The sequence below is a fragment of the Myotis myotis genome, unplaced genomic scaffold (genome assembly GCF_014108235.1).
Source record: "Myotis myotis isolate mMyoMyo1 unplaced genomic scaffold, mMyoMyo1.p scaffold_m19_p_11, whole genome shotgun sequence".
NCBI lineage: Eukaryota > Metazoa > Chordata > Mammalia > Chiroptera > Vespertilionidae > Myotis > Myotis myotis.
The window spans coordinates 31,431,784-31,558,681 of NW_023416315.1; the positions used below are offsets into that span (position 1 = coordinate 31,431,784).

The window sequence follows — 126,898 nt, forward strand, 5'->3', positions numbered from 1 at the left end:
TCTGAGCTTTGTGGCAGTTTGGGTGCTGGGATATGAAATAATTTGCTCCTATGTGTCGTCTATAAAATTTCTTGAGACATATACCATGCTTGGCAGTGACCTCCTCCCTTAAGGCATATCATCATGGAATCATAACAAAGGGGTTGTGTGAGTTCCACGGAGACAGTTAGGCAGTATAAAAACTCTCTGCTTTCAGGCTCTGATGACCTCTTGGGGCCAGAAACATTATAAAAAAGAATAAAATGCAGACTCAAATGAGCAGAAGATTCAAGGATTCCAAAAAAGACATTATCTCTGGTGCCTTCAATGGAAGTTCATGTCAAATAATACTTGATCTTATAAAAATATGACCTTTTTAGAAGCACTGTTATATTCAGAAGTCAAATAATGCTTCTTTTCATTCAAACCTGGGTTGAATATTATGCACCATTAGAGGCCTATTGCTTAACCTCACGGAGGACCCCGCTGAGAATATTACCATTCTAGCAATGTCCCTACTGGATCTTCAAATACATAACTTCACAGATATCCTGTGACTGAGAACAGAAAAATGCCACTCTCAAAAACCAAAGCTCCAAATTATCTTCTTAAATTAGAACTCTAGTTCAAAATATTTTGGTTTTGGTTAAACTCAAATGAGATAGCCTACCCACCTATACTTTTGTCTTCCAACTAGTGTTGTTATAATTGTGCAGATGGCAGCTGCCTTATGTGAGCTCAGACAGGGACGTTCTTTCTGCCTCTGTATATAAGTGTCAGGTTGGAACAAGACCAGAAACTTTGAAAGATTAGGAAAGAGATGAAATGCTGACTAGACTTTCCCCCAGCTACAATTATGTTTATTTTTTATTTTAGAAATGAGGGTGTAGGCCGAAGGTGGAATTAATGGAAGAGAGTGGGAATATCTACTTGTTTCTCAGGTTATCAGCTTTTACCCAATATGCCCACCCATTAGAACACTGGTTTTACTGCATACCTTTTCACACAGAGTGGTAGACAGGGTAATAGCCTCCTTGACCATATCCTGCCTGGACCCTGAGTGTATATTACCTTACAGGGCAACGGGACTTTGCAGATGTGATTAAATTAAGGATATTGAGAAGTGGAGATAATCCAGCTGGGCCCAATATAATAACAAGAGTCCTTATAAGGGAGGGAAGGAAGGAAGGAAGGAAGGAAGGAAGGAAGGAAGGAAGGAAGGAAGGAAGGAAGTCAGAGTCAGAGAAGGAGATATTACTGATGGTCACACAGCAGTTTAGATAGAAAAAGAGATCTCTGAAGCTGATACACTGCTAGCTTTGAAGATGGAAAAAGTGGCCACAAGCCAAGGAATGCTGGAGGCCACTAGAAACTGGAAAATGCAAGGCAAGGATTCTGCCCCTAGAGCCTCCTGAAGAAATTCAAGCAACCCTGTTGGCCCACTTTAGAATTCTGAGCTTCAGAACTAGAAGGCGATCGATCTATTTGTCTTGTTTTAAGCTACTAAATTTAGGATAATTTGTTATAGTAGCAATAGGAAATGAATACACTAAGATTCAACAACATCAATTTTAAATATAGAATATAAAAATTATAGTGTTTAAAATTTTCAAAAAGTTATTACCTTACACACATACCTGTGCCTATATATTTTAGTACTGTTAAATAATTAGGTCTTATAGAGTTCCTATTTCATGATGATAAAAATATGGCAAATTTAGTTTATTAATTCAGATATCTTATTTGGTTCTTTTTGTAAAACATTATATGAAAAATAAAGCAGCTGCCCTATCATGTGGTATTTTCTTATTTTTGTTTGTTTTTTAAAACAATTTCTCTGTAATAATACACTACTTTATTTCCATGTTGAAAGGTAGTTATTCTAGGTTAGTGATTCTCAGCCTTGGCCCTATTGACACTTTGGATGAGATAATCCCTTGCTGTGAAGGGCTCTCCTGTGCACTGTAGGATATTTAGCATCATTCCTGGGTTCTACCCAAGAGATCCTAGTAACACTAAGATGTCCCCAGTTCTGACAACCAAACATGTAACCAGACATTGCTGCCAAATGTCCCTTGGGGAGCAAAATCAGCCCCAGTTGAAAATCAGTACTTTAGGCAATGCACAATTTGGTGGTAAATATCCCATAAGCATCCATTAGAACATTTACAAGAATATTTAGTTATATTATTAGAAAATTATCAGAAAGGCATGGGTAGTTGCTTCCTTATAATTCACCTCAGCAAAGCATTCCCTCATGGGCCCCCTCCACTTTCTTCTTGCCTCACTGGGATCTTTTCCTCCTCATCTTCTCCAGCTCCTCCTCTCCTCTTGCACCACTAGGTGACAGAACATTCCAGGGGTCAGTTGTCCTCTCAGATGTCTTCTTTATCTATACTCACACTCTAGGCCACCACATCCACTCTGTCTTTAAATGTATCTATACACTGATTCACAGCAAACATATGTTCCTGGCCAGGAATTCTCTATTGAACTTGAACAGCCTACTCAATAACTTCAATTGACTGTCCAATAGGATAAACATGTCAAAAAATGGACATTATCAATTCCTTTTTCCCCAGTTACACCTTCTCCTCACACAATGTTTCCAAGATAAATAAATAGCAACTCCTGTGATACTCAATGTGTCTCATTTTCTCACATCCTGTATCAAATCCATCCTCCTCCCACTGGCTTCATATGCAGTCCCTCTTCACCACCATCACCACCAGCTCTGCCTGGATTATGATCACAGCCTCTTACTTGGCTTCTTCTTCCAGGCTGGCCTTACTTGGCCTCTCCTTCCAGGCTGGCCATCCTGCAGGCTCTCCTCCACTCTGTAGTGAGACAGAGCCTTTCAAAATGGGAGACAAATCATGTCACTCCATCTTATCTCACCCAGTGGGAAAATGGAAATCCCACTGATCTATGGACACCCACTACCTTTCTGACCTCATCTCTTACCCTTCTCCATCTCTCTCAATCTCTCTAGCTATACCCCTTCCTCACAATTCCTTGAACAAGTCAAGCAGCTTCTTAGCCCTCTGCATGAAAGGCTCTGCAGGTCCCCACCCAGAGATATGCCTAGAGCTCTGTATTAGTCATTAGTCATGGTTCTCCAGAGAAAGACACTAATAGGCTACGGTATATATAAAATGACATTTCTTACAAGAAGTTGGCTCACATGATTATGGAGAATAATGTTTAACCAGATATCTGGGCATCCTTTGGCCTAGTTAAGGTTATACACCAAGTTAACCATCACAGACTCCTTCCCTCATTTGTTTCAGGTCTCTGTCCAAATGTCACTGTGGAGGGGCCTTCTCTATCTAAAATATAATCCCTCACCTCACAATTCCTATCCCTCTCTGGCTTTATTTTTCTTCATATGGAAGAATTTGTATATAAATATTTGCTTGTTTTCTGTCTCCACCCACTGGACTACAGCTCCATGAGGGCAGGGTACCCTTAACTATCTGCTCTCTGCTGGTTCACCAGCACTAGGATATACACCAGGATATAAATATACAAACATATGTGTCAGGATACCAGGATGTCAGGATAGCCTGTCAGGTCACAAATACATTATAAAATGAAGATGATTGCATGCTATTGAACCTCAGAACTGGAAAACAGTGTAAAATACTCATAGAATGGAACACAGTATAAAATGCTTGTAGGCTAGCATCACAGCCACATTAACCTTCCTAGAAACACACACTTTCCCAATCTACTAGGAAAATAAAAGTGAAAATGGCCATTTCTCAGTGTTTTCAGGAACTAGCAAAGCCGCTCTTCATTAACATGGACACAGAGCGCCCTCTACTGTGCTGTTGGGGTGTGCACATCTCTGAAGGTATTTTTTCTCTCTCCCTTTTTAATGGCTAAATTATGGGTACATCTCCCCAAATCCAAAAGCATTTTGTGGTTTATTTGAACAGCATACAATAGCATAAATTACTTTTTTCCCTTTTTGTTGAATTTATTGGGGTGACACTGGTTAACAAAATTATACAGGTTTCAGGTGCACAATTCTGTACACTGTATTGTGTGTTCACACACACACACCCCAACTCAAGTGTCCATCCATCACCATTTATCCCCCCATACCCTCCTCCACCTCCCCCAGCCCCACAATCACCACACTGTTGTCCCTGTCCATGAGTTATTTCTTTTTTGCTCAATTCTTCCATCTCACACTCTTCCCCGCCACCCAACAGCTGTTAGCTCTGAGTCTGTCTCTATTTTGCTTGTTTCAACTTTTATTTTAATCAGGCAGAACACTGTTTTAAAGAATTTAAAGAGATATACAACAGAACTTCCATCCGTAATGCTTTAAATAAAAGTCTATTTCTAGAATAAACAGAAAGTAAATCTTATGCTGTTGACGAATAGATTTTAATTTTTTTAACAGAGTATTCACTGCCTCAAATGTTGAGACCAGGGTAAGACATATCAGGGCTTTTAAGTCAAAGGAATGTTTTTCCAGTTAACTACTGTGTCTGGGAGTTTTTGCTACTCTGTACATGAAAATACAGTTGACCCTTGAACAACACAGGCTCGAACAGCGTGGGTTTACTACGCATGATTTTCCCCCCGTAAATACATCCAAGCCTTAGTATCCATGGGTTTCGCATCTGCAGATTCAACCAACTGCAAACCGAAAACAGTATTTTCACATTCCCAACCTTGTATCAAAAATATTGGGGGGGGGGGGGAGTAAAGGATGTGCGTAGTGGTGGCTTCGGCACCCCTGATGCAGACATACCTCGGAGACGTTGCAGGTTGGGTTCCAGCGCAGCGCAGCGCAGCAAAGCGAGTAAGGCCAGCTGTAATCATTTTGCTGGTGAAGGGTCTTGCTTTTATTTGCAGAAAAGGAAACACCTGTGAAGTTCAATAAAGCGATGTGCACTAAACAAGGGCCCTCTGGATAAGGAAACCCCCACAACGCCCTCCCCCCCCCCCCCCCCATTGTCAGAGCGCCGAGTCCCAGCTGAGCCGGGGCGGCCGTCCAGTCCCCACCTGTGCGGAGCGTGTCGGGGGCAGAAGAATGGAAGCTCCAGGTGCCTCTCGAGGCCGCGGCCCGGCCAGCCCTCTGGCTGCCCTGCTCCTCCTCGCGCAGCCCCAGCTCCCAAACTCCTGCGCAGCGTCTCCTCTCCTCGGAGCGCCCGGCTGGGGCCAGGGCGCCATGGGCCAGGGGAGCACCCAGGACTTGGGCCTCCAGCATCTCTCCAGCGGCCTCTTCTTGCGGGAAGACATCAAAGCCAACACCGAAGCTGGTGATCCCGCCAAGCGGTACAGACCATGGCCGCGTGGTCCCAGGCCACGCCTGGTGCGGTGGGAGCTGGAGAACCGGCGTGATCGCCCCGGCGACTAGCGGTTTTCCAGGGACCACAGTTTAGACTGAAGCCCTGGACGGGATCTGTGCCCTGGCTTCGTGATCACTCTGAGCACCGCATCCCGCATCGGAAACACCCAGATGGTCCCAGCCGAGGTTGGACGCGCCCCCTAGCGGGAGGGTGTATAACCTGGACTTCAATCCACCTCTCCCACCTGGGTGATGACGTCACCGGCGGGCGGTGGGTCCAGCAGGAGGATGCTAGCGGAAGCAATGTCAGGCTAAGCCAGCACGAGGAGGTGGCCGACCCCGTCGTTAAACTATGCAAGACCCAAGGAGTGCGCCCCCAGTTTTCTGGAACGGAGACTGACCAAATCTGCCCCTGCGTTTACACGGTTTTCTCCAACAAGATCACACCTATTCATTCATGAGAAGCAAGGTGAGCGCGCCCAGTGGGAGAACCAAGACGATAGGGTCCCTCTTTGAGTTGTATGTGTAGTGTAGTCCCAATCGGAAACCTGCTGAGATAGCTCGGTCTTTTCTAGTTTAGAAGATGAACTGATATGAAAACTAATGAGCAAAAGGAGCTCCTGAAGAGGCTGTTCTCTGCCCTTCCAAAGAAGCGGCACCTGCCCCTGCTGCACAGGCCTCGAGCCCTTCACAGGAAAGCGGGGGCAGGCTGGATTTCAGGCGGTGCCTAGCCCAAGCGCTAGCTGATGTTTGACCGTCATGTTGTTGCCATAGTGGTAGCCTCTGTACCCATGAGTGGTGGTCACTGATTCTCCCCACCCCCTGAAGGCGGTTGAACCATAGCACCAGTAGGCCTGCCAACGCCCAGGGCGGTGGCCCGGGCTTTGTCCCACATTCTCTGGAATGTTCTCCCCTGGAGACAATGAGGTTGAAGCCAATTTCTCGCGGTGGTCACTTCTCTGACTCTGAGTGACTGTACCCACAATTTATTGTTTGTTAGAGAGACATCTCCTTTCCTGCATCCATGCTCCATAGAAGCTCTCCTCTTCAGACATCCTGCAATGAACGGACTTGGCTTCTGCTGTTTTTACTAGACGGTGTTTTTTACCACATCTGTTTCCTCCTCTCCCCTGCTCCCTACAGCCTTTCTCCCTCTGAACTTCCTTCCTAAGAGCTGAGAGTGAGGGGAGGATGTCAGATCACTTCATGCACCAGGAACTGAGCTACTTAAACTGCTGGTCTGATTCTCCTGGGTGGATACTGTTCCTTTTTTTGTGTGTGGAAAAATAAAAATCCTCATGGTCTTATGTAAATCCTCAAAATAAGAAATATTCACCTACATAAATGTTAAAAGAGCCTATCTTATGTATTAGATGCAATAAGACCATAGGGAGTTACTGGACTAAAAGAATTGTTTACTTTCTATTCAAGATTTTTAAAAAAATGTATTTTGAAAATGCTGCTAGATGTTGATGCTGACTGTTTTTCTCCTGGGAGTAAATAGTTGGTAAAGGGAATGGAGCCTATGGGGTTGCAGAAACATGTTGTACTAGCTGTGCCTAGACTAAGGGTGACAGCTTAATGATGATGAGAAAACAAAATCTTAATTTCTTTTCTAGTCCAAAGATTCTATAGGGTGGCCATAAAGTCTAAAAATACAGATAACACTATTTTGTCACTCACTGTAAGGCAATATCAATAAATCATTTGGTAAAAAACAACAACACAAAAAACATGGGAGTAGGGGAGCGGGAAGGATCTAATGGAGATCCTGTATTTGTTTTTCAACAGGCTGGATGGAGTAGGCCTCTCGCCTTGCTGCATATTACACTCACCCGGGAGCATTTAAAGACTATTAGTGACCAGATAAATCCCTTTCACCGAAAGTACTTATCTCTCCCTTTCCAACTTTCAGTTCTTTCTCTTACTTTACTGAAGTGGTTCTCCATAGATGGCGCTTTTGCTTCCCTCTGCCGCAGGGACATTTGGAAATGTCTAAATGTTTGTTACAACTAGATGTGGGGAGTAGGGAGAGAAGGATGCTACTGGTGGGGGTAGTGAGAGAAAGATGGTACTGGTATCTTGTGAGCAGAGGCCAGAAATGCTGCTAATCATCCTGTATTGCACAGGGCAAAGAGCTGTCCAAAGGCCACTGGTGTCAAGGCTGAGAAGCCCTGCCTCAATAGACTGGCTACGACCTCCAAGAGAATATGGAAGAGATGAGAACAAACATCTTGTGCCAGATTTTAGTGGGAAAAGTTTGTTCTTCCACTCTTAAATATGTCAGCTATACATTTTTTGTAGATACCCTTTTAAGATCAAGAAATTTCCATTCTATTCCCAGTTTTCTCTGTGTGTTTTTTTTTATGAATGTTACTGAATTTTATCAAACACTTTTCTGCATCTATACAGATGGTCACCTGGTTTTCTCTTTTAGGCTGTTAATATGGAGAATTCTTGATCAATTTTTAAATGTTAAAATGAATTCCTGGGATGAAACTCCTCTTTAAATTTTTTTTAATTTATTGATTTTAGGGGGGGGGGGGAAGAGAATGAGAGAGAGAGAGAGAAAGAGAGGGAGAAAGAGATTTGTTGTTCCACTTATTTATGCATTCATTGGTTGCTTCTTGTATGTGTCCTGACCTCAGATCAAATCTAAAACCTTGGCATATTGGGATGATACTCTAACCAACCGAGTTACCTGGCCAGGGCCTGGGATAGAACCCCTTTAATTTTTGTATTGTTGGATTCAATTTGATAAAATTTTAAGATTTTTACATCAGTGTTTTGAGGAGTACTGGTATGTAATTTTCTGTTCTTACAATCTTTTGGTTTCATTTTGGTCAGGGTAATACTAGCCTCACACGAGTCGGGAAATTTTCTCTTATCTTCTATCATTGTCTTGTATTATCAGGAAGAGTTTGTCTAGAATTAGTTTCATTGCTTAAATGTTTGCTAGAAGTCACCAGTAAAGCTCAATTAGGCCTAGACTTTTCTTTCAGAAGGTGTTTTACTGTGAATTCAATTTCTTTAATATGAGTGTACATTGCTATTGAGGTTTATCTGTTTCCTCCTGAATTATGTTTAGTTTATCTCCCAAGAAATTTGCCCATTTCATCAATGCCAAATTTATATGCATAAGATTATGTTTCATATTTTCTTTTTAGGGTCCATAGGTTCTGTGGTGATACCCTTATTTCTGATATTAGCAATTTATGTTTTTTTTCCCCTCTTTTGTGAATCAGTCATTCCCTTGTCTCTATTTTCTTTGTGTTTAATTTGCTCTTACAGTTTCTTAAGGTGGAAATTTAGATCACTGACTTGAGGTCTTTCTATTTATCTGTGTTAGGAATTAATGCTATAAATTTCCTGTTAAGCACTGTGTTTGCTGTTTCCCACATATTTTGGTGGGCTGCTTTTCATTTTCATTGAGATGAAAATATTTTTTAATTTCCCTTGTGATTTCTCTTTTCATCTAAATATTTGAGGATTAGCCAGATATCTCTGTTACTGATTTCTAGTTTAATACATTGTGGTTGGAAAACATAGTTTGTGTAACTTCAATACTTTAAATGTGCTGAAATTTGGTTTTTGGCCCAAATATTTTCTCTTAGTGCATATTTTAAGTGCCTTTAAAAAACAAATATAAATGTTTATTTTATCCTTCTGAATACCCTTTCCAATATATGCTATTTTGAAGTCAATTTCTTAATGGTCTCACAAAATTTCACTAAAAAATGAGTGAACTATATTATTTGAAGCAAGGCAAGGTCTATAAAGCACTCACACAATATATATGTTTCATTTTTTAACAATAATAATAAAATGGCTCAATTAAAAAAAACTAAACCTTTCATAATTATGTAACCATGGAAAGGCTGTCTAATTTTGACTACTACTGAATGAGGATGAATTAAGAAATGCTAAATTGCCCAGCTAGAGTGGCTCAGTGGTTGAGTGTCAACCTATGAACCAGAAGGTCATGGTTCAATTCCCAGTCAAGGCACATGCCCAGGTTGAGGGTTCGATCCCCACTACACTGAGGCATGCAGGAGGCAGCCAATCAATGATTCTCTCTCATCATTGATGTTTCTATCTCTCTCTCCCTGTCCTTTCCTCTCTGAAATCAATAAAAGTAAAAAAATAAATGCTAAATTCATATATGCATAAAAGGATTTAACATTAAAATTAATAATGTGATTAACTCACATATCATATTTGAATAAAATGTCACAACAAATATACTTTTTCAAAAAGATGTATTTTAATGATGGAAGACTGTATCAGTGAAGTGCTTTTGTACATATTTTTTGGGTATGATAAACATGTACTTTCAAATATATATATATGTATATATATGTATATATGGAACAGAATACAAATTGTTTTGTCATGAAAGAGCTGTGCTTTCCAAGGCTTTTAAAAAGGTAAAAGAGGTGAAGTTTCTCTTGGAAAATGACACTTAGGAGTTAATGGCATCAAAATCACATTGGCTAAAAAAGGAAAACAAACTTTTAAAGCCATAATAACATAAACTTTACTGCAAATATACTCCTTGTTTGAACACATAGAAAGGAGAAGAACCTAAGAAACATTATGGCTGTCTTCTCTGGCATGTTAAAGAACAAGTTTGGCTAATGGCTCCTGAATACTAAAATTTTCCGACAAACTCCCCTAGCTTGTGCCTAGCTTTTCACCTTTATACATCATATAAAAATACATAAATCAGTTTCAAGCAGAGCCAATAATGGTCCATAACAAAAGTTTAGTTTTGGTTATCTATTGACATCAGAAAATTCCAGTTTAAAAAGAATTTCAAACCAATCCTAGGCATTAAAAAATAGCCATATAGCTGAGGTTAATTTTCTAAAGTCAAATAAACAACCAGCCTCCCCCAACCCCAACAGCAATGGGACAGCCATAGTGTTTGTTTGCTTATTCCTCCAAAAGCCAGTTTACCACCTGCTGGAATCCCAGCCCAGAAACCAGCCTGTGAATGTGGGTGGCTCATAGCCCTGTTTTATTATGATAATTGGCGTCCTCCTGTCTCTTCCAGAAGGGTCTGTCTCAAGGTACATTTTGGCTAAAAAAGAAGGACAGACATATAAATTTAATTAGTCTTGATTAAAGTAGCTGTAGAATGAAAAGTTTTTCAATAAATATAACAAATTAAATCTTCCTTGCCCCCAAGTAGTCAAATATTGTTCCTTATGAACAATTACTTAAAGATTTCTCTCATCTACTATAGACTGTACCATGGGAGTTCCATTATTGCCTGAAAAAAATCCAAACTTTATGGAATTACACTTATGGCATAATCGTATATTTTTAATAACAAAAATTGTGCCAGAAAATAACCCAAGATCGTTCAAAAGGAATTTTTAGAAAAACCTAGGTTATACTAGGTTATAACAGTTACGTAGATTTTACTATTTCTATAATAAAAAAAATGTAAGTGAACTTAAAAATTTCAGGATAATTGATATCTAGCTTACCAGACTTCAGAGATTCTGTCTTCTCAACTTCATTGGCATCTTTGCCAATCCAAATAAAAATCTGAAGAATGAAACAATATATAGTGTTGGAGGAGTGTTGACTCAGTGCTGGACCCCATGCAAAGTCCTCCTCACACACTGCTCTTTACATCTTCACAGCCTCACCAGTGAGAAATGTGGACACAATTGCGCGGAAGTCCAACCACTTTCCCAGTGTCTACACTTATTAGGAGGCGCCTACAACTTCTATCCAGACAACTTTCAGTCCAGATTTCACATTCTGATATTTTGTGTTTAGATAGTGTTTTCCAGTTAATAAAATGAACACTCCCAAAAACAACTTACGGATTGTTTAATTTCCTTTTGCACTCTCTCCGGGGTGTATAAGACAATCATTATCCCCATGTTATCCTGGGGGGCCCACACTCAGCTTGTCTATGGGCACTCCAGACTCCCTTGAGGAACTTCTGACTGAAGCTTCGTGTTCTCTAAGCAGTGGTTGGCAAACTCATTAGTCAACAGAGCCAAATATCAACAGTACAACGACTGAAATTTCTTTTGAGAGCCACATTTTTTAAACTTAAACTATATAGGTAGGTACATTGTTATTAACTTAATTAGGGTACTCCTAAGGCTTAGGAAGAGCCACACTCAAGGGGCCAAAGAGCCGCATGTGGCTCGCGAGCTGCAGTTTGCCGACCATGGTCCTATAGTACTGTATTCTCTAACAATTTGGTAAAAGTGCTATACTCTTGAATAATTAAATACTGATGTTTCACCCTGACCAGTTTGGCTCAGTGGATAGAGCGTCAGCCTGCAGACTGAAGGGCCCCAGGTTCGATTCCAGTCAAACACATGTACCTTGGTTGCAGGCACATACCCAATAGGGAGTGTGCAGAAGGCAGCTGATCGATGTTTCTCTCTCATCGATGTTTCTAACTATCTCTCTCACTTTCTCTCTGTAAAAAATCAATAAAATATATTTTTTAAAAATACTGATGTTTTATTTAAACTGATATAATATATTCTGTATGTGTCCTTCTCCTTCTTAAATATGTAGGTTGCATACTTCAATGCTGAAAAATTCTCCTGAATTATCTTATATGTAAATCATTTTAAAGTCACTTGTTGGCAGGAAAATTTTGGTCAAATTAGTTTTGATTGTGTTCTAGTTCATACTGAAAGGGCTGGGATATTTGCTTTAAGGGTGGAGAACAAGCCACGACAGCCTGGTACTGTATATGAAGTATAATTGACATATAACATTATATTAGTTTCAGGTGTATAACAGAATGATTCGGTATTTGTATCTATTGTGAAATGATCACCACAACAGTAAGTCTAGTTAACAAGAATCTAAGGGGTAACATAACTGAATGACTTAGGAATTAAGAGCAGACCTATAATATTGTTTGGTTGACTATAAGAGTAGGCCAAATTCAGACAACTATTTCATAACTGTTCATATCATTTAGTTCCTAATATATTTATTTTATTATCATTGTTAACTTACAATAGTAAATGGAGGTTAAAAAATCAACTATCAGTGTGCCGTGTTAAATCACCATTAATTTTCTCCAAAATAAACATAACAGTGGCATTCTTTACTCTGTAAATTCAAAACTGTTCTGTGTCTGTTTCTTTCCCAGGATAAGAGTCTCCTGTGAGTTGTCAAATTTCAAGAGAAATTCTGAATATTTCAATCTCCCCCACGGCATTGTACTCCTGTTATACCCACTTATTATACAACTAATGCATTTATTAGTTGGCTAAATAAATATATGAACAAGTTAGGAGTGAGTGAATTTTAGAAATAAATGAAAAATAAAGTTTTTTGCCTAAAATTATACAGCCAAAGTTGCCAATCGTGGAATTATTTCCACATTAAGATATCAACTTGCCAAAATGTGTTGTCTCCTTTCAATACAACCTAAATCCATAGGCCGATGTATTATTAGACTTGCCATTTCTCAAAGCAGGTTTTGGCGGCTCCCAGCTACATGTACTCTCTCTTGTTGTGAACAAAATATAGTTTTACCTGTTCCCAAGCATCTAACAGCATGACATCATCTTCTGCTAAATCATCCTGGGTGAACTCTCCTGGGACCTCTTCAATCTGAAATGTATAAAAACACTTTATGACCAAACCATCAAGAAGTAATTTTTCTTATATAGACAAGTTGCTTCACAGATTTATGCTGCTTTCCTAAAGTCTCTAAAGACATTTTTGGCATTTGTGGACAAAAGAAAAAGGTTCTGTGGGTAGTGACCACACAGGGTGATCTGATCATAAATTTTTAACTGGGCAGATCATGGTAGACAGCTACACTCCAGACCTGTAACTTCTTTAGTGAAAAGTTTAAGCCAGCGCTGTCCATTATTCTTGTGCATCTGGGTTAACACAGCTTGGAAATACCAGAAGCAATACTCCTCAAAGGAGGTCTTGACTATAGGTAGCATAATCTTGTTACCTATCCTGCAATGTAGTCGCCACCTTGCTTTTTCTCACCTCCATGTAACCTTCCTTGCGTTCCCTCCTAAACTTCAAGTGCATAAAAGAAGCTGCACAACTGCTATTCTCGGGAGCATCTGAAATCTGCTTCTGGCACATGTTGTCAATTTCGGCTCAAAAAAACTCTTGTAAAAATTCTCTACAGGTTTGAACATTTCTTGTCGACACATTTGAGTTTATGGTCTGGGTATTAAACTGTCTTTCATTTTATAGGTCAAGGTTGTTATAATAAAATCAATAGGTTTGGTCATTTTTATAAATCAACAGTTCTCAATAAGATGAAATTATAACATATGGGTATTAAACTGTCTTTCATTTTGTAGGTCAAGGTTGTTTTATTTTTTTTATTTTTATTTTATTTTTTTTTTTTAATATATTTTATTGATTCTTTACAGAGAGGAAGGGAGAGAGATAGAGAGTTAGAAACATCGATGGGAGAGAAACATCGATCAGCTGCCTCCTGCACATCTCCCACTGGGGATGTGCCCACAACCCAGGTACATGCCCTTGACCGGAATCGAACCTGGGACCCCTCAGTCCGCAGGCCGACGCTCTATCCACTGAGCCAAACCGGTTTCGGCAGTCAAGGTTGTTTTAATAAAATCAATAGGTTTGGTCATTTTTATAAATCAACAATTCTCAATATGATGAAATTATAACATAATATTCCATATGCAAAGTTTCATTATTTTAAAGTGGGTTAAATTGTATGCTCTATAGTTAACATTAAAGGGTTTGAGAAGGTTAGTTTAACACATCCAGTACCAGCAAATGTGTTTTACTGATTTTAGAGAGAGGAGGAAGGGAGAAATAGAGAGAGAAAGAAAGATAGATATGAGAGAGAAACATTGATCAGTTGCCTCTGTATGCATGGGGACTGCACCCTGACTGGGCATGGAACCTGCAACTTGCAACTGGGAATCAAATCCATGACCTCTTGGTTTACAGGAAGATGCTCCAACAAACTGAGCCACACTTGTTAGTGAAAAGTTCAATACGTTTAAAGAGTTCTGGATAAAACCCGCCTGGTCCTTAGAAAAGTGTGGTAGATTGGATTATGGTTCCCAACTCTTCACTCCTTCCTTCTGCCATGTGACTTTGCAGTACAGTCGAGTAGGCAGAGTGGACTGTGGCCTTAGCTATGTCATATTAGCCAAGGTGACCAAGCAGGGGTCCTCTTGTGGCCCTGGGGTCTGTCATGGAAAACACTGGCATGACCTTAAACTGCAGCCAATGGAGAACCTCCCAGCTGTGCCCAGCCAACCTGGTCCTAGGTGATCTGTAGCCCTCTGAGCAAGATAATACATATACAGTATCCTGTATGAGATACTGACGTTGTTATACAGAAAAACAAATCAAAAAACAAATAAGCAAATGAAAAGCTAACCATTTACAAAGGGCAAGGAATTTGTTTACATTATCTTTTAACAGAATACTTGCTAATCTGATAAAGGTTGAAAAAAGCAAAAACCTTAAATATTACTTACTTTGTGCCCTGCACTGTTCTAATCCTTTATACACAACAACTAATTTAGTGCCACGCTGGTTCAGCCAAGGGTGAACCTGAGTGGGGGCGGCTGAAAGGCTTAGAAAAGACAGACAAGAGAATGAAAGCTGGGTCTCGGTGGGTGGGATGCTGCTTCTCTGAGAGACAGTGCCAGCGCCCACAAGCCATGTCTTTATTTTACAGCAGATGCCATGAGACAAAGTAAGGGTGTGACCAAGATGTTTACAACATTCTCATGGGTTTCAATCCTACTCAACTACATGCACCTGAACTCTATCACTCAGGCACGTGGGGCCACGTGTTCGGACCACAGGTTCAAGCTTACAACTACATATAGCTGTTGGCTATAATTGTGCTGGGAGGGCTCTGCCCTCCAAGCTGGGACTTGCACATGGCAGTGAGAGGACTGTGCCCTCTCATCAGTCCAAGGCTTGAACCTGTCCAAAACACTGTAGCTGCTCCCCACATAATTTAATATTCACAACAACCCTATGAAGAAGATACTAGGATTAGCCCCATTTAACAGATGAGAAAACTACAGCACAGAGAGGGTAAGTAACCAGCCTAAAGTCACACAGCCAGTAAATAATATCACCAAGTAAGTAATATCACACAGGCAGATTGGCTCTAAAAGCTGTGCTTTTAACCAGTGGGCTCTGCTGCCTTTAGACATGAATCTACATGTCCAAAGCCTGCTTTCTGATGGTGATAAGATGAAACACTTTTTAGTAACACTCCTTTTCTTTAAATTGTGAAGGAAGTAGGAGCTCCAAATAGCAAACAAGAAAATGAGTAGGTGTAGAGGAAAAGTGGTTTTTTTTTTTCTTTTAAATATGTGCATGATAGAAAAATAAAATAAACACAAAGACTAATAGATTTTTTACACCTAAGAACAAAGCCTAGATATTATTTTTGTAAATTATATCTTCATTTAAAACAAGCATGTTATTAACAATATTAGCAAATAATACTAATAAGAAATTATAGAAGCATGTTCTAAAAAGGTGTTTGAATGCAACTTTTTTAACTATAGAATTTCTATAGTTACACTGAGATAATGGGCTACCAGCCCAGGATATTCCAGAGCTCAGTACAATACCACTCTTCTATATATAGATGCTTTTACTTCCAAATTCCTGGAATTTAAAGCCTGTGAATGACTGAAGTAAAACATTCCTCCTGATTTCAGTTACTTTGCAAGTGGGTATATAGTGTTCTGTGATTTTACCCAATGATTGTATTTCCATAATATATATTATTTGGTCAACCTGGTGAAACTTTTTATTTCCCTAGGATATTAAAAGGTAACATTTATATCGTTGGATCAGAAACGACTCTTTTTGCCTACAAGAAGTGTCAAATTATTCAATTAGCAAATCCATCACATGCATGCTGACACCGGTGCATGGCAGCTGGTATTTTTCAGAGCAGCTTGATTTATAGAGTACATTACACTATTCCTGTGCTTTCACATCCATTACGTCATTGACTCTGAAAGCTACCTGTGTGGAGTGAAGAGTAGCACCTGTGGTTTGCAGGTAAGTGAAAACTGAGAGTCAGAGTGTCAGAGAGTGTCCGAGCCAACTCCGGAAAGTCTCTCCCAAAACACTTACAATGAACCTTCCGGTTTTGTTGGAGCAGGCGTACAGCCGAGGCGGGTGGTCTTCAGCCTGGCTCTCAAGCAGGGGAGAGGTCTGGTAGCGCTTTCTCCCTCCGAGGGAATTCCAGAACTCCTCTGTGGGAGACACACAGAGTTACCCGACCCACTTCTAGGAGCACCTGGCTGCTACTGCGTTACATCAACAAATACTATCTTACTTCGACTTTAATGTTAAGAAATTATTTAAATACAGCAGGTATCATCACCCACTTTGGAAACTAATGGATTCTTATGCCCCCTCCTCCACCGATAACCTTTACCAAGTAACTATTTATGGAAAAATAAATTACGTCATTAGCAATCCTCCCAGATGTAAGTTCTGGTTAGCCCCGGCCCCACAGCACACACCTGGCTCCGCTCCCTCCTGAATCCGTGTGGTTTTGCATCTGAGCACACTGGCCACGTGCTCCGCCCCCTTCTCCTCAGCCTGGCTGGCACCTTTTCCTACCCAGATGTAGCCATTATTGTGTCGCAGTTTCAGGACAAAAACATCGTTGGAATTCAACGAATTTGCATCCACATCTACCTACAGTGTGAAGAAAAACAATACAGTGGGTCAGACTCACTGCTGCCCCTCAATAAACATGTCAGAGAAGTTGTGACAGGGACAAACCATCCTAGCCTTCTGTCCTGACTCCCGAAAGCTTGTTCAGGGCAGCACTGTGGCTTAAACACATTAGAGCAGGAGCACTGTGGTCTGTGTCAGCTTAACTCAACTGCCCACAGACAGGGGCACAAAGCTCTAAGAACAACATTAGCCAAACTTCAGTAATAAATAACAAAGATAATATTCAAAGGGACCAAAAGAACAAGGATAGGCTCTAATGGGGAGGAGGACGGATAGGAGGGCATAAGCTTTACAAATGACATAGATAAGGCAAAGCTATTCAGTTTTCTCTCCCCTGCTAAACAGGAGGTTTATCAGATAACCAAAGGGACACCTTAAAATCACAAAACGGGGACTGGAGTCCAAATTAGGCAAAGAGATAATACTATAGATTCACTAAAAAGGGCTCCAGGCTCAGGTAAATTACTGCTCAAATTATAAAAGACTATTTATAGGGGATAGAAAACACAGCACTGACATGCCCCTTCCTTTCAACCAAGACGCAGTGGCCACTCTGTTGGATCGGCCTGGTGAACAGTCTGCTCCATGTGGCCACAGGGAGTGAGAGGGGCCCGGATGGGCCCAGACTCTGGCTGGAGACGGAGGCTACCGGGGAGCTCTGGGCGGAACAGGCATGTGCAGAGTCTCGGGCTTGGTAGTGAGCCTGAGCGTCTGTCTAGGTGGGCTTGTGTCTCTGGTCCAGGACCTTGTGATGTTGGGACTCCGTGTGAGTGCCCGTGAGGCCCTCTGGCTCTGTGACGGCGACAGTGTGTGTATCATTTCCTGCGTGATTGTGGGACTCCATGTGATGTGTGAAAACAGGGAGATGAAGAATGAGTGATCAAGACTGAGATGGAGTGATGAGGGAGGAAGAACATAGCAGTGTGTTGTTCTTGAGGCCGAGTGAAGGAAGCATTTCAAGAAGGAGCTGGTTATCAGCTGTGCCAAATGGTGCTGTTTGGCCAACCACATTGAGGTACCAGGCCAAGGCATGGACTATGTGTAGAGTAGTATTTCACCGGGTTTGTCAGGACCCTGTCCCCAGAGAGCAGTTGAGGAGGAAGGCATGGCTGTTGGAAATATTAAAGATGTGTCCCAGGGGTGGGGAACGTTTGGGGATGCAGTTACCATCATCTTTCAGTAGGAATGAGACCTCATAGACCAAGCTCAAAGGAATCTATCCGATATGATGACAGAATTATAGAAAACATGACTTCTGATTTCTCCTCCAAACGTCTCCTCATTGATACAGAAGGAAGAACTTGGCTGATGGAGAGACAGGGGAAAGAGATCCATGCCCAGATCGGTGAGGGGTCAGGGAAGCCATTCCAAAACAGAATGTTACAGTGCTAGTCTCCCAGGAGATGAAACGATGATTTTGATTAGTGCATTTCAGAGAGGCTAGGAATGTGGTGGCCAGTTTGGGAGGCCCAGGGAAAGAAAGAGCTGTATCCCAAGGAGTCCACCGTGTCTCAGAAAGAAGTGTCCACTGGGAAGAAACCAGGAAGGCAACAATTCTCGCCAACTCTTCCATCAGAAATTAACTGAGGGTGCCCATAGATGACAGCCTACCCATCTTTTAATTTGATAGATTTTTAAAAAAAATTAGTCATCATTGAATAGGAGAAGCCATGCACAGAATATTTTGGAAGAGATCAATACATATGATGGCCTTTAAACTGCATAACTGAATGAGACCACTCTGAAGAGAGCCAGAGCTGGGCCTCGGAGCCCGCGAGTGCTCATGGGACAAGCGGAAGAGGAGACTCCAGCAGGACTGCCCTGCCAAGAGTGGCCCTGAGGTTTGGAGGAAATCCTGGTGAGAGTGGTGTTTCAGAAACCTCGTGGGGGAGCCCAAACGAAACAGTGTTTCAGGAACACAGGAAAGCGTGACTGTGGAAACGCTCATGGGAGGTCAAGACAAGTGGGATCAGAGAGGGCAGAAGGCAGGTGGGACTGCGGGAATGGGTGTCTGAGGGGCGTGGCTGAGAGAGACTAATAGGCTTAAAAGAGTAGAGAAGGTGAATTAGTGAAGACGTCGGTTTTGAGAATTTGTGGTTTTAAGGAGGGCAGAGAAAGGGTGTCACTGAGATGGTCCCGGTGAAGAGATAGTCTTTAAAGGGAGGATGTGAGTCTCTCAGAGGCATGTTTGTATTCTGAAATAACTGATCCAGGACAGAAGAATAAATTGATAATACAGGAGATAGAGAAGTTTGTTGCCTGCAATAACGATGAACTAGAGGAGGGACAATAACATGGGACAGAGAAAAATCCAGCGAAGTCCTAGGTAGCCCAGATGTCACATTTTAATAGGAGTCATGTTTTATTTCTTTTAAAAAACATATTTTTATTGATTTCAAAGAGGAAGGGAGAGGGAAAGATAGAAACATCAATGATAAGAGAGAATCATTGATTTGCTGCCTCCTGCCCACCCCTACCGGGGATCTAGCCTGCAACAGAGGCATGTGCCCTTGACTGGAATCAAACCTGGGACACTTCAGTCCGCAGGCCAATGCTCTATCCACTGAGCCAAACCAGCTGGACATGTTTTATTTCTTTATGTAATAAATATACATTAAATTATTTGCCAATATCTTCTTTACACAAACATTACTATTTATTTTTAATTCATGGGTAAGAATAGATTGGTATTAATTTATAAAATTATTTTGTATTTATATGTAAATAACTATTATAAAATATGTATTATTAAATGTAAATAAATTAACTATTCAAATTTATTTCATAAAACAGCTGGGAAGAATATACAGATGCACCCTGACTGGTTTGGCTCAGTGGATAGAGCGTCGGCCTGCGGACTGAAGGGTCCAGGGTTTGATTCTGGTCAAGGGCATGTACCTTGGTTGCAGGCACATCCTCAATAGGAGGTGTGCAGGAGGCAGCTGATCGATGTTTCTCTCTCATCGATATTTCTAACTCTCTATCCCTCTCTCTTCCTCTCTGTAAAAAATCAATAAAATATGTTTTTAAAAAAAGAATATACAGATGCAGACAAGTTGGTGAAATTGGAGGGTGTAGAGGAGATTTTGGTGTGATCACATTTACATTCTCTGTGAACTCTGATTCTGTTATCTGTAGAGAGCAGGATGTTGGAGATTTGGAGAGAGAGAGGAGGGCCTGAAGGGTATGGTGGACAGAAAAGGTTTGAGGACAAGAGTGGATGAGAGAAGCCAGAGTGATGGGGACAGTGAGGCCAGGCTGAAGCCATCAAAGACTAAGAGAGGAAGGACTGGCTGCTTAGTCGATGGCAGCATAAGGGGCTGGGGGAGGGAGAGTCTGATAAAGAGAAGTCATAGGATAAGCAGGGAGCGTGCCTCATCCACACCGTCACTGCACCTGGCATGGGAGAAAAACACAATTTCTACTTGAGTGGGCTGCATGGGAATCTATATTCTCAGAGTACATCAGAGCATGAAGGGAGAGGGTGGCTTAGAGAAGAGGTTGCAGGTGGAGAGATGCTATGACCTACCTGGTTTTAAGGGCTCAGCTGAATGGCTTGTGCAGAGAGGAAGGATTGGCAGAGGGTCTATGTTTGAGGAGGAGGGTGTAAAGGGCAATTTAGGTTGATATGGGAGACTTGGATTTCTAGAGTGACTGAGAGCGGGAGATGAGTGATGGATCATCCTAGAAGTCAAAGCACTCAGCCATCTAAAAGCCTGCACTGCTGGCCCTGCCCATCTCCGGAGGCCTTCTTGTCTTATAACACTGTGATATCGGGTTTGATTTCTTTCTCAGCTGCTGTCAGATTGAGTAATGGTCTGGCCCAATATGGCAAAGCCTGTTTCCCACATTCGTTACAGGCATACGGACAAGGGGCTTCCCTCTCGAATTCCCTAGTGTGGTCATCTGATCACCACCCACCATCCATCTTCCCTCAGGCCTTCCAAGGTAGAGCGTAAGCTGCCTCATGCCTTTGACAGCTTGATTGGTTACGTTATTCTTAAAATCCATTTGCTTTGGTATAATGCAGTTGGCAAATGTGAGAAGCCTAGTGTCTGGAGTTAACAATTATTCAATTCTCCTGCCTTTATTATTTTTACTGTGAACACCAGCTTCGTTATAAATGTGAAGGGAGTGTACTTGCCAACTTTTAAAGGCTAATACTTGCTGGGGGCTCAGGTGGTTTTACTGAATGTGTGACATCACCTCCACGATCCTGGTGATGGATGCCAGGTTTCTCCGGACTTGAAAGAGACGCGTGGGGGCAGCAGGTGCCTGCCCTCCGTTCTTTGATGTTCCATCCTTGTAAATAATGAGCGGTTTGTCTTTGAACAAACTCAGCAGGTGAGCAGGTTCTTTGCCCTGGGAGACTCGAATCTGGGGAGGGAGATAAAAAAAAAATAAAGGGTGCCATGAAAGAAGGTTGTATTTCCAACTGTGCTCCCACTATTCTTTTTAAAAATAAAACAAATAAACAAACAAATGAAAATAAACCAGAAGTCAAGAGCAGGAGGAATAATGATTGACAGAAGATGTGGATTGATGATCATTAAGCCCAGTTTCCTCACTGACTTAAGAATCATTTATTACTCCAGACCCCACACTCCTGGCCAGCACTTCTCAGGGGAAACATTGCCATACGGCACCCACTTTCTGCTTCCAGAGAGCATAAAGATGTAAGATGTCCCTCTATACCTCCAGAAGAGAAAAAACAAGTGCTGACTCATTATGCCATCTTTCATAAAAACTACTCTTTTTTCAAGAGTACCAACACTTTGCAGATGTTTAGGAAAATACTTGTTTCTCACATGTTTTGGATCTTGTTCAGGTTAAGAGATGTGCATTCAAATGCCTCCACAAGTAAGACAACACAAAAACACACTAATAGTTTCCACATCCCTACAATGCAGATGAGAAAATAATTGTAAAGCCATCTGGGTATAGATAAATGATTTCTATCCAAACATCAAAAACAGATAAAAAGAAACAGAATTTGCTTTCTATTTTTAAACTTAACTTCAGAAATGGTAATAATTTGTTTAACATAAAATTTTAGAAATACATTATAAAGACTTTTCAGGATAAGAAAATTTAAGAAAATAAATGGAAAATTATTTAATTTCACCTATTTTTTTAAAAATATATTTTATTGATTTTTTACAGAGAGGAAGAGAGAGAGATAGAGAGTTAGAAACATCGATGAGAGAGAAACATAGATCAGCTGCCTCCTGCACATCTCCCACTGGGGAAGTGCCCACAACCCAGGTACATGCCCTTGACCGGAATCGAACCCGGGACCTTTCAGTCCACAGGCCGACGCTCTATCCACTGAGCCAAACCGGTTTCGGCTAATTTCACCTATTAACTGAATACTAGATACTGCATTAGAAATGTACTTTCTAGTTCTTGCATAAACTGTGGATGCATTTTTTATATAAACTGTTCAGATTTTGTGCCGGTCCCCTATTTTTGTCAATTATTCTGCCCTGTGCTAAGATTAAATGCTCTCTCACCTCTGTTGTATCCTTTTCTAGAAGCCAAGGTAGTAGGAATGCTGATGCATATACCTTTGTAGGGAGGCCTAGGGAGCATTGACAATAATTAAGTTCACAGATATCCTTCAGTGAGTAGGTATTCAAGTAAGTGAGTAGCAAATTATGAAAATGTCTGTTGAGTCACAACCCCAAAAGCTTGGGGTGAGCTTAGCTAGGAGTATCTAACACCGCTGCTGGCTTAGCACTTCCCACAACACGGAGAAAACCTTAATTGCCAACCTAAAAGAAGAAGACCACTGATTAAGACTCATTCTACCTGTGAAATGAGAGAGACAAAGTAAGTTGAAGAATTTTCAATACTGTTACTGTACTCTACAGAATGTTTCAAACAGCAATTAAGAACTTGAGCTTATGCATTTTTGTAAACTACTGCCATCTAGTGACTAAACTACACATTACCACTTTGTCAATTTAGGATTCAACTGGCTAACAAGGGAAATAAATGTATTGGGTATCTCAAATATTTTACCATGAAATGTAGAATTTATAATGCATAATAAATATCTTCAGAGTTTTTACATAATTTGGTAAGGAATGTGTTAAAGATAAATTAAATGGCATAGATGATGCCAGTTCTTAGAAATATTTAATTCAAGGAATGAATATAATACTTCACGGTGAAATACAGTCCAGTATATTTAAAAATTCAATCATCTTATTAATTTAATTAAAAATTACCAAATTTAATTGTTTAAAAAGTTAATATGCACCTTTACATATAGCTCTAAATTGCTTTATAGTATATCTATCAACAACTACCAAGGCAAAAAGGAAACTAGCTGGAAGATCAAATTGTGCCTCCACATCTTAGATTGTATGTACTGAAGTATCTGACTTACCTATTTAATTATTAATAAGCAGTTACACATAAAGTTTTTCAAACAAAATAAAAAATTTGTATACCATATAGAATCTTGCTCACTTGACATTAGGCATGAGGAAGTTAGTAAGGCACATTCCTGGGAAGGGAATGCCTAGTGCTACTGTATCAGAAATGTTACTATGCTGGCCAAACCAGTGCCTGCTCTCAGTCTAAACCCCAATCTGGGAGTTTCTTTTCCCCACTGATGGGAGCAAACTCCTTTCCCAAAGCCAGCCAGAAAAAATACCCAGGCAGTGTGAGCTACTCCAGCTAGAAAGGGAGGGAGGGAGGGGGGGTGGGGTGGGAAAGAGAGGAAAGGAGAGAGAAACACACACACTGAAGAGAGCTGGATAGGCAAGGAACAAGCCAGTGCCACTCCCGGGGTTAAGAAGAGTAGACAGACAGACTGGAGCTCACTGTAGAGTAACAAAGTCTGTATTTGAGGTCTGTATTTGAGTTACACATTGAGGAATTAAATAAGCAAAGACCAAGGATTTCCTGTGGTTGCTACTAAGGGTCCTGAAACAAGTAGCAAATATTCCATCATAAACATGAGAAGAGGAACTTGAGAGAAGAGGAAAGAAGGTCAAACCAGGATGGAAATGGTCCCTTGGACACAATGAGAACAGGTAGAACTAGACACCGATACCAGAGTCCCATTACATGACGTTCAAACTTTATAATTAGTCAGCACAATATTTCTCTCCCTCCCTCTTTCTCTATCTCAATCTACTTCTCTCTAGTTAAGTAGGTAGATAGATATATCTAAATATCTAGATATAGGTACATACATGCACTATATACAGATACATACGTAGATACATAGAAATACAGATATATCGGTGGAGTCATTCATAGAGACATCATTTAGAATCTGAGTTCAGTCATTTTTTTCTTTTTTTTAGTTGTATTGCTTAAAGTATTACAAAGGGTGGGTTCAGTCATTCTTAACAAATTATTTATTTTTAGAAATACCCAAATAAGGAATCCATCTCTCTTCCCACAGTATTCTCTCCTTTCTCCTTTTTCTTCTCTCCTCTCTTTCCTGCTCAGTGATTTCTTTCCTTTTCTCCCCTTCTTTCCCTTCTCTCCCTTCTCTCCTTCCTTTTCTTTTCCCATTCCTTCCTGTTCTCTCTCCCCTCTCCCCCTTTCTTTCCTTTTTCTCTTTCTCCCTCCACTCCCCCCCCCCAGACCCCCTAGTTTGCTAGACTTTGTGTCAGTCAAAATTCTGGAACCCAGAGGGAAAAGTAAGGGTCTATGCTCTCATCAGACATTCCTTACATACTTTTGTGATTTGGGAGTGTAAACACTGTTCTATTAATTAAAATCTTCGTCTGTGCTTGTTTTATAATGCTGTATTTAATTCATATTGCTTTCATAACCAATTATTATAATTTTAGTGACTTAAGTCAGCATAAATTTATCTTATATTTCTGGAGGTTGGAAGTCCTAAAAGAGTCTCACTGGCCTGACATCCAGGTGTCCCTGGGCTGCGTGCCTTTAGAGGCTCTAGGAGTGAATCCATATCTTTGTCTTTTTCAGCTTTTAGAGGCTGCCTGTATTCCTCGGGTTGGGGCCACTTGCATCTTTAAAGTTAGCAATTGCTGGCAGAGTCTCTCTCGTGTTGCCTCCTCCTAACTCCGCCTGCCTCCTTGTTTCACTTGTAAGGGTCCTGTGATTACACTGGATCTACCCCATCATCCTGGATAAGCTTCCTATTTTAAGAAATGTTACTTTGCAACCTTAATTCTATCTCTATTCTTAATTCCCCTTTGCCTTATAACATAGCATGTTCACAGGTCCAGGAGATTAAGATGTTGACATCTTTGCATGGATGAGGGTGGGGGAATAATCTACCTTATCATATCTGTTTAACAACAGCTGGGCATGGTAATTCAGCACAGTTTTAATGTCAAGTGACTGACATTGACATATGATGAGATTCTAAAGGAAAGATCCTTTCAGGCTCTTAAGTCTATTAATAGTATGTTTGGGTTTTTGTTGTTTTTAATTTTGTTTCCTTTCTCTCTTCCCGAGCCTGAGAGAATTACTATGGCACAAGAGTAGAGGTATTTGAATTCCAAAAAAAAAAAGGTAATATATAGAAAAGGTCAAGTTCCCATCCCAAGTGGGGTGGGGGGCTTAAACTAGACATTGGGGGCTAGTTTAAGTGGGGCTAGTGGAACTTGAACTTCGTAAAAATATTCCAACCTGCACAGCACGTCCTCCCAGGGATCTGTCCAACTGAACAGTCAGGAATGCAGATGTCGTCAGCTCATCTCTCGTGGCATTGGCTCCTTGCCTGGAGGGGACCCAAGCAAAATAAATTAGCTTGTATTTAAGTTTTAAAACCTTCTAACACAGGCATTTCGAGTAGAGACTTGAGTTATTATGGTTTCACATGATATGGCTGTAGAAGCCACCGTTTTTCTGCAAGTACTACCGTGGAGCCATGACTTGTCCTGTGTACTGTCTAGAACTGCATGTGGTAGGTATCCTTATCTCCATCGTGCAGGTAAAGAAACAGGAGCTTAGCTCCTTATTACTTAGGACAGTAATCGGGTCTGTCTGACTTTAAGTTGGAGCTGCCTATTTTGGGAAACCATATTCCATAATGAAAATTCTCCATCTGAGTAGGAGAATATGATCCAATCCTACGAGGCTGGATATCAGACGCACTTCATTGTTCCATGAATATTCTGTGAGCATAGCACCAAATGTCTGAGCCCAGGAGATGAGATATTCAGCTACATATCCACTAAGAGAACACTCCCCTTTGCATATCAAAACCTTTTTCCTAGATTAGAGAGAATGATTGTTATCTAATCCCCCCTGCTTGTGGGCAGAAGCTACAAAATATAGTCAAAATCAAACTGAAAGGACATACTACAAGCTATAGAAATATCACTAGGATAACTATAGGACAATTCTATTCTATATTGCATAGAATTTCATGACATTTAACTTGGGAGCAATATCTGGCCTCTATGAAACTTGAGGTTTTATAACAGAGGGAAAGTTACCATGTATAGATAATCTGTCCTCTGGGATACGTGTAGAGTATAATGTAGCAGTCACCACCGTAGAATTCACCGTATGAATTTTGGTTAATTTCGATCCTACCGCTGCTTTCCACACGCCAAATCTGAAAGGGATGGAATACGTGTACCCAAATTAGCATTTTCTTGATCTAATAATACTTCTCAGGAGTTGTTTTTTTTTTTTAAGTTGGTCTAGATCTATTCCTAAATAACTGTTAATAATAAAAGTTAGTATTTTTTATTTTAAAAGTTATTGTATTATAAAGGGGCAGGATAGGAATTTGGAGACGAGCGGGTGAAGAAATGTGCTTTCAAATAGAAGCCTTCCCACACCATCCGGTAAGCAGAGAAAGGCAGCAAGGCCTGGTTAACCCAAGGGCCTGGAGGGAGCTGGGTTTCAGGAGCCCTGGGTGGCACGGCAGGACATCTCAGAGATGCTATGTCCTGACATGGGGCAGTAGCCAGGACACATCTGCCACAGGGTTACATGGCTGTGCTCAGCTCCAGAAAAGAGCGTCTAAGCGGGAGACAGAGCCAGACCCAGAAGCTGTGAGCCCTCTGACAACAGTCATGAGGGGTACTGCTCCCTCTGTAGTTCCCACAACACTGTACGGCGGCATAGATTCCGATTTCACATCTTTGAAAGGAAGAAAAACAACTTCCTAAATCACTTTACTATCTACTTTGGTTCAAGCACTGTGTTAAGCCCTAAGGATATAGAGAGAAAATATTCAATTCATGCCCTCAAGGAGGTAAGACATCACCCAGTTGTCATGAAGTTAGATGACTCAATAGTGGACTGAGTGTGAAGAGATTTCAGTTAGGAAAATTAATAGGATTTTTTTTTTTAGCATTTTTGTAAAAGGAATCAAGGAATAATTAATGAACTGATTCAAATGCTCTAAAAATATCTGATTTTATCACATAACACATGTCCAATTTGTTTTTGTGAATGCCTCTAATGTGCGAGGGAAGGACAAACTGATAGTCGTTGGCACATTCGGGGCAACACCCCCTCTGCATACAACCCCAGTTCTGAGAGCTGGAGCAGTTCTGATTCAAGAAACAAGACAGGGTTCCATATCGGATCTAAGATGACATTTATGTGATCTTGCACAAATCACCTGACTTCTTGGAATCCCAACATCTGCTTTATAAAATGGAATTGAAGGTCAGATAACATCTCTTCTAGCTTCCAGTTCCCAGTTTAATTCCCAGTCTTGGACCATCTTTATTCATAAGTAAAATTCACATTTTACCAAGTGTTTATTCCCCTGAAGTTATATTTCCACGTATACTGGCATAAATGGGCTTGCTGATATAAACAAGCAAACCCACAAACAGAAGGTAAGTACCTGCACTTTGCCAGAGCCATCATCCACCATATTGTGCTGGGCTGCCATTTGCGGAGAACTGTGCAACTTTGAGGCATCAAATGGAATTTGTTTTACTTGGGCCACTTTCTCTGTGACGTACACTTTCCCGAAGCCGTCGCTCTGATCTTTATCTCTCCAGTCCTTAAAGAACTGTTTGAAGATTGGTGTTTCACCTCCTTCTGGAAGAACTTGAATCTGAAATTTAAAATAATAATAAAAAAATAAGAGACTGAAGGAAAACATTAATTTAGTAGTGAAGAAGGAAATAAGGAAATGAAAAGATTGTCCTGGTTTTGGTGATGACAGAAGCAAACGTAGGAGCTGGGATCCTTAAATGACTGCAAATGGGAGGTTATTCTATATAATAAAAGCCTAATATGCTAAGTGTCTGCCATTCATTCAACTGTTCAACCAGTCGCTATGACACGCACTGACCACCAGGGGACAGGCGCTCCAACTGGTAGGTTAGCTTGCTGCTGGGGTCCAGCTGATAGGGACTGCGAGAGATGGGCCAGACACACCCTGGAGCCCTCCTGTGGTCCCTCCCTGGCCCAAATAGTGCACCGGTGGGGTCCCTCGGCCTGGCCTGCACCCTCTCACAATCCAGGACCCCTCGGGGGATGTCTGCAGGCCAGGCTAAGGGACCCCACCAGTGCACAAATCCATGCACCAGGCCTCTAGTAAATATAAAACTAAAACAATCCAACCTTTTTTCCTCATAATTGAAGTTATTGCCACTGAGTCTGGATATCTACAGTAAGAATAAAGTTCTTCCCTATGTTATCATGGCAGTAAATGAGTTTTTTTTCTACATTAAGGTCACAGCAGTCTGTGACCCAGAAGAAATGATCTCATGAATATAGTAGTGCCAGGACTCAGTTAGTTGGAGCATTGTCCCGTACACCAAAAGGTTGTGGGTTTGATTCCTGGTCAGAAAAAAAACCCATGCCTAGGTTGTGGGTTCAATCAGGGTGTGCATCGGAGGCAACCAATCGATGTTTTTCTCTCACATAGAGGGTCCTTTCTCTCTCTCTAAAAAATCAATAAACTTGTCCTCAGGCGAGGATTTAAAAATAAAAGAAGAGAAAAGACGAGTCTGAGAGGTTCAGAAAGGAAGAATAAGTAGCCAGTGTCTAAGCTGATGTTGATGAAACCACCTATTAGTCCATGTCTGCACAGCTTGTGAATAACTGATAAGCTCTCTCAGTTAATTCAACTGTGGTTGACTGTTTTGACTTGAAGACTGTGGAGGAAATAGATGATCTATTATTTTCACTACACAGCTTCATGGGAGTGTTTTCTCCAGTTTCTGCAAAATTCCATCCTCCACACAGATAGAGTCTAGGGACATATGACACACCATTGCACACAAGGGAAGAATGACTTCACACCTATATATTACTGTAAATCAAATTCTTTCATGAGTTTTGTGGAGTTGTCATGAGCTCCCATGTTCAAATTTTTTTCTAGCCAGTTCATTTCTATACATACTTGGGTTTTGGTGGAATAGTTCATTTGATCTAGGAATAGTTCAGCTGTCTTCATTGCAGCCTTTCTTTCCCGGGGATTAGCATCTTTACCTAAATTACAAGATAAATTAAAGAAAGACAGAATTTTAGTAAGGGAAGATATTATATGGTCAAGTAATACTTGTGCACAAAAGTAAACATAATTAGTTAATTTAAATATGACACTGAGAAAATGGCAAGAATTTTAATACATTAAATATATTTAACAATGTAGTAATGAACACTACACATAAAAAAAGATTCTATTTATATTGTCCGAGTGTCTTTTTACCACCACCATCCCTGACAAGTGATGATAATAGAAGAAAATGTGGCTTTGATGTCTGACATTTATATGAGCTATTTATAGATCAGAAAGGTTTCTTTTTAAATCAGAAAAGATGCTTTCTTTACACTAATGAAGAAATATCTATAAATCTGAAGTACAGCAACACAGTCAGTGGCCTCTCTCACCTTTCCATACGAAAATCTTTTTTGCAGCGCCGTGGTCCAAAATAAAGCACTCCTCAGAAAGCAGCATGGCCATGGAGAAGGGGTTTTCCTCTGCCACCAGGGTCACCCTCATGGACCCACTGGCATCTGAAACCTAAGAGAAAAACTATGATCTCATTTGGGGATGACAAAAATGTTCTAACATTAGGTTATGGCAATAATTGCACGACTCTGCAAATGTAACAAAATCACCAAATGGTACACTTTAAATGGGTGAGCTTTACAGTATGTAAATTATACCTCAACCAAGCCAGTGGTTTTTCTTTGTTTTTTATCTAAAGAAAATCATTTTATTCACTATAGTATTAAAAACAATAAAATAGCTAGGAATAGATTTAACCAAGGAAATGAGAAAATTATGCAATGAAAACAACAATACTTTGATGAAAGAAATTGTTTTAAAGAAAACAAATAAGATCTGTAAGCCCAATTATACCCTCAAAGACTTTTTTAAAAGTTCTTTGGGATAAAAGAACTATTCATAAAAAGTTAAGTTTTGACACTGTATCTGAAACATCAAAAAATAATGGTGATAATAATAATGGCTATGGCTTGTTAATGTTTTCATATACTAGGCACCATGCTATGAATTTAACATGATTATTTCTGAATTTTTACAGCAATCTTTTCAGATAGATAATAATCTTACAGTCATTGTGCATACACAAAAAGCTGAAGCTTAAATATTTAATCAGCTAACATTTTCTGAGTGCCTACCAAATGCCAGGCATTGTTTTAAGGAAGGCATTGCTACATTACAGTTTATCTTTATAGATTTTTTTCCTCAATATTGGCACTGTGATTTAAGTATACTTTGTATAAGTTATCAAAGTAAATTTCCTGACACAAATTAATTATTAATCTAGATTCCCGAAGTTTGAAAATTGACTACACAACATTTTTTAAGTTGAAGGTGGACTTACAAAATTGAAAGTGATATTCATGCTCAGGTTAGAAGTCACTGGTTTTCAAAGGTCCGCTTGCAGGTTACAATCACCTGGATACTTGATAAAAATGCAGATTCCAGGGCCCTCCCTAGCTCAGTGGCAGAGTTTTGCAGCACCATGATGGGGCTTAAATTCTGCATGTTTAAAAACCACCCTTGGCTGACTCTACTGCCCCACTTTACTCAGCAATCCCAAATTAAAGTACTGCATTTTCAAGGGGACTTTATATTTTAGATGTATGCAATACGTGATAAATCCACTAGAGGGAGGCATGATGCAGGATTAACATGTTCACATTGTAAACTATTTCTTTAGTCCACAATGCTGTCCAAGAGGGAGAATCATTTTATCTGATGAAGCGACATAAAAGATATTTGTTCAGCTGTTGAATATAAGCAGGCACGAAGTCTTTAGATATTTCTGTATGACTTATATTAAAATTATCAGTGTACTTAGAAGAGGTAACCACATTTCCCTTTGCCATCAAGAGAGAAAGCAATCCACTTACCCTTTACAAAAAGGAAGTTGTGCCGCACAAGTTAGTAATTTGATCTTCACTTAAAAATCAGTGGTTCTGGGCTAGAAAGTCACTTAAAGAGCAACAAATGTAACTCCTTCCTCTAACAGATGAGAAAACTATTCAATTCTGTAAGGAGATGACAATCTGCTCCCAATCATGTGCTTAGGGAGTGATAAGGGGAGGGAACAGATGAGTGATCCAATTTAAACAGTCTCCTCAACTGGTATGTCATGTGGCTTTTGTTACCTTCATCAGCAATAAAATCATAAGATTATAGAGTTCGAAGGAACTGAGTAATCTTCTAACCTAATCTCTCTCTCTCCTTTTTCCCCAGAATGGTCATGTCTTGCCCAAGGTCACCCAGCCCATCATGCACCACAGACGTGACTTGGAACTGGGTCTGCTAATCCCCAGGACAGGTCTGTTTTTCACCCTGCTTCCTTCCAGCTGCTTGATTTGAGAGCTTTGCTCTCCTGTAACAAGGAAAGCCTTCACTATGGCTAAACAGGATATTTAAAATAAAGTGAAGATTTTATAGCTTATCCAGAGTTTATATGAAAAAGCTTACATAATATTTTTACTCCATGAAGGATACATTTTGTTAAATGTAATATATCAAAACACATTGCTGCAAACTAGGACAGTAACTGCAAATTTTTATTTTTAGAGCAATGAGTTCCCTTATTTGTTTTTAATAAAATAAGTAATAAAAAGAGAAATTTTAATGAATATACTAACTAGCAAAAACAATGGATTTTATCTACACATTTCTCTTTGAATATCAGTTTAGCAAAGTGTCCCATTCCCCGCCCCCCCCCCCCTTCCAGTCCAGTAAAAACAACAGAACTCGCCCTGGCCAGTGCTCAGTGGTTAGAGCATTGCCCTGAGAACTGAAGGATCTTGGGTTCAATTCCAGTCAAGGGCATGTCCCTTAGTTGTAGGTTCAATCCCCGCCCTTCTCATGTTGATGATTCTCTTTGTCTTTCCCTTCCCTTCCACTCTCTCTAGAAAATCAATATCCTTGGGTGAAGATTAACAAAAAACAAAAAACCCAGAACTCTAAAAGTGAACCCACCATATAGAGTTTAGCCATTTTCCTGTTAGTTATGTCTGCTATGGTGTCATCGTCATCATCTCCATGGCTAAGCGCTGGCTTTTTTCCTAAAACCTGGAAAAAAGTAAACAGATGAAAGATAAAGACCTCTCATTAAAGAATGCAGAATTTTTAAAAAAAGAAAAGAAAAACATGTAGCATTTCTAAAGACATAGATTATAAAATATGTGCAATTAAAATGGCTCAAACATTTCTCAGCAATCATACTACACTGGCCTTTTCCCATGGGTCAAATCAGTCAATTGCATTAAGTAAACAAACACTAAGTTTGCTAGTGATGGGAACTTCCAAGAAAATAAAATCCCAAATTTATAAGCTGAGGTGTCCATATTATTAAAAATTAGCAGAAATAGAAGCATGGAACAGACTGCTGAATCTCAGAGGGAAGGGAGAGGTGGTGGACAGGTGGGAAGAGATTAACCAAAGAACATGTATGCATATATGCATAACCCATGGACACAGACAATAGTATGGTGAAGGCCTGGGGTGGGAGGGGTCAATGGGAAAAAAACATCTGTAATACTTACAACAATAAGGATTTTTAAAAAATTAATTAAAATATGAGTTCTAAGTTCAGTTCTGCAACAGAATTACTTCTGTGACTTCTGCTTCTTGAAAAAGCAATCTATAGGTTTAATTAATTTACTATTACAAAAACTTGGTTCAAAATTACTATTTGAAGTAAGGTACTATTATCATTATTGACATATTATTAGCTACATAAAGTGCAAGTTCTTGATGACCATATCATGCTTCGTTTTCTAATCTATCCTTGGCACTTTCAAAAGTGCCTGGGCATAGTAGATGCTTAATAATTTAGTTGTCAAATTAATATATTTATTTATTGTTGCATATATGATTCAATCCAAAAGCTCAAGCAACCCATTTCATAAAAAGTATACTTGAATCTGCTTTGAATTTCTGTACACTCAAATCACACACAAAAAATAACTCTATAAGAAATCCTGATTAATTTATTTATACAAATATCATAGAATGTTAAGGACAAGAATAAAATGTAAATTTATTCTAAACAATGTGATTTTTATAACAATATTGATATAAATTTAAGTTTAGAATATGCACAAAAGGTACGAAATTCATTGTATTTTATATTCAATATTTCTTACAATATATTGTGTGAAATACAAATTGCTGAATGGCAAACGACAATAAAAATGTATACAAATCCTAATCCTTGCAGGAGTACAGGCACAGACTCAAGTTTAGAAATGCATTAAAAAACTTATTTACTCTGGGAACAAGCCCATATTTTTGCTTATACAATGACCAATAAAATACTTTAGCCTAACTGGTATGGCTCAGTGGTTGAGTATCAATCAACCCAGGAACCAGGAGGTCACAGTTAGATTCCTGGTCAAGGTTCATGCCTGAGTTGCAGGCTTGATCCCCAGTATGGGGTGTGCAGGAGACAGCCGATTGATGAGACTCTCTCTCTCCTCTCCCTTCCTCTCTAAAATCAATAAAAATATACATATTTAAAAATAAATAAAATACTTTAATTATTATACATACTAAATTATTATAATATAGTTTTTCTTTTTTGCTAAAAGTAAGATTAAGACAAAAATTAAAGCACTTGCAATTAAAAGTTTTACTTTGGTAGAAGTATGTATATCTTTGAAGAGCAGTGACAGGTCGCCTCATGTACCTTTTTGTAACTCTGCTCTAACCAAGACAGGAGAATTTGGAATCAATTGTCTGTGTTAAGGACATAGCTAATACCAGTAAGTCTCTCAGGGGGCTAAGTGACTCTGAGACTTGAGGCATTCTCTAGCTTTTCATTTTCAGGCAGCAATTCCCATATCAGCCAGGGATCTTAATTAGCCTCTCTCAAAGGACTCTGGCTTAGTTGGGAATTGAACCCAATGGATTTACCAGAAACAGGTTTACTAGTAACTCCATGGGTAGGGGGATATTGTTAGGTAACCCTAAGGAAGAGTCTGTTCAACCAAACACCTCAGTGGGGAACACAAATGAGTTTCCACCACATTGCCCAGCCCTTAAGGGTCCTGCCTAGAAAGAGGAAAATTAAATGTGCCCATTTCATCAACGACCCCATACACTGTGATCTTTGAAAAAAAGTTGCAAACACAGCTCTCCTTTTTTTCTCTGCAGATTGGGTAAAGCCGAAATTGAAAACACTCTTTTAAGGTTTCTCAAGTGACCAGTATTTGACTCATGCAATCCTTTGTGAGGGAAAGAACATATTTTGACAATTTGAAGAGGAAAGGAAACAGAGAAGCCTTATCTGAGGATGTTCCATAAAAATTTCACCTATTATTCTAGCCAAGACCTGTCACTCAAGTGTGGAGCCCTCCTTTCCGTTAATGATATTCTGTAAGTTTCCACTTAAAAGTATCACCACCTTCTAACGTGAACCGAACTGATCCTTCCACAAGACACCATTCTCAGCTCACCATTGGTGCCAGCGACTCTCCAGTCTCCCATCCACCCGAACTGAAAATCACGTGGTCAGTTATGACTACTTGCTGCCTCCACTTTGAATCTCCTACCCACTTGTCGTCAAATTCCGCTTTTTTATGATAATGTGTAGAGTCACTGATTCCTTAATTCCCACCCTAGTGAAGTCCCTCATCGCCCGTGTCATGGGTTATACCTACTGCTGTCAACTCCCTCCTGCCTTGGTCTCCCTTCATCTTTCCATCTACTCTGGACACTGGCCTTTTATTTCACTTTACTCCTATATTTCAAGACTAGGACTTCTAAATAAAGATTTATATCTGGAACAGTGGTCTTCAAGTTCAGTGTTCAAGCAACATCTGGATAACCTGATAAAATACAGATTCCCAACAGCCAGCAACTAAGTACCAGGCAGGGGTGAGGCCGAGGAATCTGTACTCTGGATCATTCTGAATCGAATGCTTCCTGACAGAGCATAACTCCTACGTCTGGCTTCCGAAGTCCGCCCAGAGCTGGGTGTTACCCACCCTGCACTGCTTCTCAGCGTCTCTACCAAACACCGTCTCCAACCAGGCTGATGTTCTCGGTGTTCCTTAAGGGAGCCTTGAACTTTCCCTCCCCAGGGCCTCACCTAACACCGCTGTAACTTCTGCCTGGGCTGACTGGGTGTGGCCGAAGCATGACTGAGCAATAAATTCTTTGGTTGGTTCAGCTAATTACTAGCCGCACAGTCATAGTTACCACTTACTGAATGTCTCCTGAGCCACACATGGTAGCAAGAGCTTCAGTCACATGTCATTTCATCCCTGTACGAGCCCCCAGCCTCCACTGCTCTCTATGGAAAATGAGACATCACCTTCTTCTTATCTTCATCGTTTTAGTGTGCCTTCTGCTTCTATTTTTCACTGAAAACAAAGCAAGTTCTCAGGTTCTGCGAGCTAACGTTTTAATTACTCAGTAATTCTTATGTTTTATTTCCTTTCCCTAAATGAAAAAAAAAATCAGTAGTTTACAAGCATATGGTAAATAGAAATAAATTGTAAACAGGGAGAATAGTCTTGTTGTTAAGGTGTTTTTACTTGTGTTAGGACAAGTAAATATTTGCTAGTAGGGAAGATTAAATATTTGTTAAACTAACAGGGAAATAAAAGCACAGGTGATTCTCAGGGAGCTGCGACCTCACTTAGCCAGCTCAGTGTTAGAGTAACATCAACATATTTGAGATTGGATTTAGAGGGTACAACTCACACTAAAGTTAACTCATAAATTATTATTATATGGGAAACTAATTCACAAGTTACTCTCATATGGAAAGATAACTTACAAGTTATTATGACATCAATACCTAGATCACAAGTTATTAAAATACATCAGCCAGAATGCCAACGAATTTAGCCAGAACAGTTGTTCTCACTGGCTGCCCATTGGAGCCATTTGGGGAGTAAAGACTACAAAAGTCTGGACCTGAGTCCAAGACTAGGATAGAAACTCAGCATTGTGTTTTTTATTTTTTATTTTTATTTTTTAAAATATATTTTTATTGATTTCAGAGAGGAAGGAAGAGGGAGAGAGACAGAAACATAAATGATGAGAGAGAATCACTGACAGGCTGCCTCCTGCACGCCCCTGCTGGGAATCAAGCCCACAACCCTAGCATGTGCCCTTGACCAGAATCAAACCCTGGACCCTTCAGTCCACAGGCCAATGATCTATTCACTGAGCCAGACCAGCCAGGGCAGCACTGTGTTTTTTAAAAGCCCTCTGGCCCTGGTTCAGTGATAAATTCAAGTGTTCGGTGGTATCAGCTTTGTTTTAACCTGGTTCATCTTAACCAACAGGACAGGTCTGCCAAGCATTTCTGATGTCCACGTAGCTTCTCAGGGACCTTCTTGCCTGGACAATTTCCATGGTCTTTGGTGGTCTGGGAGCTGCCCCGCAGCAAACCTCAGGTAAAGATTTTAGGCCATTTGCCTTTTCTGGGGCGCATCAGACCTTTTTCTGTAAGACCTCATGCCCATTTGAACATTTCTACCTGGTCAGTGTTGGAATGGACACTTCTGCCCTTTGCCTTTGGGATTCCTGATTTCTATGCTTTACAATGAGCATCTCCCCTCCTCTTTCTGACAATCCCTTCAGTTGGTAGGCTCAGGCGATCTGCACTGGGTGGACCCACCACTAAGAGACTCTCTGACCTTGTTCCCACATTTAAAATGGTATAACAATAAATTTCACTCACAATTATCTGTATCTATATATCTATATCTATATATCTATATATCTATATCTATATCTATATCTATATCTATATCTATATCTATCTCCAAAACAATGTAACTGAAAATTGTGATGCACCGGATACCCTTACGAACATAATACCACTTTTTCATTTGCCCAAGCACTATCAATGTAACCCAGTTCCACAACAGTGTGATTCTTTGCTCTGAAAAAAACAAAACAGGACTTAGAAGCACCATCCAGATGGCCTTGATTTAGAGAGTTCTTTCCAACATGTGAACACATTTCCTCCTGATAGTAAACAAATATTAATTACAAAACCGATACTAAGGAATTGTGAGTTGTTGACTCTTGAAGAGTCAACTTTTAATATCAGGGCTGGGCTCCTCCTTAGCACAAGATATACATGTAAAGTGATATAAAGTTAATATTACTGTTAACTATTATTACATGTTGTAAAAACTAACCTACATAGTGAATGTCAAAGAACTGTGAATCGCTGAATTGTAGAGATCTGGCCCTTTGATATCTGAGTTTTGGCTAATTCTTAGCACAAGGGATAAGAAGAAAGTGATCTCAATTGCGGAAAGAAAATATAGTCTTAATATTAGATTTTTTAAATTATATATTATCGCTAATACTATAACAAGCATGAGGGGCAATATAAATGGAAAGATTAGAAACCTGCATTCTGGTTTGATATTTATGTTAGTTTATCAAGTCAGATATAGACTGTGTGGGGGCAAAGATCCACCCTTTCATACAGTCCATCTGTCTTATTCATGGATTATTCTATTTATAGGTCCTATCACTATTACCTCACTCCATCTGCAAACCAAAAGAAAATGTACCTCATTCAGAAATGATTGCCAAGTGGTGTTAACTTGGACTGATCATATAAAAGTGACATCTTATCAGTAAGGTCACAGTCTTCATGTTGAACTTTGGTGTGACAAAGTGAAAGACTATTTGAATTATTACTTTATTACAGCATATGGTTAACTACACAGTTAGTATACTTTGTAGGGTTCTTCATAACATTACAACTTCCCCCACTGGATGAATTGATGAGGAACAGAATGGGTATCTGAATTAAATACTAGAAATCCAAACAAAAGATTCATTAAAATAAACAGCAAATGAATTCTGCCTTGAACCGTGCCTGGCACATAGTAAGCTATCAATAAATGGTAGACAGAAACAGCTAGAGCGGCTATATAGTGCTCGTGAAAGGATATAACCTTGCAGCATGCGCTGCTTGTCACTATGATTCTTTGGGTTGGGATGCATGCTAAGTATAATTGCCTTAAAGTAAAATGAAGAAACTAATTTAAATATGATACAACAGAGAGAAGGAAAGGAAAATTTTTGGAGCTCTTTAACTTATTAAAAATATTTGACTGGTAAACTTATAAAGGGACCTTTTTTTGTATGGCTCTCATAATGTTATTTCAATTAGATAACAACTACTGATGAAAATCTCCAATGTGCCCAGTATCATGCTACATGAATAGGAAATTTCAAAATATTTAACACATTGTTAAATTCCCCCAGAATTTACAAAAAGACACTGGAAAATAAAGGAGAGGTAAATAAGAAAGCTAAACCACTTGGACAGCACACAGAAAGCAGCGTGCTTTTCTGACAAAATGGTTTCTGTTGTCTCTGAGTATTAAGCTGAAAGGGACCATAGAAGCCACTATGTCTAATCCCTCATTTTACAAAAGAGGAACCAAAGCCAATGAGAGGTTGAGGGACTTGCTTGGTACTTAAGATGACCATGGAAAAGCTTAGTCTAAGAGTTAATGCAACACTGCTTCCACCACCCACTCTGTAAGGACAAATCCTGTTCCTGGGTCCATTTCTATCAAAGTATAGCTTTGAAACTACTGAAACAAGAGGTTATAATCAATTTAAAATACATTTTATATATAGATTTTTGCTTCCAAATATGAGAATTAGAAGACTTAAGTGGTCATTAGATGTCTAGAACAAAGGCTTAAAAGAATATTAAAGATCAATTTGTTTTGAATAGCTCTCAAGGTCTAATTTATTAGCAATGTCATTCTGACTATTGGAAATCCAAGTAATCCTTTCCAAATTTTATTTTTTTAGATGGCCTTTTTTTCTGATCATAAACAGAATATGCAATTATTATAAAAAGGAATATACAATTATTATAATAAGTTTGAAAATACAAGGGCAAATGAAGAAAATATCAAGCAGCCATATCCAAAAAATGTCAAAGATAATATTGGTATTATTAGTAATATTTCAGCAGATTTCTTTTAAATATATGTATACTAGAGGCCCAATGCACAAAAATTTGTGCACTGGGGGGGGGGGGGTCCCTCAGGTCCCTCAGCCCGGCCTGTGCCCTCTCGCAGTCTGGGACCCCTCGGGAGATAACGACCTGCTGGCTTAGGCCTGCTCCCGGGTGGCAGAGGGCAAGCCCAATCCCTAGGTGCAGCCCCTGGTCGGGCTCAGAGCAGGGCCGATTGGGGAGTTGGGGCGCCGCCCCCTGTCATGCACAGAGCAGGGCAGATTGAGGCTTCCTTTGATAGTCATATTAACAGTGAGAGAAATGTCTTGATGTTCTGCTTTCCCAGTGCCATAACTTGGATAACTGTATCTCCTCTTACCGAATCTGACCTTAAGTAGTAGAGAATTTGTTAAAACTAATACACATACGCACACACCTTGTCCCACATGCTTGCCTTAAAAGTAGTAACCTTGCAAACACAACCTAAGTCACAATACCTTTATAAGCTCTGATGGCTCATTTCCTTCTTCCACCACAATTAGTTGAGATCTTCCGTTTCTTTCATTGTCCCGAATGCCAATGGCCACCTGGCTGGCCTTCAGGCGCTCATATTTGTTGCATGAGGAACCACACCACTGGTAAATTTCCTAAAAGAAAGAGACAGATCTTTTCACCTCAGTGATATGTGGAGAACATTCAGACCTATTGTAATACACATTGTGATTAACTACAAAGAAGTATCCTATATAATAAAAGGCTAATATGCAAATAGACCAAACAGCAGAACAACCGGAACCCTAACCATAACCCTGATCGCTTGGCACTGTCAGCGGGTGCAAGGGGCAGTTGCCGGCCCCGATTACCTTTGAGGGCTTCTACACCTCCCCATGCTCCTAAGAGGCAATCAGGGCAGCAGCCGCCACTTGCACCCACTGACGGTGCCCGCCCGCTTGCACCCGCTGCTGGCACCAGCCCTAATCGCTCCGCGCCATCAGCCAATGTGAGCAGGGCCAGAGCCATCAGCATGTGGGAGCAGTGGTGGCAGGGCGGGACTGCAGGTAGACAGGGGACCAGGGGCCGTGGTGGGAGGGGCTGGGCGGGGGTGCGCAGGAAGGGCCAAGACCCGCCTCTGTGCCCACAGCAGCCTCGTAGCCCACAGTTCCTTTCAAGGTGCACAAATTCATGCACTGGGCCCCTAGTAAAAAATAAAATTAAAAAATATAAGGTCACAGGTGTTTTATTATAAAGTTGTACACCTGAAATTTATATAATGTTATTAACCAATGTTATTCCAGTAATTTAATAATAAAATTTTTTAAATGATCTGTTGTTGAGGCATACATGATTTCATATATTTAATTTATATCTTATTCTGTATTCTGTTGCTCTCAGAATTATAAATTAAGCATTTTTTATTTTATTTTTAAAAATATGTTTTTTTATTGATTTCAGAGAAGAAGGGAAAGGGAGAGAGAGATAGAAACATCAATGATGAGAGGGAATCATTTATTGGCTGCCTCTTGCATGCCCCCTACTGGGGATTGAGCCCACAACCCAGGCATGTGCCCTTGACCAGAACTGAACCTGGGACCCTTCAGTCTGCAGGCTGACACTCTATCCACTGAGCCAAATCGGCCAGGGCAAATTAAGCATTTTTTTAAACATGGAAAATATAAACATATATCTCACCATTCTTTGCATAAGTACAATTTATGAAAGTAAACATATAGATTTCATAAATTTAAAATAATAAATGTACTATATTTCAGAATGATTGTCAAGAATCTGTTATAGTTATATGCTCTTGATGGTTATAAGAACTGAAATAACACTTATGTAAAGCAATTGAACAATTCTTATCAAGAGCCATGAAAGTGTTAAAACTTTTGGCCCAGTAATATCATTATCTAAAATTTATGTTAATAAATTATTCAAAAGAGAAAAAAAACCCACATATACAAAGGTTTTCATTGCTATGTGATTGTATTAGTGAAGCATTAGAAAGACATTGCATGTTCAATAATAGGATAAAACTTATATAAATTATGACACAGAAAAAATACTTGATATCTATTTAGAAACAGCTTGATATACTATAAATTAAGTATATTATATTAGCTGACATTTATATTAAAATATATATTTTAGTCTTGGATACAGTGTTCAAAAGCTATACAGACACAAGTGTGAAATAAAAATAAAGTATCATTTTCTCCATTGAATGCGGTTTAACTAAAATATGAAAGAGAAGTTTAATAGTACCTCTCAGCCTGGTGGGGTGTGGGAATGGGCATTATCGCATACTATGTGGGTGATAAGTACACAGGCTTTTTTTGAGAGCAGTTTGGCATCATCAAAAAATATGTGCTTTTGGATCAGAAAATTTCACTCCTAAGAATCTATTCTATAGCAGTCAAAAATGGGATACAAAAACAAAGAAACACACAAAACAAAACTCCCCATCCATGGAAAGATGGCTATATAAATGTATTACATGGATACTGGAGACTAGACTTCAGTGGTTAAACATTGAGGAAAAAGTTTCAATACTGACGTAAAAAATTATCCAAGGTATATCATCAAGGATAAAATAAAGCCCTAGAATAATATAGTTCCAATCAAGTAGAAACAGAAACATAATCTCTGTTCCTGTGTTTGCAGAAAAAGATTTTTAAATAAAAGACACAGTTTTAATACAAAGGGAGAATCATATAAATGCAGAAAGAAAGCCTTCAATTTTTATAGTAGCTAAGTCAGTGTATTTTTCCTTTTTAAAAAAATGTCACATTTATTAGATGCCTAATATGAGCTAGATGTTGGGGATAGAGAGATGAATGTGGGAAAATGAGGAAAAACTGACATGCAGACAATTAGTGCTAATAATATATATGCACTACATTTGGTTTTCAAAAGTTTCCACACATATTTCATCTAGTCAGTCTTGGAGAGGGGGTTAGCATAGTGATAAGTGTGAAGGAGACAGACATTGGTGGCCACTTATTAGCTATGTGACTTTATGTTTGCAATTTTTAATAAATTAATAACAGCAAAACAACATAGTGCCCAAGATTCAAAGGCATTGGCTCTTTTCTCTGGCTATAAGATATTTCTAGTCCAGAGTCATTTCTTTATTCAAAAATAGTTTACTGCTTACCTGAAATGAGTGAGAGAGAGAGAGAGAGAGAGAGAGAGAGAGAGAAACTATGCGTTCCCAACAAGGATTGTACCCTCAACCCACGTATGTGCCCTGACTAGGAACTGAACCCGCAACCTTTTGGTGTATAGGATGATGCTCCAACCAAGCCACGCGGCTGTGACAGCCTCTGTTAGTTTTTTATTAGTGTATAAAAGTGGGTCCAATTTCTGAATATTTATTTTGTATCTGCTACTTTACTCAATTTATCAGTTCTAATGTTTTTTTTTGATGGAATCTTTGGAATTCTCTCTAAATAGTATCATTTCATTTGCAAATAATGCCAGTTTTACTTCTTCCTTTTCTATTTGTGCCATTTATTTATTTATTTATTTATTTATTTAGTTGTCTGATTGCTGTGGGTAGGAAGGAAGATGATTTTTGAAAATACAGATACCTGAGCCCTACCCTTAGGTAATCCCAGGTGTGTTTCTTGAACCCTCCCCAAGTGATTTTAGCATTCACCCAGGGCTGAGAACTCCTGCTGGTACCCTGAGCACCTTGCACGGAGCACAAATTACAGGGAGCCTGTACCATCTAATTATCTAATGCAGCCATGCCAGCTACTCTCCTGAGTACGTACAGGCTCTTAGCTCTGATCTCTTTGCTACCTCATTCCATGTGATTTTGCAAATGATTCTCTTCTCAGCAGGTCTGAGAAAGCAAATTTCTAATATTTACACTACAGTGAAATTCAGCAGGTAGATCCGAAGTTAGCTTTCTAAATTTCTCAGGCTTACTAGCAACTTTCATTACTGAGTTGCTTTGCGTTTATACAACCATCTAACACAGGATTGTTCTCCCTACCTTAGTGGTATAATGACCTCTCCCCTACTTCAAAGAGATTATATAAAATCATACAAAATTTTATTAGCAACTGCAAAGCATTATGGAAGCTTGGGAAATGTGTTTAAAAGTGAATTGTAGATAATGATAATTTTACAAACATAATTATCATTTAATGTTGAATTTTACAATATCCTATGGATCCCAAAATATTTTGTATTTATTACTTTTGGTTGGGAGTTTTTATGTGCAGTATTGATTCACAGAGAAATTTAGTTGTACTAAATATTCCTCATCATTTCTTAGAGACTACAATTTTGACCTTTAAACTAGCAAAAACAGGCCTATGAAATACCCATCAAAATAATAAAACTTTAAGAGAGAAGTTTTCTCTTTAACTCAAAGATGACTGAATCACTAAAAAAAGTGTTATAGAACATTTCCTATTGAGCACAAAAATGAATGTTCTCTGTTATGCTTACACCTTACTCTGTGCTCCTATTTTTATAAATGTGACATCTTATTTACTAGACTTAATTTTCAGTGGTTAATTCTGACAAGAAATGCAAAAAAATATGGATTCTAATTATATACTGCTAAAAGCCGGAACTGGTTAAATAGTCATATTAATTAAAACACCCTTTTCATATAATGCTAATTAATTTTTATGCAAATACAGTTCATTCGATTATGGCAGCAGCACCTATAAATGTCCTTTAAAATCTAAAACAATTTTAGCAACTCAGTAATTTATATTCCACTATGTGTGGATAATGTGTTTAGTACATTTCATTTTAACAGAGCTCTACTGTGCTGAAATACATGTGTAGTACTATTAATAAACCATACCGCTCAACGCTACTCTATTTAGAAGTCATTGGTTACGACTACTTCACCACTGTGCACAAGGAAGCTTTGTACTCAACTGGCACCATACTTGAAGAATTTTCTTTTTATAATTCCAGGAGTGGGCTGCAAAAAATAAATTCTGCATAGAGCTAAGAACTATCTAAACTGATGAGATAGGTGGATCTGTATTATTACAAAAATGTTTTCATTATAACTTAAATTGTTTTATTTATAATACTTGGCTGGGATTTAGCAGAAATGCCTTTTTCATAAAACTGATTTAAGCATGCTAGACCTAAAAAACTGTAATGCAAACATGGTTTCAGAGGCAACTATTTACCTTCTAAGATCCTAAAGACTTTAACAACTCAACATTAAATGTTATATTTCTTTGGATAAGTGACATATAAACTTCCTGTAAACATGAAATATCCACTCAATTCAGAATGAAGTTCACTTAAATTCTGGCCAAAATGTGTTGATGTACATCTAGCCCATGAACACTATCTAGTAGAAGTTTATTGAACTATGTAGTTAACTCTTAATATACAAACTCTTAACGGAAACAAAATTTCTCTGGGTTATTAGAAAAGGAAGAAATAGAGAGTAAAGACAATATCTGTTACTGGCAATTAATTTGGCCCACTAGTAACAAGAAAAAAAAAAGCAAGTGAGTGATATTTATAGAAACAACCATATTGGGGGTAAATTAGAAGTTTCTAAAATTTCCTGTAAACTCTGTAGTCAGGGTTAACCAGTAAAACACCAAAGTGCAGCCAAACCTCATTTGGGGGACAGGAAATAAGAGCAGAAATAAAACAATGCTCAGCGATGCCCTTGAAGGGAAGCAGATTTCAGAAGCTAACTTTAAAGAACACCCCAGACAGCCAATGTGATGGTGACTCATAACATGTGCAAAGAATTCAGCACAGACTAGCTACCCGTTCATCCTTTCTAAATTACTTAATCTAAATCCATCTAAAATTTTATAAAAGGGGGCCATTCCTTGTCCTCTTCCTTGTTTCTATTGGCTTTACTTTTTTACTGTGTTTAGTTTTCCCTTACACCTAGTTAAACAAATATAGAAATTCATTTGCTATCCTGCTAGGCTGGAAGCTCTCTAAACATAGCTTAAAATATAATGATGGTTTATACTATGTCTTCAATCTACCTTCTTTTTAATTTAAAAACTTTAAAACATGGTTTTTGTTTTTGGATAAGCAATATATATCCTATTCTATTGTTCAAAGCCAAGCCAACTCAATCCCCATCAATGGCATATATGTGTGTTTTTTAAATGCCTCTAACTGAAGGACAGAAGATGAATGGAGTGAGTATGCAGGGCCACAGATGGCTTGATGACCAGAAGGGAATCAACTGTATGTGAACTAGGGCAGAGCCATGGTGACAGAGAGAAGAATACCGGGGTATTTAGTAGGCTAAACCTTGCAGAACTGGTCAACCATGCCCTTTGGACATGTACTGAAGGACAGGAAAAGGGGGAAATGATTTAGACAATTCTAGTTTAGTTGCTGGTAGTGATGGCACCTACTGGGACCGGGGACAACGTTGGAGGGTTCTTTTCATAGTGACAGTGAGAGTAGATGAAATCTTGTTCTCTCTACAAGTCAAAGTATTTGGCACACCAAAGAAATTTTATCATCAGCTTATCAAAAACCAATTCTGCCAGCCACATAAGTTGACATAACTATGTTTAAATGACTCATTGGTTCGTCAAACATATAATCCCTTAATGTTCCAGCAACTTCAGACATTTCCCATATTGAAGTGGGGCTTAATAAGTACTTACACCAAAGTCCCACCCCAAAACTTTAAAATCAGAATTCTAAAGATCAAATCACAGGTATAGATTTTTTTAAAACCTCTTCCAAATGATTCTAATGTGAAATACTCTGACTTGTGTATGTGTTTGTGGCCTCTCACCATTTGACAACACGTAAAGCTGTCAACTTTATACTCATACCCAGCATATACTAAGCACACAATAAATGCCATTGGTCCCTACTCTCATTGACCATACATTTTACAGATTTGATATTAGGTTTATCTTTCCCATTATCTTTTCTTGTTGCCTCAAGGTTCTCCCCTCACAAATCTAGTGGAATGCATTACTTTGAGGTAAGGATGAATTTATCCAGAACAAAGAAGATTTTGCTCAGTTTTTTAGTTTTAAAATTAGCATTTTTAAGTCATCGCAGAGATGAAAGCCTGAAAGTCAACATTGTTTTAATTGAAAAGAACCTTTCTTTTGTTAAAGATTTTTGGGGAAGAGTGAGTTTTCAGTCTAGAAAGCTAGTTTTGCATATCAAGAACTAATCTTAGCCTTAGGGCCTAGAGTGTATTGTAGAAACCATGGAGTAGGTGACTGTGAAATGGTGTAAGACTAGTTTGTCAGGCCCAAGAATAGAACAATAGATTACAAGATAACTAGAGAATTTGATCAGGTGCAGTGAATCTTTGAAAAGAGCTTGGTACACTTTCCCTTCAGCATATTTGTCATATATTCATCCATGATCCTGAGCATAAGAACAGAAATGACTGTGGGCAGTGTCTAGACAGTTGGAGCAATATGGCTACAGTGTCCCCACAATTCCCGTGTGGCATGGGAGAAGCAATGTGCCTACAGTGTCCCCACAATTCCCGTGTGCCATGGGAGAAGCAATGTGCCTACAGTGCCCCCACAATTCCCGTGTGCCATGGGAGAAGCAATGTGCCTACAGTGCCCCCCAATTCCCGTGTGCCATGGGAGAAGCAATGTGCCTACAGTGTCCCCACAAGCCCGGTGTGTGCCATGGGAGAAGCAATGTGGAGCTTCTAAGCTGGGAGTGGGAGGCAGGTTGCTGACAGAATTAGAAGGGGTCTTGTGGTGGATATGGGGGCAGATCAGAAGACCAAAGTGAGGCCATGGATATTTTCCAGCAAATGTCTTGGGACAGAGGCCAAAACCCAAATCTCGGGAATGAATGAAAGGGCCAGGGCATAATGAAAGTTAGAGAGAAGTGAAGCCTGAAGACTGCAAACCAGACTCACACTTCCATTCTCAACCCAACCCCCAGGCCCAAATCATAATATTGCACATGCATTCCACCCTTTGGGATAGAAAGGAGATGGCTGGGATAAGTTTGCATTGCTTTAATAGTAAACAAACTTCACCTTAATAAGGCAAGATTGTTTTATTGAAATCCTTAGAATTTGAAGCTTGGCAATATAGTTAGGTTGAGTTATAGATGAAAAAAATTACACCCTTGTACACAGAACTACATGAGACTGTATGCTTTGTGTTGGTCAGCTATCCATCTGTTGAAACACTTGTTGAGTGGTTTTAAGTTCTGGGCCATATACTAGAAACAAAGTGAGTAAGTGAGGTTAATAAGTGAATGGGTAGGCAATGTGGAAAATACTACAAGCAAGTCCCCAAGTGATAGGAAAGTTAAGATAAGGTGTGCCCAGCTCTACATGGGTGTGGCATGGGACAGTGGAAGGAGAAGAGGTAGAGGTTAGGGAACACATTATAAAGAAGGCAATATCTGAATTGAAAAGTTAAGGATGAGATGACATTTGACGCTTGCTGGAGAAAGGTGATGCTGACAGGAGAGTATTCTAGGCAAAGGAACAATGTGCACAAAAGCAGAAGCATGACAATGTGAGGGAAAGTGCCATGCACAGGGTATCATGGCGAGGAAGTGGGCAGGAAGGACAGAGGAAACGGTTAGGAGGTGGCACAGTAGGCATAGTGATTGCACACGCAGCATTTGGGAGAAGTTGCCAAGATAACTCCTGGATTTGGGGGTTGAGGGTGTGAATGAGTGGGGGCAAGGACAATAAGGAGAAGTGGTTTTGGAATGAGAGAGTGAAGTTGATGAGTTCCACGTTTAGATGAGTCATGTTTGAGGTTGTCATGAGGCACACAAGCTAACACATCTGGGAGGCAGTTAGAAATACTGACAGAGGGCTCAGGCCAGAGGTCTTCACAGACTATACATTTGAGATTTACCTGTGGGTGAGTAGCTGAAGCTTTGGGTGAAGATAAGTTTGCTCAGGAAGCATGTATAAACAGGCAATGACTTAAAGTGGAGGCCTTAAAAAACAAACGTAAACAAGCAAAACAACTTGAGGGGGTAGGCAGACAACGTTCAGAAGAATGAGAAAGGGTGGCTTGCAAGGGAGGGGAAGGTGGGAAGAGTGAGGCTGATGCAGAAGGGAGTCATCAAGTGTGTTAGCTGCTGCAAGTAGATAATGATCTAAATGTCCACGGGATTTATCAGAAGGCATCATCTCTGCAGGAAGAACATTTCAAAGAAAGAGTGGGAGGGGAAGTCAGGAGTGTGGGTGGAAGACCGGCTGGTGAATGAGGAAGTGTAGGCTGCTTTTCCAAAGCAGCATGACTGACAATGCGGGGGGTGATAGATTACAAATAGCATGGGGAGTAGGGCAAAGCTGCACACCTGACCAAACAAGTTAACAAGGAAACAGAACTCACCACCCTGTGAAATCTAACTCTCCATTAATGGCTAGGGGTTAACTCCAGATGCCAAACTTTGAGAATATGGGCTTTTTTGTTACTATTCATTCATTTTCTATAGTTATGGATGTTGTGTTGCAATATACTTACATATGATTTTATTATTTAACTAGAGACCCGGTACACGAAATTTGTGCCCAGGGGGTTGGGGGTGGGACGGAGAGGGTATGTCCCCCAGCCCAGCCTGCACCCTCTCCAATCTGGGATGATCCCACACTGGGATCGGGCCTAAATGGGCAGTCGGACATGCCTCTCACAATCCAGGAATGCTGGCTCCCAAATGCTCGCCTGCCTGCCTGCCTAATTGCCCCTTACTGCTTCTGCCTGCCAGCCTGATCACCTCCTAACCATTCCCCTGCCAGCTGGATTGCCCCCAACTGCCCTCCCCTACTGGCCTGGTCCCCCCCAACTGCCCTCCCCCTGTTGGCCTAGTCCCCTCCCAACTTCCTTCCCCTGCTGGCATGGTCGCCCCCAACTGCCCTCCCCCTGCTGGCCTGGTCCCCCCCAACTGCCCTCCCCCTGCTGACCTGGTCCCCCCCAACTGCTTCCACTTGCTGGCCTGGTCCCCCCCCCAAACTGCCCTCCCCCTACAGGCCTGATCTTCCCCAACTACCCTCCCCTGCCGGCCATCTTGTGTCCACATGGGGGCGGCCATCTTGTGTGTTGGAGTGGCGGTCAATTTGCATATCACTTTTTTTATTAGATAGGATGTCTACAAATACCCCATATCTTTAAAAATAGTGGGAAAATAATATATACATTCACCAACATAAAAATATAGGGTTCAAAAGCATTTTCCAAAGATTCAGTAAATTCCAAATTTCTGAGATCAAACCACATCCCATATTATTTTCTGAAAACACACTAAATATAAGACAACGTATCAAAATCATCCTCTAAAATGTTGACAATTTCCTTTTTTAAAAAAATAATGCGTTTTATTTTATTTTAATATATTTTTATTGATTTCAGAGAGGAAGGGAGAGGGAGAAATAGAAATATCAATGATGAAGAGAATTAATTGGCTGCCTCCTGCATGCCCCCTACTGGGGATCAAGCCCACAACCTGGATATGTGCCCTTGACTAGAATCTAACCCGGCACTCTTCAGTCTGCAGGCGGACACTCTATCCACTAAATCAAACCAGCCATGGCATTAATTTTCAAAGTGATTAAATGGATAATTTTAAAATCTCATGCTTTAGGTTGAGGAGGTTATATTGTCCTGTCTAGAGGGTATTTACTATAGTCTAAAATCCTAACATAGTAAATGTCTTTAAGGTATATGGCATATCATATTAATAATAATGATTATTGATTGAAAAAATGAAGTCCCTCAAATTCAGTCAAGATACAGGATTTAGGTTATATCATAACTTTAGTGTTGGCCAGCTGGCTTTCATTGGGAGACAGTTTTAGATGTCTAGCCTACCTTTTCACACCTGGGTAATCGAACAAATGTGAAGAAACTACACTGGCTTCCTTCTGTGTTGTCAATGCAGAAAGTGGTCACAAAATAGTTAACTCAAATTATAATGTTATGGTAGAGAAAAATGTGACTCCATACCTTCTTTGTTTACTGTAACACACCCAAAAATAAAGTCATGAAGGCAACTCCAAGATCTTATTACCATTTAGTAATTTTTGGCGACATACCAACTGATTAAAGGTTAGTTAACATAAACAAGGATCATGTGGGTGTTTGTTCCAATGTACTTAGGGACCCAGGGCTTGATTCCTACTGGGGTATCCCTTTAGGGTGTAGGAAACTTCCACACAGAAGGGATAATCAAACTCAGGTATCTCTGCAACAAATTAATTCCAAATGCCTCTAAGCAGGAATGAGGGTAGGTGACAACTTGAAAGTTATTAAGGATAATTAACAATCTATAATAATAAAAGTGTAATATGCTAATTAGACCAGATGTCCTTCCAGACAACCTTCCAGACGAAGCCGGGGCTGCAAAGGAAGCCCAGGTCCCCGGTGCCTGCCAGCAACCAAAGGGAAGCTTGGGTCCCGGGTGCCAGAGGGAAGCCGGTGCTGGCAACCGGGGGAAGGAAGGCTTACTCTTACATGAATTTCGTGCATCAGGACTCTATTATAAAATAAAGATGGTTTATTATTAAACAGATGAAGTGCCTTGAACTTTATACTAGAGACTTTGTCACTTTTTTATGAGCCTGGATTTGTGGGTCAGACTCCCACAGGCAGGCCTGACCTATGGGAAGAGAGCATATGTTACTAGAATGCCAATCTACCACCGCACCCAACTATTAGCCCATTGTGGAAACTCAATTCATTCTTGTTCAACAAAATAAATGATTTCACCAATAGTACTACTTTCAGTGAATTCTAAGCCAGATTAGACATATTCAATTCTGAATTCAGCAGATTCTGAAACTGTTACAAGATATTATTTTTCTTTTCTTTCTTTTTTTTTTTTTGAGAGAGAGAGTAGAAGGAAGGGGGAAACTGAGGGAGAGAGAAACATTGATGTGGGAGAGACACATCAATTGGTTGCCTCCCACATGTACCCTGGGGATTAAGCCTGCAACTGAGGTATATGCCCTTGTCCAGAATCAAACTTGGGACCCTTCGGTCTACGGACCAATACTCTGTCCACTGATTCAAACCGGCCAAGGCACAAGATACTACTTTATAGAGCCATACCATTTTATATACCACCAAGTTCACTAAGGGTAGTGGAAAGGATGTGCACTAGGAGTAAAAAAAAACCCAGATACTATTCCAGGTCACCACTCAATCCTGTATCAATCCAAGCGACTTTCTCACACCCTCCAAGGCTGATTTTCTCCTTGTGAAACTGAGATAGTAACTGCCATTTCCAGATGTGACTGTGTGTCAGATGAGACTGAATCATAGCCAACTAAGGTTAAAAATGATATTGGAAACCAGAGTCAAGATGAAAATATAAATAAGGAAGTCAAGGCTCAGAGAGGTTAATGACTTGCTCAAGATCAAAGAGTAAATAAGATGACACTTGGTAGTTGTACTTGTGTCTGTTCTTCTAATAATCCTAAGATAATTACAAAGTGTGAAGTAGCCCAGACAGTGTGGTTCAGTAGTTGAGGGTCCACCTATGAACCAGGACGTCACGGTTGGATTCCCAGTCAGAGCACAAGCCCGGGTTGTGGGCTAAATTCCCCAGAGTGGAGCATGCAGGAGGCAACCAATCAATGATTCTCTCTCATCCCTCTCCCTTCCTCTCTGAAATCAATAAAAAAAAATATTTTTTTAAGTGTGAAGTAGTATGGTGCATGTGTGTGTGTTTAAGGGACATTGCCCGAAACTCTCAGGCACAGTGCTTAGATCAGTGGTTCTCAACCTTCCTAATGCTGTGATCCTTTAATACAGTTCCTCATGTGGTGACCCCCAACCATAAAATTATTTTTGTTGCTACTTCATAACTGTAATTTTGCTACTGTTATGAATCATAATGTAAATAGATGATATGCAGGATGTATTTTCATTGTTCACGACCCACAGGTTGAGAACCGCTGGCTTAGACTCATACTGTGTCTATTTAAAACTCTAGAACCTTTGCTCTCTGGGGGAATCACTTTTCCCCTTCAGCAATGTTTTCCTATAAACAATTAAGGACAAAAATAATCAGAGGAAGTTCTGTCCAGAGAGAAGGGAAAATGTATTAAAAAAATCACTCAATTTCTGTTCTATGGTAGGAAGAACTAAATCACTATGCCATTCTAAACCTATCAACGAAAATAAAAACTTTGAAGTCCCACTTTGTCATTTAAATACTAGCCAGTTACTCACAGGATACTACTGCATCTCACATAAACATGACCACTTTTCAGGGTGTAGAAAAAGTGATTATGTTTCGTGACACATACATCGGCTTTGATCTGAAGGCAACTTACTTTACTTTTGATGTCAACAGGTGCATATGAAACTTACAGTGCCAAGGTCAATGATGAAGCAGTCGCCCTGGTTGAAACTGTGCCAGCTCAGGGGAACTTCCGTGGCCCTGACCACTCTCCGACCCTTCACGTGCAGGAGCCTCTGAGCGGTCAAGTCGTTGGTGAGAACGTGATTTAGTCCAGATGCCACACCTCCGGCCTGATCAGTGGGAGGGGGCAGAAAACAAAACACAAGAGATGAGGCTTCGAACTAGACACAGTCACGTATGGAACCACAGGTGCTTATGCCAAAACAGCCTACCAAGCCAAGAGAAAACAGCCACCTCGGAGCATGTGAAAATTAAATAGGAAGAAGAGAATTCCTTAGCAAATCAACGTTTTTTTTAAGTTAGGCTATATCAACATTCAATTTAACTTCGCAAATATTTTCTGAGAAACTTCAGAGTATAAAACCTGCTACGGAAAAAAAAAAAAAGCTGTAGTTCTTGTCCTTTGGAAACTAATTATTCCCAAGTCATGGAGTGAGAAGGTAGACAAGGATTTCAAGGAAAAAAGCAACAGAAGGTTGGAGGAGAGTCAGAGGTCACAAGTACAGATGAGGAGCATCAAGAGAATGTGGCCCCCCCAAAGTGCTTACTGTCACAGCGTGAGGAGAGAGAAGGGGAGTTAAGTGCTGGCCAGCTATGGGCTGCTCCTATTTTTTTCAATAAGTACATTATAATCCAATAAAAAATAGCATAAAAACACAGTGATCTGAAAAAAGTTATAAAATGGAAAACAGTGTGGCGTTTTCTCAAAAAATCAAAAATGAAACTGCCATTTGACCCAACAATCCCATTTCTAGGAATGTATCCTAAGAATCCAGAAACACCAATCAGAAAGGATATATGCACCCTGATGTTCATAGCACCACTATTTACAATAGCTAAGATCTGGAAACAGTCCAAGTGTCCTTTAGTAGATGAGTGGATAAAAAAGCTGTGGTACATTTACACAATGGAATACCATGCAGCTATAAAGAAGAATCTCTTGCCCTTTGAGATAGCATGGAGGGACCTGGAGAGTATTATGCTAAGCAAAATAAGCTAGTCGGCGAAAGACAAGTATCACATGATCTCACTTATATGTGGAACCTAACAAACAAAATAAACTAATGAACAAAATAGATCCAGAGACATAGAAGCATGAAACAGACTGATGGATCTCAGAGGGACATGGGGGCGGGGGAAAGATTAACCAAAGAATTTATATGCATAACCCATGGACACAGACAATAGCATGATGGAGGCCTGGGGGAGGGGGGGAGGGATCCACTGGGGGAGGGGGGAAGGAGACATCTATAATACTTTCAAAATAAAGATAAACTTAAAAAATATATAGACTAGACTGAGGATACATATACAATATTTAGGCTACTTTCATATGATGAATCATCAGAATGATATATAGTCCATGAACATTTAACAGTATTTTAAAACTAATTTTGTCTCTACCATTTAATCTCAAAAATGCACAAATGAAAAACTAAGTTTTACATATGTCTGTATCAGACAGCAAGTAGTTCTGTGAATATTGTTTGAATTAACCTTACAAACTCCCTGCCTCTTTCTACCTATTCCACAGAAGGAAAACAAAGTGGATGTTTTCATTCAACAAAGTCCTCTAAATCTGTGGTGCCATAAATACACTTTTTCTGGCTGACAGATGTCAGATGGTTGCTAATCACAATTATGGCTAAGGGCTGGGTCTTCTTGGGAAAGGTGTGATTAACAGAAGATTTAACATGAGGGAGTGGTGGTAATTGTCTTCTATAACCCCATAAAATGCCTCACAGAGGAAAAACCTCAAGTCAATGAAATGACATGAGGAGATGGTCTTCATATTTTCTAGCTGAATGTTGAGAGTATCCCAGTATGAGTACCAGCTTGGGCACTGGAGTCAAATGGTCACCCACTCACATACTAGCTATTAGGCCTTAGCAAGTTACACAGTCTCTCTAAACTTCCATTTACTTATTGTAACAGTGTGATAATGATAGAACTGCACCACAGGGCTGTTATTTAAATTAAATGAGATAATATTCATGAAAATTAAGTATAGCATAATAATCTTTGCTATTCTGGGTAGTAAATTATCTCCGCTTCTACATTTCCTATCAAGTATTGTTGCAACAGCAACACATCATCTGCTCAATGTCACTACTGATAAGACAGTGAACTAATTTTTTTTCTTTTTGCTGATAAATTTGACCTCCATTTGCAAATACCCTCTTTCTAATAAAATGCTGATTCGTAGTGGTTTTAATGCTGACAATTAGAATATAATTATCCAATAACTGTAAAGTTACTTCTATCGTGTCCACTTTTAAATATATGTATCCAGAAGGTTGATTTCAGAAGTCCTGCAAATAGCCAGAAAAAATTACTAATAAGGTAAGTTCCTACTGATTGTGTATGTATTATAGGTATTGTATTATGAATTAAGTCCTTAATCCTCACAACACTTATAGTGAAAGCTGTTGTTATACCCATTGCACATTTGAGAAAACTGAGCCCAGAAAAGTTACATACTTGCCCTGAGGCAAACCAGTACTATGTGGCAGAAATGTGTTCATGACCAGTTTAATGGCACAGCATGCTTTTAGTAACTATAAGAAACAGGCTTTTCAAAATGTTGGGTTCACTCACATAAGGAAAGGTTTTCGGGATCATTTGACATAAGCTAGGAATTCATGTGAATTAAATAAAATGAGAGGTAATAAGTTCTATATTTAGAGTGGCTGACATCCTAGAGTGGAAAAATGATTTCAAGAGAGATATAGGAACTTGTGTTTTGTCCTGATCTAAATGACATCACAAAATATTCAACTAAGTCTCTGATCAGGTAAGAGCAAAAAGAAACCCTGGCATCATAGTAGGGATTCTAGTTTATCTCTGAGGTCTGAGGTCTTCACGAGGCTAATATGCTTGAGAGGAGTTGAGGGGTCTGCCGAACACCTATTGGAGCGTGTTTGATTTTGAAAAGGACTGTTTCTAAAATGTTTGTCTAGGGAGGGTATACCTCACACTTTGTCTAAACACTCCTAGGGCTGGGGGGATGGTGAAGGATGGCCAGTCTGCAAAGAAAGGTCACTGGGAGATTTCCCCCAAAAGCTATCTTTTACTGCAAATGGCCTTATAGAGACAGACATACTTAACAGGTTTTATTTTTTGTTTGTTTTAAAAAATAAAGCCATTTGATGATTTTCAGACCAACACACATAAACTGTGTGTACATGTGTGTATGTGTCAGTGTGTGCATTTGAATTTGTGGACTGGAACCACACATGTTCAACTCAATGATTTCATTTATTTCATTTCCAAGGTCACCACACTATGTAGGAAATGTGTGTATACTTTTTTGTATTAAGTAAAGTTACAATTGTTATACGATATTAAGATATTCTAGAACTGAAATTCCCAGATAATGGGTTATTTGCAGCAAATTCAGAGATTTTTCAGAATATCAAAAACAAACTGTTAGTACTCAATTTACCAATATTTATTTATTGAAGTAATGTTCATTTCAATAATTCCTTGTGACAACATAACTGAAAGCTCTTAACTTTTTGAAAAATCAACCTATTGAATAAAATCAAATCAGAGTAGTTAACATACTGCCCTATACATTCCACAAACATTTATTGGGCACTTACTATGTGTCCAGGAGGTCCTGGTGATCTATCAGTGAACAAAACAGATTAAAACAAAAACAAAACATAAAAATGTCTGCCCTCAGTGTACTTTCATTCTATGAAGACAAGAGGTGTGCATGAATAGGAAGAGAAAGGAGGTCATTACAGAAACTGATTGAGAGAGCAGCTTACCTTATATTTCAGACCTCCTTTGAAATAGCCAACAAAATCAGTAGATTCATAGCCTTGAAGTTCTCTATTCTGCACTGGTTTGCCACCCAAATAGTCATCCATCTGCACAGTAAAGATGGCAGCTGCTGTGCTTTCATCCTGAGAACACTCCCTTCCTGAAATGGCAAATGATAGCGCCTCACTTATCAAGCAAGGGAAGAATTATGGCAGAGATTCTGAGATATATATATATATATATATATATATATATATATGCACATATACATATATATCTCAGAAATTGTCTTTGAATTATATATCAATACAACAAATCATCTTCAACAGAACAATCTTCTAAAAATATTATGTTGTTAATAGCTAAAATAATACAGATCCCATCCAGGCAACTTCACTGAGGTAGAAACACCAATTCTTAAGAACCAGCGTCTTTATGTACATGAAAATCAGAGCCAGGAACTCAAGTTTTCTAAAAGACTTACTACATCTGAGCTGTGTGAATGTCATAAATGATTGTAGAAATAGTAATAACTTTTATACATTTATAATACCTTGGCTATGGGCCAGACACCATGTGAGTGTTTTACATGGATGATCTCATTTAATCTCTAAGCAACCCCACGCAGCAGAAACTATGTCCTACCAAGTTATAACAGTGGAATAGGAGGCCTGGAAATGCCAAGCACCTTCCCTGAGGTCATAAAGTTGACCTTTGGTAGAACAGCACCCAGAGCCCATTTTCTGTGATTCTGAAGTACAGGCTCTTAGAAACTACACTACAAAATTTTTTTAATACTTAGACTCTCATTAGCAGTATAATTTTATGGTAATAGGGACATGTCATTTTCCTTCATGAATAATTGATACATAAAAGTTTAGAAGCTGTAACAATAGTTCACCTGAAACCCCAGTTGAGAATATTCACCAAAGTTGAAGAAAGAAAATCAATCATCTATATTGAAGAAAAAACTGGATTGGATTTCTTTACAATTCCTCTTACTCTCAAAGGGGACCTGTGTAGTACGGATCTTCTCAGTAAAAAATCAGTAGCTAGAAGTGTATGTGATATTTGACATTATATAAATTTTGTGAATGTGTTGTGGTCAAAGGAAATTAGGTAACACATGAAAAAACATCCCTGCAATTTTGCAGTTCAAAAGGACTGCAGTATCATTCTTAAGCCGACTTTCCCATCCATAAATGAGAATACTAATAGAGGCATAGATATAGATTTGTACAGTGATGCTTTAAAAGGAAAACTTAAGATTAATACCAAGCCATTAAAGATGATGTGTTTGACTTAAACATCCTTACTTGTACAAGTTGAAACCCAAGTCTCTTTAGGTAGATGTAAATGGACAGGCATGTAATTAATTAAATAGACTAGAAGTAAGTTAACTAAATTATACTACCACTTGTTGATGTTATGTATTGTGAAAGGCCAGGGAAAAGCAATATAAATGAGCCAGAGTCCTTGCTCTAAAGAGGTTGGAAGATCTTTAGTAAAGCCAATAGCAGTCTTTGAATGTGAAAACCAAAATCAAATTCAGTCGTATCATGATGAAATCCTAGCAGTTATTCAGAAACTTATGAACTTCACTTCATTTATTTTCCCTTTGCTAATTTTACTGATTTATGTTGTTTTGTGTTGTTATTTTATATCATGTTACATTATTGTATATGTGCTGTAAGCTTCTTTAAATTGTTTGGGGGATGTGACTTTATATGTAAAACATAGATTTAAAAAGAAGGCTTAATAAGTAGGTTAATCAAAAAACCATTCATGAGTAACAAAAAAACTCTTGCCAAGTTAGGAATACTGGGGAATATCCTCAATTTGATAAATAGCATCAATTAAAAGTGTATAGCTAACATAATTCTTAGTGGTGAAAAACTGAATATTTTCCCATGAGATTGGGAGCAAGGCAAGGTTGTCTACTTTCATTACTCTTACTCAACATTATATAAGAAGTTCTAACCACTGCAATAAGGTAGAAAGAGAAAAGCAAAGACTGAAGAAAGAAGAAATAAATGTTTCTATTTATAAATAAAAGGATTATCCACACAGAAAATTTTAAGATATCTACAAAATAATTTAGAAAACCTCCCAGAATAAGTGCATTCAGCAAGATAAAAATTAATTGATAACAAAAGGCAGTCTCATTTTTATATAGAAACTACAAACATGAAAAATTGAAATTAAAAGCACCATGCCATTTACGATCAATCCAAAGAAACTAAGGTGTATATTAAATAGGTACATAATCTATATGCTAAAATTACAAAGTGATAATGAAAAGAATGAAAGACCTTAATAAACATAAAGACATAGTGTCATGCATTGTAAGAATCAATCTAATAAAGATGTCAGTTTTCTCCAAATTGATCTGTAGGCTTAATGCTATTCCTAGCAAAATCCCAGCAAGGTTTATGATAGATTATACGAGTTGATTATAAAATTTATATGAAAAGGCATAGGCCCTAGAATAGCTAAAAGTATCTTAACAAAGAAAACTAAGCTAGGAAAAATAACTCTATCTGATAATAGTGTCCACTATGCAGCTACAGTAATTAAGACAGTGTGATATTGGTGGGAAAACAGACATACAGATCAGCAGGCCACATTTCCCCCAATGCTAACATTTTGTAAAACTGTAGTATAGCCTTAACTGGTTTGGCTCAGTGGATGGAGCGTCTTCCTGTGGACTGAAGGGTCCCAGGTTCAATTCCGGTCAAGGGCATGTACCTTGGTTGCAGGCACATCCCCATTAGGGGTTGTGCAGGAGGCAGCTGATCGATGTTTCTCTCTCATCGATGTTTCTAACTCTCTATCCCTCTCCCTTCCTCTCTGTAAAAAATTAATAAAATATATTTTTTTAAAAAGCTAACCTTTCAAAACAAAACAAAAAAACCCCTATAGTTTAGTATATACTAAAGTATCTTATCTAATAATAGACAAACATGGTAATTAACCATACCTCCAACACGCTTCCCATTGGCTAATCAGGGTGATATGCAAATTAACGGCCAACGAAGATGGCAGCCAGGCAGCTGAAGCGAACAGGAGGCTTGCTTGCTCCAGTGATGGAGGAAGCCAAGGTTCCCCGCCTGCTGCTGCCTGCCTCTGAGCTGCACTCTAAGAGACAATGTTGCAATTATAGAAGTTAAACAAAACCCAGAAACCTGCTTTCAGCCAGCCAGGCCTCAGAGCTGGAGCTGCAACAGTGTTTCAATTATAGAAGCCAAACAAACCCAGATCCCTGCTTTCAGCAGCCGAGGTTTCAGAGCTGGAGCCGAGCCTCAGAGCTAAAGCCGGCTCTCAGTTCCAGTGACAGCCATAGAAGGTAAATAAATCCCAGAATAAAAAAAGAAAAAAGAAAAAAAGGAGAAGTTGGGAGCTTCAGTCACCCGCCAGCCTGAAAACAGCCCTCAGCCCCTCACCCAGACTGGCCAAACACCCCAGTGGGGACCCCCACCCTGAAGGGGGTGCAACCAGCTGCAAACAGCCATCAGCCCCTCACCCAGGCTGGCCAGGCACCCAAGCGGGACCCCCACCCTGATCCGGGACACCCTTCAGGGCAAACCAGCCAGCCCCCACCCGTGCACCAGGCCTCTATCCTATATAGTAAAAGGGTAATATGCAAACTGACCCTAACAGCAGAAAGACTGGGAATGACTGGTCACTATGACACACACTGACCATCAGGGGGCAGACTCTCAATGCAGGAGCTGCCCTCTGATGGTCAGGGCGCTCTCACATGGGAGGAGCTCTGCTCAGCTACAAGCCAGGCTGATGGCTGCCAGTACAGCGGTGGTGGTGCGAGCCTCTCCTGCCTCCTCAGCAGCACTAAGGATGTCCGACTGCAGTTTAAGCCTGCTCCCCGCTGGCCAGTGGACATCCCCCGAAGGCTGCCGGGCTGCCAGAGGGATGTCTGATTGCCATCTTAGGCCCAATACCCCGGGGAGCAGGCCTAAGCCAGCAGGTGGTCATCCCCTGAGGGGTCCCAGACTTCGAGAGGGCACAGGCCAGGCTGAGGGACCCCTCCCCCCCGAGTGCACAAATTTTTGTGCACCGGGCCTCTAGTAAGTATATACGTATAGTACAGCACAGAATACCACAACCAGGATTTGACAGTGATACAAGGCATTTACCTTTTTTCATATCTTCCCAATTTTACTTGTACTCTTGTGTTTGTACCTTTAATTCTATATAACTTTATCAGATATATATATCCACCATCATAGTCAAAGTATCGAATAATTACTTCATCAAAAAATCTCTTATGTTGTCCTTTTATAACTATACCCACCTCCCTCCTGCATCACCCTGACCTCACCCCAACCCTAACCTCTTGTAACAACAAAATCAAAATTTTTTCATATCAAAAATGGTATATAAATAAAATTATACAGCATGTAACATTTTGGCTTTTTTTCTCTTACTCAGCATAATTGCCTGAGCTTTATCAGAGTTGCTGTGTGTATCAAAAGTTTGTTCCTTTTTATTGCTGAGGAGTGTTTCTTATTATTGATGTGCCACAATTTTTTTTTTAACCAGGCACCTGCTGAAGTATATTGGAGCTGATTCAAGTTTTTTGTCTATTTAAATGAAGCTGTTATGGACATTCATGTATAGGTTTCTACATGAATATAAATTTAATTTCTCTGGAATAAATGTCCATGAATGCAATTGCTGGGTCATATGGTAGTTGCATGTTTAGTTTTGTAAGAAACTGCAAAACTACTTTCCATAATCATATTCCTCATTTAACACCTCCCCCAAGCAATAGAGAAAAACCCAGCTTCTCACATCCTTGCTGGCTCTTGTATAAGTAAGTTACTTGTATTGTAGTTGTATATTGTAATCCACTTCTTTAGATCCCCAGTGTTTTGCATAGAGCATAGCACAGACTAAGTATACCATAAATGTTTATTGCGTGCAACTATATTTATGTAAAGTTTAAAACTGGTAAGGAGAAATGGTGAGAGTGAGTGTTAGTAGCATAGATCTGGATGTGACAGACAGTAGCTTTATCATGTAGCCCTGTTCATGGACATGCTGCTGTAAGTAATCAGAAGCAGAAGGTGGGTGCATTTAAACCACTAGGTACAAAGCTGAAATGCGTAGGAAGGACCAATGCAACACTTTCAGTCATTCACAACAGATTCTTACACTTTTTAAACAAACATAATAAAATGATATAATCTGAGACATGCAAGGGTGTTATAGAAAGACACTGAGGGAGAGACCAGACAAGATGACTCCATTCTCCTATTTGATGTCCCACTTCTCCCTTTCTTCCTTTTTTCCCTCTTATTTGACCTGTTTCTTCATTTCTACCCTGTGCACCTTTTTCCACCCCAGTGTGATTTTAACCTCACTCTCTTTCACCTTCCTTCCAACTGATTTCCTTTAGTCAAACTTTCGTTTTCCTTGAACTTTCAGCTCTTCCTTTCAGAACTTACTCTCAATCTGTTTTATTAATCCGCATGAATTCATCCGAATTTAGGTCTTAGAGGGAAATATTACCAGATGAAATCTAGCTTGCTTTAGAGAACAGAAGTAGGAAGAGCTGAGGAACAATTCCATTTAAAGGCCTGTCGGCCCTTTTACTCTAAACTTTTCCATATTCCCCATGATCTTCTCTGGATACAAGATCCCTCCCAGATACCCTCATTTTCCTTTTTTCTGCAAAGGCTTTTCTGCTTCCCCCTCACCACAGGCAGCGTCCTCTCACAGTGCTTATCACACGTCACTGTCTTATATCATGTTTTGTCTTATTGCACCTCTGAGAGTATAAATTTTCAGGGAAGTTTCAAAAATAATTAATATGCAAAAATGTATTATGTAATGCTGGGCACAATAAATAATTATTGAGGAAATTAACTTATTAATTAACACACTATTAACTTCAGTTTCAGCAGATCTTTAAGATCATAAAATGTTTCTGCCCAAAGCATTTTCTATTAAATTTTTTAAACTTGGTGAGCAGTAAGTGAATAATTAAGAGTTAATAATTAATAGTGATTCTGTGTAAACCTTAAAAGATATAGTACTTGAAGACCTTATATGAGTAAGAAGGAACCTATAGAATTTTTAAAAAACTGTATTCAAAGAACTCTTGAAACCCTCTAACAAAGTTAACTGTTATTTATAGCAAGAAATGAAGTTCTTTCACATTTCAATTCACCAATGTGGCAAATGTAGCATTTCAGACACTTTTATTCATTACAAATACAAGTTCTGGATAGAAAGACCAAGGTGAGGACATTATTAATTCTATCGGCATTATTCACTCATGAACATGGTTATATGTTAGGGTTTCAGTGCTGTTTTTTTGTTTTTGTTTTTGTACAAAACATAAAATAGACCACTGTCTATGAGGAATAGTAACATTACAATGGGACATCAAAATGCATTTGGGACCCAGCTTCAGCATCCTCAAGCCAGCAACACATTTTAATATCCAATGCTATAATGAAAACAGTCCTTTCTCCCATAGACATTTGTGCATCCGCTCCATGTGTTGACTAACATTGAGAACATCACTTCTCAATGTTTTCTACCATTTTCTTTCTTAAAATTTTCAAATGTTAGAAGTAAAAATAATGGCTGTCAGAGTTTCAGAACGTGTATGTGTGTGTGGGGTTTTCCCATAAGCTCAGGAATAAAACTAAAAACAAGAAACACAAGTCCCCGGGAGGCAAGCTAGTTTTAAAAGGAGTCAGTGAGGCTCAGATAATCGGCACGTTGTTACTAGTAGATGGGGTGTGCCCACTGGCGCAGGAGCTCACGGGGAGAGGCAGGACATTCAGGATGTTTACGAGTAAAAGTAGAAGGTGGAGAAAGTAGAACACACAAGGCCCAGTGTCCTGAGAGTCTGGCGTGAGTGCAGCCCAAAATAATTACCGCTGAAGGAGCTGATTTGTTCCAAAGTGTCCTTGTTCAAGTAGACAAATAATAAATTTTAAAATAATTATAATAAAGAAGCTCCTGTAAATACATAAATAGGCCATATGAAGCTATTTATTTATAGGATAATATCTGCATTACTTATTTCATTATTTATTTCCTTCTTCTATCCAACTTGGCCAGCATCATAAACAGGAATGTTAGCCACACTTGCCAGCCGCGTGGTGGAGGTGAGGATCCTGACTTAAAGCAGCCAAACAGGAATCACCGCAATTAGTAGAGAAATACGCGGGGGGGGGGGGGGGGGGGGGGGGGGGAAGAGATAATTAATTAACAAACAAAATAAAACCTCTCGCCAGCTGCGGGGGATGCCACAGAGTTGTTTGACTTCATCTCTTCCCCGAGAGGGAAACCAGGACTGAACTTGTCCGCAGGTGAGCGCGACTTGGCTAGCGCCCAGGTGGGTGTGCCCAGCAGCGGCTCTGCCAGGCAGTGGGGTTTGGAGCTGGAAGGTGAAAGAGGGCGGAACCAGCCTCAAACCCGGGAGATGGACCCGGCAAAGGTCAAAGTCAGTGGGATAAGAGTGTTCCCGACTTCGCTGAGCCCAGGGTTTGCAGCTGGGAGAAGGTGGCCAGCCCCAAAGGCGAGGCCCCGCGGGGGCGCAACTGAAGCCAGGTCCCCAGGTCGTGCCCGTTTGCACCCTCCTTCCTCGCAGCAGGGGAGTCTCTGCTCGCCGCGGCCTCGCCCCTCCCGAACCTGGGGCGTCCAGGTCGGGCGCCCGCGACCCTTACCCAGCCAGAAGTGCAGGCGGTAGGTGAAGCCGCGGCACGCCTTGCTCGTGTGCAGCACCAGGTACGCATCCCCGACGTAGAAGTCGCCGTAAGCGCTCCGGGGCACCGGCACCAGCTCCAGCTTCTCGATCCTCCAGACCTGCAGCCCCGCCTTCTTGCCCGCCCGGGAGAACTCCGGGTGGTACAGCTCCTGGGCCATGGCTGGCGAGCTACTCTCCGGAGAGGCCCCCTGGCGCAGGACCTGTTGACCTTGAAGTTGGACTGAACCGAGAGCGGCTGGAGGGACCCAGTTCCCCAGGATTTTATAGGGTTCGCCCTGCGGGAGGCGGGGCCCCAAACGGGAGGGGCTAAGTGTCCTGGAGGCAGTTACACCAAAGGAGAGGATCTCTTCCCAGAAGGAGCGCAGTGCCTTCTCCACAATTCCAAAGCCTTTCCCGGGGGAGGAGGGAAATGGGAGTCTCAGAAACGTTGAAATCCAGAGGCAGGTTATAGAAATGCCTCCTCCGAGTCAGGCAACAGATGCAGGAGATTAACTAGATGGCGCATCGTCTTGAAAAAATTGGCTGCCCAGGTAACAATCATCTTAATAACCGACGCCCTCATTTCCTTGGTCACTCGCTCCATATTTGATGGCTGAAGTTGCTCTCTGTCTTGACCTGTCCAGTTCGAATATGCCTTGAAAACCAGCACGCCAGGTGTGAGAAGGATGAAAACCTGGAAGCCTGGGGGTCTTACCCCAGGGACAGAGCTCTGTAATCCCCGGGGGTTCAAGAGCTGCGGTTAAGCTCTTGGCCTCCTTTGGTCAAGACAGTTGCTGAAAATAAGAGGCATCGTGCTCGTGGGGTGCTTTCAGGCGAGCTGTGTGTGGCTGTGACATTGTGCTTGGCCTGCCTTGCCAGTTACCTGTTACCTGGCTTCAAAAATGTTCTCATTTTTCCCCTACAGTTTTTGTGTCTCCAGCACAGGCGAAGCACTGTAAAATATAGATGGAAGTTTACTATGTATTTTGCAATCATTTAATTGAAGCTGAAATGGCAAAGGAGTTCACTGTTATTTCAAAAGCAAATCGCTCACCATGTAAAGAGTAAGAAAGATGATTTTTATGCATGTACATTTCCTGTTATTATTTCCCAAATTGCAGGTCTCTGAAAGTCACTAACAATGTATGATTCACTTATTTCCTTAGTAGTTTAATAGATATTATGTGACCACAGTAAAAAAAAAAAAATCAAAAGTACAAGATGTACAATAATGTTTATCTCTATTTCACCTGCCACTTTAAAAAAATCTGGAATTTTCCTGTTTTGTGTGTGTTATCTGTTATAGGTTGCGATCCTGGTTGATAAATATCACTAGCTACATTCTCCTTTTCCCTCCTCATCCAGACAATGAAGGGCAGGTGTGTCCGGCTCCTATTACAGATGAGGAAACTGAGGCTTTGGAACTTGTCAGAGGTCATTCGGCTGGTGAGTGGCCAAAGAGGAATTGAAGCTCTCTGTGTCTAATGCAAAAGCGCATGCTGTTTGCAAAAACTTACTCTTTCAGTCCACATTATTTGGACAAGGTGTGTTCACATAAGTACACGTGATAATTTTATTTTCTTCCAGCTTGTTCCTAGAGAGGCTTCTGATCTAGTGTGTCTAATGCAACACCAAGAAGTTTAAACTTTGTTCTGAGTCATTCATTGTATGACTTGATTTCCTTATCTGTAAAGTGGAAATCATTTTGTTGTTGTTGTTGTTTTCTCTAGGGGAAAAAATTATGAGAACTGGAGCTCTGGATTTAAGATAGAGTTATTAACTTAGTTCAATTTCAGTTTTAGTGATCATTCCGTTCCTTTTAGTGAAGAAATAAAAAGAAAACTTTGGTATAGGTAAGTGAAATTCCCTCTCACTTAGACAAGGTCTGAGGCAAGTGCCTAGAATGCACCAAAAAAGTTCAGTAATCAAGATCAATACTATTTTGAGATAGTATTTTAAAAATTTTAACTTAATGTGAAAAATCATGATAAAAATACCAAATTTTCAAATAAAGGCAGTATTCTTAATAGTGCTTCACGGGACCATGTTCAAAGTTGAGGCCTTAAAGGAAATACTGATCTCCCTTTGCTTAAACTTTTGATATTTGGTTTATCATTTTGGCATTAATTTTGATATTTTAAAACATATTGCATTAAAATATTATTGATCTTAATTACTGATTTTTTAATTTTATTTTTTTGCCATCTCCCTTAAATATGTGCCTGAACCAAGTGCTCACTCCCATCATGCTAGCTCTTACCTGGCTAGGGAATCTCTGGATTCAAACTTGCAACAGCTACCTAATTGGTCCTGTGAAGGTCAAGTTCAGCATGCTCAGTCTCATCATTCCATCCAAACATGCTTCTCCTATTCTTCCTAATTTCATTAACAACATGATTTCATTTTGACTCAGCAGTCTCATTTTATCTCCATGTTCATTCAACTAGGGCAGTGGTCGGCAAACTGCAGCCCCTCGAGTGTGGCTCTTCCACAAAATACCACGTGCGGGCGCGCACGTACAGTGCGATTGAAACTTCGTGGCCACACTCAAGGGGCCAAAGAGCCGCATGTGGCTCCCAAGCCGCAGTTTGCTGACCACTGAACTAGGGTGTCCAGAATTTTTCCCAGCTGCCCACTCTCTTGTTATTTCTCTGATTTCCATCTTCTGATTCCCATCTTCACTGCCAGTGTGCCCACCTCCCTCTTCTTTCAATCCCTTCCCCCCAGTGATCTGCAGAGGATGGACCAGTGTGGTCTCCTGGGGACTGTGAAGTTGTAGCCTCCAGGTGACGCTACCTAGGTGACTATGCTTATAATGTCTAGCCTCCCCTTGGCTCTCTTCCTACTACTAATATTAATAACCTAGCTAGTTATGACAATAACAGTAATACCTGCTGAAAAGATGTCATTGAACAGTTGATTTTGGATTAAATTACTTTAAAAAATCAAGTTATCAATCTTCTCTCAGTCTAGTTAGAAACAGCCAAGATGGGTAAGTCTTTTATTAAAAATAAATAATAAGAGTCAGGAGGTTTGAGGTGTCAGCTTGTGGTTGAATTCATGGTAGGTGATCTTCTAAAATGATAATGACTAAGGAGAAATGTTGCATAGTTTAATCCTGGAAATAAATAACTAAGTTAAACAGTATAATTGATTCATTGTGCATGCAATTCATTGGGATGAGCTGTTAAACACGCACACACACACACACACACACACACACACACACAACTAGTTGGCTTCAAATAATCTTCATTCCCCAAGTCGTAGACTCTTAGAGTTGAAAAACTCTTATTTTATTTCCATCACTGCATTGTGACCACAGAGTTGTTGAAATTAAATATATGCCAAAGACAGGAAGTGGACTTTCGTCCAAGGAGAAAAAAATGCTTCCAGAGTGCTATTTCTTTGCTTTCCTTTGATTACAAATAACAAAATAATACAATTGATAATAGATTTCTTTTACTGGTAGTCCTTAAAGGGAACCAAAGTTTTGCCACTCCCAAATCTGTGCCTTTTGGGATATTGATTTTAAGCTGGTTATTAAGAAACTTAAGTCTCAGAAAGAATGTTTGACCCTCCCCCCTTTTCTGCCCAAGAGACTTGTTAGAAAAACCATGAAAGAAATCTTAGCATATTCACCTTCGTCTAATTTGAATTGAGTATGGTGGGTGGGAGGACATCTAGCAGGGGCATGTTTACTAAGTTACCCACCCCCTCATTCACCCCCACACACATCTCATTGTTTTGGGGTTTCCTAGCAAAAATTTACTTGCAGGCTCTCCCTCAATTACCTGCAAATTGCGCATTTTCACTTCTAAAATCTAAAACTACATCCCTCCCTTCTCTCCTTTGTCCAAAATGTCATGTATAACCAATTTTGCCTCACTGTCTTTGGAATTTTCATGCTTATATGAATATTCTGTGCATACACATTACAAATTTGATTTTCTCCTGTTAATCTGTCTCTATTAGTTTGATTATTAGCCCAGCTAAAGAACTTAGAAAGTAGAAAGAAAAGTATTATTATTTTTTTAGCGCCCACATTCTGCTGTTAGTAACTTATGTTTGATTTACCAAATTATTTGAAGGTATAAGCATAGAAACTGGAGTTAGAAAACTTGAGTGCTTTGAGGATTAAAAGAGGTCATGTATGGCAAAGCCCTGAGAACACAGTCAATACACATAGGTTAATTAATAATCAGCAGGGATCTTAGCTCCAGTACTTATCAAAGATATTTTATGATTCAAGTGAAAATATACTCTAAGGAAGGGTATTTCATCCCTCCTCTCCATACTAGACAAACTAAAACTTATTTTTAATTCACCTTTTTTCTAAAAAAAAAAAGTATCAATCAGGATCTAGGACTTTCCCTTTCACTAGTGAGTTACTTAAAAATTACACATGCTATAACTATACAGGCACAGTCATGCCTCAGTAAGTACTAAGGTGAAAGTTTTATTAGCATTCAATGTCTGTCGTTTTGATTAATCTGTATTTTGTAAGCCTGTGTACTATAGTGGTTAATTCAGCACTTTCTTCTTATATTTTTATTATATATAAAACAGTTATTATTATTGTTATTATTATTATATAGGAAATAGCTAACCCCTATAAGATTATTGAGAGAGGACATCATTATCAATTTGGGAGATTACATATTAGAGAATGCTTATGACTAAAAGAAAGATTGAGAATCCAAGGTCTCATGAAGATTTATGATTTTAAAATGATAATTTTTGCTTTAAGCTTATATTTATGTGAATAGAGATCTGAAGATAATTGTGGTTTTAAAATATAAAATTGAGCTAAAGTTGCTTGAGATTATAACAGCTTTTGTTGCTCTGACTTTTATAAATGTGTCTATCTACACTAATAAAAGAGAAAAATGGTAATTGGCATACGGCGATACCGTTTTCATTGGCTAATCAGGGCTATATGCAAATGAACTGCCAACTAAGATTGGCAGTTAACTGCCAACAAGATGGCGGCTAATTTGCATATGTAGGCACAATGCAGGGAGGCGAAAGGGAAAGCAGGAAGAAGCCCCCTGCCACTGACTGATCGGAAACCCAGGGGGGAGCTAAGAGCTGGGGGGCAGGGCAAAGGCGGCCCTGGGGCCGCCTTTGCCCTGTCCCCCAGCCATGATCGGAGAATCAGGTACCTTTTCCGCCCTGGCCAGTGATAGCAGGAAGTAGGGGTGGAGCCAGCGATGGGAGCTGGGCACGGTTGAAGTTGGCAGTCCCAGGAGCTAGGGGTCCCTTGCCTGGGCCTAAAGCGAAGCCCACGATCGCGGCGCCCCCCACTGCCACTGCAGGTCCCCGCTGCCTGGGCTGGACGCCTAGGCCAGAGGCGTTAGGCCTGGGCAGGGGCGGAGCCTGCAACCGCGGGGAGCTGGGGGTCCCCTGCCCAGGCCTGACACCTCTGCCAGAGGCCTCAGGCCTGGTCAAGGGGCCGATCTGGTGATTGGTGATCAGAGGGTGATGAGGGTCAACTCCTCTGACAGAGGCGTCAGGCCTGGGCAAGGGGCTGATCAGGCGATCGGAGGGTGATGGGGGTCAACACCTGAGGGCTCCCAGTATGTGAGAGGGGGCAGGCTGGGCTGAGGGACACTCTCCCCCACCCCCCGCACACCCAGTGCACGAATTTCGTGCACCGGGCCCCTAGTTTATTAATAATTACAATTAACATGTGTTTCAGTTTTGTTTGTAGCCCTGAGTTTACCAGCTTGTGAGAAATAACTTCATATTTTCAAGGAATATTTCAACAATTACTTAGCATAGACATGATCAGATCATCATTTTGTTGTGCAGGTACTTACAAAAATAAAGGTCATTAGTTCACCTAAACCAAAAATAGCAGATTGTTTAGAAAAGTCAAGATTTCCTTCCCACTGACCAGAAATCACTTCCTTCAGCTAATTCTCTTCTTGATTCAACATCTCTTAATATGAGTTTAAATTAGGCAACTTGACTGTTATTCCTTTCACTCTTAGCTTCCCCTAATCTTGATATTTTGAGACTTCCCTGAAATAATAGGTTTCTATGGACTGTTCAAATTTATCGGAAGGATTGCTGAAAATATTTTATTTTATATATTTCAGAGAACTCTATATTCTGCATCTGACAAAACTAGGAAAAAATTTTGTCTTTATCTAATGGCACAATACTAAGTTTTAGCAATAACATATCAAATGGAAAACATTTAGAACAAGCATGTCAAACTTTTGGCCCACGAGCCATATGCCTTGTTTATTTGGCCCGTGTTAGCCTTTGAGTTTGAAATGTTTGATTTAGAAGGATTTTATCTGATTGGAAAAATATAGGAAAAAACAATAGGAATCCCAATATCTCATTACTGTTCAACAAGGTACAGAAAGTCTTAGACAATACAATAAGATCAGAAAAATAATAAAAGATATTAACAATTACTAGGAAAAAATAAAAACTCATTAATTACAGGTAATAATATGAAAATAAAAAGGCTAAGAAATCTCCTAACAAACTAATAGAACTAATAAGAAAGTCAAACAAGATTATTAAATGATTAGAATGTGTTATAAAATGAGATGCAAATTCAAAAAAATTTAAATACTAAAATTTGTATGTGTATTTGATTTCTGAGTAAAAAAATGATTTCTTAAACAACACCCAAAATATCATGAAATATAAATACAAAGGAAAAAAATGTATCACTTTGACTACATTCAATTAAAGATGTGGCCTCAAAACAGGACAACAAAGATAAAATTAAATGATGGGTGTTAGACTGTGAAAATCTTTTCACTTTCTGTAAATGACTAAGGCTATCAGAGATATATAGAAACAAAAAGGATGCAGCCAAAATAAAGTCAAGGAACTTTATGGAAAAGTAATGTGAACATATGGAGTAGTCTGGCCACTAAATATATGAAGAGTACTCATTGATTTAGGCCTCACTATTAATTGGAGGAATAACATAAACAGTATTTGAATGCTTCCTATGGTTCAGCACTATAGCACTTTCTTTAAAAAATATTTTTATTTTTTTCAGAAAGAAGGGAGAGGGAGAGAGGGATAAGAGAAAATCATTGATTGGCTGCCTCCTGCACACCCCCTACTGAGGATCAAGCCAACAACTGGGGCATGTGCCCTGACCGGGAATCAAACTGCAACCTCTTGGTTTATAGGTCGATGCTCAACCACTGACCCACACCAGCTGGGCAGCAAGTACTTTTAAAATATAATTGTTCTGATCCTCTTAGCAAGTCTATAAACTATATATTATTATTGTCTCATTTTACAACTTAGTCAGCAAAAAGTTATACAAGTATTAAGTGATAGAGCTGGAATCTGAATCCAGGTGGAATGGCTTTGAGGCCATGTACCTAACCACTATCCACTAGGACTCCATTGGTTTTGTTACACTATTCTAACATCAAAGGCTGGTGAGGAGGTGAGGAAATGAGAAATCTCATGGAATAATGCAAGAGGGGCGGCTCTAACATGATGTGGCCACTTGGAGAGCAATCTGGCAACATTATGCGAAAGCTGCAGCCATATACTTTGTGCCCTAAAGTTCCACTCTTGGGTGTCTACTCCAGAAATGCTCTTCACAGATGCACAAGGAGAAAGGCACCCTAGGAGTTGAAAAATAGGTAAATGTATGAGTAAAATGTGGTATATGGACCAGCATGACAGGTATACTGTGCGGTATCAGAGCCAATGAGCAGCATGGAAAGGATAGCAGTGTGGGCATATCAAAACTATAAAGTTGAATAAAATAGTAAGAAACAGGACATGATGCCATTCAAACCATACATATATTAATAAAAATAAATTACATGAATGCACATGAAAAGACCATGAACCATGTAGAATGTGAATTAGAAGAACGTACATTAACTGCATGTGAGTAGTTGCCAAGTAGGGGTGGGAAGGGAATTGATGATGGAGGAAAGAATGGGAAAAATAATGAAATAAAACAAAAGGGGGAAGGTGCACTGGTGGACAATAAACATTTGCCATGAACCAAGGAGAACGATCAATTAAATTCTTTACTATGAACCAAGGAATACAATCAATTCTGAGATCCAAAACCCCAAAGCAAAACAAAGTAAAAATAGCAATAAAATTTAAATTCTATCATCTATCTACCTATCTACCTATCATCTACCTATATTTGAAATTTTTTTTTATGTTGGCATATAAATACATAAAATTTAGACCTATTCTAATAAACATTGTATAGGCATTTAAATAAACTGGGGGGTGGGGTGAGTTTAGAGAATAGCACAAAGAGAATTATTGGAGCATAACAGTGGTTCTAATTCCATTTTTTTTTCAGTAGTATACTCTCTTAGCTAAAGAAAAACCTTTAATTCAGGAAGTGTTTCACATGAATTGTAAAACCTGGGTTACTGATTGACTATCTTATTAGCATCTGGTTTAAGAATGTGTGCAAAAATACTTGTTTCTATGACCTGAAATCTTGCAGCCTTGCAAACAAACTATTATTATAAAAACATTCAAATAATTATTGAGGATCATATGGGTTATACTGCATCTATGTTGTCCTTTTTTGGGGGGGTGGGGGAGGAGGGAGTCTAGTTTTAATGCTTAGAATGACCCATTTAATATATTTACTTATTGATGAAAGAAATAGCAAGGAGGAAACAGCTTGGCCTGTACTTAATGTAAGAGAAGGCAGAAAAATATTTATTCCCTTTAAACTATATTCTTCCCAATGGTCATAATTACGAACTATCCTCATGCATTTATGATCTTTATTATGTGATTGCAATATTTAATTAAATAATGACAAAAATGCAATGTTTCTTTAAAATGTAGAGGTAAAAAATATAAAAGCATCTTGTTCAAATTTAGATATATAGTTAAATATTTAAGAATAAATTGGCACAATGTCTGTGATTTACCTTGAAACACTTCAGGAAAAAAGTTGGGGAGGAAAGAATGAAATGAAATTGGTAAGTGATAATAATAGTTGATACTAAGTGATGGGCATATAGGGGTTCACTATTTTCTTAGGCCAACTTTTGTATAAGATTAAAATTCTCCATTATCAAACGTTTTTTCTTAAAGAAATTATAAATGGGGGTTTGGTGTGATTTTAATAATTATTTTACTATAATTGCTTTCCGAAATATTCATGAATGAATAAAGCTTTCAGAGCTGTATGGCTGAATATATTTAGAAGAGTTTATGATACCAGTCCAAAAGGACAACCCCATTCAGGATGTACCCCATTTCCAAAACAACTGGCAGATGGGGTTGCTTTTCTGCATGTGTGGCAATCATCGGAGAGTACTCTTCCTCTCCAAGTTCATGTGGGGCAGCTCTTGTCTACAAACATTGCTTTTTCTCTTGAGCAAAATCAAACCATCGGTTATTGAATATTTATGATAATCAAGTAACTTTGTGGAAGAAAAGATTGTGGTTTTTGCAATTTCCAAAAGACAATTTAAAGAATAATCGCCCAAATGAACATTAGTGAGTGAAATTGGTTAATGTTATTGACACAGTTTAAACTAGTGGCTAATTTGTTTCAGGGAGAATTTTCTATAAAATAGTTGAAAATCAGTACATTTATTTTGAAAGTTCATGATCATTTTAACATTTTAAATTGTGAGTACTTAAGTCTAAAGGAGAACATTCAGAGGCAGATGAGAATAACTCTAGAGGACTTTGCCAAGCAGGCTTTCCATTTAACAATGTAACAACCTGGCTTCTTTCTCTTCTCATATCAAGTAAATTAAGCTCATTTTTTCTAGAAAAGGGTGAATTCATTCAAAAGGTCATCAGGAGCTTAACTTTCTTTTGTCATCTGGATGTCTGAGGAGATTTTAAATTTACATAATCTTCGATTTTTCTTTTAGGATTATGAGATTTAAATTGCTCTGCCCATCTGCTAACAGAAGTTTAAAAGTAAATAAAAGAGCCCTACCTGTTTTGGCTTAGTGGATAGAGTGTTGGCCTGTGGACTGAAAGGTCCCGGGTTCATTCTGAATCAAGGGCACATGCCTGGATTTTAGGCTCGATCCCCAGCAGGGGATGTTCAGGAGTCAGCCAATCAATGATTCTCTCTCATCATTGATGTATCCCTCTCTTTCCCTCTCCCTTCCTCTCTGAAATCAATAAAAAATATTTTAAAGTAAATAAATAAAAGTTTATAAAAGGAAGATAGTTTGAAATTTAACTATTTCAACTAGTGAAAAAAAATGGAATGTTTCTCCACAGTCATTAAAAAAATATAGCAGTTATCTTTGCTTTTAAGTTTTTTCTATTATCCTAGAAAATATGGAGAAGGCATTCTTCAAGTTCAAGAGAATAGCAACCCTTATTTTGCACATCAAATTCTGTAGACAAATAAAAATGTCTTAATACTTCGTAGTTTAGGAGATATAGTTGAGCAAAGTTGGTTTCCCAGTGATAAAATTCAAGATGAAAAGACACTTGAAAACTGTTTCCTATGTTTTCTTGTGTAGTTAGGGATCTGGGCTTTCCATTTATGAAAACCAAAATTAGAGAAACCAAGATGGCGGCATAGGTAAACACCGGAGATTGCTGCCTCGCACAACCACTTCAAAAATACAACTATAAGATGGAACGGACATCACCCAGAACCACAGGAAGGCTGGTTGAGGGGAAATTCTACAACTAGAAGGAAAGAGAAAAGCATACCGAGACTCAGAGGAGGCGCAGTGCGGAAAATACAAAGGTGCGGAGGTGCGTGCAGAGCGGGCTGGCAGCTGAGGGCGTGGTTGTCTGTTTCAATCCGGAGAGAGTCTCAGGCTCTGAGCTCCAGTTCCGGGTGAGTCTCTGGGGACCCAGACTCAAACAGGAGAAGCGGGACTGTCTGGCATCGGTCGGAACTCGAGGGCAGCTTTCTCTCCGAGGTTTGCAGCCGTTGCTGGGATTCTGAGAGGCAGAGCCTCTGGGGACGGGACTGAGAGTAGCCATAACTTCTCGCTCCGCCCGAGGTTTGCAGCCGTTGCTGGGATTCTGAGAGGCAGAGCCTCTGGGGACGGGACTGAGAGTAGCCATAACTTCTCGCTCCGCCCGCCCTGTTGATGCCCTGGGACCCCCCCTGCCCAAGCCTTGCACAGAGGCATTTGCAGGATAGCCTTAGGCAAAGGCTAGATTAACACCTCCCTAGAGGACAGAAGTTCTCCCACTGCAGACACAGCTGATTCTCACAGCCAGTTGGCCTGGAGGTCAAATCCCCCCCAGTATCACCTACAACAATCAAGGCTTAACTACAACAAGACTGTGAACAAAGACCACAAGGAGGTGCACCAAGAAAGCATAAAAAAATGCGGAGACAAAGAAACAGGACAAAAATGACAGAAATGGAGGATATAGAGTTCAAAACCACACTTTTAAGGTCTCTCAAGAACTGTCTAGAAGCCGCCGATAAACTTAGTAAGGCCTTTGAAAAGACTGGTGAGACCGTCGATAAATATAGTGAGATCCTCAAGAAATCTAATGAGACCCTCGATGTTGTGATAAAGAACCAACTAGAAATTAAGCATACACTGACTGAAATAAAGAATATTATACAGACTCCCAATAGCAGACCAGAGGAGTGCAAGAATCAAGTCAAAGATTTGAAATGCGAAGAAGCAAAAAACACCCAACCGGAAAAGCAAAATGAAAAAAGAACCCGAAAATACGAAGATAGTGTAAGGAGCCTCTGGGACAGCTTCAAGCGTACCAACATCCGAATTATAGGGGTGCCAGAAGATGAGAGAGAGCAAGATATTGAAAACCTATTTGAAGAAATAATGACAGAAAACTTCCCCTACCTGGTCAAAGAAATAGACGTACAAGTCCAGTAAGTGCAGAGTACCCCAAACAAAAGGAATCCAAAGAGGACCACACCAAGACACATCATAATTAAAATGCCAAGAGCAAAAGACAAAGAGAGAATCTTAAAAGCAGCAAGAGAAAGAAAGTCAGTTACCTACAAGGGAGTACCCATACGACTGTCAGCTGATTTCTCAACAGAAACTTTGCAAGCCAGAAGGGAGTGGCAAGAAATATTCAAAGTGATGAATACCAAGAACCTACAACCAAGATTACTTTATCCAGCAAAGCTATCATTCAGAATTGAAGGTCAGATAAAGAGCTTCACAGATAAGGAAAAGCTAAAGGAGTTCATCACCACCAAACCAGTATTATATGAAATGTTTTAAGAAGAGGAAGAAGAAAAAGGTAAAGATACAAATTATGAACAACAAATATGCATCTATCAACAAGTGAATCTAAGAATCAAGTGAATAAATAATCTGATGAACAGAATGAACTGGTGATTATAATAGAATCAGGGACATAGAAAGGGAATGGACTGACTATTCTTGGGGAGGGAAAGGGGTGTGGGAGATGCGGGAAGAGACTGGACAAAAATCGTGCACCTATGGATGAGGACATTGGGTGGGGAGTGAGGGAGGAGGGTGGGGTGGGAACTTGGAGGAGGGGAGTTATGGGGGAAAAAGAGGAACAAATGTAATAATCTGAACAATAAAGATTTAATTAAAAAAAAAAAGAAAACCAAAATTATCTGGGTTTGATTTCCAGATTCTCCATTCATAAGCAGTGTGGCCTTTGACAAACTAGTAACCTGCTCAGCCTCCCCATCTATAAAATGGTGGTGACGAGTATATACTGAACACATATATATGAAAACTTATGTACATTGTTATAAAGGTTAAATTAGATAGTGTATACACGGCACATAATTTAAGCAACTAGAACATTTATAGTTATGTAAATTAAATTTAAAAGAAGAAAAACTCCAAACTCTTATTGTGAGGCCACATTTTATTTCCCTTGGCTATATTTCCTCAATGAGACTTCTGACTTTCAAAATCACAAAGCAATGAGTTTTGCCTAGGTCCACTTCTATTTCAATCGACAATTTCCATTTCAAAAACCTTTAAAATTGTATTTTGGGATAGTGAGAATCAGAATTAATCTCTTCTGCTTTCTACCTATCAAATAAGAGCAGTTTATAAACCAAACCTATATAGTAAGACTGAGATAGAACAAAAGTGTTGAATTTTATTCCACTACAAAAAAAAAATTACTATGAGAAACTTCTCTCCCTTCCATAATTTTTGATGTAATGAAAAAAATTGTATGTTCCTACAGTTACTCATAAAAAATATTTTGAGGGGTACGTTTCTTCCTGCCTTTTGTGGAAAGCAAACAAATTATTCTTCCAGTGAAAAGAATGATAAATCCTTAATTTTAATTTGTATAGATTTGTATAGCAAATGTTTAGCTATTTCATTGATAAGGGTTAGAAAAGTTAATTTTGAAGTTATCCCTACATGTAACATAATGGTTAATGGGCCAAGTTTTGCAGTTAAGAAGCCTGGATATTAGTTCCAGGCCCTCTTTACAAGCTGTAACTCTTATAAAGAGGACTATGTAAGCTATTGAAAGAATTTTGACTGAAGATGTAAAGACATTGGAGGGTTTTGAGCAGAGGAATGGCATGATGGGAAGTGCCTTTTATTTTAATTTTAATTTTTGTGTATATGTGTGTGTGCGTGTGTGTGTGTGTGTGTGTGTGCGTGTGTGTGTATACAAAAAAAATATAATGCACATATATTATTTCAGAGAGGAAGGGAGAGGAAGAAAGAGATAGAAACATCAATGATAAGAATCATTGACTGGCTGTCTCTTGTGTGTCCCACATTGGGGATCAAGCCTGCAACCCAGGCATGTGTCCTGACTAGGAATCTCCTAGTTCAGAGGTCGAGTCTCAACTACTGAACCAGGACTGCTGGGCAGGAACTGCATTTTACAAAAGCCAAAACACTCTGCTGTTTGTTGAGCATAGACTGAAGTGGGGGACCTCCAGAGGAGGCTATTGCAATAATTCAGGAAAGAGAGGAAGGGGATTCACATCTGTGTATTTACCAGAAGTGATTAAAAGTAGTTGGGTTATAATGTGAAGTAAAAGGACAAGAGTAAACTCACCTGTATAATGTATTTAATCCAGTATTTGCTACATTTATTTTTCTAAAGAATACATTTCCTGTTCATGGCTCAACTGTTAAAATTCCAAGGAATTTTTATTAGGTAGAACATTCTTTGGGAAATGATATCACTCATTGCCTCATCTTTCCACTTAATGTTGCTTTTGCAAACAGAGCCATTAAATCCTTATTTGACTTTATTCCATTTAGTTTTCATTGTTAAATTGGAAAAAAGATAGGATAATTCATATGATAAAAATGTCAGTGGTATGAGTACCCCTTTTTTATTTTTTAATTAAAATGATAATTAGCAAATATTTATCAAAACAAAGAAATCTGAAGTCATTTGTTTATTTTCCCACAAGATTTTAAAACAAAATTTTAGAAAATGATTTGCCGGGAACCAATTCCAGCATGCCATAATTTCAAGAGTTTTCATCAAAAGGTTGATGAGACTTGGGGACTCAACAGGGTTGAGTCACACATGTAGTCACCTGTTGGGAATGGCTAAAGGCATTTCCCCAAACCTGAATAGGAAACTGTGGCTGCCAGACAGTTAAAGGGCATCTTAATCTACATGTTATTGCCTCCTACTGGCCAAACACCTGAACAGCCATAGGCTATTCCCCAAACTGACAATGCTTCTGTACCCTTTGAAACCTTACCGTTTGAAGTGTATTATCTCCACCTTGTCTTAGGACAGATTGTGTTAATAAAAGCAAGGATCCTAGACAAGGAGGTAGTCTTCAGTTCCTTTAGCTCAGCAGTTCTCAACCTGTGAGTCACGACCCCTTTGGGGGTCAAACAACCCTTTCACAGGGGTCGCCTAAGACCATTGGAAAACACATATAATTACATATTGTTTTTGTGATTAATCACTATGCTTTAATTATATTCAATTTGTAACAATGAAAATACATCCTGCATATCAGATATTTACATTACGATTCATAACAGTAGCAAAATTACAGTTATGATGTAGCAATGAAAATAATTTTATGGTTGGGGGTCACCACAACATGAGGAACTGTATTAAAGGGTCACGGCATTAGGAAGGTTGAGAACCACTGCTTTAGCTGAAGGTCCTCTGACCCCCAATGCCTTTCAAAATTATATCTCTTCTCCGGACTCTTTATTAGTCTCTGGATTCCTATGTCATCTACGCACAGCCTTCTTCAGATTCCTGAACCCTTCTTGATGCTGGGATAAGAACCCTGGCAATGATTTTAATTAATATGTTAAAGGAAAGACTTTCCCCCCCTCTGATATTATAAATTCTCCAAGCCTAATCTTCAAGGACATTTTGTTGTTGTTGTTAATTCTCTGCAAAGACATTTTCCCACTGATTTTTAGAAAGAGTGGAAGGAAGGGGAAGGGAAAGAGAGAGAGAGAAACATCCATGTGAGAGAGACATATGGATTGGTTGCCTCCTGCATGGGGCCCTTCGGGGCACCGTGGATCAGCCTGCAACTGAGATAGAAGGTACGTGCCCTTGACCAGAATCAAACCCCGGGACCCATACAGTCCTCAGGCCAACACTCTATCCACTGAGCCAAACTGGCTAGGACCAAGAACATTTTTTGTCTCAGAGATCTTCTCTCTTTTAATACATTTGAGTGTCTGAAATAAACTTCAAAACTTATATGGGGGGGGGGGGGGAAATAAAGATTCAGGCTGTGATTCAATGTGCCATAAACCTACAAAATAAATGTTGATTGTCTTAGTCCATGTCACCATATAAATGTGGACATAAAGTTCATATGTATAACTTGAATTTTTTTGAGAAACAGATACTACCCTAAGATTTCTGAAAAGAAGTCTACTTCTGAGAACAATTTAAACCTTAAGAAATGGTGCTGTACCACAAAGTAAACTTTTCTCTTTTTTGTCTTTGGAAAATCCCCCAAGAAAAGTGCCCTATTTGTATACTTCAACTCTGGTTGCTACATTGTTCTCTATATTTTTACCTTTTACCAGTTATATCCCCCTAATAGTATGATATTCATTCTGAGCGAATATGTGACTATATATAAGGAATTCTTCTTGTTATGGTGAAGGATGCGAACAAATAGAATTTGCAATGCCTGCCTTCGGGAAGCTTGGTAATGAGTAAGCATTATTCTTGCTTATCTGCTTCTTAGCTTAACCTGAGGCTAGAACATCACTTGGACTCTGGGCGTTAACAGAAAGGACAAGTTGTTGTCAGCATTTCCAGGTATGGCTGAGAGATCTAACAAACTAAATCAAAACCATGATGACAGTATTCTTATCACTGTTACAACAAGGGAATTTCAATGTAGGCAACTTTAGTTTGAAAAGTTATTTGTTGTTTAGAACTTTTGTGTGCTTCTGGAAGAGTGCATATTTCCCTAGAATCCAGGACAATGCCCAAGTCCATCTATGTTTTTATAAGGAAATGCACAGAAGATAAACATTCAAGAGAGATTTCAGGAAGCCCTCTGTTGTTCTGGTCCCTCAGCTTTCTAAAAGAACAAAAAAAAAAGTGTGAGATCAGAATTTCCTGAATCAACTTCTATAAAAGGTGAGGCTTACCTGACATGTCACTCCTGGAACCAGGAATTTGACTGCAAATTAGAGATGTCATCTGTTCAGTGCTCTTATCTCTTTATAGTGATAACTGCATGAAAACAGAAAGGACTAGTGGAGCAGGACTACAACTGATATGAAATGAGAACTATATCACCTTAGCCAAGCACGTTTTTTTTTTTTTTCTGTTATTTATCAGAAACTATGCGTGTGCCTGCCATGGTGATAGATGTGTATTGTGTTTTGGGCCATCATCTTGAATAAGTGCTCTGAACAGTAAATTCCTAATGAGAACTTTAGTTTCCTAGTTTATAAAATTGTAATAATCATCATCATGATGGTAATAATAATAATAATGCCTAACTAAACATCATGTGCTCAGGACAGAATGGAGTGAAGTTATGCCTTTGAAAGTGATTGCATATTGCTGAGTTTGATTGGTAAGAGACAACTGAAAGGTGCAAAAATCAAGAACTCCTGCCCTATCCTGTTTGGCTTAGTGGACAGAGCTTCAGCCTGCAGATTGAAGGGTCCCAGGTTCGATTCCAGTCAAGGGCACATGTCTGGGTTTGGAGCTCTATCTCCAGTGTGGGGCGTACAGGAGGCAGCCAATCAATGATTCTCCTTCTCTCATCAATGATGTTTCTATCTCTCTCCCTCTCCCTTTCTCTCTGAAATCAATAAAAACACAATGGGCTGTTTTCTGTCCAGTTGCGCAGAAAGAGAAAAAAGAAAGATGATATTCCCTTTCCCATTGTAAGTCCCTGAGCTTCAGGGCAGACCTTTGTTGAGGAGAGCAAAGAAGTTGTAAGATTCAAGTTTTAATTTAGAATAAGTGAGACTTCCTTTCTTTTCTTTTCTTTCTTTCTCTCTCTCTCTCTCTCTCTCTCTCTCTCTCTCATCCATGTTGTTGTATATAGTAAACTTTTTGTGCTGTAGTTAGCAATAGTCTACGATTTTCTGAAACTGCCTTTAAGTCACTTGGTAATGGACAGCCATGTCATTTCCTGTGTGGTTGGACCTTGTATTAGGCTACAAGATAGTAGTAAGCTTAAGCACAATATTGCCTATAGAGGAGAAGCCCCTGCTGGTACTGTAGTAATCAAGATGTTCTCATATGCACATTGGGATCTTTGCAATTTGAAATAAACTTTGAAAGGCTAAGTCTGCACCCTAAGTCATTGGTGGGTTGACTTCATACCTACACTTATAAATATGAAAAGAATTTCTGCCCCTTTGAAGACAGTTTTCTGGCCATCCATCTCCTCTTTATGTATTTATCTGTACTCTGGTCCTCTTTGAGAGCTGTCTGCTGAAAATTCATCCTCTAGATTCCCCTCATTTACACAAATCCATAGATTAATCTTTTTTTTTAATTTTTTTTTAATTGCTTAAAGTATTACAAAGGGTATTACATATGTGTCTTTTTTTTTTCCCGCCCTTGACTATCCCCTGGCCTCCCCCACCCCCCAGCGTCCCATGTCCATTGGTTATGCATATATGCATGCATACAAGTCCTTCGGTTGATCTCTTATACCCCTCCCTCTTGCCCCCCAACTTTCCCCGGCCTTCCCACTGTAGTTTGACAATCTGTTTGAGGCAGCTCTGCCTCTGTATCTATTACTGTTCAAAAGTTTATAATGGTCTCTATTATCCATGAATGAGTGAGATCATGTGGTATTTTTCCTTCATTGACTGGCTTATTTCACTTAGCATAATGCTCTCCAGTTCCATCCATGCCGTTGCAAATGGTAGGAGTTCCTTCTTTTTTTTCTCTTTTTTTTTTATAGCAGCATAGTATTCCATCGTGTAGATGTACCACAGTTTTCTAATCCATTCATCTACTGATGGGCACTTAGGCTGTTTCCAGATCTTAGCTATGGTGAATGACACAAATCCATAGATTAATCTTACTGAACTAATCTCTCTCTCTCTCTCTCTCTCTCTCTCTCTCTCTCTCTCTCTCTCTCTCTCTCACACACACACACACACACACACACACACACACCTTTCAGTCAACTCATAACTTGGAAATTTTATATATTTTATTTTGTACAAGAAAATGCATAGCTTTTGAAATTTTATTCATAAAATATAGCAATTGCTAAGTGTCATGTGCTATGTTCCAAGTGTTTTACAAATATAAACTTCTGACTTTTCATAACAACTCTGTGAAGTTGGTACTATAATTATTGTCATTTTACAGGTGAGAAAACTGAGCCACAGAAAATTAAGCAACTTTTCCATGGTCATGCAAAGCCATATTGTTATCATTAATAACAATAATAAGTGAATCAAGATGATAGGCTGTGCCTAGGATAGTACCCATTATTCCTATCTTACAGGCGAAGAACTGAGGGAGAGTGGGCAAGTAATCTGCCCAAGTTCACGTGGCAGGGCTGGGAGGCAAAGCCAGACTTTCTGCCTTCTAAGATCACTATACTGACTCCTGTTGTCTGGACTTAGGTTTCTCCAGAAGCAGACACAAGGATTCCAGGGAAACCAGAGGTGATCCCCAAAACGGAGGTAAGAATGGGAGAAAGTAAGACACCAAAGGAAAGAAGCCAAGGAAGTGGGTCGACTGGAGCTTAACCCTCTTGGGGAGCCTGGAGGAACACTGTAGAACAGTCATCAGGACTGTTGCTGGGTGATATTAAACATCGGTGCTTCTGACCTGGGGCACTCCAGCAGCCAGAGGGCCTTCGGCAAGGAGAGGAAGTTAGGCAGAAATGCTCTGGCAGGATAGACAGAGAGGATATAGGCGGCACCAACAGTGTCTGCCAAACCTGGAGTTTTGACATGTCACTGGTAATTTTCCAGCATTCCACGGAAACCCAGGAAAAAATAATAATCACTTGTCAAGGGACTGGATTCTTTCTGGCTCCACTAAAAATGGTTTAAGCACCATGAAAATACTTTATTTATAGTTTCTATGATTGTAGAGCTTCTATAGGTTACCACCTTATTAAAGGTGATAAGTAAAAATCCACCTTTTTAGTATTATGCTGTTATAAGTATTACTATTAAAATATATTGCCATAAGTTTATTTTCTACCTTATTAATAACTTGATGATAATGACTTATCTGTACTTAGTGTAATGCTTAAATTTTAATCCAAAATGTCTCTTTCATAATTTGTCACAAAGTTTGGTAAATTACATTGGTACTGCATATATAAGGAAAAGATTATACTATTACTAATAAATCCTGTCTTATTGTATTTGGAATTTGATTTTTCCAAATAACAAATATTTCATTGGCAAAATGCAACTTTGAGAATTTTATTATAGTATTTAAAACTTGTATATAAAAATGTGAAAGGAAGTAATCTAAGATTCAAGATACTTTACAAACTATTCATTTCATGATGAAGACCAGTACTTCATTTATTCTTGTGAAAGTAAATCAGAAATGGTATTTTAAACTGGATAAAAATAAGGGAATCTATTAAAAATTTGGCAACTTAATCTTAAATGCACATAGAGTTGCATATTCTATTTCTGGAGCTGAACTTATTTCAGGAACATAAAAAAAATTAAAAAAAACTAAAATATTTGCTGAGCCTGGAATAGCATGAACTGTGATTGCTTTTTTTTTTTTTTTTTTTTTTTTTTTATTTTTTTTTTTTTTATTGCTTAAAGTATTACAAAGGGTATTACATATGTGTCCATTTTATCCCCCCGCCCTAGACAGTCCCCTAGCCTCCCCTATCCCCCAATGTCTTATGTCCACTGGTTATGCTTCTATGCATGCATACAAGTCCTTTAGTTGATCTCTTACCCCCCTACCTCCTGCCCCGCAACCCTCCCCGGCCTTCCTGCTGCAGTTTGACAATCTGTTTGAGGCAGCTCTGCCTCTGTATCTATTATTGTTCAAAAGTTTATAATGGTCTCTATTATCCATGAATGAGTGAGATCATGTGGTATTTTTCCTTCATTGACTGGCTTATTTCACTTAGCATAATGCTCTCCAGTTCCATCCATGACGTTGCAAATGGTAAGAGTTCCTTCCTTTTTACAGCAGCATAGTATTCCATCGTGTAGATGTACCACAGTTTTCTAATCCATTCATCTACTGATGGGCACTTAGGCTGTTTCCAGATCTTAGCTATGGTGAATTGTGCTGCTATGAACATAGGGGTGCATATATCCTTTCTGATTGGTGTTTCTGGTTTCTTGGGATATATTCCTAGAAGTGGGATCACAGGGTCAAATGGGAGTTCCATTTTCAGTTTTTTAAGGAAACTCCATACTGTCTTCCATAGTGGCTGCACCAGTCTGCATTCCCACCAGCAGTGCACAAGTGTTCCTTTTTCTCCACATCCTCTCCAGCACTTGTCGTTTGTTGATTTGTTGATGATAGCCAGTCCGACAGGTGTGAGATGGTACCTCATTGTTGTTTTGATTTGCATCTCTCGGATGATTAGTGACTTTGAGCATGTTTTCATATGTCTCTTGGCTTTCTGAATGTCCTCTTTTGAAAGGTGTCTATTTAGGTCCTTTGCCCATTTTTTGATTGGATTGTTTATCTTCCTTTTGTTAAGTTGTATGAGTTCCCTATAAATTTTGGAGATTAGGCCCTTATCGGATATGACATTGGCAAATATGTTTTCCCACACAGTGGGTTTTCTCGTTGTTTTGTTGATGGTTTCTTTTGCTGTGCAGAAGCTTTTTATTTTGATGTAGTCCCATTTGTTCATTTTCTCTTTAGTTTCAAGTGCCCTAGGAGCTGTATCAGTGAAGAAATTGCTTCGGCATATGTCTGAGATTTTGTTGCCTTTGGATTCTTCTAGAATTTTTATAGTTTCCTGTCGTACATTTAAGTCCTTTATCCATTTTGAGTTTATTTTTGTGTATGGTGTAAGTTGGTGGTCTAGTTTCATTTTCTTGCATATATCTGTCCAATTTTCCCAGCACCATTTATTGAAGAGACTATCTTGGCTCCATTGTATGTTCTTGCCTCCTTTGTCAAATATTAATTGAGCATATTGGTTCGGGCCGATTTCTGGACTCTCTATTCTATTCCATTGATCTATATGCCTATTCTTGTGCCAGTACCAGGCAGTTTTGAGAACAGTGGCTCTGTAATACATCTTGATATCTGGTATTGAGATCCCACCTACTTTGGTCTTTTTCAGGATTGCTGCAGCTATTCGAGGTCTTTTTTTATTCCAGATGAATTTTTGGAGAGTTCGTTCTAGATCTCTGAAGTATGCCGTTGGTATTTTAATGGGAAGTGCGTTGAATTTATAGATTGCTTTGGGTAGTATGGACATTTTAATGATGTTGATTCTACCAAGCCATGAACACGGTATGTTCTTCCATCTGTTTACGTCTTCCTCTATATCTTTTTTCAACGTCCTGTAGTTTTCTGAGTAGAGGTCTTTTACCTCTTTAGTTAAGTTTATTCCTAGGTAGCTTAATTTTTTTGGTGCGATGGTAAACGGGATTGTTTTTATAATCTCTCTTTCTGAAAGATCATTATTGGTGTATAGAAATGCCTCGGATTTCTTGGGGTTAATTTTGTATCCTGCTACATTGCCAAATTCATGTATTAAGTCCAGTAGCTTTTTGATGGAGTCTCTAGGGTTTTGTATGTATAATATCATGTCGTCTGCAAATAAGGACAGTTTTACTTCCTCTTTTCCAATTTGGATGCCTTTTATTTCTTCTTCTTGCCGAATTGCAATGGCTAACACTTCCAGTACTATGTTGAACAGGAGTGGTGAGAGGGGGCATCCCTGTCTTGTTCCTATTCTTAGGGGAAATGGTGTTAGTTTTTGTCCATTGAGTATGATGCTGGCTGTGGGCCTGTCATATATGGCTTTTATTATGTTGAGGTATGATCCTTCTACTCCCACCTTGCTGAGAGTTTTTATCAAAAATGGGTGTTGAATTTTGTCAAATGCTTTTTCTGCATCAATTGATATGACCATGTGGTTTTTTTCTTTCAATTTGTTTATGTGATGTATCACGTTTATTGATTTGCGGATATTGTACCATCCTTGCATCCCTGGGATAAATCCTACTTGGTCATGGTGTATGATCTTTCTGATGTACTGCTGGATCCGATTTGCTAAGATTTTGTTGAGGATTTTGGCATCTATGTTCATGAGGGATATTGGCCTGTAATTCTCTTTCATTGTGTTGTCTTTACCTGGTTTTGGTATTAGGGTGATGCTGGCTTCATAGAATGAGCTTGGAAGTGTTCCTTCCTCTTGAATTTTTTGTAGTAGTCTGAGGAGGATAGGTTTTAGTTCTTCCTTGAATGTTTGGTAAAACTCCCCTGTGAAGCCGTCTGGTCCTGGGCTTTTGTTTGCTGGAAGCTTTTTGATGACTGCTTCAATTTCTTCCATAGTTATTGGCCTGTTGAGATTTTTAGATTCTTCCTGATTGAGTTTTGGAATGTTGTATTTTTCTAGGAATTTGTCCATTTCCTCCAGGTTGTCTAGTTTGTTGGAGTAGAGCTGTCCATAGTATTTTTTAACAATCATTTGTATTTCTGTGGGGTCTGTTGTTATTTCGCCTCTATCGTTTCTGATTTTGTTGATTTGGGTCCTCTCTCTTTGCTTCTTGGTGAGTCTGGCTAGAGGTTTGTCAATCTTGTTTATCCTTTCAAAGAACCAGCTCTTGGTTTCATTGATTTTCTGTATTGTTTTTTTGGTCTCTATGTCATTTATTTCTGCTCTAATCTTTATTATCTCCTTCCTTCTGCTCACTCTGGGGTTTTCTTGTTGCTCTCTTTCTAATTCTTTGAGTTGTAGAGTTAGATGATTTACTACCATTTTTTCTTGTTTGTTGAGATAGGCCTGTAGAGCTATAAACTTCCCTCTCAGGATTGCTTTCATTGTGTCCCATAGGTTTTGGATTGTTGTGTTTTCATTGTCATTAGTTTCCAGGATGTTTCGAATTTCTTCTTTGATTTCATTGGTAACCCAATCAATATTTAATAGCATGCTATTCAGCTTCCAGGTGTTTGAGTATTTTGGGTTGTTTTTATTGTAGTTTATTTCTAATATTATGCCATCGTGGTCTGCGAAGACGCTTTTTATGATTTCAATTTTCTTGAATTTGGGGATACTTTGCTTGTGACCCAATATGTGGTCTATTTTTGAATATGTCCTATGAGCATTTGAGTAGAATGTATATTCCCTGGCTTTCGGGTGAAGTGTTCTGAAGATGTCTATTAAGTCCATCTGATCTAGTGAGTCATTTAGGATTGCTGTATCTTTGCTGATTATTTGTCTAGAGGACTTATCCAGTGCTGTCAGTGGTGTATTAAAGTCCCCTACTATGATTGTATTGTTGTCGATGTCTCCTTTGATATCTTCCAGGAGTTTTTTTATGAATTTGGGTGCTCCTGCATTGGGTGCATATATGTTTACCAGGATTATATCTTCTTGTTGTATTGATCCCTTTAGTATTATGAAGTGGCCTTCCTTATCTCTTGTTATGGCCTTCACTTTGAGGTCTATTTTGTCCGATATAAGTATTGCTACCCCAGCTTTCTTTTCCTTTCCATTTGCCTGAAAGATATTTTTCCATCCTTTCACTTTCAGTCTGTGTGAGTCCCTTCTAATGAGGTGGGTTTCTTGTAGACAGCAGATGTATGGGTCATGTTTTTTTATCCATTCAGCCACTCGATGTCTTTTGTTTGGAGCATTTAGTCCGTTTACGTTTAAAGTTATTATTGAAAGGTACTTGTTTGTAGGCATTTCTGTTTTTGTGTGGCTGTTTTCTTTCTGAGCTTTTTATTTCTTATTTTTATACCAGTCCCTTTAGCATTCCTTGCATTGCTGGCTTGGTGGTGATAAACTCCCTTAGCCTTTTTTTGTCTGTGAAGCTTCTTATTTCCCCTTCAAGTTTGAATGATAGCCTTGCTGGATAGAGTATTCTTGGATTCAGTCCTTTGCTTTGCATCACTTTGTAAATTTCCGTCCATTCTTTTCTGGCCTGATGTGTTTCTGTTGAGAAATCATTTGACAATCTAATGGGAGATCCCTTGTATGTAACTTTCCGTCTCTCTCTTGCAGCCTGTAAGATTCTCTCTTTGTCCTGAACATTTGCCATGGTAATTATGATGTGTCTTGGTGTGGGTCTTTTTGGGTTCACCTTGTTTGGGACTCTCTGGGCTTGTGTGACTTTTTTCTTCCCCACCTCAGGGAAGTTTTCTGATATTATTTCTTCTAATAGGTTTTCTAATCCTTGTTCATCCTTCTGTTGTTCTGGTACCCCTATTATTCGTATGTTGTTTCGTTTCATGTTGTCCCAAAGCTCCCTTAGGCTCTCCTCCTGTCTTTTCATTTTTTTCTCCAATTGCAGTACATTTTGGGTGTGTTTTGCTTCCTTGTCTTCTAAATCACTAATTCGGTCCTCCGCTTCTCCTAGTCTACTGTTGATACTTTCAATGGAGTTTTTCATTGCAGCTATATCACTCTTCATATCTTCTTGGGTCTTACTTAAGTTGTTGATTTTTTCATCTGTTTCTTCTAGCTTCTTCCATATGTTATCAATTTTTTCATCTGTTTCTTCTAGCTTCTTCCATATGTTATCGATTTTTTCATCTGTTTCTTCTTGCTTCTTGCTGAGGTTGTCGATTTTTTCCTCCATCCGGTTTATGCACTCTAGGACCCTTATTCTGAATTCTTTTTCTGTCATGTTGCATGCCTCTGTATTACTTAGCTGCTTTTCTGGAGAGTCCTCCTTCTCTTTCCTTTGGGGGTTTCTTTGTCTACCCATGTTTGATCTCACTGACATATCTAGACGTTGAGTCGTTCAGTGGCTGCTCCCTTGGTGGCAGTGACTCCTTGGTCTGCGGTTCCTCTTCGGGCGGTTGCGGTAGCAGCTGCTCTTCAGTTGGCAGCAACTCCTCTGGTGGGTGCTGTTCACAGCTGTGGTGGCTCTTCTGGCTGGTGGGGCGAGGTTTCACGTACAGCTGCTGTTCCTCAGCAGAGGGTGTGGTGCTCAGGAGGTTGCTGTTGCTTGGATCTGCTGTGTTGATTTAAAGGCACAAAATACAACACAACAAGGCACCACGTACCAGGCACTATACACAAATATATTCACGATATTAATAACCCCAAATAAAGGTGACCACCTGAATTAAGAGAATTAGGGGATAAGGAAGAAGGAAGAGAAAAAGAGAAAAGAGAAAAAAGAAAAGAAAATTAGGGACCAAAAAAAGGAGTGCAAAAATGAAAGTGGGAAAAAGGAGGGGGGAAAGTAAAAGCGAGAAAAGAAAGGAAAAGAAAAAAAAAGAGCGAAAAGAGAGAATGAAGTGGAAGAGGGGAAGAGACTTTTTATATGAGGAGAATGCTCCTATAGAACAGCCATTAATCCCAACAAATTCCAGCAACAGCTCCCTGGAGATAAATGCAAACTAGAAAAAACCAATAATATAACGATGAAAATAGAATGGAGAACACTAATCCCAAAATAAAATAAAGAGAAAATAAAATGGCACTTTAAAAAAAATGGTAAAATGGTAGCAGTAATAATACTGGTTAAAAATAAGAAGGTAGTAATTAAAAGGGTAAAATCAGGTGATGGAAAAAAGAAGAAAAAAAAAAAAAAGAAAAAGAGAAAAAAAAAAAAAAAAAAAAAAAAAAGAAAAAAAATTGGTTTCTTAGTTAAAAGGTGAAAAAAGAAAGAAAAAAAAATATTGCAGTAGTGAAGGTCCTTCGGTTCTTCTATTCTTCAGTGTGGCTCGCCTTAGACCTGCCAGGTATTCAGGAGAGTGTTGAGTTTCCCTGCGATACACTGTTCCTCTGTGTTGTAAACCACAGTCCTTATTTTAAAGCAAGCCGCATTTGTTTCCCAGACTGCCTTATTTTGTATTTAGCAAAGAGTCAGTTTGTGGGTCAGCCTCTGGGTGGCAGTGTTCTGGGGTTGGCCTCTGAGGCTACAGGGCCTCTCTGTCTGCTGGAAGTTCACTGCCCAGAGCTGGCTGCGTAAGAGTTACCAGTGCTGTGTTGTTGCTGGGATTGAAAATCCCTCTATAGGCCAGACCCTGTTAACTCCCAGGGACTGATCAGGTTATTTTAATCCTTGATCTCCTACAGGGTGGAATCTGGGTGTGGCTGTGCTCCTTGCCTGGGGGCTCGGGGGAGGAGTCTCACTCTCCGGAGAGAATGGCTGCCTCAGACGTGGGCTCAGGGGTGTCTCAGCACTCAATTCGCTGCCACCTCTCCAGGCCCCCCTTCTCTCCTCAGTCTCTCCCCAGATTCCACTCCTCCGCACACTCTCCCTCTCTTCAGCACAGGTGAGTGTCTGTATCCGAAATGTCCCATGAACAGGGTTCAGTGAAAACAAACAAACAAACGCCGGCCGCGGAAACGGGGAAGGCTTGGTTTCTGTAAGCTTCTTCTCTTACCGGGACTGCATGGTCTGATCAGCTCTTCAGGCTGCCCCCTTTAGGCTCAGTCCTCTGTGATCACAGACCGAGCTCTCAATTCCCCCGGCAGCGCCAGGAATCCCGCGGTTCTCCTTTCCCCTGTCAGGGGCTGTGCCTGTCCCAAGGGACGCGGCTGTCTGCCACGCGGTCTCCCTCCGACTCTCTGGGCTCAGAGGTCTGGCAAACTTTCCTGCCCAAATCCCTGGTTTTTTTACCTTTCCAGGGGAGTTCTGCTCTTCCCGGCTGTAAACTGTCTCGCCAGCTGAGGAATTTCGCCAATTCGGGGTGGATGTTACTAGTTTCAGCTGCTCACTCCATTTGCTCAGGGACACGACCTGGGACGCGTCTGCCTATACCGCCGCCATCTTCCTGAATCTGTGATTGCTTTTAATAAGTTATAAAAGAAAGTAGTTTTTCTTAGATGGTTTAAATGCACTAGCTTAAACTGAAAGAGGATTTGTACTTTCAGAAGCTAATTGAAGAAAACATCACAAATGTCTTGGCTTGCAAGAATTCCTTGGCCTTTTCAAGCAGCAGTGAGTGACTCAAAATTCTGCCACACGCCAATGGCAAATATTAAGTCACAAAGAAGGAAACTCTCTACATAAGGGTTTCCACTTTGTAATTAAATAAAATGTGAGGTCAAGTAAGTTTCAAAAAATTCTTCAGCCCTAGCTGGTTTTTCCCAGTGGGTAGAGCCTCGGCCTGAGGACAGAAGGGTCCCGGGTTCAATTCCAGTCAAGGGCACATGCCCAGGTTGTGGGCTCAACCCCCAGTGGGGGGGGGGGGTGGGGGGTGGAGGGGGAGTGCGCTGCAGGAGGCAGCTGATCAATGATTCTCATCATTGATGTTTCTATCTCTCAGTCTCCCTTCCTCTCTGAAATCAATAAAAATATATTTTAAAAAAATTCTTCAGTTGAAGTTCCATTTGTAACAACACTGACCCCTGGTGGTTGTATAATTTATATTATTTGCCTCCAAGAAAATTAATTCAACTCAAATCTGTAATTCTAACTGTAATGAGTGAAATATTTAACTAAACCGACGACATTTGGTGACACCTTCAAAAGGTAACACTTTCTTTTATTATGAATAAAAGTGATTAAATTCCCTGAATAAGAGGGTTATGGACTGAGGCTTTTTGGATTTTGCAATTTTTATCCTAATAGCTCATAAGGGTTAACATTCATTAAACACCTTGATATTCCAGACCCTGTTCTAAGCACTTAGTATATAATTGTCTCTTTCGATACTTAAAATAACCATATAACATATGTAGTATTTCTATCCCATGTTGTAAATAAGGAAAGAGGCTTAATAACTTGTCTAAAATTATTAGAGAGTAAGAGAACAGAGGTAATCTGATTCCAGAGGCCACACTCTTAACTGCTTTCCTACATTTTCCCACTGGAATAAATTTATTCTTTTTTTCTAGGTGTTTGTGTATCAATACTATTGCTTTTCTATTTTCTTACTGAGTTATATTTATGTGTTGAATTGCAAATCTAAGTATAGGATATTTTCATTCAGAATCATGTAATGAATCCCCATGTAACCATCATCTAGCATAAAAGTGATCAATTTCTAGCCCAAATTCTTCAAATGCACCTCCAACATATCTCCCTCCATTCCTCATATTTTGATATAGCACATAATTTTATTAGTAATTATTTTAGGTTTCCCCTAAAAGATAAAAATGCTTTTATTTTTCAAGCATAAGCACAGCTCCACTATGACATATATATAAAAAAAAAAGACCATTAATTCATTGATATTGAGTATCTAAGCAAAATTCAAGTTTTCCAGTTATCTCCTAAAGTCATAAATAATTTTGGTTTTGCTTTTTTTTTTTTTTTTTTACAGTTTGTTTGTTTGTTTGATTTGGGCTACTTGTTCTCATTTGGTCCAAACTTTCCTATGACCTGAGTATTAACTTCTTTTTTTCCCCCTCATGGGATATAACAGTTCCTGAAGCAAGATCCCTAATGGCTATAGTTGTTTTTTGGTTTTTTTAAAATATATTTTTATTGATTTCAGAGAGGAAGGGAGAGGGAGAGATAGAAACATGAATGATGAGAAAGAATCATTAATCAGCTGCCTCCTGCACACCCCCTACTGGGGATTGAGCCCACAACCTGAGCATGTGCCCTTGAACAGAATTGAACCCAGGACCTTTCAGTCCTCAGGCCGAGGCTCTATCCACTGAGCCAAACCAGCTAGGGCTGGCTGTCGTCTTTTGACTTTATTATTTCATTTAAAGTGAAGGTTTGTCTGACCTTCTATTCTGAATGATAGCTTTGCTGGATAAAGTAATCTTGGTTGTAGGTTCTTGGCATTCATCACTTTGAATATTTCTTGCCACTCTCTTCTGGCTTGCATGGTTTCTGTTGAGAAATCAGCTGACAGTCGTATGGGTACTCCCTTGTAGGTAACTGACTGTCTTTCTCTTGTTGCTTTTAGGATTCTCTCTTTGTCTTTTGCTCTTGGCATTTTAATTATGATGTGTCTTGGTGTGGTCCTCTTTGGGTTCCTTTTGTTTGGGGTTCTCTGCACTTCCTGGACTTGTGAGTCTATTTCTTTGACCAGGTAGGGGAAGTTTTCTGTCATTATTTCTTCAAATAGGTTTTCAATATCTTGCCCTCTCTCTTTTTCTGGTACCCCTATAATTCTGATGTTGGTACGCCTGAAGTTGTCCCAGAGGCTCCTTACACTATCCTCATATTTTTGGAATCTTTTTTCTTTTTCAGTTGGGTATTTTTTGTTTCTTCGTATTTCAAATCTTTGACTTGATTCTTGGGATCCTCTTGTCTGCTGTTGGATCTCTCTGTATATTATTCTTTATTTCAGTCAGTGTATGCTTAATTTCTAGTTGGTCTTTTTTCATATCCTAGAGCTTCACAGATAAGAAAAAGCTAAAGGAGTTCATCACCACCAAACCAGCATTATATGAAATGCTGAAAGGTATTCTTTAAGAAGAGGAAGAAGAAAAAGGAACTCTTACCATTAGCCACAGCATGGATGGAACTGGAGAGCGGATAAATACCACATGATCTCACTCATTTGTGGAATATAATGAACAACATAAACTGATGAACAAGGACTGATCCAGAGACGGAGAGGCACTGATTGGACTGTCGGGCCTTGGAGGGAAGGTAGGGAGGGTGGGGGTAAGGGGGAAAGATCAACCAAAGGACTTATATGCAAGCATATAGGCCTAACCAATGGACACGGACAAGGGGGGGGGGGCTGAGGGGGGGGGCGGGGGGGGTAGAGGGTAACGTGGGGATAAGGACACATATGTAATATCTTAATCAATAAAAAATATATTTAAAAAAAAAGAAATGTGAAAGAGCTGAAACCGGTTTGGCTCAGTGGATAGAGCGTCGGCCTGCGGGCTGAAGGGTCCCAGGTTCGATTCCGGTCAAGGGCATGTACCTGGGTTGCGGGCTCATCCCCAGTGGGAGATGTTCAGGAGGCGGCTGATCGATGTTTCTCTCCCATTGATGTTTCTAACTCTCTATCTCTCTCTCTTCCTCTCTGTAAAAAAAATCAGTAAAATATATTTAAAAATAAATAAATAAATAAATAAATAAATAAAATAAAGTGAAGGTTTGCCACTGGGTGGCAGTGCAGTACTTGGGATTTTATCCCAGTTTATAAACTGAGACACAAAGAAATTTGTCAGTACTGGTTTCCCTAGTGTTCAATTTTATCGTGTTTTTTCCTCATGGAAATGACAGTAGAGTTTAGCTTACTCAATTTCTTACAACTTTGGTAATAAAATTAACCTATCTTTATGCTGATACTTCTCTCTCTCTCTTCCTCTCTCTTCTCTCCAAAGAGATGTACATGATTCTTTATAAAAAAGCTCATGTTCAAGTGTCTATTTTTGTTCACTAATATTAGTTGTTTTGGATGCCAAAATACATATAACATAGCCCTGGATTTTCAGAAAATAATAAATAATTGGCTAGAAAATATATCAACCTATAACAATGTGGTACTAAATGCCAAGATCAGTCCTAACAGTTACTTCCATGGGACATTAAAGATCCCTGAAGTTTGAGAACTTCGCTGCAGATTTCTCAGGGCAATTAAGCTCAATTCTGATCCTTGAGGATAGTGTTCTTAATAAAAAGGAGAGGGAGGTGGTGGTTTGAATGGGTGAACAGCATAAAAACGACTGAAATTCTCTTTAATGCTCTCATGAATGTCTTTCCAGAATTTTCTAATAGAAAAATATTATTTCATGGTTAAGTGATTCAAGTCACATATAGAACCATCCAACAATGTACTCTCTGGTAGATAATTTTGAGTGCATAATAAAATTTTATTGCACATGGATATCTAGGGATGTGCAGAGATGTGCCACTCAGTACCCACAAATTTGGGAAAATGACATACTGTGGGATATAAAAACCTCAACACTCTGACTTTTATGTTTCCAGAATATTCATACTTTTGAAAAGCTACTTGAATAACATATTTTTATACAAACAAGTTAACTCAAAATTCATTGTAGTAATAATTTCATCATATAACCAGTAACTGCAGTTTGAAATACTCTATAAATTAATCATGAAGTAAAATTGGTTTGAAGTTATGCCAGAATAAGAATAAGGATGTTTCTTTACTTACTAGGCAGAAGGAATAATATTAGCAGATGCCATAATGTAGCTAAGCAGTTCAACTTCTATTTTATCTCTTTTATGAAAGGGAACAATTGCCAAAGTGAAAATAACAAACATGAATAGGAATGATTTGAAGCTTGAGATAAATGAAAAGAAACAACATAGTTATTTACATGAATCCAAGCCCATAAAACCACATGAATTACATTTCAATGAGAGAAGAGGCAGTAGGAAATGAGGTGGTACCTTTTGAAAACTTGTTGAGAGGACAAGGTTGTTTTACCTGGTAACAAGTTATTGTTTTTTTCTTTATGTAATTTTATGACTATAATCATTACAGAAGCTTTCACACATACTGCATAAGTTATGTACTCAGGAGCTACAGAAATTTCTTAGAAAACTTGATGTATATATTTGAAAAGCAAAAACAAAATCCATTAATGATTTTAAGATAATTTTTAAATGGACATTTTATTATACATTTGTGAAACTAGATATAGAAAAACCTGTAATAGACTTGATGGAGAAGCATACTGCTTTGAAAGGGACATAACCATAGACTTAGCAATTTTTAAATTAATTAGTATAACATATCCCAACTTATGGTCTCCAAAAATGCAAACCTAAATTTAAAAGTTAAAAATCATAACATAGAAAAATGAATTTATAAAACCTTATTCTAATTCTCATAATTTTTCATAAAGTGCCAGTCTTTATCAACTCTGTGCTATTTCCTGAATTATGACATTTAAATATTTTCTTTGATTTGTCATTTATATATAACATGGGATTATAGTACGGCATCATAAGAAATCCATTAATGACTCATTCCCCTCAACTCTAAGCATAGAATCTGGGTAGCATTTTTCATGTGTCAGGGAGCCTCTGCACTGAGGAATCCGTGACACAGAGCAGAGCCACAGACAAAGATTGCAAACCTGATATGTTATTCCTTTTGTTTCCCACTGTCCGTTTCTTACCCCACCCCTACTGGCTTTCACCCCCTCTAAGTCTAACACACAGAGAGCTAGTTTTCCACCATACACACCCTTATTAAAAATGACCTTTTCTCTTTACTCCGTGGAGTGACCTTAGGCAAATCTGACTTTTCCGAGTATAAAACTGAGACAATTCCACTACCTACTTTACAGAGTATTCTGAGAATAAACTAAACAATTATGTGTGAAAATATTTGGTAAAGTTTTAAAAAATCACATATACATGTGCACACACACATCTTATTTCATTTTTTTTTTTCATTCTGGCAACTTCTAGTCCATTTAATTACAATTTTTTTATAGTTAAAATAACTACACATCTTTTGGGTGTGTTTTTTTAAAGAGCTAATGAGAAGTTCACATATGCAAACAGATAGATATCCTGATACGTAAGATACTATAAAAAATTTTTCTTCCTTAAAGCAAGACGCTTCAAGATCCTTAAAAATTAGCAGACTCCATTCAAATTTAGTAACAGATTTCAAAATCTTCCCCTGGATTTTTAAGTCATTTGCTGTTGCCATACTCCAGATGACACCCTCAGTTGGAAGGAATTAAGACACCAAAGGATTAAGACACCAATTGAATGTTTTCCTACTTGGAATTCATTGTCAGCAACCTCCCTCAATTATCTTTGGGCATGAGTTTAACAATGCAGGGGGTTGAAAAATATTTCTTCATCTTGTAAAAAATGGAGACCCTGGATTATGTGTGTATATATGCATATACACAGCTCTTAGCATTTACCAACCTAAACTAAGTAGCAAATCAAAAGCAAAATAAGACAGTAGTAACCTGTGTATCTGGGTTCATTGCCTTATGCCCTTTCAACACATAATTTGAATTTTAACAATATTTATATTCATGACTGTCTTTGAAAAATAGTTATGTCTAACCAAATAGCCAATTTATTATATTGTTCCAAGTCAGACTAAATCTATGTGATTTTCCTCATCTAAATCAGAAGATTCTCAATGACCTGGGAAGACGTAACAGAACTACATTGGTCAGCCAAAAGAAGTCTTAGTATTTTATTCTGATTTCTACCACTCCAATGCAAGTCCTAGTTATTTAAATGTGCTACTATCATAATATTTTTAAGTACATGAGCCCTAGAAAAAGAGATATCCTACCCATCCAACATCAAAATTAGTGCTTCACATGTCTTGGGGTAGGAGATGGACAGGAAATTGCCAGATAGAGAACACATACAATTCATATAAAGTAAACAAAACAAAACACAAGTCCATTGAGTCCATGTTAAGAAAATAACGAAATGTTTTACATTAGTCCTTCTTTTCATTGACTCTTTTTGAGGCAGAAAATTCTCCTGAGTAGTTGTTGGAATTTAGAATTACTCCAGATTATTATAACTGAGTGGCCAGAGGGATATGCTGCCATTATGTCCTTCAGCACAAAGTAGCGTTGAGTTCCGTGAGGAATAGTGAATGTCATGTTTGTTATGAAGGCGGCAAAATAAGAAATAAAGAAAAGAATGAACGTTAGCACTGTTCTTAAGGCGTTTATATGGACTTCTGTGCTGACACTTCGAAAACCACGAGATCCGTTTTGCATCCGATGAGTGTGCTTGTAGAGAGACATGAGTAACATAAAAGTGCACATCAGGAATATGGCTAGAGGAAATAGGAGTGAAAAATTGACAAGAAGCACTTCATTAACACTCCTTATCTTGAATTTAGACGTCGTGCGTGTGGCATTTCTGAGGACATCCTCCACCACGTTCTTAGGGTAATCTACCTCGATACACAGAGTTGCAGTGCTCACCGAGGCCAGCAAGCTTCCCAGAAGCAGCCCAGGCATTAACTTTGAGATCCTGAATTTCAGCCAAAGAAAACAGGGATGAGTGAAGCCTATTAACTTGAGGCAGTAAAATACAGAAAGGCAGGTGGCAAACCAGAGACTGACAGAGCTAAAAAACATCCAAAGGAACACCATCGCTGCACCATAAATTTTTGTCTGATAAAAGAGTGGAAAGAACATAGAGAAAAAACTTTGTACCATTAACATCAGCAGCAGACCGACTCTAGACATCCCTATACATATTAAAATGAGCTGCATTGGTGTTAGCTTTCTGCTTTTGATCAATTCGTTACAGCTGATGATTATCAGAAATCCATTGCCGGTAATCCCTGTAATAAATTCTGCTGACATGATGATAGCATGAGGAATAGCTGACAAAGAGGAGGTCATGTCTCCTACCACAAATCTTAGCTTTTCCTTGTGGATGGTGTTAAATACCTCCTCTAGATGATCTTGCAGATAGGAACATATACTGAGAAATCTGATCTTCTGCCAACTCCTGGAGTAGAGTCTTACACTAGACTTTTCCCCTAAGGTAGAAAATCAGAGGGAGACTTTTTGAATCTGATGCCCTTCAAATGAAACTGTGGAAATGCAAATTCAAAGATTTGAATGATGGTTACATCTTCCAATTACCATATCGACATTATTTAATTCTCACTCATACTCAGTTTTGCCAAAAAATGTAATTATAAATGTTTTACATAGGTTACTATTATTTCTTTTTTGCCTTTTGTTGTGGTTTTTTTTTTCCTAATGACAATTACCACATCCTTGGGGCAGACAATTATTTCCTATTATTGCCACAAGTATCCAAAAGCAGTGCACTTTTTTTCCTGATAATTCCAGGATACTTTAATAGAATTTCCCCTTCCTCCCCTCCAAGCCCCACCAAAGACAATTTCTTCTCCACACTTGAAAATCACTTTCTGGGAACTAACTTTGTATAAGAATCCTTCATTTCCCTAAGCAAACTTTTATATTTTTAAAGCCTTCCTGGTAGAATTCTGATCTGAAGATCAGCAAACCAGTGATGAAAGTAGTCTATAGTTAATCCACATGCTGATGACATCTAATGCTCATCTGAAGAGCATCATGTCAAAAAGTAGATGGTACAGAAACTTCTAACCACCAGCAGAAGGCATAATTACCTATGCGAAAAAAATGAGCTTACTCTATTTCACATAACCTTGCTGAACTTTAGTCACATCACAGGTAAAATGTAAATAAATCATCACTACTTCATAAATGAGATACGGTGCTCAAAGTGCTTAGCTCAGTAGCTAGGTCATGCTAAGCACTCAACAAATGTTAACTATTAATAGTATTAAATGTTTGTTTTCATACCATGTTTACCCCAGCAAGAAAATAATGACTCTATTTAGAAGTATTTTCAACAGCTTAAATATTTTCAATAAGAAATGAGATTTTAAGAGCATTGAAAATAGAAAAAAGCAAAGAACTAGACTTGCCACCCACTGTCTACACCAGTTATAGTTTTTAAAGCCTCCCAGAGCCATCCATAGAATGTATATTCACCCGCCCATGAAAGGCAATGTCAGTGGTACCTATGTGATATTCCTCTGCCAGCTTTATCATCCTCCCACTCATCTTCTACACAGCACAGCTACCAACATGTAGCAAGAATTGTACCTTGGCATACTGGAATAATAGTCTAACCCTGTGGTTGGCAAACTGCGGCTCGCGAGCCACATGCGGTTCTTTGGCCCCTTGAGTGTGGCTCTTCCACAAAATACCACGTGCAGGCACACGTACAGTGCGATTGAAACTTCATGGCCCATGCGCAGAAGTCAGTTTTCAGCTTGCTTGGGCGAGTCTATTTTGAAGAAGTACTGTTGATATTTGGCTCTGTTGACTAACGAGTTTGCCGACCACTGCTCTAACCAATGAGGGCCTCCAATCAGTTTATATTTATATTTATACTAGAGGCCCAGTGCACAAAATTCATGCATGGGGCGGGGGTGGGGAGGTCCCTCAGCCCAACCTGCACCCTCTCACAATCCGGGACCACAAGCTCCTAACTGCTTGCCTGCCTTCCTGATTGCCCCTAACCACTCTGCCTGCCTGCCTCATCACCCCTAACCCCTCTGCCTGCCTGCCTGATCACCCCTAACTACTCACCTGCCTGCCTTCCTGATTGCCCCTAACCACTTGCCTGCCTGCCTGCCTGCCTGCCTGACTACCCCTTACCACTTGCCTGCCTGCCTGATTGCCCTAACCACTTGCCTACCTGCCTGACAGCCCCTAACTGCTCATCTGCCTGTCTGATTGCCCCAACCACTCACCTGCCTGCCTGATTGCCCCTAACTGCTCACCTGCTTACCTGATCGCCCCTATCCACCTCTGCCTCAGCCCCCACCAACGCAGCTTCATCTGGAAGGACGTCCGGAATGATGTCCAGAAGGTCATTTGACTGTCTGGTCTAATTAGCATATTATGCTTTTATTATTATAGATGACACATTAATAGTGTAATGTTAGACTAAAAATCTTGGAATGTATGCTGACCATTAGGGCAATTTATTTACTATGATAGATGTTCACTGCTTTTGCCTATATACTGTTGTAGAGGATACATGAATATGTCCAAAATATGTATATCCTATACCAGTATAACAATATGGATTTTTAAATATTTCAAATATTAAATATTTAAAAATATTGCCATGATAACCAGTTTTTGGGGAGACAATAATTATATTAAATTATTTATTCCCCAGTATTCCTTTCCTAAGGTCCTTTCTCTCAATTTTCCATAGTAAGCTAGGGCAATAAAAGATGGATCAATATATGAAAACTCTTGATAGCCAAAAAGTTAACAAATTAATTGTAATCAAGAATAACTTCCCTGACAATTATATTTTATAAAAAGCAATTATTTTTTAAAATTGAATATTTATAACAGCTCCCTCAGGATGCACATATTTTATGATACCTAAATTCTTTAAAAATATAAAATCACACATACATTTTGTAAAGTTATTTTAATCTCATTTCTCAGATTAAAAATTAAGATTTAAGATGGATCTATCTCATTGAGTGTTCAAGTGCTTTAAAATTTTTTGCTGAGTTTCAAACAACCGTGTGTTTGTTACATTCATACAGCTGCAGCTGGCAGCAAGGTCTGTGGGTTATGTAATTCTGCCGTGAGATTAGCAGTTATCCAGAACTGATTTCATTCTGAAATCCTGCATTACAGCTCTCATTTGCCTCCTAACACATCAGTTAATTGAAGAGAAAGCTTGAATTTTCCAAGAACTCTTGTAAAGATATAATGGACATTCAGCTACAATTTAGCTGGTTTGTATTTGCATTTGTGATTTTCCTGTCATATGTGGACTGTTTTGCATTTGCCCTTATTGAATCTCACTTTGGAAAGAGAATTTTAGTGAATAACTTTCTCTTAGATCTGGAAAAGGCACTGACCAAATAGAGAGGTGATTTTCAAATTAAATAATCTCTGAAAGCTTTACTTTAAAAATTCTTCAAAAAACAAACAAAAACAATATCTACCAAGAGACACTGGATATTTATAACCTATTAAGCAAATTTCAGTCTAGACATCTTTCAGTTAGTATATATTCTTCTACATGCTCACATGAACCTTGAAAATAGGCATTCCTCCAGTGGAGTTTTTTGTTTGTTTGTTTTGCCTTTGCTTTGAGTCACCTCATTCTAAGATGATGTTCATAAATTGCTCCAAAAATTAGGATGAACTTTAAATCTTGATATTATGACCACGTGTTGCCCACACACAGAGAACAGCTTATTTAGTTCTCATTGGTTATAACTGTACAAATGTCTGAATTTTTAAAACAAGCATATTTAATTGCTACTACTTTCCATTGCTTTAGTGCTTTATGAACCACTAAGATGACTGAAGCTTGTTTTCAATTTTTTAGTTGAATACTAAAAACTGGCTCTCCAACATCCCCCAAGGGGTCCTGGATTGTGAGAGGGTGCAGGCCAGGCCGAGGGACCCCCACCGGTGCACAGATCTGGGCCTCTAGTATGCATATAAGATCTTTGGTTAATCTCTTCCTGCCCTGCCCCTCCCCACTTCCCTCTGAGATTCATCAGTCTGTTCCATGTTTCCATGCCTGTACATTGAGCGTCTGCTCCCTGGTGGACAGTGTGCATCATAGCTACCAGTCAAGTGATCAGTCGCTTAGGCTTTTATATAGAGAGATATTTTTGTTCGCAATTTTCCCACTACCCTTGCTTCAGTATTGACATTTTTACAGAGAGAATTGGCCCTAAAGACTTGGTCCAATAATTTGGACCATTATTGGACCAAATTAATTCATTGGATTGGCTTATTTCCGTGAAAAACACAAAATGATTTTTGGTCGTCTGTAAAGGACTCAAAATTTCACTTACAATCTGTCTTGTTGTCATTAAATGGTCATTGGAGATGTAAGACGTCTATGTAGCTTTAAAAGATCCCTTTTCACACATTGGCAGCATTTAGGCCACTCCCTCCTTGCTGAGACCAGACTCCCATTACTGGAGAAATAATGTTTAAAGTTCATGCAATATGTCTTCATGTCTTTTATGTTCAATGTAGTTCTTTTATGTTGGGTTGATTTTAGTATTTGAATAGGTTATTTGTGTGAATTTTGAGCTTGAAGACAATTTTTTAATTTAGTCTCTGAGTTTCCTCCCCAAGTGTCTAGAATATTAAGTAAGAGGTGGGTGGCGGAAAATCCAAATAGAGTAAGCATCAGGCTCATAATCCTAGAGGTCAAAACTATTCCCACATGTGTTATATTGCATTCATCGGTTATTTTCTTAGGAAAAAAAGTAGAAGACATCAAATTCAAATAGTAGACATTAAGGAAATTTGCTAATCATATTCATATTTGACAATAACATTTCAGTTAATTTGACATGTATTGATTATATTTTATTTATCTGTAATACTTATTTTTACTTTAAAATATATTTTAAGCATTGTTCTGCATACTTATTATCATTTAATACTTAATGAGAACTATCAAATTATCTCATTTGATGAACATAATGAAATTCAAAAACTAAAGCTTCAGAATAGTGTAAATAGCCCTAGCCAGTTTGGCTCAGTGGATAGAGCCTCAGCCTGGGGACTGAAGGGTGCAAGGTTCAATTCTAGGCTCACTCACCGGCCCTGGTCAGGGTGCATGCGGGAGGCAACCAATTGATGTGTCTCTCTCACATAGATGTTTCTCCCCCCTTCTTCCACTCTCTCTCTCTAAAAAAAAAAAAAAAAAAGAATAGCGTAAATAAGGATTTGAATACAGTCTGACCCTGCCCAGAGCCCACATTTTTGTCCAAAACACTACAGTATATCCAGATTGTAATACTTTGCTTCACCAAAATTGTTAGAGAGCACATGTAAAATGAACTAGAGAATCACATTTTAATAATTCCTTCCTTCTCTATGACATTAATTAAAATATTAAAAATAATTCATTTGTTTAGTGAAGTGATGAAGCCATGGAGACTCTGTATTATCAGCATATCTGTCTGCATTGGGTGCCATGGAACCAAGGCAGCAAATGGAACTTATTAAGTGTTCAATAACTATTGTTATTGCCCTTTCTGTGGAAAATGAGACACAATTCAGTTCCATGGAAAGTTATAGAGCTCTTAGGATTCGTAAAAAAACTTATTGGCAGAAGCAAGGAATCAGATTCCACTTCAATCATCCCAATTTTAGAGAGAAATATATTTTCGAATCTTACTAGTAAAGGTTAAATGACTTAGTCAAGGTTTAAATGAGTAACAACCTGTTACTTTTCTGGGCTTACATTTCTTCCAAGGCAAAACAAGAATCTAGAGGAAAATATGAATATTTATAATTTTGATTTTTGTCAACATTTTCACACTCATATTCTGCTAAAACCTTGAAGCAGTTAAGCTGCTTTTGTATGAGTTATGTACCACCATTTCATGACCCATTAATATAATAGGTTAATGCACGGTCTATGAGCCAACTCTTCTCCGCTCCCCCTACTCCAGCTGATATCATAATGTTTATTATAATTCTACTTTAAAGGCCTTTCTAAGTGCAAATTTTAATTTGTATCTCAACCAGTGAATGAGGGAGCAGAGAAGAGCTCAGTTTCTCAAAGAGACTTTAATTAAGGACTTCATCATCTCCTTTACCACATCACTAAATATCAACTTTCATTATTCCATGGGACAGTTTAAACAAACAGGAAATGAAAGATGCAATACTTCTGAAAGTTGCATAAAAATGCAAAATGTAAATTAGTTGCTATGAACTGCCTAGATATGACAAATATGTATCTAAGATAATAGAAGGGAGACAAATTTGGGGGGAGAATGTTTTAATTCTTTCATTGCAATTGAGAAACTATTAAACAACATAATAGAAGCAGACAAAAGAAAGGCTTAGTCCAAGAGTCAGAGAGAAGTATTTAGAAAGGTGTAGCAACAAGCGAAAAACATACATTCTATTGGCAGTGCTCCCAGTGGTCCCGGATCTATCTCTTGCTTCAAGTGTTTGGAAGGAACAGACCCAGGAATACCCCTTCTTTCAGCCTCCAGCCACTCTCCTGTGTCTTATCCAGTCACCACCTCCAGAACTACCTCCGAGACCCGCCAACACAACGGGTTGTTATTTTTTCCTACCTTAACTCATTGCCGAACAACCATGAGCTCCCAAATTCGTCAGATCTATTCCACCGAGGTGGAGGCTGCAGTCAACCGCCTGGCCAACCTGCATCTGTGGGCCTCCCACACCTACCTCTCTCTGGGCTCCTATTTTCACTGTGATGATGTGGCTCTCCAGGGTGTGGGCCATTTCTTCCGCCTTCTCGCCTTTTTGAGGGCGCTGAGCATCTCTTAAAGTTGCAAAACAAGCGCAGTGACTGCATTCTCTTCCAAGACGTGCTGAAGCCTTCCCAAAGTGAGTGGGCAAAACTCAGGAGGCCAGGCAAGGCGCCATGGCCTTGGAAAGGAACATGAACCAGACCCTTGTGGAGCTGCCGGCACTGGGTTCTCCCCGCAGACCCTCAGCTCTGTGACTTCTGGGAGAACCACTTCCTGCGTCAGGAGGTGAAACTCATCAAGAAGATGGGCGACACCTGACTGACCCCCAGGGTGCGCTGGGCAAGTATCACTTTGAAAGGCTCACCCTCAAGCACAACTAGGAGCCTTTGGAGCCCAGAGGCCTTTGAGAGGCTCCTCTGCATCCCCTGGTGTCTGGCTTTTATCTGAGCCTCTTCCCGAAATTACTAGCCATTCTTTAACCACCCTGAAGGCCTCTCCCATGCATTGGACCAATTGAAACAATAAAGCTTTTTTTTTGCAGCAAAATAAACCTCACAAACACACATACACACAAAAACATACATTCTATTATCCCTCCATACTGAAATGGACTGTAGCCACCTTCAGATGTCTAGCATTCCTTAGTAACATGCATATAATCAGAAAAAGTAGCTGACAGCAGAAAATATGGTAATAGCATAGATGTGCTCCTCCAATTGAGACTTTATAAAATATTTATAAGATAATAAGTAAATGGGGTATAATGAAACGATACATTCTTTACTAAAATAGTGAGTGCAGAAAGCTCATTTAACTTTTTAAAATTTTCTAGTATTTGTAGTAGGGTCATCTCTATTGTCAAGATAGAAAACTGTAGCTTTGAAATGTTAGATAATTTACCTAAATTTAACCAGACAATCTATAAGAAACGTAGAAATAAGTTTTGAAATCCATATATACAAATTGGTACTTTTTATGTACACTAAGCCAGTCTCTCCATAGTTGATCTATTGAATGTGCTGAAATATAAAACAAAAGGAACTCCAAATCATGGTTTAGAGCACACATAAAAACAGAAGAAAAAAACAAGAAAAGGCTGCTATAATTTAGCCCAAGACCAAATTGTTTTAATAAATTTGAATAAACATACAATGTTTGCATATTTTGACAGTGATCTGTCCCTTCTTCAGTGTGCTTTTTACATCCATTTTTTTCAATATTCACTCCATATATAAGGTGACTGAATTCCAATGTAAGACCCTTTATATTTCTAGTAGTGCTCTGGTGGACTCAAAATGATTAGCGCAATTTGATGGAGAAGGATATATTCATACTATTTTCCTGATCTGTTCAAAGATAAAGTCTTAAAAGAAAAAATCTGTAACAGCTAGAGACCAATCAGCAAGCATTAAAACTCCAACACCATCATTTATCTTCTTTAGCTTTAGGATCATACTAGTAGTTTAGGCTGTTCATAATTCAAGATCAATTTCTGTCCTTTGGTTTTTTTTCCCATGTCCTTTGTTTTTGAGAGATTTCAAAAGCTTAATTAAATGATATTTTTCCTTGTCTGAGATCTAGCTAATGTTACCTTGAGACAATATTTATAGAAAAGAAAAACCTTTGTGCCCAATTTCAGTGATACTGACATTTCAAAAGAAATCCTGATGAATCAAAGTGGCAGTATATGAACCTTTCAGAAAGTCAGATGAAGCAATTCATCTACAAGTGGAGAAAAAATAGTACAACCCTTCCTTGATTTACATACGGATGTAGTCAGGTAGGCCTGCTGCACTAACTCAGAAAAAAAGATTATGTTCACAGCAATGTGTAAATTGAGCCTTTTCTCAAAAGGTACCCACATATAAGGCCCTGACTGGTTTGGCTCAGTGGATAGAGCGTAGGCCTACGGACTGAAGGGTCCCAGGTTTGATTCCAGTCAAGGGCATGTACCTTAGTTGCGGGCACATCCCCAGTAGGGGGTGTGCAGGAGGCAGCTGATTGATGTTTCTCTCTCATCGATGTTTCTAACTCTCTATCCCTCTCCCTTCCTCTCTGTAAAAAATCAATTAAATATATTTTTTAAAAATTAAAAAAAGGTACCCACATATAAGAATGCCAACACTTCTAGGAGACATATTTCTTCTGAACCTGAAATATTAAGCTAGTATATTTAAGACTGTGACATCTAAAAACTAGTGAATAAAGTAAAAAATTTTCCTCTTCCAAGATTACATTTTTGTGTGTGTGCAGCAATATGTATACTTAGTACCATTCTGTTGATTCTGCCCTTGGATATATTATATGGATTCTGGGAACTAAGTAAACTCTGGTTGATTTTTTAAAAATATATTTTTTATTGATTTCAGAGAGGAAGGGAGAGGGAGAGCGAGATAGAAACATCAATGTTGAGAGAGAATCATTGATTGGCTACCTCCTGCATGCCCTACACTGGAGATCGAGCCTGCAACCTGGGCATGTGCTCTGACCGGGAATTGAACCGTGACCTCCTAGTTCAGTGATGGTGAAACTTTTGAGCTCGGCATGTCAGCATTTTGAAAAACCCTAACTTAACTCTGGTGCCATGTCACATATAGAAATTTTTTGATATTTGCAACCATAGTAAAACAAAGACTTATATTTTTGATATTTATTTTATATATTTAAATGCCATTTAACAAAGAAAAATCAACCAAAAAAATGAGTTCGTGTGTCAGAGGTTTGCCATCACTGTCCTAGTTCATAAGTCGATGCTCAGCTGCTGAGCCATACCAGCCGGGCAACTCTGGTTTGTTTTAAATTTTGAAGACTGGATTTTTGGAATTGAATTTTAAATTTGGGTTAGATGTGGGCTGCTTATGTGAAATGGATACATTCTGATTCTCTGACATTTCGGGATCACTGGTGATACGTAAGTAGAGGAAAATGGGGACAATTCTTGAAAGACTTTCCTTTATATATTTATGCTAGAGCAGTTCTGTCTCCAAGTGAAGAGTATCTGTTCATCTGCTGTAAACCTTGAAAATTAACATACTTATAACTGGTGTATCAAATCACTCAATAGTTACCAGTGATCAGTCAAATAAATATGACTAAAATTTCAAAGTGACCCTATATCTTCTAGGAATTTTAAGAACATATATTAAAAGGTAACTCAGTATAACCATGGATTCTATTACACAGAAGTGAAAGCAAAGTTTATGGCTAGTGTCTCTTTATCTCTATCATTTCTATTAATAATACGGTTATTGGTATTTTAAATTTCATCCCTGTGGTCACATCATAGCTTTGCAAAGGTCTGAATCCAATCATCACTTTTTTTTTTCCATCACATTTTGAATTAAGTTTAGCACCACATTAGCTTGGGAAATAAACACCTAAACCTGGTTATCGCCTTTATGCAGGTCAGCAGGTATCAGCATGTGAACTGGTATCAGCATGTTCTACTGCTTTCTGAGTCCAAATTAGATTTCCTTCTGCTCTGCTCTGTCTCCTCAATGATCATTGGCATTGACAAGTTACTTATGAATAGATCTTCATATTTTCGTTAAGAGAATATTACCCACTTTTCTAGCTGACAGTATCCCAAATGAAAACTAATTTTTTTAGCCAAGATTAGTCATAGTGCTAAGATTAGAAGCTGTAAATTTATTAAATATTTTGTCATTATAGATTAGGGAATAATCTAAGTTCAGAAACACCACTACATAAACTTTCAATAATTTTGCATTTTCTTTTGAAAAGAATGAAGCTGTTATAATCATTCCATATACATCCTATCTAATAAAAGAGTAATATGCAAATTGACCATCACTCCAACACACAAGATGGCCACCCCCATGTGATCAAAGATGGCAGCCACAAGCTGGCCAGCAGGGGAGGGCAATTGGGGGCAATTAGGCCTGAAACAGAGGACAGTTGGGGGCAATCAGGCCTGCAGGGGAGGGCAGTTGGGGGAGACCATCCCTGCAGGGGAGGGCAGTTGGGGGTGACCAGGCCAGCAGGGGAGGAAAGTTAGGGGCAACAAGGCTGGCAAGGGAGGAAAGTTAGGGATGACTGGGCCAGCAGGGGAGGGAAGTTGGGGGCAACCAGCCAGCAGGGGAGCAGTTAGGCATCGATCAGGCTGGCAGGGGAGTGGTTACAGGGTGATCAGGTTGGCAAGCAGAAGCGGTTAGGGGCAATCAGGCAGGCAGGCAGGCGAGCGGTTGGGAGCCAGCAGTCCTGGATTATGAGAGGGGTCCCAGATTGAAGAGTGCAGGCTGGGCTGAGGGACACACACGCACTCCCCATGCACAAATTTTGTGCACTGGGCCTCTAGTTTACTATAGATTCCATGTTTTTACATAGCACATTAGCAATTGACAACTTAACTCTCTTCCCACTATATTGTGAGCACTTTCTCCCAGAACATCTCTAATAGGCAAATAAAATTTCATAATACAGTTATGCAATAATTAACTTTTCTTAATTTGTTAGATGTTTAAGTTTTTCCCAATTTTTAACAATATAAGCAATGTTAAATAGAACAGCCCAGCCAGTTCCTTTCATCTTTCTACTTTAAACAGTTTCTTTATCAGAAAGATAAACTTAATTTTATATTTTTAACTAAAAGTTATTATGTATTTATTTGGAATAATATGAACTTATTGTATCATTTGTAAAAGCAGGTCTAATGGGAACTCTTTAATTTAGCTATTATACTTCGATTTAAAAAATCTGTTTTAATAGCTTTAATGCACTGTCTATAGATGAAGCTCAGAGTAGACAGGAAATCTGATAAATATGAGAGAGGCACAAAGTTGGTAACACATTCTGCCAAAAGTTTAATCTCCTCTTGCTTCTTTGGGTCATATTTATATAGAATATTATAGACTGATGATGTGAGCAGTGCTTTATCCAGTTCCCTCAAGCTCATATCACTGTCAATATTCATATCTCTACTAGAGAATAGGGAATAAAAAATGGTGGATTATCCAACAGTTCTTTTTCTGCCCCTGTAATGTTGGTTCCTTAGGTAAGTAAAAAGTAGTATCTAAAATTAAGTTTCTTGAATTATCTACATATTTCATTAAATTTCTCTGTAATTTAACATTGCTCAGTGAAAAGCATGCACCTAATCAAACTACATTTAAAAAATAAATTATCAGTTTCTCTACTTCTCTTGAATTAAAACAAAAGATACAACTTTGTTCAAGGTGCCTGCTGGTGCTTAGTGTGTGTTCACAGTGGGTAAGAGCACAAGGTGCCTGGTTAGTGTGTTTACGGTGGGTGAGAGATTGGACTACTCCTGTTGAACTGCAGAGCTGAGACCCTGGATCCCAAGGGAAGAGGCTCTTCTGATGTGGGTAGTGGAATGGATTTCCTTCCAAGGACTAATTTGCTTTTCAGAAAAGCTTGCTGAAGGTCAGTCAGATTGAATATCAAATTAAAATATTGAGAGGAGCAGTGAAGCCATCGACATATATATGACTAAAAACTGAGTGGACACAATAAAACTCATGTCAAAATGGAAGGAGGCTTTACTTGGGGTGACGAATACACAATACAATATACAGGTGATGTATTATAGAATTGAAACCTATATAATTTTATTAACCAATGTCACCCCAATACATTTAATAGAATTTTTTAAATAACGTTTTTAAAAATTGCAAATATGCCTTTGTTTTTCTGTGGACGTTATTAATAAGAAGGTGCAGGAACTCCTTTCAGGCTGGTCCTTTGAAACATCTCACAGTAGGAACATATTGAATTAAGCCATCTCAATATCCTCTGCCTGTTCCAAACTGTGGATGTATGAATATGTTACAAAAAAAGTTATAAAATGCTCTTAGCGCCCAGCCAGCATGGCTAAGTGGTTGAGCGTCAATCTATGAACCAGGAGGTCACGGTTGGATTATTAAACACAGCTTTATGGTGACATATTACATAGGTTCAGAGTATTCATCATGTTCAACAAGTACTATGACACATTTAAAGTTAAAGTGGTATGCTGATTGTTGTTGTTGTGGGGATTTTTGGTGGTTGTTAACTAATACATTATTGATCTGTTTCAATGAATTGAACATAAACAAAAGCCAGAATGCTTATTGTGTGTCTTAGTTTATACAGGTTCTCATTTTCATTTTGCTTCTATATTTTATTTGAAAGAGAACTCTCTAATTATAATAATTTTTAGAACATAGATAGAAAAGCAAAATATATATTTTCTTACCACTTAACACACTTTTTGCTCATATCCATCATAAAAATACTGATATTTTTGTAATTAATTATTGTGTTTTTCTTCTTCCATAACTAATATAAGAATATTATTTTAATTTTTATTATTAGCAACTGGTTAATAAAATAACTAACTCTGTGATATAATAAAAGAGATTAGTAAATTTATCATTGAAAAATAATTGTAATTGCTGAAGTGGCATATTTAATCCTGTTTATCTAATCTTCATTTTGTTTAGAGGTACTTTGTATATACAGGATGACACATATTTACATGAGGAAGATTGTAGTTCCTGTTGTGTCTGCTTATACATCAGATCATGATACTGTAGGTAAATGCAGGTTTTCTTCTATGTAAATAAGTGAGATTAGGGGTCTTTTTACTAATCCATATTTACATGCACTATCTGGATTTTTATTGGTGGACAGGGAATCTACAGTTAATAGCTGTAGTACTTTATGGAAATGTGCATTGAAAAGTTAAAAATTGCATATAAACAGAGGGAAATATTATTATAGGTGAGTTAACTCTTTATTATCATTAGGTTGCCCTCATATTAGAAACATATGATCATAATTTAAATGCATTATTAAGCTTATTAGTCCAATACACCAAAATACTGAAATAATCTTTGGTATTGAAAGAGAGCTACTTAGCTGAGCAAATATTCATGAAGCTGCGTGGATGCCTTGTGCCACACAGCTCTGTCTATGTCTATGAAGAGTCATCAACTTTGAGTGAGGGAGAAATTCCAGAAAACTAGCTTATGGTAAAACAAAATATAACTCTCCAGGCTGAGTTGAATTTACCAGGAAGCTAATCGAGCACAAGCTTCAGAGCCTCTTACTACCCATGGCCATTTACTTCCAAGTAAATGGCCTCGTAAGTGGCCCTAGCAATGCTTGTGAGTGTATACTTTTGTGACATTTGTAAAAGGAAAATATCTGAAAGCAGCTAAGACTGTTCTCTCTTCACTTTGCCTTCTTTATACTTTCCTTGTGGCAAGTGAGGTTGAAGTTATTGCAGAAATTTTTTTAAATAATATATATTTTTAATATATTTTTATTGATTTCAGAGAGGAAGGGAGAGGGAGATGGAAACATCAATGATAAGAGACAATCATTGATTGACTGCCTCCTGCATGCCCCACACTGGGGATGGAGCCCGCAACCTGGGCATATACCGATTGGGAATTGGACCATGACCTCCTGGTTCATAAGTTGATGCTCAACCACTGAGCCAGGCATAACTGCAGGAATTTTTGAGATCCGTCTAAAGGAAATTGAGTTGGGATACAATGAGATTGAATTTAATATGATGCAGTTATATGGTTCACAGTTTCTTGCATGGATAGTTACATCATTGCTAGCTTTCTCTCTGCAGGAATGGCTTTCTATCATCCATCATGCCAAGTCAATGATGTCATGTCACAAAGGTGTTAATTTAAGCACTTGAATAAATGGCATATTACTCTACAAAAATGTCCAACAACAATCTGACACTAGTAGTGTAGAAATGGAGAAAAAAAAAATGGTCTTGAAATCTATATGTTCAAAACTAAAACTTGACAAAATAGCCCTATTGGTGAGTAGTCTCTGCATGTGGGCTCCTCCTTCAGAGAACTTCTTAAAGCGCAGAGTAACCTTTCCCAGCCCCACAAGCAGGATCTAGCATTCCTTCCTGCAGGTTCCCACAGTATGTGTTACTGTACTCTGGTTTGAAAATCTTACATGTCTTCCTGATTAGACTCCTGACTTCATTTTATGCTTCCTATTCTGTTTTCCTCTGTCCCAATTCTTTCCCTTAAAAATATTATGACATTGTTTTATTACTACCCAAACAATATATGTGTGCTCTACTAGTTTGAGGTCTATAAAAAATTAAAATGACCTTCCCTACTCCAATCCCAACACTTTAAGATATCAATTATAACAATTTGATTAGGTATCCCAACATATTTTTTAAGCTAATACAGACACAAACATTTTCATTTACAACAATTAAGATATATCCATATCTATATATACAGATTACTGTGAAGGTCATCTCTAATATCAACATAGTAGATCCAATTCATTCCACTGAAGAATATTTCATAGCATGGCTTTCCCATAATACTTTCAAATATTCTATGAAAGTTACATGAGATAAGAGATATAGGTATACTTGCAATTACATGGAGCAAAGCAAGTTCTCAGTAATTTTAGCATAAGGAACAACATTTCAGAATTTTACCTCTAAAGTGTCTCTAAATCTGTTTCCTTTTGGGCATTCCTACTATGATACTCAATTTAACTGGGGAAGTAGGCAGTCTTCATATATGGTGGCTGGTTAGTATTCCAAGAGAACTACATAAAAGCCCCCACGGCCTTTTCTGACCTAGTTTGGAAGTCACATAGAGATCATAAAGATTACCCGGACAGCATGACTCAGTAGTTAAGCATCAACCTTATGAACCAGGAGGTCATGGTTCAATTCCCGGTCAGGACACATGTCCGGGTTGCAGGCTCCATCCCCAGTGTGGGGCATGCAGGAGGCAGCTGATCAATAATTCTCTCTCATCACTGACGTTTCTATCTCTCTCTCCCTCTCCCTTCCTCTCTAAAATCAATAAAAAATATTTTTTAAAAAGATCATAAAGATTTAAATTCTCATGTATTAAACATAAAGGTGTCATATGAGCTCTTTTAGTGGAATCAGGTCCTTTTATTAAAGTAATGCCAGCTATGATTTTGAATTTTACTCATGCCTTACTCTATAGTAGTGGTGGTTTTAAAAGGTAGACCAGAATTCTTTGACTCTTCCCACAAGAATTGGAGTTTGTGCCCATCTCTAGAATATGGGCAGGCTAATGATAGATTCTACAAACAGAATGCAGTAAAAGTAATGTTGTGTGTAATAAGCCAATAAAATAAGGGGGAAATAAATAACATTATTCTAGGTCAATTTAAATCTTATTTTGTTACTTAAAAGTGCTTTCTTTTGCTGTTTGTGAAACAAAGATATTACCTAAAAATAAAGCAAAATTTAAAAGAGTGAAGATAGATGAACATGCTTATCATTTCTATCTAAAGAATGAACAGATTAAAATTACTTGTTGAAACGATGGCATGTTTGTGGGGCCTATTGACTAAACTGAATTTTTAAAAATTCCTTTTTCTGCCCTAGCCAGTTTTGCTCAGTGGATAGAGCATCATCCTTGGACCAAAGCGTCCAGGGTTTGATTCTGGTCAAGGGCACATACTTTGGTTGCAGGCTTCTCTCTGGCCAGGGCCCTGGTCAGGGAGCCCGCAGGAGGCAACCAATTGATGTGTTTCTTTCACATGGATGCTTCTGTCTTTCCTTCTCTTCCACTCTCTAAAAATCAATGGAAAAATATCCTCAGATGAGGATTAACAACAACAACAAAAAGAAATAAAAAAATTTTCTTTTTAAAAAATATATATTTTATTGATTTTTTTTTTTTTTTTACAGAGAGTAAGGGAGAGGGATAGAGAGTTAGAAACATCAATGAGAGAGAAACATTGATCAGCTGCCTCCTGCACACCCCCTACTGGGGATGTGCCTGCAACCAAGGTACATGCCCTTGACTGGAATCGAACCTGGCACCCTTCAGTGCACAGGCTGATGCACTGAGCCAAACCAGTTAGGGTTTCTTTTCCTTTTTAAAATTAAATTTATTGGATTGCATTGGTTAACAACATTGTGTAAGTTTCCGGAGTATCTACACTAATAAAAGAGAAACATGCAAATTGGTGTCACTCTGCTAACCTTCCCATTGGCCAATCAGGGCGATATGCAAATTAACTGCCAGCCAAGATGGCAGCCGGCAGCCAGGCAGCTTGAAGTGAATATGAGGCTTGCTTGCTTCAGTGACAGAGGACTCCAACGTTCCCCGCCTGCCGCTGCTGGCCTCTGAGCTTGCAGTTTGAAACATTGTTACAATTATAGAAGCTAAACAAAACCCCAGAAACCTGCTTTCAGCCAGCCGGGATCTCAGAGCTGGAGTTGAAACAGTGTTTTGATTATAGAACCCAAACAAACCAGATACCTGCTTTTAGCAGCCGAGGTCTAAGAGCTGGAGCCAAGCCTCAGAGATAAAGCTGGCCCAGAATAAAAAAAAAAAGAAAGAAAAAAAGGAGCAGTTGGGAGCTTCAGTCACCCGCCAGCCTGAAAACAGCCCTCAGCCCCTCACCCAGACTGGCCAGGCACCCCAGTGGGGACCCCCACCCTGATCCAGGACACCCTTCAGGGAAAACCAGCTGGCCCCCACCCGTGCACCAGGCCTCTATCCTATATAGTAAAAGGGTAATATGCCTCCCAGCACTGGGATCAGTGGAGCCAAGAGGCCTCCCAGCACTGGGATCAGCATGACAGGGGGCAGCGCCCAAGCCCCCTGATCACCCTGCGGCTCTGTGTGTGACAGGGGGCAGGGCCACAACCTCCCTATCCGCCCTGCTCTGTTCATGACAGGGGAAGGCGCTCCAACACCCTGATCAGCCCTGCTCTGTGCCTGATAGGGGGGAGCTCCCCAATCCCCTGATCGCCCTGCAGCTCTGTGTGTAACAGGGTGCAGCGCCCCAACCCCCTGATCAGCCCTGCTCTGTGTGTGACGGGGTAGAGCCATAACCTCCCCATTGGCCCTGCCCCAAGTGTGACAGGGTGCGGTGCCCCAACCCCCTGATCCACCCTGCTCTGTGTGTGACAGGGTTCAGTGCTCCAACTCCCCTATCAGCCCTACTCTGTGAGTGACAGCAGGGAGATCCTCAACCCCCTGATCAGCCCTGCTCTGTGCATGACAGGGGGGAGCTCCCCAACCCCCTGATCGGCCCTGCTCTGTGCGTGACAGGGGGCAGCGCCCCAACCCCCTGATTGGCCCTGCTCTGTGCATGACAGGGGGTGGCGCCGCAACCTCCCCATCGACCCTGCCTTGAGTGTGACAGGGGGCGGTGCCCCAACCCCCCAATCGGCCCTACCCTGAGCGTGACTGAGGGTGGCATCGCAACCTCCCGATCCGCCCTGCTCTGTGCATGACAGGGGGCAGCGCCCCAACTCCCCAATCGGCCCTGCTCTGAGCCCAACCAGGGGCTGCACCTAGGGATTGGGCCTGCCCTCTGCCACCCGGGAGTAGGCCTAAGCCAGCAGGTCGTTATCTCCTGAGGGGTCCCAGACTGCGAGAGGGCACAGACTGGGCTGAGGGACCCCCCCCATCTCCCCCGAGAGCACAAATTTTTGTGCACTGTGCCTCTAGAGTTTAAATAAATGAGGGATTGCTGAGCTACAAGTAATATAATAAACAAAGGTGATTTATAGCATGTCAAAATTGAAAGTATGGTAGAATAAGCCATATGGCATAAAATGAATCAGAGTAGATCGTGGGAGGTCAGATACCAGGTCTGTAAGTTAACATGCTTTATCTTTTTATGAAGTATTTACAGGTGTGTACTGACACCTGCACACACAAACATAAACTTATTTTCTTTTAACTTCATTCCATCTAATTGAAATGTTCTTGGACTTCACTGTATTTTTTTCTTCAGGAATAATTTACTTTTATTTTATGGTTTAAGCAATAATAATGCAATCATGTCGTTAAAAAATAAAATTATGACTATTCAAATTGTAAATGCAAACCAGTGAAAGATGATATTACTGCATTACGTATTTCATAATACAATGATTGGTAATATTAACTCACTAACATATCATAAACAAGAGTCTAATTCTGGCCTGACCAGTGTGGTTCAGTAGTTGAGCATTTACCTATGAATCAGGAAGTCACAGTTAGATTCCAGTCAGGGCAAATGCCCGGGTTGTGGGAACAAACCCCAGTGTGGGGCACGCAGAAGGCAGACAATCAATGATTCTCTCTCATCTTTGATGTTTCTATCTCTCTCTCTTCAACTCCCTTCTTCTTTGAAATCAATAAAAAAATATATGTGTGTTTAAAAAGTAACAATACACTACTTACTTGTGTGACTTGATTGAACAAAAATTTAATTCCACAAATAACTAAAAAGTAGCTTTGCCAGCAACAATGTTATTGAATTAATTAGAAACAGCGCCTGACTGTTGGTAAAACAATTCTGTGGAATATGCCTCAATAAAGAGTAGCATCTTGCTTTTGGTGATGGGATCAGGTCTTGGGACTATGGAGAAAAGAATGATCCTCAGGGGCTGAGTGAGACAATTGCACTAAACGTGACATTTAGCTGGATATACATAAAGACCTAACTCAAACATTTTGCTTTCCACTATAACTATACACTACAGTAGGATGCCCTAAAGCACTCAAATACATGGTCAAGGAGAGATCAATAATAATGCTTTTGTCACCAGTCAAATCCAAAAGACAGCCTGGACCACAAAAATGCACTGACTTCAGTGAAAGGAGTATAAGATTAGGGAAATGGGCTACTGATACCACAAGCTCCTCCTTTTTCATTGCACTGAAAATATACCTGTACCTGTACTTATCCATAACATATAAACTACACTATATCATCTGTATCTATCTATCTATCTATCTATCTATCTATCTATCTATCTATCTATCTACCTATCTATCTAATGTTTTCTTTTTGTGAAACTATTAAGAATATTCTTAACTTCTATCTATAGCTATATGGAGTAAATATCCTTTGACATTTAAAGGCTTGAGTTTCAAAACATAAATGAATGGATAAGTTGGTTTGGCTCAGTGGATAGAGTGCCGGCCTATGGACTGAAGGGCCCAGGGTTCCAATCAAGGGCATGTACCTCAGTTGCAGGCTTGATCCTGACCCCTGCCTCAGGTGGGAGGCAGCCAATTGATATCTCTCTCTCACATCCATGTTTCCTTCTCTGTGTCTCTCCCCCTCCCTTCCACTTTCACTAAAAAAGAAAATTTTTTTAAATGGAAAAAATATCCTTGGATGAGGCTTAACAACAACAACTAACTAACTAACTAAATAAATAAATAAAACTCATTTGAATCTTTCATTTACTTTTTTTGTCTAGTTGTTCTGGCTAGAGCAACCAGCAAAATGGTGAATAGCAGTTGTGAAAGTAGACATTTTGTCTTGTTCCTGGTCTCAGGGAAAAAGTTTTTCACCATTGAGAATAATGTTAGCTATGGGTTTTTAAAAAATACTCTCTATTGTGCTGGTGGGAATAAATTATTGCTTTTCAGCTATAACAATAAAATTAACAATAAGAATACTTTGGAGCTCCAGTTTGTATATGATTTTCACAAAGACAAAAGGACCATTGCTAAGGGTAAATTGTAAAATATCTGTATGGCAGTACTTTAAGAAAAAGGACTATCAAAAGTTGGTATCAACGTGGTTATCCATGAAGAGTAGAATACTGAATAGATATTGGACACACACTGTGGAATATTTGGTATTTTTATATATTTTTAAAATAATAAGTTAGGTCTATACATATCGACCTAGGGGAATGTAAACTATCTGTTTTAGAGTAGAAAATATTTTAAGTAAATTAATACAACATAAGCTAATTTTTGTAAAAACAAAAACAAAACCACCCCCAATGTGTGTGTGTGTGTGTGTGTGTGTGTGTGTGTGTGTGTGTGTGCTTTCTATGAGTGCAAATGTGGAAAAGGATACATCCTGTGGTAGCTACCTAAAAATAATAATTAGCTACCTAAAAAATAAGAGGGTAGAAAGCACATGGTAATTTCTGTTACTAAATTAAACATTATCTTATATTATGGTACAAATCCTTCAGAAGATTTAATTAATACTTTATTAAAAATTAATTGATAAATGTTTCAGAAGACTGATATGAAAAAGTGATACCAACTTGTGGAATAGCTGGAGAAAGGTTCTTTGTCAAGGAGAAAAAAACAAAAATGTGGAGGCCAGCATGACAGAGAGCCACTACACAGAACAGACTGGGAGGAGTGAGACAAGGGGGCTTCGTAGGTGACTGGAGATACTAAGTTATCAAGACAGAAAAGCACTCACTTCAAGGAGCTCCCAGTTTAACAGGTTCTGTTCTATTCCCCTGAGTGTTTCTGGGAAATGACAACTTATGTAGTTGTTTTTTTTTTTGTTTTGTTTTGTTTTTTTTTTTTTTTTTTTTTTTCAGGTAAAGCCTCAAATATCAATCCGAATGTATCATTTTAACCTTTGTGATTATAGCTATGTACAGACCATTTCCCCCCTAATTTTAGGGTATTGCTGCCACCTGTGGGTAATAATAGAGTATTACATACAGTTTGCACCAGTGAGTTATGGAGTAGTGAATGCCAGACATAGTTTGAGTTTCATACAGTTTAGATCAGTTCGATTCAGTTCAAATATTTATTATCAATATTAAGCACTGAATTAGGCACTGGACATTTAGAGGTAAATAAGCTTTGATCTTTTAATTAGCCTCTCAAGGTTTAAGTTGAGAACCTGAAGAATGAATAAAATACCTTTGGGAGAAAGATGACAAAGACAGTCACAAAGACACATGGGTACACTCCAACTAGCCTCTTCTAGATTTGGAAAAGGAAGAGCGAGAGGTAGGGCAGAATCTTTAACAGAGTGGCTCAGGGCAGATCTATGCAGAAAGACCAGGTCACCCCAAAAGAAGTTTCAAATGGCTGTGAAGGGGCAGCAAGCTGAGAGAGCCTAAGGATCCATGATGACCAAGGCAACATCTGATGCAGGGGAAAAGCAGAAGAGCAGCACCCGTCCCCCCAAAAGCCTCGCCACCATGTAGGACCCCTATCACCTTGATCACACCAAGGCATTGTATCCACAGAAAAGAGGCACTCTCCTGGCTTCCCCAACCCCCTACGTCAAACACACACATCTTAACAACCACTCTGTTATAATGATGTTATGTTTCCTCATTGACCCTTCAGTTGCTGCTGTTTATTTTTACTGAATGCTGTGGACTGTTCAAAATTTAGTTATGTGTATTATTTCAGAATTTGCCATTTATTTGTTCTGCATTTTACTCAATTTGGGATGTATGTTTTGTAGGTTGATATTCAGGAATGAGGTTATTTGTGAATTAGGTTTTTTCAATGTTGTGCATTTTTAATGTCAGTTTATAAAAGTAAATAAACCAGAAGTCTACAGCAACAACATGAGTACAAAGTGATTTCTGTCGCAGCACCTCAGTCAAGAGGAAGATACTGGCAGCAGTCCTCAAATTCCTCACCCCTGGCAGAGCTGGAAAGCTTGAACACAGATAAGATTTTGGTGTATGGGTATGAGTCACCCATGTGGCTGCTTCCTAATTCCTTTTTCTTTCTCCTTTTAAAATAACATCATTTCCATTCACTAAATATATCCTCTTTGTGTACAGTTCTGAGAGTTTTCATAACCACCTACCTCCTTAAGCAAGATATAGAACAGATATCTCCCCTCAAATGTACCTCCTTGTCCATTTGAAATCAACAACTGTCTCACATGCAGCCCTCGGCAACTACTCCTCTCCTCTCTGAGCAGAGAGTATTGCCTTGCAATAATGTCATATAAATGGAATCATACATGTAGCCACTTAAGTGTATCTACTTTCACAAAGCATAGTGCAACTGAGATTAATTCTTTTTTTTTGAGATTAATTCTTATAAAAATGGCACATTTACAGCTCTAGGATGGCCTGTTCAGCAACGTTTGTTTGCCAAACACAGCCTACCAATGTCGCTTATTGACAAGAAATATATCATATTTAACAATGGGGAGAGACATATAAAGTTTATTAAAACAGCTTGACAATTACTATGTAGGCATAAATGAAGATTAATGGGTGCAACAATGAAGGGGCCTAGAGAGCAATGAATGTGACACTCTGGAGACAATTTTCTTGGCATGGAATTTGTAAGTCCTTTATCACTGGATGTATTGCAGCTGAATTGCAAAGAGGATCTTTCCAATAAGAAATGGTGGGAAGAGCAGTTTAGGCAAAGGAAACAGCGTGAACAAGGATATGTGGTACATGTTGTCATGGTTGCAATACAATGAAATTACAGAAAGGAGTATGAATCAATCTCAATTTCCTAATCCCAAAACACAATGTCTTTCTCATCTGATATTCTGTAGTCCAGATGAAATGCCACCAAGTTGTGTCATGCTAAGCAAGTGTAACTGGAATAGATTATACTGTGACTTGAAAAACAATGCTAGACAGTCTTGAGAATATAAGTAATTAACTGAGAGTTTTACTGACCTGATAGGCAGTTAAATACAATTGGTAATGATTGGGTATCAACTTTGGTTTTGTTTTTTAAATATTTGAGGGGAAAACATTAGAGGACAAAGCAGTGTTTTGTTTTGTTTTTTAAGTAGGTTGTTTGGTGCCCTAATGTAAGGAAGCCAGATCTCTGCTGGGGTTGCAGAAACCAATACTGGGCCTTATTCCTAACTCTCTCATGAACCTGCTGAATAACACTGTTCACTCAGACCCTTGACCTACCCTTCCTTATCAGCATAATTAATACTTATACTGTATTTTTAAAAATATATTTTTATTGATTTCAGAGAGGAAGGAAGGAGAAAGAGATAGAAACATCAATGATGAGAGAGAATAATTGATCAGCTGCCTCCTGCAAGCCCTCTATGGGGATGAGCTCACAACTGGGGCATGTGCCCTGACCAGGAATCCAACCGTGACCTCCTGGTTCATGGGTCAACTCTCAGCCTCTGAGCTACACCGGCCAGGAATACTTCTATAGTATTCAATTTATTCTGGCAAGTACTTTCAAGTGCCATCAATGCCTCAGTCACAGAGCCATCCTCTACGAGATAACATGTTGATCCACACAATCTTTACTTTCAAGGACCTCACAGTTTAGTGGGGTAGGCAGATGAGGATATAAGAACTTCATGGGTAGAGATGGGAGCTGTGAGAATGCTAAGTACATGGAGCTATGAGAATGCCAGTGCGAGAAACAGGGCAGGCGGGAGCGTGCGTGCTGGCACAACTCCCAGACCTGCACATTTCCGTCACAGGGAGGAGCAGCACACAAGCCAACAACACTATCCCTGTGACGGAAATGTGCAGGGCATGTACCTTGGTTGCAGGCACATCCCCAGTAGGTGTGCAGGAGGCAGCTGATCGATGTTTCTCTCTCATCGATGTTTCTAACTCTCTATCCCTTTCCCTTCCTCTCTGTAAAAAATCAATAAAATATATTTAAAAAAAAACAATTAGAAGATTGTAATTAAACTGTGCCTCCAATTTGATACTCTGTTGTTTTTAGAGTTTATCATTAGGAATAAGTCATGCTGATTCATTATATAAGCTGACCACTGTTTAAATAATCAGGTTTAAAGAGGACCTTAAAAAGATCTTTCTGCCAAGAACTTCCAGGAATCTTCATGTTTTATATCCTGCTAAACACTGGATTTTAAGAAATGAAAACTGAACATAGTGATTTGCTTTTTAAAACCTTTCTTCATTTAATTCATATATTGTCCTCTATTTACAAAATCCTTTCATTACAGTGTATTAGTGGCGCATGCCTATTTCATTACTGTCTGAAGTTGAAACTGACACTCATAGAAGCAATTGTGGTTCTAAAAATAACAGACAGGAAATTCAGAAGCAAGACTGGGGATTTGCTTTAGTAGTTAAAGGGGAAGAAAGAGGCCTTTTCAAAGTATATTGGAAGTCTCTCATTAAAACCATAGTTCAACACGACATAATTTACAATAAGCCATGTTTCCTAAACATGTTCATTTTTCGATCTCCTTTTGCAGTGAATTATAGTCATCTGTTTGCTTCTTTTGAAGTGTAGTTTCTTTCTCATCCAGATCAAGTGTCACAATTTTAAGGGTAAAACTGAGATACATAATGTTTCACTGTCACCTAACAGGTAGGCTCCCTTTTATGACTTGGTTGCACATAAATTGTCAGTTACACATGTGGAGAGCTACAGTCTCATCCCATCCCTCCTTTCAAACTACCATAAGTGCTGACATTGTTGTTTTTCCCTTGATTGAAAACTTATGGAACTAGACAATTCTGATTTGTTACATTTGTGTAAGAATTTTTAAAGATATTTATTCTGTAGATCCAGAGAGACAAAAATGCATAGTCATGCTTACCAAATGATGGCTCATCAATCCTGTATTTTCTTTCTCTTTTTTTTTTTTTTTATATCAATTTCAGAGAGGAGTAGAGAGACAGAGAGATAGAAACATCAATGATGAGAGAGAATCACTAATCAGCTGCTTCCCGCATGCCCCCACTGGGGGTCAAGCCCACAACCAGGGGCCCTTCAGTGCACAGGCCAACGCCCTAGTCACTGAGCCAAACCAGCTAGGGCAGTCCTGTATTTTCTTAATACCACATATCAAAACTTTCATTACAGTCTAAAATTTAATAATAGCTCCATTTATCAAGTGAATACTATATGCCAGAATGGGCTAAATGCTTCCATTCACTATGCCTTTTAATCCTCACCACAACCCTATGCGGATGCATTTACCTTCTTGTGTTACAAAGAATGCTTAGACATAATGGTGACCAGAACTGGGATTTCTAGAACAGATCTGCCCAACCACAAAGTCTGCATTCTTAATTGCTAAATGATCAGCCCAGCTCTCTTCCCAAATCAAAGACAATATGTTAGTGAAAAGTTTATTTCACTGGTAGATAGGGCTCCAGAACTTCCACTCCCACTTTAGTCAAAGCCTTTATACATACTATTTTCTTTGAATAAATTATCTTAAATAAGCTTAAAAACCATTGATCTAGATGACTTCTTCAGCTCTAAATTATGTTTATTCAGATATAACTAGAGTATCTCTTTTACTATTTTTAATATTATGCAGGTAAGACAACACTGAAATTTTAAGGTAGGTTTAAAATGTTTCCATAAAACGAAAGATCATATATTTAAACATTAAGGAAGAAAGAAATTCACTATGTGCAAGGCAAGTAAATAATAATAAATGCCACTTTTTAATTATCTGTGAGGGATCTACAAACTATATAGAGGCATAAAGGAATATATGTTGCTTAATAGTGGAGGTTGGAATGGAAAGAGACTGTAAGTTGGCATGAGAGGTTTATCTTTACAGTGATGAAAATGTTCTAAAATTAGGTTATGGTAATGTTTTTACAGATCTATAAATATGCAACTATTCATTGAATTATACACTATAAACAGGTAAATTTGTTATATAAATCATATAGGCTATTTTTAAAAATGGGTTTGCATCTAGTAAAATTCAGACTTATTTAAAATTGGATTAGGGTAGGTGTTTGAGACAGTTGAACAAAAACTAAATTTACTGACATCTACTAGATTATTTTGTAAATCTAACTATTCATGTCTTAAATAATAACATTAATTCTCCAATAGTATCAAACATTCCTACTACAGTTATAGAATTTAACTAATTATATATTACAACGTATAATTACAAGGTGAGGCTCAAAATGATTTATGGTTTAGAAAAGTATGGTAACATAAATAATATAAACAAAAATAGGAATGTCACAGAACTTTACCAGCAGCTACAATGTTTTATTGAAGGCTTTTAGAAGAATTTAAATAACATTCAGGTATAATCATGACTCTTACTAGCCAGCCATTTCAATTATAAAGGTATTTTATAATATATATTTAAGATGCAAACAGTATTGCTTATGTCTATGGATGGAAGTTCAAAGGGAAAATATACACTTTTTCCAACTCCATTTAAAGGAATTTTAGTAATCCAATCTCATTTTAAATCACATTGTGAAAAATATTAAGTTGAAACAATTTATTAAAATACCTATTTTTAAAGTTGCTTTTACCATATAAAAATGACAAACAAAATCTGTGAAAAATAACTTCTTAGCCTTCTGTAAAATATTCTGAATTATAAGAGGAAAATAGCTTAGCTGAGAAAGCTTATGTCACTATGTTGTTATCTATGTAGTTTTGCATGGCTGATTGATACAAATTAGTTTGTCAACCTCTAGCCTTTCTACTCAACTGAACATTTCCAAGGAGTCTCTTTGGAATCAATGATGTTGAGATCTGTTTATGTAAAGGTCTTGCTTTCTAGCTGATGGGTGAAAGATTAAAAAAAAATTTTCCTATTGTGGCAAAATATACATAACATGAATTTACCAATGTCCTTCCCCCCAGCCCTTGGCAACCACCATTCTATTTTCTGTCTATGAACTTGACTGCTCTAAGTACTTCATTTAAGTAGAATCACACAGTATTTGTCCTTGGTTGCCTGGCTTATTTCACTTAGCATATCTTCAAGGTGTATTCACATCTGTAGTTTGTACCAGAATTTCCTTCCCTTTGAAAGCTGAATAATATTCCATTGTATGTATATACCACCTTTTGTTGGGTTTCTTCCACATTTTAGCTATTATGAATAATGCGGCTATGAACGGGGGTATAGAAAGATTCATTCTCATAACCAGCATTCATGCCAGACATGCAGTACTCCTCTCCAAGCTTATCCATATTATTTTCTAAAAGCAATAAACATTATACAATTCCCAGTTATTCCTCTTTAACAAAAAGAGATGTTCTGTTGTTGACAATGAAATGTCTGTTTCATTTAGTGTTTCTGTCTGGGAGCAATGCCTTCCCCAATATAAATTCAGGACCAGAGCCAAGACATTCGTTTTTGAAGCAAAAGTATTGAGCCTCGCATCATCCTCTTTCCCGATACTATTTCTATGAATCCCCTCAAAAAGATGTATAGGGAGAGAGCAAGACTCTCATCTAGTAAAACATACACAGGCCAAGGAATTCAGATGTTATATAGACGTGTTTTTCAGTAGGAGCACTCTAAATTATACTGCATACTGTAATAGGATAATGCTGAAAAGGGTACATACCTTCTCTGCATGTAAAAGATCCACCCAAGTTTTGTGCATCATGAATAATTTTTTTCCCCAAGATGGATTAATGCTTCTATTTTTGGAAACAGGTGTTAAAATTTTAAATGGCAATTTCTCTTTCAAATTAAATAATTATAAGTGATTTTTTAAAGTAACTCATTTATGTATATGGCACCTCCTGTCTTTAGCACCATGCCTACTCCAAGCCTCAATCCTCCAAATCTATAGGTGGAACTCTGTCCTGAACCCTGCCACCCAAGGTGTCCAGGACTACTTCTGTTGACCCCTCAGACTCTGAGGGCAAAGTTCCAAGAGTGAATAAGGGGGCACTAGAAGGAGATTGCCGAAGAAAAACTAGGAGAGTGAGGTTTATTTAATAACAAAATGCAGAATCCGTGGGGGCATGGGGGAGGGGAGGCGTTTCTTTTTTT

General features: G+C 38.9%; 2 protein-coding genes and 1 long non-coding RNA gene across 4 annotated transcripts; 1 reads left to right on the forward strand and 2 right to left on the reverse strand.

The window, feature by feature from the left end:
* Positions 1-9,529: 9,529 nt before the first annotated feature.
* Positions 9,530-64,478, reverse strand: SCIN (scinderin). Of its 2 annotated transcripts, XM_036328027.1 has the most exons (17): positions 64,245-64,385; positions 63,803-63,958; positions 56,544-56,698; positions 52,716-52,877; positions 39,906-40,055; positions 32,427-32,519; positions 29,846-29,978; positions 29,355-29,443; positions 27,843-28,058; positions 26,470-26,591; positions 25,658-25,748; positions 21,236-21,406; positions 16,810-16,987; positions 16,415-16,536; positions 12,821-12,898; positions 10,783-10,843; positions 9,530-10,370 (listed from the first exon to the last, which is right to left on the reverse strand). In XM_036328027.1, the coding sequence occupies exons 3-17, from the start codon at positions 56,643-56,645 to the stop codon at positions 10,243-10,245; spliced, it is 1,896 nt and encodes a 631-aa protein (XP_036183920.1). In that variant the 5' UTR covers positions 56,646-56,698; positions 63,803-63,958; positions 64,245-64,385; the 3' UTR covers positions 9,530-10,242. The 2 variants fall into 2 exon arrangements, with proteins under 2 accessions (XP_036183920.1, XP_036183919.1); XM_036328026.1 differs by lacking the exon at positions 63,803-63,958 and having other exon boundaries at positions 64,245-64,478.
* On the forward strand, positions 63,953-94,130 carry LOC118666173. The gene is made up of 5 exons (XR_004970882.1): positions 63,953-64,305; positions 65,190-65,328; positions 65,630-65,710; positions 83,263-83,322; positions 94,081-94,130. It is a non-coding gene; the product is annotated as an uncharacterized LOC118666173 (long non-coding RNA).
* A 3,987-nt stretch (positions 94,131-98,117) lies between these two features.
* Positions 98,118-99,029, reverse strand: LOC118665838 (taste receptor type 2 member 7-like). Its single transcript, XM_036327093.1, has one exon. It carries the CDS (start codon positions 99,027-99,029, stop codon positions 98,118-98,120), a length of 912 nt encoding a protein of 303 aa, XP_036182986.1.
* Between the last annotated feature and the right edge of the window lie 27,869 nt (positions 99,030-126,898).

Excerpts from the sequence above, each read along its gene's own strand:
- SCIN (XM_036328026.1), bottom strand. The coding sequence starts at position 64,443 with ATGGCCCAGGAGCTGTACCACCCGGAGTTCTCCCGGGCGGGCAAGAAG. Across the intron at positions 52,878-56,543 it reads AAGGAGGTCTGAAATATAAG|GCCGGAGGTGTGGCATCTGG; the intron begins GTAAGCTGCTCT and ends CCCACTGATCAG. Across the intron at positions 10,844-12,820 it reads TGTTAGATGCTTGGGAACAG|ATTTTTATTTGGATTGGCAA; the intron begins GTAAAACTATAT and ends TTCATTCTTCAG.
- LOC118665838 (XM_036327093.1), bottom strand. The coding sequence starts at position 99,029 with ATGACCTCCTCTTTGTCAGCTATTCCTCATGCTATCATCATGTCAGCA.